This window comes from Scyliorhinus canicula, chromosome 1 (assembly GCF_902713615.1).
Source record: "Scyliorhinus canicula chromosome 1, sScyCan1.1, whole genome shotgun sequence".
Taxonomy (NCBI): Eukaryota; Metazoa; Chordata; class Chondrichthyes; order Carcharhiniformes; family Scyliorhinidae; genus Scyliorhinus; species Scyliorhinus canicula.
Window position 1 is genome coordinate 7,624,345 of NC_052146.1, and position 144,179 is coordinate 7,768,523.

At 53.1% G+C, this 144,179-nt stretch overlaps 1 protein-coding gene across 1 annotated transcript; it reads left to right on the forward strand.

Annotated features, from left to right (window-relative positions):
- Nucleotides 1-3,492: 3,492 nt before the first annotated feature.
- LOC119977190 (peptidyl-prolyl cis-trans isomerase FKBP8-like) lies at nt 3,493-51,273 on the forward strand. The gene is made up of 6 exons (XM_038817882.1): nt 3,493-3,539; nt 32,943-32,995; nt 35,648-35,820; nt 38,891-38,968; nt 46,326-46,436; nt 50,819-51,273. The coding sequence occupies exons 1-6, from the start codon at nt 3,508-3,510 to the stop codon at nt 50,903-50,905; spliced, it is 534 nt and encodes a 177-aa protein (XP_038673810.1). The 5' UTR covers nt 3,493-3,507; the 3' UTR covers nt 50,906-51,273.
- Nucleotides 51,274-144,179: the final 92,906 nt, after the last annotated feature.

A 144,179-nucleotide genomic window follows, 5' to 3' on the forward strand; every position in this document is an offset into this window, starting at 1 on the left:
TCCAGGCTGAATATTTGCCCATCCACCACCACTCTCTGTCTTCTATCGGTAGCCAGTTTGTTATCCAACTGGCCAAATTCCCACTATCCCATGCCTCCTTACTTTCTGCATAAGCCTACCATGGGGAACCTTATCAAATGCCTTACTAAAATCCATGTACACTACATCCACTGCTTTACCTTCATCCACATGCTTGGTCACCTCCTCAAAGAATTCAATAAGACTTGTAAGGCAAGACCTACCCCTCACAAATCCGTGCTGACTATCCCTAATCAAGTAATGCCTTTCCAGATGCTCAGAAATCCTATCCCTCAGTACCCTTTCCATTACTTTGCCTACCACCGAAGTAAGACTAACTGGCCTGTAATTCCCAGGGTTATCCCTATTCCCTTTTTTGAACAGGGGCACGACATTCGCCATTCTCCAATCCTCTGGTACCACCCCTGTTGACCAGCGAGGACGAAAAGATCATTGCCAACGGCTCTGCAATTTCATTTCTTGCTTCCCATAGAATCCTTGGATATATCCCGTCAGGCCTGGGGGACTTGTCTATCCTCAAGTTTTTCAAAACGCGCAACACATCTTCCTTCCTGCCAAGTATCTCCTCAAGCTTATCAGTCTGCTTCACGCTGTCCTCTCCAACAATAGGCCCCTCTCGTTTGTAAATACTGAAGAAAAATACTTGTTCAAGACCTCTCCTATCTCTTCAGACTCAATACACAATCTCCCGCTACTGTCCTTAATCGGACCCTACCCTCGCTCTAGTCATTCTCATATTTCTCACATATGTGTAAAAGGCCTTGGGGTTTCCTTGATCCTACCCGCCAAAGATTTTTCATGCCCTCTCTTAGCTCTCCTAATCCCTTCTTCAGTTCCCTCCTGGCTATCTTGTATCCCTCCAGCGCCCTGTCTGAACCTTGTTCTTCAGCCTTAAATAAGTCTCCTTCTTCCTCTTAACAAGACATTCAACCTATCTTGTCAACCATGGTTCCCTCACTCGACCATCTCTTCCCTGCCTGACAGGGACATACATATCAAAGACACGCAGTACCTGTTCCTTGAACAAGTTCCACATTTCACTTGTGTCCTTCCCTGACAGCCTATGTTCCCAACTTCTGCACTTCAATTCTTGTCTGACAGCATTGTATTACCCTTCCCCCAATTATAAACCTTGCCCTGTTGCTCGCACCTATCCCTCTCCATTACTAAAGTGAAAGTCACAGAATTGTGGTCACTACCTCCAAATGCTCCCCCACTAACAATCTATCACCTGCCCTGGTTCATTACCAAGTACTAAATCCAATATGGCCTCCCCTCTGGTCGGACAATCTACATACTGTGTTAGAAAAAGCTTCCTGGACACACTGCACAAACACTACCCCATCCAAACTATGTTGATCTAAAGAGTTTCCACTCAATGTTTGGGAAGTTGAAGTCGCCCATGACTACTACCCTGTGACTTCTGCACCTTTCCAAAATCTGTTTCCCAATCTGTTCCTCCACATCTCTGCTGCTATTGGGGGGCCTATAGAAAACTCCCAACAAGGTGACTGCTCCTTTCCTATTCTAACTTCAACCCATATTACCTCAGTAGGCAGATCCCCCTCGAACTGCCTTTCTGCAGCTGTTATACTATCTCTAATTAACAATGCCACCCCCCCCCCCCCCCCACCTCTTTTACCATCCTCCCTGATCTTGTTGAAACATCTATAACCAGGGACCTCCAACAACCATTTCTGCCCCTCTTCGATCCAAGTTTCCGTGATGGCCACCACATCGTAGTCCCAAGTACCGATCCATGCCTTAAGTTCACCCACCTTATTCCTGATGCTTCTTGCATTAAAGTATACACACTTCAACCCATCTCCTTGCCTGCAAGTACTCTCCTTTGTCATTGTTACCTTCCCCACTGCATCACTACGTGCTTTGGCGTTCTGACTATCGTCTACCTTAGTTGCTGGACTACAGATCCGGTTCCCATTCCCCTGCCAAATTAGGAACCGGATCTGTAGTCCAGCAACTAAGGTAGACGATAGTCAGGACGCCAAAGCACGTAGTGATGCATGTGACAATAATAGGTCAAATCAAAATTAAAAACCTTTTGTCAGTTTGGTTCTAATCATTAAAAGGCCTGACCTGCTGAGTATTTTCAGTATTTTGTACAGTTAGAGTAATTTTACTGCCTAAGTACCGTCTCAGGACATTGCATAGCAATGACAAAAAGCCTTCTTTTCTGGTTAAGTTGGTGATATTTGAAGCACACCTGTTCAACTAATTAGTTCTCAAGGTGAGACTGGGTCTATTGGGGATGTAAGTGCTCTGGTCCTATGGCTGCTGGGTTTAATTGTCTCCACACTGTGAGCAAAGATTTAAACTGGTGCATTCAGATTTTTTTTTTAAATCATTAACATTGGATCTTTCCCATCTGTTGTCCTCGGGCACCCTTTAGTTCTCACCTGCTTGTATAACCTTTCCATGTCTCTCTGCTCCTGTACGTGACTCCTTAGTAATCTTTATTGTCACAAGTTGGCTTACATTAACACTGCAATGAAGTTACTGTGAAAAGCCCCTAGTCGCCACATTCCGGCGCCTGTTCAGGTACACAGAGGGAGAATTCACAATGTCCACCTAACAAGCACGTCTTTCGGGAACTTGTGGGAGGAAACCGGAGCACCCGGAGCAAACCCACGCAGACACGGGAGAAGGTGCAGACTCCGTACAGACAGCGACCCAGCGGGGAATTGAACCCGGGACTCTAGTCCTGTGAAGCAACAGTGCTAACCGCTGTGGTACCGTGCCTTTTTGCCCAAGTATTTTGATCACCTGTCCTTCATATCTCCTCGCCTGTCAAATGTTGCCTGGTAGCGGTTCTGGGGCTGGTTTCACCACCTTAAAGGTGCCACACCCGCCATTTGTGACTGTTGCTATGATGGGGTGTGACTTTAAATGTTAACCAAAACAATCGTTTGCTGGACAGGTCGGGGATTTTCCTAAATAATAATCTTCATCAGTGTCACGAGCAGGCTTACATTAACACTGCAATGAGGTTACTGTAAAAAGCCCCTAAATTGTAAATGTGCGCAAGGGACGATTCATCAAACGGGTGGCTCGCAGACAAAGCCTTCGGATTTGGGAAGCAAATTAAGAAATGGCAGATGCTGTGGGATTGGGCTGGCAGGCAGCTTCCTGATGTGAGCTGCTGTCTTCACACCAGCGTTTTCTCTTTGGAGATCAGCCCCAAACAGAGCTCTCACCCAGCAAGTGTTTGAAATCACCCAGAACCGACTTTGACAGCAACAGGCAAACCCTGGGCACGAAATGAGGACTGTTTAAAAATAGTCACAGGCCAGCAGATCCCTGTCCAGGTACAAACCATCCTATCGGCACGTTCCTGGGGCTCCTTGACAATGTGTTTCAGTGCAATCAGCCGCTCTCCGAAATGGAAAAATCTCTGCAAAAAAAAATTGCCTCAATATTTTGCACGCAGCACAAAATCGCAGATGGGAAATGTGTAGCGACAATCCGATTTGCTTTTCTGGGTAAGGTCTTTGCATTCTGTGAATTTTCTTTTGTGTAGGGGCCATTCCCCTCCCCCTTTCTCTCTCTCTCTCTCTCTTACTGTTACCAACCCTCCAGGATTGTCTTCAGACAGCCTTCAGGAATTATAGATTAATCACCAGGATTCCACAAAGTACAACGAGGTGTTTACAGCACGGAAACATGGAGAGGTGCCACCTTTTGGTGTCTGATCCCACTGTCATTACCTTCTCTGAAAGCAAAAGTGCTGCTGGATACATAGAACATAGAACAGTACAGCACAGAACAGGCCCTTCGGCCCTCGATGTTGTGCCGAGCAATGATCACCCTACTCAAACCCACGTATCCACCCTATACCCGTAACCCAACAACCCCCCCCCTTAACCTTACTTTTTAGGACACTACGGGCAATTTAGCCTGGCCAATCCACCTAACCCGCACATCTTTGGACTGTGGGAGGAAACCGGAGCACCCGGAGGAAACCCACGCACACACGGGGAGGATGTGCAGACTCCGCACAGACAGTGACCCAGCCGGGAATTGAACCTGGGACCCTGGAGCTGTGAAGCATTTATGCTAACCACCATGCTACCGTGCTGCCCCCTAGGCAGGAGATGATGCGAATGCTCAGCAAACATTTCAGCATCCGTTGGGGGACAGAGAATAACCCTCTGCGTCAATGACTTTTCACTCATTTTGAATCATGCAGCTCGATTGGGGGCCCATTCGGCCCACTGTGCCTGTGCTAGCCCTTTGAAGGAGCTATCAGATTCGGCCCGCTCCCCTGCTCTTTCCCCATGACAGGTTTTCTCTTTTAGAGTATATATCCACGAATATACACAACTTGGAACATGTCATTCCGGTTGGGACAATTTTGGGAAATTGGGAAATTATTATTCGTAGATGAAAAAAAATATATGCAGCCGTCAATTGAACTTTTATAGTTATTTGCATAAGTCAAAGATAGGGGTTAGCGCTACAAAATAAAACTAATTAGCATGATGCCTGAGGAACCAGTTGTTCGCCGTTCCTGCTGTGAATTATCAATGCTTTATTTTATGTTTTTCAGCCCAGTTGAACTGTGGAGCTTCCAAAGTGAAGCAGCAAGGCCCCCTGGTGGGAATATGGGAAAACTGCAGTTGTCAACTCCCGAGATCTGGGACACGGTTTCAGAAGCTGCAAGGGTCCAATTTACATACTTTGCATTAAAACATCCACCACTAATTAGGCCACTGTGAAAACAAGGACGATGTGTAACCGCTGATCACAGCACAGCGACCACATCCTCCATGTGCTCACTCACAATATCAATTTCAGAGTTTTAATGGTACCCAGTGTGATGATATGCATAAGCAATCATGTCTCTCATAATGTACACTACCTCCGACCAGCAGGTGGCAGTGTAAACCTACCATGTGACTCTGTGCCTCGGGGAGTTGGGAGTAAGTCTTGTTGGTGGATAGACATATTTTGCCACAGCTCAAGAATAGTTAGTTATTGTTAGTAGTTTGTAATATATTTATTCCCGTAATCTTTATCACGCATTTGTTTTACAATAAATTATTTTAACTAGTCAAGAACTAGTAGTGCATCATTCCTACCGGCCAGTGCACAAGACCGTGACACCCGGTATCACAGTGTAAACAACAACTTGCATTTATATGGCGGTAAGTAACAGTCCATTCATCGAGTCCGATTGGCTGTGGCAAACCACACTTTTATATACATGTTGCAGTCATAGAATCATAGAATTTACAGTGCAGAAGGAGGCCATTCAGCCCATCGAGTCTGCACCAGCTCTTGGAAAGAACACCCTACTGTAGGGTGAACACCCACACCTCCACCCTATCTCCGTAACCCAGCAACCCCATCTAACCTAAGGGCAACTTAGCATGGCCAATCCACATCAGCACATCTTTGGACTGTGGGAGGAAACCGGAGCACCCAGAGGAAACCCACGCAGACACGGAGAGAACATGCAGACTCCACACAGACAGTGACCCAAGCCAGGAATCGAACCTGGGACCCTGGAGCTGTGCTAACCGCTATGCTACCATGCTGCCCCAGTAGTCTGCAATCTGGAGCTATAGGTAATAAAGTCACTATAGTCCCAGGTGACCATAGGCTACTTTCCACTTTGAGATGGAGAGCTGATTGGTAGTGATTTAATCAGAGCGTCACCGCACCTCAGGCGAGGGGCGGGGGTGAATAACACAAGCCGGTACGGGAATTGAACCCACGCTGCTGGCCTTTCTCTGCTTCACGAACCAGCTGCCCAGTCAACTGAGCTAAACCGGCCCGGGGCTATGGGTTGCGATGGTAGACGCTCCAATTTATTTCCACTGCACCACAAGACTTCATTTGTATTCACAAATCAATTTTAAAACAGCCCGTGGCACCTCACAAGAACATCAGCAAAGAAAGTCTGAAACTCAGCCACAAATGGAGATATGCGAGCAGGTGACCAAAATCTTGGTCAAGGCTGTAGGTTCTAAGGAGCATCTTACAGGCAGAGAGGGGGAAGTAGAGAGAGGAGGTTTAGGTAGGGAATTGCAGAGTTTGGAGCAACAGAAGCTGAAGACACGGCCAGCAGCAGTAGGACACAGAAAATCGAGGAGGGCGGCTGTCTCAATGGGTCGTTGAGCTGGGGGAGATTACAGAGTTAGGGAGGTGAGGGGCAAAGGGGGGGGGGATTTGAAAACTCGGATGAGAATTTTAAAATTGAGGTGTTGTCTGACCAGGAGCCAGTATAGGTCAGCGAGTAAGGGGTGATGGGTGAATGGGATCTCGTGTGAGGTAGGAAAAATGCAGTCGCGTTTTCAATAAGCTAAAGTCTATGGAGAGTGGGTGGCCATTCATTCTGCTGGTCTGAGTGACTCGCTGTGTTCGCATCATTTCGTTTGGAAACCATCCATCCCTCAATTTATGCAATAGTTTCTCCTCTGCCACCTTTCTCCCACCATTTACACTTGGATAATATTCCATGGTCACACCCTTTACAAATGCGAATGCATTTGGAAGGTCTAATGCAGGTAGGGAATATACAGTGAATGGTAGAATCCTCAAGAGTATTGACCGTCAGAGAGATCTGGGTGTACAGGTCCACAGGTCACTGAAAGGGGCAACACAGGTGGAGAAGGTAGTCAAGAAGGCATACGGCATGCTTGCCTTCATTGGCCGGGGCATTGAGTATAAGAATTGGCAAGTCATGTTGCAGCTGTACAGAACCTTAGTTAGGCCACACTACCGGGATGTTGCCTGGTATGGAGGGCATTAGCTATGAGGAGCGGTTGAATAAACTCGGTTTGTTCTCAATGGAACGACGGAGGTTGAGGGACGTTCTGATAGAGGTCTACAAAATTATGAGGGGCATAGACAGAGTGGATAGTCAGAGACTTTTTCCCAGGGTAGAGGGGTCAATTACTAGGGGGCATAGGTTTAAGGTGCGAGGGGAAGGTTAGAGGAGATGTAAGAGGTAAGTTTTTTACACAGAGGGTAGTGGGTGCCTGGAACTCGCTGCCGGAGGAGGTGGTGGAAGCAGGGACGACAGTGACATTTAAGGGGCACCTTGACAAATCCATGAATAGGATGGGAATAGAGGGATACGGACCCCGGAAGTGTAGAAGATTTTAGTTTAGACGGGCAGCATGGTCGGCACAGGCTTGGAGGGCCGAAGGGCCTGTTCCTGTGCTGTACTTAGAACATAGAACATAGAACAGGACAGTACAGAACAGGCCCTTCGGCCCTCAATGTTGTGCCGAGCAATGATCACCCTACTCAAACCCACGTATCCACCCTATACCCGTAACCCAACAACCCCCCCTTAACCTTACTTTTATTAGGACACTACGGGCAATTTAGCATGGCCAATCCACCTAACCCGCACATCTTTGGACTGTGGGAGGAAACCGGAGCACCCGGAGGAAACCCACGCACACAGGGGGAGGACGTGCAGACTCCGCACAGACAGTGACCCAGCCGGGAGTCGAACCTGGGACCCTGGAGCTGTGAAGCATTTATGCTAACCACCATGCTACCCTGCTGCCACTTGTCTTTGTTCTTTGTACCTCTGGTGTTGAGTCCCAGCATCCGTCATTCAAACACAAGAACTGGCAGCGTTTGTCAAAGGATTGCTCAATCCTGTCCTCCCTGCGAGATGGGGTTGGGTCTGGCTTTTTAAAAATAATTATCCTTTGGATATGAGCATTGCTCGAGAGAGTGTTGCAGGCTGAATCATTACAAAGTGCAGGACTGACGTGCTGGGGGATGCACTGGGCCTGCCATCCCAGAGGCTCGGTGGGGAAAGGTCGCTCGCTAAGAACTTTCAGCCACAGTACACGGGGTCATTGGAACTTTTGTGGAAGTCCCCGGGCTGTGTGCCTGATGTTAATGTATATTGTGAATATCAAATCTGGAATTAAGAGTCTGATGAAGACTCTGAAACTATTGTCGATTGTGGCAAAAACCCATTTGTTCACTAATGCCCTTTCGGGAAGGAAATCTGCCGTCCTTACCCGGTCTGACCTACATGTGACTCCAGACCCACAGTAATGTGGTTGACTCTTCAATAGCCGAGCAAACCATTTAGTTCCAGGGCGATTAGGGATGGGCAACACATGCTGACCCAGCCAGCAACATTCATTCCATGACTGAATTAAAGAACTTATAGTAGTATTGTCTATCTGTTTATTTTAAATACGTTTTTAACATTTAAACAGTAATTTTAAACATTCCTGGTGAAAGAGAAATTGTACTGATCCTGTCAACCCAGACCCCTCCCATTCTGAATGGACTGATCCTGTCAACCAACACCCCTCCCATTCTGAATGGATTGATCCTGTCAGCCCAGACCCCTCCCATTCTGAATGGACTGATCCTGTCAACCAACACCCCTCCCATTCTGAATGGACTGATCCTGTCAACCCAGACCCCCTCCCATTCTGAATGGACTGATCCTGTCAATCCAGACCCCTCCCATTCTGAATGGACTGATCCTGTCAACCAACACCCCTCCCATTCTAATGGACTGATCCTGTCAACCAACAGCGCTCCCATTCTGAATGGACTGATCCTGTCAACCCAGACCCCTCCCATTCTGAATGGACTGATCCTGTCAACCAAGACCCCTCCCATTCTGAATCGACTGATCCTGTCAACCAACACCCCTCCCATTCTGAATGGACTGATCCTGTCAACCAACAGCACTCCCATTCTGAATGGACTGATCCTGTCAACCCAGACCCCTCCCATTCTGAAAGAACTGATCCTGTCAATCATAAACTCTCCCATTCTGAATGGACTGATTCTGTCAACCACCACCCCTCCCATTCTGAATGGACTGATCCTGTCAACCAACAGCACTCCCATTCTGAATCGACTGATCCTGTCAACCAACACCCCTCCCATTCTGAATGGACTGATCCTGTCAACCAACAGCACTCCCATTCTGAATGGACTGATCCTGTCAACCCAGACCCCTCCCATTCTGAATAGACTGATCCTGTCAATCACAATCCCTCCCATTCTGAATGGACTGATCCTTTCAACCAATACTCCTCCCATTTTGAATGGACTGATCCTGTCAACCAACACCCCTCCCATTCTGAATGTACTGATCCTGTCAATCAACACCCCTCCCATTCTGAATGGACTGATCCTTTCAACCAGGACTCCTCCCATTCTGAATGGACTGAACCTGTCAAATACCACCCCTCCCATTCTGGATGGACTGATCCTGTCAACCACAACCCCTCCCATTCTGAATGGACTGATCCTTTCAACCAACACTCCTCCCATTTTGAATGTACTGATCCTGTCAACCAAGACCCCTCCAATTCTGAATGGACTGATCTTCTGAACCAAGACTCCTCCCATTATGGATGGACTGATCCTGTCAACCCAGACCCCTCCCATTCTGAAAGAACTGATCCTGTCAATCATAAACTCTCCCATTCTGAATGGACTGATCCTTTCAACCAAAACTCCTTCCATTTTGAATGGACTGATCCTGTCAACCAACACCCCTCCCATTCTGAATGTACTGACCCTGTCAACCAACAGCACTCCCATTCTGAATGGACTGATCCTGTCAACCCAGACCCCTCCCATTCTGAATAGACTGATCCTGTCAATCACAATCCCTCGCATTCTGAATGGACTGATCCTTTCAACCAATACTCCTTCCATTTTGAATGGACTGATCCTGTCAACCAACACCCCTCCCATTCTGAATGTACTGACCCTGCCAACCAACACCCCTCCCATTCTGAATGGACTGATCCTTTCAACCAGGACCCCTCCCATTCTGAATGGACTGAACCTGTCAAATACCACCCCTCCCATTCTGGATGGACTGATCCTGTCAACCACAACCCCTCCCATTCTGAATGGACTGATCCTTTCAACCAACACTCCTCCCATTTTGAATGTACTGATCCTGTCAACCAAGACCCCTCCAATTCTGAATGGACTGATCTTCTGAACCAAGACCCCTCCCATTCTGGATGGACTGATCATGTCAACCAACACCCCTCCCATTCTGAATGGACTGATCATGTCAACCAACACCCTCCCATTCTGGATGGACTGATCCTGTCAACCAACACCCCTCCCATTCTGAATGGACTGATCCTGTCCAGCACAACCCCTCCCATTCTGAATGTACTGATCCTGTCAACCCAGACCCCTCCCATTCTGAATGGACTGATCCTGTCAAACGAGACCCCCCCTCCCATTCTGAATGTACTGATCCTGTCAAACGAGACCCCCCCCTCCCATTCTGAATGTACTGACCCTGCCAACCAACACCCCTCCCATTCTGAATGGACTGATCCTGTCAACCAACACCCCTCCAATTCTGAATGGACTTATCCTGTCAAACGCGACCCCCCCTTCCATTCTGAATGTACTGACCCTGCCAACCAAGACCCCTCCCATTTTCAATGTACTGATCTGTCAACGAGCAACCCATTCTATTCACTTTGCTATCACCTCAAACACATTACCAATGAATGTGTGATCAATATTGGCATTTTCTATGCAGTCTGGTAATTTTACAATTATCTCTGCCCATTGGCCTAATCTGTCCAACATCTTTGCATTTATTATCCTGTTTATTTGCTCGGCTTTAATCAGTGACTCTGATTTCCGCCTCCCTGTCTTTGTAACTCCTCCAGCCCCTCAACCCTCCAAGATCTCTGCGCTCCTCTCATTCTGGCCTTTTGAGCATCCCTGATCTTAATCGCTCCACCACCATTCATGGCCGTGTCTTCAGAGACACCAAGCCCCAAGATCTGGAAATCCCTCCTTAAGTTTCTCTGCCTCTCCTTTTTAAAAATACTCCGAAACATTTAACTCTTTGAACAAACATTTTGCTAACTGTCCTTCGATCTCCTTATCTATCACCAATCTATAAGTTTGCGGATGATACGACTGTGGTGGGCCGTATCTCAAACAACGATGAATCAGACCACAGGAGGGAGATAAATCACTTGGTTGCATGGTGTACCGAAAACAACCTCTCTAAATGTTAGAAAGATCAAGGAACTGATCGTCGACTTCAGGAAGTGCAGCACGACATACACTCCCGTCTGCATCAATGGCTCCGAAGTGGAGATGGTCGATAGCTTTAAGTTCCTGGGGGTCACCATCGCCAACAGTCTGTCCTGGGCCACTCCCGTTGATGCAACAGTCAAGAAAGCCCAACAACGTCTCTACTTCCTATGGAAGCTAAAGAAATTCAGCATGTCTGCATCGACTCTCACAAACTTCTACAGATGTGCCATAGAGAGCATCCTATCTGGCTGCATCACAGCCTGGTATGGCAACTGCTCAGTACAGGATCGCAAGAAATTGCAGAGTTCGGTGAACTCAGCCCAACGCATCACACAAACTTGCCACTCCCACATTGATTCTGTCTACACCTCCCGCTGCTTCAGGAAGGCAGACAGCATTATCAGAGACCCCTCCCACCCAGGCTTTGCCGTCTTCCAGACCCTTCCATCAGGCAGAAGGTACAGAAGTCTGAAGACCCTCACATCCAGACATAGGAACAGCTTCTCCCCCACAGCTACAAGACTTCTCAACGACTCCCCCTCGGACTGATCTGTTCCCTGTAAGAACACTATTCACGATGCCCTATGCTGCTCTTGCTCATGTATTTGCTTTGTTTGGCCCCTTGTTCCGCACTGTAACCAATCAATGTTTTGTCGATGTACCATTTGTCAATGTTCCCTGTTGATTATTCCTGTGTCTACTATGTACGTACTGTGTACGTTCCCTCGGCCGCAGAAAAATACTTTTCACTGTATTTCGGTACATGTGACAATAAATCAAATCAATCAATCAATCAATGATGGGCTTTGCATCAAGTTATGTCTGATTAATGCTCCCCTGAGGTATCTCGGCTGTTTTGATGTCAAAGATGCTATGTAAACACAATTAGTTGGTGTTACGCCAATGCTAATATGTTGATTTGATTTTAAAATACGCAGCCATTCCCCCAAACACCATGAAGAACGTCTGGGAATATACATCAAAATGAGCAGCAGAAAATGCCGCACAAAGATTAATCCGTAAACTGAAGTCTTGAAGAAAGATGAAATACCATCGCTGAGGTTTCTGACAGTGCACTGCAGTAACTCCGAATGTGCTGTAGTTTGCCAATTTCCTTCCATTCTCGACAGACGTTGTCAATGTTGCTTAAAACGGATAACCTCTTCTTATGATGGATCGCCCCATCACACACATTCCGATTTCAATGTCCAATTTTAGGTTGGTGATGTGACCATCAATTCACTCGAGACACGATAGGAAGTAAACTGTGGCTGTAATAGACTTACAACTGAGCTTGCCTGCGACTCACAAGGCTGCAGCACTTTATACTTCCGGTAGTGGGAGGGGCCATGGGCGGAGCCGAGGGTGGAGCCCTGTACAAGCTCCTCATCTCCCCCTGTGGGCAGAGCCGTGCAACAGCGCACAGACAGAGCCCACAAGGGCACAATACTATACAGTGTGAACGCAATACTATACAGTGTGAATTAGATGATGTACATTCACCACAGTTGGGTAACTGTGAAGTTGCTTTGGAGAGCACTGCTCTCCTGTAGCAATGGGACGAAGATGAACTGCATGAGGGAGCAAAAGATCTTGTTTCATCACATTCAATTTTACCAATGAAATGAAATGAAAATGAAATGATATGAAATGGCTACACTTCAGATGTGTTCTTTGTTGGTTTTGTGGAACTTGGAGACATCTGCTGGTTGTGAAAGGCACCAGACAAACACAAGTTTGTCCTTTTGCTTTTTCCTTTATTCAGTGTTTCTGGTGGTCCCGCACTTAATGAGCGCACCGACTTGGTGACTTTAATCTCTCCTCTCTCTCTTTCTCTATCGCTATCTCTCTCTCTCAGCTTTGGATTGAGTGCTCAAGAAAGTAGATTCATAACATTTTTCGTGAACTGATTCGTTGTAGACGAGGGCAACACATGGCAGGCGTGGTCGGCACGGGCAGCACATTGGTTAGCACTGCTGCTTCGCAGCGCCAGGGACCCGGGTTCGATTCCCGGTTCGGGTCACTGTCTGCCCCGTGTCTGCGTGGGTTTCCTCCGGGCGCTCCGGTTTCCTCCAGCAAGTCTCGAAAGACGTGCTGTTAGGTGAATTGGACATTCTGAATTCTCCCTCAGTGTACCCGAACAGGCGCCCGGAGTGTGGTGACAAGGGGCTTTTCACAGTAACTTTGTTGTGGTGTTAATGTAAGCCTACTTGTGACACTAATAAAGATTATTAATATTAAGATTCCATTCCGTGGTCGCAGAGGACCAAAACGGGCTTGTCAAGGGGAGGCGGCTCACAGCGAACATCAGGCGGCTGCTGAATGTGATAATGACCCCCCCCCCCCCCCCCCCCCCCCCGTGGAGAGAACACCAGAGGTGAGCGTCCCCCTGGACAGAAAAGGCCTTTGACAGAGTCGAATGGAGCTACCTCCTCGAGGTACTGGAACGGTTTGGGCTAGGAGCGGGATTCATCGCCTGGGTGAGGCTCCTGTACAACGCTCCCAAAGCGAGTGTCCGAACTAACCCCCCCAGCTCTGAATACTTCCAGCTACAGAGAGGAACAAGACAGGGCTGCCCCCTGTCCCCACTCTTGTTCGTGCTAGCGATCAAACCCCTGGCGATAGCCCTGCGGGATGCAGAAAGCTGGAAGGGAATCCGGAGAGGAGACAGAGAGCACAGAGTCTCACTCTATGCAGATGACCTGCTCCTCGATGTCTCAAAGCCACAGGAGGGACTGAAGGCAATACTGCAAAAATTGAAAGAGTTTGGAACCTTCTCCTGGCTACAAACTTAACCTGGGCAAAAGCGAGACATTCCCATTGAACCCAAACGGGGGAGGGACCCGAGAATTCCCAAACCGACTCTGCAAAGAGGGAAAGTCAGAGGGGGCCTGGCTCTACCGAACCTACAAAACTATCACCGGGCAGAAAAGGTGAGGGGATGGGTACACAAACCCGACACAGATTGTGTCCAAATGGAGGAGGCATCCTGTAAAGGAACAACCCTCTGGGCCCTGGCCACAGCAGCACTCCCATCCTCCTCAGCAAGGTACACAACGAGCCCAGTGGTAGCGGCCACGCTGACAACGTGGACCCAGTTGAGACAGCACTTCGGGAAAACCAAAATGTCCCTTACGGCCCCCATCTGTGGCAATCACAGATTCCCCCCCAGCCATGCTAGATACCACCTTCAAAAGGTGGAGGCAGGATGGGGGCACACTGACGGGCGGGGACTTCTACGTAGGGCACAGACTGGCGACACTGGACGAACTGGCGAGGAAGTGGAAACTAGCAAGAGGACAGGAATTGAGACACCTCCAAATAAAGCACTTCCTCCGCAAAGAGACAGTAGGGTACCCCGGTGCCCCAGAAAGCACACTACTAGAGGACCTAATAGGCACAAGCAGCATGAAGGGGGGGGGGGGGGGGGGGGGGGGGGCTATGTGGGAGAATATACAGACAGCTACTGGACAGAGCCCGAACACCACTGGACAGGACCAGACAGAAATGGGAGGATGAACTGGGGACAGAGGTAGGATGGGGACTCTGGAGCGAAGCACTGAGCAGGGTGAGCTCCACCTCCTCCTGTGCAAGGCTAAGCCTAATGCAGCTCAAAGTGCTGCACAGAGCGCACCTGACCAGAACCCGAATGAGCAGGTTCTTCCCGGAGGTGGAGGAGAAATGTGAGCGGTGCCAGAGGGGCCCGGCCAACCACACCCACATGTTCTGGGCTTGCCCCAAGCTTGCTGGGTTCTGGACAGCCTTCTCCGAGGCAATGTCCAAGGTTGTGGGGGTGAGGGTGAAGCCATGCCCAATAGTGGCAATCTTTGGGGTATCGGAGCAGCCAGAGTTACACATAGGGAAGGGGGCCGACGCCCTCGCTTCCCTAATCGCACGCCGGAGAATCCGGCTGGGCTGGCGATCGGCAGCACCACCCAAAGCTGCAGACTGGCTCGCTGACCTCTCGGAATTCTCCGCCTGGAGAAGATTAAGTACCCCATCCGAGGGTCAGAGGAAGGCTTCCTGGATACGGGGGGGGGGGGGGGGGGGTGCGGTTCATCGGCCTGTTCCAAAACCTGTTCGAGGCCGGCAACGAGGAGTACGCCAGGGTTAAAAAAAAGCTGAAGAACCAAAGGACTGTGCAACCGGGGGGGGCATCATCCCTTTTGTCATTTCATCACTCCTGCCTTCCGCCCAAACATAGCTTTTCCCCGCAGATGACCTCCTCCTCCCTATTCCCTGGTTCAGCTTAAAGGCTGTAAAATCGCTCACGGCTTCCCAGCTTCCACTTGAGGCATTGGACCCAGTCACTCGGGTCCGAAGGCTCTGGCTTCGATCCCAGTCCAGAATCTTCACTACATAAGCGGACGCTCCAGCACTGAGGGAGTGCTGCAGGGTCAGAGGTGCTGTCTCTGGGCTGAGACATTGAACCGGGACCCTCTCAGCGGCGTGACATTATCATAAATGTAAAGAACTGCAAGGGTTAACGTAATGTCTAAATCAACCACTAGAGGGGGCTAGATGTAGAACGATATAAGGCACTGATGCTAAGACTTGGGAGTGACAGATTCAGAAGAAAGGTAGAGGACAGACTGAAGGAAAGATAGTGTGAGTGAGAGCAGATCATAATTAATGTAATAGTGTGGAGATTAGTAGTCGATGAGTGTAGATTATATGTTTATTATCAACTGTGTATTCTATAGAAGTAAGTGATGAATCCAATTAAGTTGTGTTTATAAATTTACAGCTTTGTTCAATTTAAAAGCAGTTAGTGGTCTTTGTGAACACTACACCAACCAGCCTTAATTTAGGAACAAAAGAACACCACAAGGGGGAGGTTAAAAGAAAAAATCCCAAGGCATTATTTTGGAGAGAAGGGAGGTTGATAATAATAATCTTTAGTGTCACAAGGAGGCTCACAGTGCAATGAAGTTACTGTGAAAAGACCCGACTTGTCACATTCCGGCGCCTGTTCGGGTACACAGAGGGAGAATTCAGAATGTCCAATTCACCAACAGCACGTCTTTCGGGACTTGTGGGAGGAAACCGGAGCACCCGGAGGAAATCCACGCAGACACGGGGAGAACGTGCAGACTCCACACAGACAGTCACCCAGCTGGGAATCGAACCCGGGACCCTGGCGCTGTGAAGCAACAGTGCTAACCACTGTGCTACCGTGTAGATTTGATTTATTGTCACATGTACCGAGCTACAGTGAAAAGTATTGTTCTGCATACAGTCCAGACAGATCGTTCCATCCATGAAAAAACATAGAACATACGATAGATACACAATGTAAATATGTAGACACAGGCATCAGTGAAGCATGCGGAGTGTAAGTACTACTCAGTAGAGATGATGTGGAAGAGATCAGTTCAGTCCATAAGAGGGTCATTCAGGAGTCTGGTAACAGCGGGAAAGAAGATGTTTTTGAATCTGTTAGTGCGTGTCCTCATACTTTTGTATCTCCTGCCCGATGGAAGAGGTTGGGAGAGGAAATAACCCGGTGGGAGTCTTTGATTATGCTGCCCGCTTTCCCCAAGGCAGCAGGAGATATAGATGGAGTCAATGGGGGGTTTGTGTGATGGACTGGGCTATGTTCACGACTCTCTGGAGTTTCCTGCGGTCTTGGGCCGAGCAGTTGCCATACCAGGCTGTGATGCAGCCCGATAGGATGCTTTCTATGGTGCATCTGTAAAAGTTGGTAACGGTTAATGTGGACATGCCGAATTTGCTTAGTTTCCTGAGGAAGTACAGGCGCTGTTGTTTCCCCCTTGTCCTGATCAAAACCTATCCCTCAATCAACATTATTGTTTTAAAAAGACTATCTGATTGGTTGCTGCATTTCATACATGGCAACAGGGGCCAGACTGATTGGTTGCAAAGAGCTTTGGGACATTCTGAGGAAAAGGGAGGTGCTATAGAAATGCACCCGCTTTTCTGCTGGAACACGAGCTCTGCCTCCACAGATGCTGACTGACCTGCTTTGTATTTCTAGCCTGGCAGCATTTTCTGCTTTCATTTCAGCTTTCCAGGCATTTGCAGTATTTTGCTTCCATTGTACTCATAATCTACCCGGTAACTTGTTCAAATAGGTTGCCAATCTCGCCTCTCTGCTGGTGAATCTTCTAACGTTTCCTTCAAGTTAGTAATGGCTCTGGGGGAATGAATAGAGGCTCTGCACCTGTTTCTCAAGAAAGCAGAAAGGCACATTTCATTCGAAGAGCGCAGCTCTGTCGGGTGGTCCCTCAGGGTCGAGGGTGACTCGCTTCCACTCCAGCGAGGTGGGTCCTGCAGTGGGTGAATAGTCCAATCCTAGATCCGCAGACTCTGCCACAGGTTTGGCAGATGGTATTTGATGAGGTGAGTGAGTGGGACGCTCTGGATTTCCCGCTATCTTTCCACAGTTTATGCTTGGCCTCCGCGTGCTCCCACCCTGCGTCGCTCGAGGTGATTAGAACAAAGAACAAAGAAGAACAAAGAACAAAGAAAATTACAGCACAGGAACAGGCCCTTCGGCCTTCCCAGGCGCTGGTTTAGCTCACTCGGCTAAATCGCTGGCTTTTACAGCAAGCCAGCAGCACGGTTCGATTCCCGTACCAGCCTCCCCGGACTGGCGCCGGAATGTGGCGACTAGGGGCTTGTCACAGTAACTTCATTGAAGCCTACTCGTGACAATAAGCGATTTTCATTTTTTCATTTTCATCCTTTATCTAAACCTGTCGCCTATTTTCCAAGGATCTACTTCCTCTGTTCCCCGCCCGTTCATATATCTGTCTCGATGCCTCTTAAATTATGCTATCGTGCCCGCCTCTACCACCTCCGCTGGCAAAGCGTTCCAGGCACCCACCACCCTCTGCGTAAAAACCTTTCCACGCACATCTCCCTTAAACTTTCCCCCTCTCACCTTGAAATCGTGACCCCTTGTAATTGACACCCCCACTCTTGGAAAAAGCTTGTCCGCCCTGTCCATACCTCTCATAATTTTGTAGACCTCAATCAGGTCTCCCCTCAATCTCCGTCTTTCCAACGAAAACAATCCTAATCTACTCAACCTTTCTTCATAGCTAGCACCCTCCATACCAGGCAACATCCTGTTGAACCTCCTCTGCACCCTCTCGCTACTGGGGGTATAGACCTGGGAGAAGACCCTCACATTGGTACGCCTATCCTGCCGGTGGATATGCAGGATTTTGCAGAGGCAGTGTTGGGGATATTTCTCCAGGGATTTGAGATGTCTGCTGGTCGTCATGGTCCAGATTTCTGATGCACACAGAAGGGCGGGCAGCACGGCAACTACTTCAGAGTGCAGCTGGTTTCTGTATGAATGGATGTAGGGAGGGGCAGTGAGACTTTACCTGGGACTCTTGTGTCACCCCAGACATCGATCTGCTGTCACAAACAGCTACTTTATTTTTCATATAAATTTAGAGTAGCCAATTATTTTTTTGTAATTAAGGGGCAATTTAGCGTGGCCAATCCACCTACCCTGAAACCCACGCAAACAGGGGGAGAATGTGCAAACTCCACACGGATAGTGACCCAGAGCCGGGATTGAACCTGGGACCTCGGGGCCGTGAGGCAGCAGTGCTAACCACTTCACCATGCTGCCATAGAAACAGCTACTTTATTGGATGTGCTAAAATATAGAATGTCGGGACCACCGGATGAATTTTAAATTATCCAGTCGTGGTGTTGAAATGTGATGTCTGTTTTCATCCTAAAAAGGAGCAATCCCCTTCAGAAATAGTCCACTTTTACTTTTCCTTCCGTCAGTGACCTTCCCCACTTGCCCCACAGTGTTCACCCCCCCACCCCTCACCTGTGTCTGGATCCCATTCTTGTCCCACTCCATTTCTCTCCATCCCCTACCCTGTCCCACATCTTTGGAATCTTTCCCTGTGCCCCGGTCCCAGCCTCTCTGGGATCTCCCTGTGCTGCTGACCCCAGCCTGTCTGGGATCTCCCTGTGCCCCTGACCCCAGCCTTTCTGGGATCTCCCTGTGCCCCTGACCCCAGCCTCTCTGGGATCTCCCTGTGCCCCTTACCCCAGCCTCTCTGGGATCTCCCTGTGCCTCCCTGACCCCAGCCTCTCTGGGATCTCCCTGTGCCCCTGACCCCAGCCTCTCTGGGATCTCCCTGTGGCCCTGACCCCAGCCTCTCTGGGATCTCCCTGTGCCCCTGACCCCATCCTCTCTGGGATCTCCCTGTGCCCCGGTCCCAGCCTCTCTGGGATCTCCCTGTGCCGCTGACCCCAGCCTCTCTGGGATCTCCCTGTGCCCCTGACCCCAGCCTCTCTGGGATCTCCATGTGCCTCCCTGACCCCAGGATCTCTGGGATTTCCCTGTGCCTCCCTGACCCAAGAATCTCTGGGATCTCCCTCTGCCCCGGTCCCAGCCAGTCTGGGATCTCCCTGTGCCCCTGACCCCAGCCTATCTGGGATCTCCCTGTGCCCCTGACCCCAGCCTCTCTGGGATCTCCCTGTGCCCTGGTCCCAGCCAGTTTCGGAGCTCCCTGTACCCCTGACCCCAGCCTCTCTGGGATCTCCCTGTGCCCCTGACCCCAGCCTCTCTGGGATCTCCCTGTGCCCCTGACCCCAGCCTGTCTGGGATCTCCCTGTGCCCCTGACCCCAGCCTCTCTGGGATCTCCCTGTGCCGCTGACCCCAGCCTCTCTGGGATCTCCCTGTGCCTCCCTGACCCCAGCCTCTCTGGGATCTCCCTGTGCCGCTGACCCCAGCCTCTCTGGGATCTTCTTGTGCCCCTGACCCCAGCCTCTCTGGGATCTCCCTGTGCCTCCCTGACCCCAGCCTCTCTGGGATCTCCCTGTGCCCCTGACCCCAGCCTCTCTGGGATCTCCCTGTGCCTCCCTGACTCCAGCCTCTCTGGGATCTCCCTCTGCCCCGGTCCCAGCCAGTCTGGGATCTCCGTGCCCCTGACCCCAGCCTCTCTGGGATCTCCCTGTGCCTCCCTGACTCCAGCCTCTCTGGGATCTCCCTGTGCCCCTGACCCAGCCTCTCTGGGATCTCCCTGTGCCTCCCTGACTCCAGCCTCTCTGGGATCTCCCTGTGCCTCCCTGACCCCAGCCTCTCTGGGATCTCCCTGTTCCTCCCTGACCCCAGCCTCTCTGGGATTTCCCTGTGCCCCTGACCCCAGCCTGTCTGGGATCTCCCTGTGCCCCTGACCCAGCCTCTCTGGGATCTCCCTGTGCCCCGGTCCCAGCCTCTCTGGGATCTCCCTGTGCCCCGGTCCCAGCCTCTCTGGGATCTCCCTGTGCCTCTGGACCCCAGCCTCTCTGGGATCTCCCTGAGCCTCTGACCCAGCCTGTCTGGGGTCTCCCTGCGCCCGTGACCCAGCCTCTCTGGGATCTCCCTGAGCCTCTGACCCCAGCCTGTCTGGGATCTCCCTGTGCCCTGACCCCAGCCTCTCTGGGATCTCCCTGTGCCCCTGACCCCAGCCTGTCTGGGATCCCCCTGTGCCCCTGACCCCAGCCTCTCTAGGATCTCCCTGTGCCCCGTCCCAGCCTCTCTGAGATCTTCCTGTGCCTCCCTGACCCCAGCCTCTCTGGGATCTCCCTGTGCCCCGGTCCCAGCCTCTCTGGGATCTTCCTGTGCCTCCCTGACCCCAGTCTCTCCGGAATCTCCCTGTTTCCCCGGTCCCAGCCAGTCTGGGATCTCCCTGTGCCCCTGACCCCAGCCTCTCTGGGATCTCCCTGTGCCCTCCTGACCCCAGCCTCTCTGGGATCTCCCTGTGCCCCTGACCCCAGCCTCTCTGGGATCTCCCTGTGCCCCTGACCCCAGGCTCTCTGGGATCTCCCTGTGCCCTCCTGACCCCGCCTCTCTGGGATCTCCCTGTGCCCCTGACCCCAGGTCCTGGGATCTCCTGTGCCCTCCTGCCCCAGCCTCTCTGGGATCTCCCTGTGCCCCTGACCCCAGCCTCTCTGGGATCTCCCTGTGCCCCTGACCCAGCTCTCTGGATCTCCCTGTCCCCCTGACACCCAGCCTCTCTGGGATCTCCCTGTGCCCTGACCCCAGCCTCTCTGGGATCTCCTGTCCCCTGACCCCAGCCTCTCTGGGATCTCCCTCTGCCTGTCCCTGACCCAGCCTCTCTGGATCTCCTGTGCCCCTGACCCCAGCCTCTGGGATCTCCCTGTGCCTCCTGACCCACCTCTCGGGATCTCCCTGTGCCCCTGCCCCAGCCTGTCTGGGATCTCCCTGTGCCCCTGACCCCAGCCTCTCTGGGATCTCCCTGTGCCCCTGACCCAGCCACTCTGGGATCTCCCTGTGCCGGACCCCAGCCTCTCTGGGATCTCCCTGTGCCTCCTGACCCCAGCCTCTCTGGGATCTCCCTGTGCCCTGACCCCAGCCTCTGGGATCTCCCTGTGCCCCTGACCCCAGCCTCTCTGGGATCTCCCTGTGCCTCCCTGACCCCAGCCTCTCTGGGATCTCCCTGTGCCCCTGACCCAGCCTCTCTGGGATCTCCCTGTGCCTCCCTGACCCCAGCCTGTCTGGGATCTCCCTCTGTGCCCCGGTCCCAGCCTCTCTGGGATCTCCTGCCCCTGACCCCAGCCTGTCTGGGATCTCCTGTGCCCCTGACCCCAGCCCTCTGGGATCTCCCTGTGCCTCCCTGACCCCAGCTCTCTGGGATCTCCCTTGCCCCTGACCCCAGCCTCTCTGGGATCTCCCTGTGCCCCTGACCCCAGCCTCTCTGGATCTCCCTGTGCCCCTGACCCCAGCCTCTCTGGGATCTCCCTGCCCCTGACCCCAGCTCTCTGGGATCTCCTGTGCCCCGGTCCCAGCTCTCTGGGATCCCCTGTGCCCCTGACCCCACCTGTCTGGGATCTCCCTGTGCCCCTGACCCCAGCCTCTCTGGGATCTCCCTGTGCCCCTGACCCCAGCCTCTCTGGGATCTCCCTGTGCCCTGACCCCAAGCCTCTCTGGGATCTCCCTGTGCCCTGACCCCAGCCTCTCTGGGATCTCCCTGTGCCCCTGACCCCAGCCTCTCTGGATCTCCTGTGCCCCTGACCCCAGCCTCTCTGGGATCTCCCTGTGCCTCCTGACCCCAGCCTCTCTGGGATCTCCCTTGCCCCTGACCCCAGCCTCTCTGGGATCTCCCTGTGCCCCTGACCCCAGCCTCTCTGGGGTCTCCCTGTGCCCGTGACCCAGCCTCTCTGGGATCTCCCTGTGCCTCCCTGACCCCAGCCTCTCTGGTCTCCCTGGCCCCGGCCCCAGCCTGTCTGGGATCTCCCTCCCTGCCCTGACCCCAGCCCTCTGGGATCTCCCTGTGCCCCCTGACCCAGCCTCTCTGGGATCTCCCTGTGCCCCTGACCCCAGCCTCTTGGGATCTCCCTGTGCCCTGACCCCAGCCTCTCTGGGATCTCCCTGTGCCCCTGACCCAGCCTTCTGGGATCCCCTGTGCCCCTGACCCCAGCCTCTCTGGGATCTCCCTGTGCCCTGACCCCAGCCTCTCTGGGATCTCCCTGTGCCCTCCCTGCCCCAGCCTCTCTGGGATCTCCCTGTGCCCCCTGACCCCAGCCTCTCTGGGATTCCCTGTGCCTCTGACCCCAGCCTCTCTGGGATCTCCCTGTGCCCCTGACCCCAGCCTCTCTGGGATCTCCCTGTGCCTCCCTGACCCCAGCCTCTCTGGGATCTCCCTGTCCCTGACCCCAGCCTCTCTGGGATCTCCCTGTGCCCCTGACCCAGCCTCTCTGGGATCTCCCTGTGCCCCTGACCCCAGCCTCTGGGATCTCCCTGTGCCCCTGACCCAGCCTCTCTGGCCTCTCCCTGTGCCTCCCTGACTCCAGATCTCTGGGATCTCCCTGTGCCTCCCTGACCCCAGCCTCTCTGGGATCTCCTGTTCCTCCCTGACCCCAGCCTCTCTGGGATTTCCCTGTGCCCTTGACCCAGCCTCTCTGGGATCTCCCTGTGCCCCGGTCCCAGCCTCTCTGGGATCTCCCTGGGCCCCTGACCCAGCCTGTCTTGGGATCTCCCTGTGCCCTGGACCCCAGCCTCTCTGGGATCTCCCTGTGCCTCCTGACCCCAGCCTCTCTGGGATCTCCCTGTGCCCCGGTCCCAGCCTCTCTGGGCTCTCCCTGTGCCTCTGACCCCACTTGTCTGGGGTCTCCCTGTGCCCGTGACCCCAGCCTCTCTGGGATCTCCCTGTGCCTCCCTGACCCCAGCCTCTCTGGGATCTCCCGAGCTCTGACCCCAGCCTGTCTGGGATCTCCCCTGTGCCCCTGACCCCAGCCTCTCTGGGATTCCCTGTGCCCCTGGAACCCCGCCTGTCTGGGATCCCCCTGTGCCCCTGACCCCAGCCTCTCTGGGATCTCCCTGTGCCCCTGTCCAGCCTCTCTGAGATCTTCCTGTGCCTCCCTGACCCCCAGCTTCTCTGGGATCTCCCTGTGCCCGGGGCAGCGAGTGCGGGATCTCCCTGTGCCCCTGACCACCAGCCTCTCTGGGATCTCCCTGTGCCTCCCTGACCCCAGCCTCTCTGGGGATCTCCCTGTGCCTCTGACCCCAACCTGTCTGGGTCTCCCTGTGCCCGTGACCCAGCCTCTCGGGATCTCCCTGTGCCTCCTGACCCCCAGCCTCTCTGGGATTTCCCTGTGCCCCTAGACCCAGCCTGTCTGGGATCTCCCTGTGCCCCTGACCCCCAGCCTCTCTGGGATCTCCTGTGCCCTGACCCCAGCCTCTCTGGGATCTCCCTGTGCCCTGTCCCAGCCTCTCTGGGATCTCCTGTGCCTCTGACCCCAACCTGTCTGGGGTCTCCCTGTGCCCGTGGACCCCAGCCTCTCTGGGATCGTCCCTGTGCCTCCCTGACCCCAGCCTCTCTGGGATCTCCTGAGCCTCTGACCCCAGCCTGACTGGGATCTCCCTGTGCCCTGTCCCCAGCCTCTCTGGGATCTCCTGTGCCTCCCTGACCCCAGCCTCTCTGGGCTTTCCCTGTGCCCCTGACCCCAGCCTGTTCTGGGATCCCCCTGGTGCCCCTGACCCCAGCCTCTCTGGATCTCCCTGTGCCCCTGTCCCAGCCTCTCTGAGATCTTTCCTCTGCCTCCCTGAAACCCAGCCTCTCTGGGACTCTCCCATGTGCCCCGGTCCCAGCCTCTCTGGGATCTTCCTGTGCCTCCCTGACCCCCAGTCTCTCCGGAATCTCCCGGTGCCCCTGACCCCAGCCTCTCTGGGATCTCTCTGTGCCTCCCTGACCCTAGCCTCTCTGGGATCTCCCTGTGCCCCTGACCCCAGCCTCTCTGGGATCCCCTGACCCCAGCCTCTCTGGGATCTCCCTGTGCCCTGGTCCCAGCCAGTTTCGGAGCTCCCTGTACCCCTGACCCCAGCCTCTCTGGGATCTCCCTGTGCCCATGACCCCAGCCTCTCTGGGATCTCCCCTCCCTGTGCCCCTGACCCAAGCCTGTCTGGGATCTCCCTGTTGCACCTGACCCCAGCCTCTCTGGGATCTCCCTGTGCCGCTGACCCCAGCCTCTCTGGGATCTTCTTTGTGCCCCTGACCCCAGCCTCTCTGGGATCTCCCTGTGCCTCCCTGACCCCAGCCTCTCTGGGATCTCCCGTGCCCCTGACCCCAGCCTCGCTGGGATCTCCCTGTGCCTCCCTGACTCCAGCCTCTCTGGGATCTCCCTCTGCCCCGGTCCCAGCCAGTCTGGGATCTCCGTGCCCCTGACCCCAGCCTCTCTGGGATCTCCCTGTGCCTCCCTGACTCCAGCCTCTCTGGGATCTCCCTGTGCCTCCCTGACCCCAGCCTCTCTGGGATCTCCCTGTGCCCCTGACCCCAGCCTGTCTGGGATCTCCCTGTGCCCCTGACCCCAGCCTCTCTGGGATCTCCCTGTGCCTCCCTGACCCCAGCCTCTCCTGGGATCTCCCTGTGCCCCGGTCCCAGCCTCTCTGGGATCTCCCTGTGCCTCTGACCCCAACCTGTCTGGGGTCTCCCTGTGCCCGTGACCCCAGCCTCTCTGGGATCTCCCTGTGCCTCCCTGACCCCAGGTTCTCTGGGATCTCCCTGAGCCTCTGACCCCAGCCTGTCTGGGATCTCCCTGTGCCCCTGACCCCAGCCTCTCTGGGATCTCCCTGTGCCCCTGACCCCAGCCTGCCTGGGATCCCCCTGTGCCCCTGACCCCAGCCTCTCTGGGATCTCCCTGTTCCCCTGTCCCAGCCTCTCTGAGATCTTCCTGTGCCTCCCTCACCCCAGCCTCTCTGGGATCTCCCTGTGCCCCGGTCCCAGCCTCTCTGGGATCTTCCTGTGCCTCCCTGACCCCAGTCTCTCCGGAATCTCCCTGTGCCCCTGACCCCAGCCTCTCTGGGATCTCTCTGTGCCTCCCTGACCCTAGCCTCTCTGGGATCTCCCTGTGCCCCTGACCCCAGCCTCTCTGGGATCCCCTGACCCCAGCCTGTCTGGGATCTCCCTGTGCCCCTGACCCCAGCCTCTCTGGGATCTCCCTGTGCCTCCCTGACCCCAGCCTCTCTGGGATCTCCCTGTGCCTCCCTGACCCCAGCCTCTCTGGGATCTCCCTGTGCCTCCCTGACCCCAGCCTCTCTGGGATCTCCCTGTGCCGCTGACCCCAGCCTCTCTGGGATCTCCCTGTGCCTCCCTGACCCCAGCCTCTCTGGGATCTCCCTGTGCCTCCCTGACCCCAGCCTCTCTGGGAGCTCCCTGTTGCTCCGTCACACAGCCCCCCCCCCCCCCCCCCAGCGACGGTTTCCCGGGCAACCAGCAGCCGAGTTGCCGTTGCTGCCCCCGCAGCTCCCACCACAGAGCCGGGCTGAGCGGAGCAGAGTGAGTGAGCAGCCGGCAGGGGGAGCGAATCCCCCCGCACCCTGCTGGTCCCCCCCCCCCCCCCTTCTCACCCTGCTGGGAATGTCCCACACCCTGCTGGGAATCCCCCCTCACCCTGCTGGTAATCCCCCCACCTCACCCTGCTGGGAATGTCCCACACCCTACTGGGACTATACCCCCCCCCCTCACCCTGGTGGGAATCCTCCCCTCACCCTGCTGAGAATCTCACCCCGCACCCTGCTGGGAATCCTCCCCCCCCCCCCCCCCCCCCCCCCCACCCCGCACTCTGCTGGGAATGTCCCACACCCTGCTGGGAAACTCCCCCTCGCCCTGCTGGTAATCCCCCCACCTCACCCTGCTGTGAATGTCCCCACCCTGCTGGTAATCTCTCCCCCCCCCCCCCCCGCAACCTGCTGGGAATCTCCCCCCTGCACCCTGCTGGGAATCACCCCCCCCCCCCCTTCACCCTGCTGGGAATCCCCCTCCCCCCACCCTGCTGGTAATACCCCCCTCTCCCTGCTGGGAATCACCCCCCTCACCCTGCTGGGGATCCTCCCCCTGCACCCTGCTGGGAATCACCCCCCCCCCCAACCTCACCCTGCTGGGAATGTCCCCACCCTGCTGGTAATCTCTCTCCCCCCCCCCCCCGCAACCAGCTGGGAACCTCCCCCCTGCACCCTCCTGGGAATCACCCCCCCCCCCCACCCCTGAACCCTGCTGGGTATCCCCCTCACCCTGCTGGGGATCCTCCCCTCTGCACCCTGCTGGGAATCACCCCCCCCCCCCTCCTCACCCTGCTGGGAATCCCCCCCCTAACCCTGCTGGGAATCCTCCGCCCCCGCACCCTGCTGGGAATGTCCCACACCCTGCTGGGAATCTCCCCCCTCCCCCTGCTGGGAATGTCCCCACCCTGCTGGGAATCCACCCCCTCACCCTGCTGGTAATTTCCCCCCCCCACCCTGCTGGGAATCCCCCCCCCCCCCGCACCCTGCTGGGAATGTCCCAACACCCTGCTGGGAATCTCCCCCCACCCAGCTGGGAAAGTCCCCACACCCTGCTGGGAATGGCCCACTCCCTGCTGGGAATCCCCCCCGCACCCTGCTGGGAATGTCCCACACCCTGCTGGGAATCTCCCCCTCGCCCTGCTGGGAATCCCCCTCACCCTGCTGGGAAAGTCCCCACACCCTGCTGGGAATCTCCCCCTCACCCTGCTGGGAATCTCCCCCCTCACCCTGCTGGGAATATCCCCACACCCTGCTGGGAAAGTCCCCGCATCCATTTTGGGAATGTCCCACACCCTGCTGGGAATCACCCCCCCCCCCTTGCTGGGAAAGTCCCCACACCCTGCTGTGAATCTCCCCCTCACCCTGCTGGAAATGTCCCTCCACACCTTACTGGGAATGTGCCCCTCCACACCCTGCTTGGAATGCCCCTCCACACCCTGCTGGGATTCCCCTCCACACCCTGCTGGGATTGTCCCCACACCCGGCTGGGAAAGTCCCCACATCCTGCTGGGAATGTCCCCACACCCTCCTGGGAAACCCCCCACCCCCGCGCACCCTGCTGGGATTCCCCTCCACACCCTGCTGGGTATCTCCCCCTCACCCTGCTGGGAATATCCCTCCACACCCTGCTGGGAAAGTTCCCACACCCTGCTGGCAATGTGTCCACCACACCTTGCTGGGAATGTCCACACACCCTGCTGGGTATGTCCCCCCCTCTACACCCTGCTGGGAATGTCCCTCCACACACTGTTGGGAATGTCCCTCCACGCCCTGCTGGGAATGTCCCCACACCCTGCTGGGTATATGTCCACCACACCTTGCTGGGAATGTCCACACACCCTGCTGGGTATGTCCCCCTCTACACCCTGCTGGAAATGTTCCTCCACACCTTGCTGGGAATGTCCCTCCACACCCTGCTGGGAATGCCCCCACACCCTGCTGGCAATGTGTCCACCACACCTTGCTGGGAATGTCCACACACCCTGCTGGGTATGTCCCCCTCTACACCCTGCTGGGAATGTCCCTCCACGCCCTGCTGGGAATGTCCCCACACCCTGCTGGCAATGTCTCCCCCACACCCTGCTGGGAATCTTACCACACATCCTGCTGTGAATGTCCCTCCGCACCCTGCTGGGAATGTCCTCCCACACCCTGCTGGGAATGTCCCTCCACACCCTGCTGGGAATGTCCCACATCCTGCTGGGAATGTCTTTCCACACCCTGCTGGGAATGTCCCTCCACACCCTGCTGGGAATCGCTCCTCCGCACCCTGCTGGGAATGTCCCACAGCCTGCTGGGAATCACCCCACAGCCTGTTGGGCATGTCCCCACACCCTGCTGGGAATGTCCCTCCACAACATGCCCACACACTCCAACCTCAAATGCCCTCCACAACCTGCTGGGAATGTCCCTCCTCACCCTGCCCACACACCCCTGCTGGGAATGTCCCCATAACAACCTGCCCACACACTCCAGCTGCAACTGCAGCACCTCCACATTTGGCAACCCTGGAATGGGATTGCAGAGCTCCTGTCGGAGCAGATCCTCTGCAGAGGATTCCTTGCTGCCGGGCCCACCCTGTCACAATAATGTATTTCCAATTTAAGGCAGTCTGATCAGTGTGCCCCAGATTTTTATGTGATAGAAACTCAGCTTTACTCCCATGTGTTCAAATCCATTCTGTATGCTGTGCGTGCGCCTGCATTTTGGACCCTGATTAATGGGGAATGTAATTAACTTGCATTGAGATGTGTGCGGCACGCCAGCACAATTAAAGGAGAGTCTGTAATTGGGCTGAAACACTTTTTTGCAAGCCTCCCTTTAACCTTTGTGGATGTTGATGATGAAGCTGCTGTCACAGAATGTCACTCACTGCGTGTACAAACAAGACAGCAGCAATCAGATCAACCCATCTGAATTTACTAGGAATCCAGTAAGGCAGTGTGTGTGTGTGTGTGTGGGCAGCACGGTGGTTAGCACTACTGCCTCACAGCGCCAGGGACCCCGGTTGGATTCCGGCCTTCGGTGACTGTGTGCGCAGAGTCTGCACGTTCTCCACCGTGTCTGCGTGGGTTTCTTCCCACAAGTCCTCCCACAGTCCAAAGGAAGTTAGATGGATTAGCCATGCTAAATCGCCTCTGTGTGTCCAAAGGTTAATTGGGTCGCCACATTACGGGGATAGGGCTGGGGATTGGGCCTAGGCCGGATGCTCTTTCCGAGGTCGGGTGCAGACTTGATGGGCCAAATGGCCTCCTTCTGCACTGTCAGTATTCTATGAGAAGATAAACTGAGATGTTTACAATGATTGAAAAGTTGATGGGTGGACATCAGAGAAACTGTTCCCTCTGATGGGGGAAAGTCCAGGACCTTAACATTAGATTCAGGTTATTCTGGAATAACAGGTACAACATTCCCGACTCCGATGACGGGGAATTTCGTCACTCCGAGTGTGGTGATTATTTGGAATTCTCAGAGTTTTGTGGAGGCTCTGTCATTGACTATGTTCAGCACGTCCAGATTGACAGATGCCGAGATGTTAAAGATATCAAGGGACGTGGGGATAACGTGGAAAATGGCGCAGACATAGAAGATCAGCCATGATCTAGTTGAATGGTGAGAGCATGGTAGTGGGGCCGAGTGGCCGACTCCAGCTCCTGTTTCTGTGCTTTTTTATACTTGTTTACGGGATGTCGCTGGCCTGACCCGCATTTACCGCCCCATCCCTAATTACCCTTGAGAAGGCAGCGGTGAGACATCGCCTCGAACCGCTGCAGTGCCTGAATACCTCTGTTCCTTGTGCACAGGGCTCGTGGAAATCTGGAATTCCCGCTCCCAAAAGCTGTTGAGCCTGGAGATGGATTGTAGACTTAAAAACCGAGATTGATAGGTTTTGTTAGACACAGATCTGGGCGGCACAGTGGTTAGCACTGTTGCTTCACAGCTCCAGGATCCCAGGTTCGATTCCCGGCTTGGGTCACCATCTGTGCGGAGTCTGCACGTTCTCCCCGTGTCTGCGTGGGCTTCCTCCGGGTGCTCCGGTTTCATCCCACAAGTCCAGAAAGACGTGCTGTTAGGTGAATTGGACATTCTGAATTCTCCCTCTGTGACCCGAACAGGCGCCGGAATGTGGCAACTAGGGGACTTTCACAGTAACTTCATTGCCGTGTTAATGTGACAATAATAAAGATTATTATTACCCAAGGCGGATAAATAGAGGTAAGGTGCAGATCAGCCACGGTCTAATTAAATGGTGGGACAGGATCGAGGGGCAATGGAGGCAATTTCACTCTTTTTTTCTTTCTAATTAGCACCTTTCTGGGTTTGTGCGTTCCGGAGTCCTTAAAATGTCATCTTGCTAATTTACACTAAAACCATTGAAATGTGTGAGTGAATTAGCATAATGGCTTTCAGTTACACCTCTCTGCAGCCAATCACAGTTTACTTAACTATAATAATAGCCTAATTTAAATTTTCAGTGATAACAATAATTAGCATATTCCACAACCTTGCGGAACATTTGTAGTCAGCAATCAACGTACACTCTAGTGTGACAACACTGGAAAGAGAACACCCTAAATATCCTTATGTACCGGTGGGTGAATGTTAAACTGCGTCTGTCAGAATATTTGAGATCAGAGAGTGCCCAGATTTTAACTTGCAAGGGTCTCAGAGACTGGAAAGGTTATTCAGTTATAATCTTCAGTTATAATCTTTATTGTCACAAGTAGGCTGACATTAACACTGCAATGAAGAGACTGTGAAAAGCCCCTAGTCACCACATTCCGGCGCCTGTTTGGGTACACAGAGGGAGAATTCAGAATGTCCAAATTACTCAGCACTTCTTTCGGGGTTCGTGGGAGGAAACCGGAGCACCCGGAGGAAACCCACGCAGACACAGGGAGAACGTGCAGACTCCGCACAGACAGTGACCCAAGCCGGGAATCGAACCTGGGACCCTGGTGCTGTGCTACCGTGCCGATCCACTGATAATGGAGTTGCTGATCCTATTACAATTCTCATCCGGCACCTAGTGGTGCTCTAAGGCAGATCTTTGCCTGTTTCCATCGCTGGTAATTCCCAGAGCAGGTCTGTCTCCCGGGGCTTGCAGCTTGAGGGATGCGCCACTCTGCCTCAAGCGTGGCTGTCCAGGAGTCACTCCAGCTCTCACCGCCAGCCACTGGTGTGTTTGGAAGGAATCCGCGTTACGGATGCACCTTCCTCGGCCGTCAAGTCCTGGGCTGGGACCCGAACCGGCTCCGAGGCCGGGGCGCGAGCCGACAAGAGACCCAGGGCTGAGGTGAGGAAACCGCCCCGTAGTGGGACAGATCGGGGTTCCTCCCGAGCGCACTCCAGTGAGCAGCTGAAGGCGATCTCTGAACATCACCGGAACCGAATGGAAGGGAACTAGTTTACAGCAGAAGATATTTTCGATGGGAAACAATTCAATCAGAGCAGGAAATAATTAAGGGGAATAGGATACTTGGGTTGGTCTACCACTGTCCAAGTAAATTCTACTGGATAAAGCATCATCTTGTCTAATGTGGACGTCTAATCCTTTTCAGCTTCTATTTTTCACGTTTGGGTAGTTGGCCAACGCTGTCATTTCTCAGTATCAATTGCTTGATGCCAGTCCTGCAACGGCAACTTACCTTTATATAGCACCGTTTGTTAGATGGGGCTGGTTTAGCACAGTGGGATAAACAGCTGGCTTGTAATGCAGAACAAGGCTAGCAGTGCGGGTTCAATTCTCATACCAGCCTCCCCGAACAGGCGGCGGAATGTGGCGACCAGGGGCTTTTTACAGTAACTTCATTTCATAGAATTTCATAGATATCATTGAATTTACAGTGCACAAGGAGGCCATTCGGCCCATCGAGTCTGCACCGGCTCCTGGAAAGAGCACCCTACCCAAGGTCCACACCTCCAGCCTTATCCCCATAACCCAGCAACCCCACCCAACACTAAGGGCAATTTTGGACACTAAGGGCAATTTAGCACGGCCAATCCACCTAACCTTCACATCTTTGGACTGTGGGAGGAAACCGGAGCACCCGGAGGAAACCCGCACAGACACGGGGAGAACGTGCAGACTCCGCACAGATAGTGACCCAAGCCGGGAATCGAACCTGGGACCCTGGAATTGTGAAGCAATTGTGCTATCCACAATGCCTACGTGTGACAATAAGCGATTATTATTATTATTACCTTACGTAATATATATATTACTCTTTGAACCAGCCGAGTTGATGAAATAAACAACAGTCTTCTTGTAAAGATGAACTAATTTATTGAGTAAAACAAATAATATTTTGTAAGTCCTTTATACTTAATACTCAAGTAGTAAAATAAATAAAATACAGTAAAGATAAAGAACTAACTATACAATGTAATAATGGAATAACTTATACCTTCTCTCTCTTCTCTAGCTATTCTATGTTATGTCTTTCACTCTCCTGAAGCACACTCTCTCAGAAAGAGCGGGAAAGTCTTTCTTATAACATCTGATAGTGAGACATCTAGTGTTGAATTGACTGTACTACATTTACATACATTGATTATGTATATTAATATACAGAGATCACTGCACCATTAACGTAGTGAATCCTCCCCAAGAGCCTTCACAGGGTAATTGTCGAGTGGAGCCACACAAGAAGATATTGGGGCAGTACCCAAACCTCATTCTAGAGACCTTTGGCCTCCAATCCAATGCTGGGTCACCTAGTGCAGTGCGAGTAGAATGTGTGAGGCGATGGGGTGGCGAAGTAATCTCAAGTGCCCGGGTCTATGTTTATCTCTCAGGCAACGTCACTTAAAACAGAGGTGGTCTAGTCGTTTTCCTTGCCTGTCGGTGGGATCTTACTGTGCGCAAAATTGGCTGCCGTGTTTCCCAAACTGGAAGGGCATCTCATTGGCTGTTAAAGCACTTTGGGGCATCTTGGGATTGCGAGAGGTCCCATAGGAATGCAGCTTCTTTCTGATTGAAAGTGAGCGAGATGGCCGCGATGCCAACCACTCAAACTTTTGCTTGAAACCGAAACTTAGTTGTGTCTTTTTTTCAATTTACAGCTTCCCTGATAGTATTAAAATGACCTCTGCAGAAAACTTTGACAATATTTTAGGTGAGTAGAATGCTGTGGAATGAAACCTCCAGATCTGAGGGGGGTGGGGAGAAAGAGTTCATAAGTTCATAAGATATAGGGGCAGAATTAGACCGTTTGGCCCATTGGGTCTGCTCTGCCGTTCTATCATAGCTGATTTAGCACAGTGGGCTAAACAGCTGGCTTGTAATGCAGAACAAGGCCAGCAGCGCAGGTTCAATTCCCGGACCAGCCTCCCCGAACAGGTGCCGGAATGTGGCGACTAGGGGCTTTTCACAGTAATTTCATTGAAGCCTACTTGTGACAATAAGCGATTATTATATTATATGTTCCTCATCTGCTACCTACAATGCTACAGGCCAAGAGCTGGATTGTGAAATCAGCCAGAGCATCTCCTCCCTTGAACACATGACCAGGAGTGGGAGTCGGCGATTTAGCCTCCCGAGCCTAACACCCTCAATGTGATCATGGCTGATCCCATCCTGGCCTTAACTCCACCGTCCTGCCCCTTCTCCAGAACCCTTCAACCCATTACCAACTAAAAATCTGCCTCACTCCTCCTTAAATTTACTCACTGTCCCAGCATCCCCCGCTCTCTGGGGTAGCGAATCCCACAGATTCACAACCCTTTGGGAGAAGTAGTTTCTCCTCAATTCTGTTTTAAATTTGCTGCCTTTTATTCTAAGATTATGACCTCTCGTTTTAGAATGCCCCACAAGAAGAAGCACCGGCTCCACGTCTATTTTATCCACACCTTTCAGCATCTTGTATATCTCGATTTGATCTCCCCCCATTCTTCCAAACTCTAGAGACTATAACTATGATGTGGAGATGCCGGCGTTGGACTGGGGTGAGCACAGTAAGAAGTCTTACAACACCAGGTTAAAGCCCAACAGGTTTGATTGGAATCACTAGCTTTCGGAGGGTAACAACAGGGCCGGCTCAAGGCACCGGCAACTCGGGCAGTCGCCCGGGGCGCCATGTGCTCGGGGGCGCCAGAGACTCGGGTCCCGCGCATGCGCAGTTGGGCCGGTGCCAAACAGCGCATGCGCGGTGGCCGCCCGCCCCCAGGGCGGCCCCCCGGCTCGGTCCGCCCCCCCGCTCCCCCTCGGGTCCGCCCCCCCGCTTCCCCTCGGGTCCGCCCCCCCCGCCCCCCCCTCGGGTCCGCCCCCCCGCCCCGCCCTCGGGTCCGCCCCCCTTTCGGGTCCGCCCCCCACGTGTCCGCCCCCCCCCTCGGGTCCACCCCCCGCGTGTCCGCCCCCCCCTCGGGTCCGCCCCCCCGTGTCCGCCCCCCTCCTCGGGTCCGCCCCCCCCCCCCCCTCGGGTCCGCCCCCCCCCGCCCACCCTCGGGTCCGCCCCCCCCGCCCCCCTCGGGTCCGCCCCCCCCTCGGGTCCGCCCCCCCACCCCCCCTCGGGTCCGCCCCCCCGCCCCTCCTCGGCCCCTCCCCCCCCTCGCCCCCCCCCCTCGGCCCCCCTCGGCCCCGCCCCCCCCCCCTCGCCCCGCCCCCCCCCTCGGCCCCGCCCCCCCCAAGGGCGCCGAAGTTCAGCTTGCCCGGGGCGCCAGCAACCCTAGAGCCGGCGCTGGGTAACAAACACAACGTACAACGACAACGGAATCTTGCATCATTGGGTTTGTCTATATATGCTGTGTTTGTGTAACCTTCCTCTTCACTCACCTGAGGGAGAAGCTGCGCTCCAAAAGCTAATGATTCCAAATAAATCTGTTAGACTTTAACCTGGTGTTGTAAGACTTCTTACTAAACTGTTCAATCTCTCTTCCTGCGACAAACCCCCTCATCTCTGGAATCAATCAAGTGAATCTCCTCTGAACTGCCTCCAATGCCACTACATCAAAGAGAAATTCAAGTTTTCTTAGGTGTTAACTTTCCTAAGGGATTCATAGATAGTGGGAGCATTCTCTGACCCAGACCCTCCCGAGCTCAGTGGTACTGAGGATTCCACACAGATAGGGGACTGAGCCTACGAGACAGTATATCAACCCCTTTACCTGAATCAAACAGTTTGATCCTTCAGTTGTTTGGAATAGGCAGAGTACAGACCATATTTAACCAGCCCACCCTTTGCAAAACTCAAAGCAAACTTTCAATTGGACTGGTTTAGACACTGGAGTAATAATGCAGAGAGCTCCGCGGACCCAGGTTCAGAACCCAACACAGTGAATTGTGAAATTAGAATTCAATAAAAATCTAACGATGATCATAAAACCATTGTTGACTGTCGTAAAAACCCATCTCGTTCGCTAATGTCCTTTCGGAAGGAAATCTGCCGTCCTTACTCGGTCTGGCCTCCGTGTGACTCCAGACCCACAGCAATGCGGTTGATTCTTTAATGGCGTCGGAAATGGAGGAGAGCTAGGGACGGGCAATGGATAAGTTTGAAAAAAAACTTCCCATCTACCCGAGGAGGTTCTGATCCTGCTTTACAGACGCTGCATTTCCAAGTCTCAGGAAACTTGTGCGGTCGCACTGAAACCTGCGAGGAAGCATTGAATCCAAGGCTTCCAGCTGCAGCAATATCTGCACATTGCCAGTAACCAGGCAACCAACGTTCGCAAGCCTTTAGAAAGGCTCACAAAACACTTTGGCCGTCTGGGGAATAGAGAGGGCACCGAGGGAAAGAGATCAACTTTGAACTGTGTTCTCAACTTTCCAGGTGGATCATTAAAGGATGCAGCCACAAACTCCCAGATTGAGGAATCTTTTCAGGAAATCAACACGATTGTTAACAAAATTGAGGAAGAACATATAGAGACGGTTTTATATTACTGTGACCAACTGCTAGAGATGAATCCAAAAGATATAATGACTTTGTACAGCAAGGGAAAGGTACGTGGAAGGTACAGTTAGAGTGTGTGTGTGTGTCTGTGTGTGTGTGTGTCTGTGTGTGTGTGTCTGTGTGTGTCTGGCTGTACGTCAGTCTTGAGTGTCCGTGTGTGTGTTTCTGTGTTTCTCTGTGTATGTGTGTGTGTCTGTGTGTGTCTGTGTTTCTGTGTGTGTCCGTGTGTGTCTGTGTTTCTGTGTGTGTGTCAGTGTGTATGTGTGTCTGTGTGTGAGTGTCTGTCTGTGTGTCAGTCTGAGTATCTGTGTGTGTTTGTCTGTGTGTGTGTGTGCTTCTGTGTTGCTTATCAAATCATTTCCCTTCATGTCCTGATCAATATTAAGACCTTAAAACACCATTTTTATGACCAATTCCATTCATGCACAAATGGCAGGAAGAGAGAGGTATAATACGTTTGCATTCGGAGATCTCACTGAGTCTGAAGGTGTTTAGAACTGAATTGAGACTTGATAACGATCAGGGAAGATCGAATAGGCTGGAGCTCTTTAAGACAAAGGAGGTCCTTATAGAGGCTGTTAATATTATAAATGCAGTTATAGGGTAGACATAAAGAAGATGTTTCCAATTGAAGGAAGCTGAAGACGAGGGACCATTAATAGACAACTATTAATAAATCCAAGAAGGAATCCAGAACAGGCAGTTGTGGATAGTGAATAGTATAGATGCATTTAGAGGGAAGCTAGATAAACACATCGAAAGGTATGTTGATGGGATGAGGAGACACGTGTGGAGCATAAAGACCAGCAGAAACCAGCAGGGACCAGTTGGACCGAACAGCCTGTTCCTACATTTGCAGATTCTATGGAAAACAAGAGTTGAAATTTCAATCAATATATCATTTTTTTAAAAAGGCTATGTATGGGAAGTGGGCATCTGTGGCCGAGTCAGCATTTATTGCCCATTCTCGATTGCCCTTCAGAAGGTGGTGGTGGTGACCTGTCTTCTTGAACTGCTGCAGACCATGTGGTGTAGGTATACCCACTGTGCTGTTAGGAAGGGAATTCCAGGAGTTTGACCCAGCGACAGTGAAGGAACGGCCGATATATTTCCAAGTCAGGATGTTGTGCGGCTTGGCAGTGGCTGCTCCTGTCCTTCTAGATGACAGTGGTCGTGGGTCTGGAAGGTGCTGCCAAAGGAGCCTTGGTGAGTTCCTGCAGTGCATCTTGTAACTGGTGCAAACACACTGCTGCCATTGCTCGTCGGTGGTGGAGGGGGTTAATGTTTGTGGAAGGGCTGCCATAGAATCCCTACATTGCAGAAGGAGGCGAGGCCATTTGGCCCATCGAGTCTGCACCGATCCTCCGAAAGAGTACCCTAACCTAGGCCCACTCCCCCACCCTACGTGTGGAGTCTGCTCGTTCTCCTCGTGTCTGCGTGGGTTTCCTCCCACAAGTCCCAAAAGACGTTGGGCGCGATTCTCCGCTGCCCACGACGATTTTCACGCACTCCCGCTATTCTCCCCCGCCCCCCCCCCCTCCCACGGCCGCCCCACAACACAAATCGCTGCTCGCCGTTTTTTACGGCGAACAGCGATTCTCCCCAGGCCGATGGGCCGAGTTCCCAGGCCTTTACGGCCGTTTTCACGAACGCAATCACACCTGCTCTCACCGTTAGTGAAAACAGCCGCAAAGTGCCCGTCCCGGACAACTATGGCACCGATTGGCACGGCCGCACCACAGCCGTGCCAAGGGTGGCATGGGCCTGCGATCAGTGGGCACCGAGCGCGGGCAGCGGATCCGATACCTGCGCACTATTTGTTCTTCCGCCGCCCCGCAGGATCAGTCCGCGGGGCGGCTGAGGGGCATGACGGCCCGCGCATGCGCGGGTTTGACACGTCTGCGTGATGACATCATCCGTGCATGCGCGGCTGGCGTCATCGTGCACATCAGCCGGCGTGACGCTTGGCGCGCGGACTTAGCTACGGTCGCTAAGCCCGCGATGCCGTACTTCACGGGGCCCCGCTGCTAGCCCCGCCCGGGGGGGAGAATCGGGTCCTGGGACGGGGCGCGGAGGCTGCCGTGAAACACGGCCAGTTTCACGGCAGCCTTTACGACTCTCCGCCTTTGCAGAGAATCGAGCCCGTTAGCTAATTTGGACATTCTGAATTCTCCCTCTGTGTACCCGAACAGGAGCCGGAATGTGGCGACTAGGGGATTTTCACAGTAACTTCATTGCAGTGTTAATGTAAACCTACCTGTGACAATAAGGGCGTAATTTTGCATGGCCAATCCACCTAACCTGCACATTGTTGAGTTGCTTGAGTGTTGTTGGAGCTGCACTCATTCCGACTGGTGGAGAGTATTCCATTACACTCCTGACTCCTGACTTGTGCCTTGTAGATGAGGACCAGGCGTTGGGGAGTTAGGAGGTGAGTTACTCACCGCAGGATTCCTAGCCCCTGACCTGCCCTTGTAGCAGCCTCAGTATTTATACGGCTGGCTCCAGTTCAGTTTCTGGCCAATGGTAACCCCCAGGATGTTGATAGTGGGGGATTCAGTGATGGTAATGTCATGGGGGGATGGTTCGATTCTCTCATGTAGGAGATGGCCATTTACCTGGCACCTGTGTGGCACAAATGTAACTTGCCTCTTGTCAGCCTGAGCCGGCATATTGTCCAGGTCTTGCTGCATTTGGCCACGGACTGTTTCAGTACACCAGCAAACCCAAAATGAAGGGACAGCCAAATTAGTGGTTTAGCACAGGGCTAAATCGCTGGCTTTGAAAGCAGACCAAGGGCAGGCCAGCAGCACGGTTCAATTCCCGTACCAGCCTCCCCGAACAGGCGCCGGAATTTGGCGACTAGGGGCTTTGCACAGTAACTTCATTTGAAGCCTACTCGTGACAATAAGCGATTTTCATTTCATTCAGCCATTTATCCAAGAACTATCAGCATGGGACAGCTCTGGAAGTGCCTCTTCAAAGCCCACAAATGCTGAGAAGACACGATTATGTTGATGCTGGCATTTTATTGGCTATGTGGGATTTTTGATATGGTTTATTTGCGGATGCAACACTGTATTTTCACATGGTAATTGACGATTCCCTGTTTTTAAATAGGTATTATTCCGTAAGGAATATTACAGCCAGGCTATCTCAGTTCTGAAGGAAGCATTGACACTGGTCCAAGACAGTCAGGTAAACATTCATTCTTCATGTTAAGAGAAGGATATTTTAAACACCAGCTCTGATTAAACCCAAGGATCACCACATCCAGGCAAGGGTCAAGGTGGAGAAGGCTTCTTGGCCACCTCAGCTGATATAGGAATTGAGCCAGCGATGTTGATGTCGCTCCCCATCACGGACCAGCCATCCAGTCAACTGGGTTAACCAGGTTCCAGTTAAACACACAGCAAAGAGCGGGTCTGCAGTGGTCAAAGTATCACAGTGATGTAGATTCTGAGAGGCTCCATTTATTGACCCACTGCTCCTTTACCATTGGTTCTCAGATGGAACACACGGAGATGGTCTTCAGAAATTGGGCAGCAGGGTAGCATGGTGGTTAGCATAAATGCTTCACAGCTCCAGGGTCCCAGGTTTGATTCCCGGCTGGGTCACTGTCTGTGTGGAGTCTGCACGTCCTCCCCCTGTGTGCGTGGGTTTCCTCCGGGTGCTCCGGTTTCCTCCCACAGTCCAAAGATGTGCGGGTTAGGTGGATTGGCCATGCTAAATTGCCCGTAGTGTCCTAATAAAAGTAAGGTTAAGGGGGGGTTGTTGAGTTACGGGTATAGGGTGGATACGTGGGTTTGAGTGGGGTGATCATGGCTCGGCACAACATTGAGGGCCGAAGGGCCGGTTCTGTGCTGTACTGTTCTATGTTCTATGTTCTATTCTAAATCAGACTGCACAATTCAGAAATGTAACTCAGCATTTTTCCCAAAGGATAGTCAAAGTAATAAAATTGTTCCCAGAGCTCAAAGGACCGAGCAAAACATATATAATGACAGAAATAACTAACATTTAATTTACAGTACTGGTGGGGACGAGTCTGACACTGTATAACATTGGGGTACAGTACTGTTGTGGATGGGACTGTCACTGTATCACACTGGGGTACAGTACTGGTGGGGACGGGTCTGTCACTGTATAACACTGGGGTACAGTACTGGTGTGGACGGGTCTGTCACTGCATAACACTGGGGTACAGTACTGGTGGGGACGGGTCTGTCACTGTATAACACTGGGGTACAGTACTGGTGGGGACGGGTCTGTCACTGTATAACACTGGGGTACAGTACTGGTGGAGACGGGTCTGTCACTGTATAACACTGGAGTACAGTACTGGTGGGGACGGGTCTGTCACTGTATAACACTGGGGTACAGTACTGGTGGGGACTGGTCTGTCACTGTATAACACTGGGGTACAGTACAGGTGGGGACGGGTCTGTCACTGTATAACACTGGGGTACAGTACTGGTGGGGACGGCTCTGTCACTGTATAACACTGGCGTACAGTACTGTTGGGGATGGGTCTGTCACTGTATAACACTGGGGTACAGTACTGGTGGGGATGGGTCTGTCACTGTATAACACTGGTGTACAGTACTGGTGGGGACGGGTCTGTCACTGTATAACACTGGGGTACAGTACTGGTGGGGACGGGTCTGTCACTGTATAACACTGGAGTACAGTACTGGTGGGGACGGGTCTGTCACTGTATAACACTGGGGTACAGTACTGGTGGGGACGGGTCTGTCACTGTATAACACTGGGGTACAGTACTGGTGGGGACGGGTCTGTCACTGTATAACACTGGGGTACAGTACTGGTGGGGACGGGTCTGTCACTGTATAACACTGGGGTACAGTACTGGTGGGGACGGGTCTGTCACTGTATAACACTGGGGTACAGTACTGGTGGGAACGGGCCTGTCACTGTATAACACTGGGGTACAGTACTGGTGGGGACGGGTCTGTCACTGTATAACACTGGGGTACAGTGCTGGTGGGGACGGGTCTGTCACTGTATAACACTGGGGTACAGTACTGGTGGGGACGGGTCTGTCACTGTATAACACTGGGGTACAGTACTGGTGGGGACGGGTCTGTCACTGTATAACACTGGGGTACAGTACTGGTGGGGACGGGTCTGTCACTGTATAACACTGGGGTACAGTACTGGTGTGGACGGGTCTGTCACTGTATAACACTGGAGTACAGTACTGGTGGGGACGGGTCTGTCACTGTATAACACTGGGGTACAGTACTGGTGGGGACGGGTCTGTCACTGTATAACACTGGGGTACAGTACTGGTGGGGACGGGTCTGTCACTGTATAACACTGGGGTACAGTACTGGTGGGGACGGGTCTGTCACTGTATAACACTGGGGTACAGTACTGGTGGGGACGGGTCTGTCACTGTATAACACTGGGGTACAGTACTGGTGGGGACGGGTCTGTCACTGTATAACACTGGGGTACAGTACTGGTGGGGACGGGTCTGTCACTGTATAACACTGGAGTACAGTACTGGTGGGGACGGGTCTGTCACTGTATAACACTGGGGTACAGTACTGGTGGGGACGGGTCTGTCACTGTATAACACTGTGGTACAGTACTGGTGGGGACGGGTCTGTCACTGTGTAACACTGGGATACAGTACTGGTGGGGACGGGTCTGTCACTGTATAACACTGGGGTACAGTACTGGTGGGGACGGGTCTGTCACTGTATAACACTGGGGTACAGTACTGGGGGGGAGGGGTCTGTCACTGTATAACACTGGGGTACAGTACTGGTGGGGACGGGTCTGTCACGGTATAACACTGGGGTACAGTACTGGTGGGGACGGGTCTGTCACTGTATAACACTGGGGTACAGTACTGGTGGGGACGGGTCTGTCACTGTATAACACTAGAGTACAGTACTGGTGGGGACGGGTCTGTCACTGTATAACACTGGAGTACAGTACTGGTGTGGACGGGTCTGTCACTGTATAACACTGGGATACAGTACTGGTGGGGACGGGTCTGTCACTGTATAACACTGGGGTACAGTACTGATGGGGATGGGTCTGTCACTGTATAACACTGGGGTACAGTACTGGTGGAGACGGGTCTGTCACTGTATAACACTGGAGTACAGTACTGGTGGGGACGGGTCTGTCACTGTATAACACTGGGGTACAGTACTGGTGGGGACGGGTCTGTCACTGTATAACACTGGGGTACAGTACAGGTGGGGACGGGTCTGTCACTGCATAACACTGGGGTACAGTACTGGTTGGGACGGGTCTGTCACTGTATAACACTGGGGTACAGTACTGGTGGGGACGGGTCTGTCACTGTATAACACTGGGGTACAGTACTGGTGGGGACGGGTCTGTCACTGTATAACACTGGGGTACAGTACTGGTGGGGACGGGTCTGTCACTGTATAACACTGGGGTACAGTACTTGTGGGGACGGGTCTGTCACTGTAACACTGGGGTACAGTACTGGTGGGGACGGGTCTGTCACTGTATAACACTGGGGTACAGTACTGGTGGGAACGGGCCTGTCACTGTATAACACTGGGGTACAGTGCTGGTGGGGTTGGGTCTGTCACTATAACACTGGGGTACAGTACTGGTGGGGATGGGTCTGTCACTGTATAACACTGGGGTACAGTACTGGTGGGGTTGGGTCTGTCACTATAACACTGGGGTACAGTACTGGTGGGGATGGGTCTGTCACTGTATAACACTGGGGTACAGTACTGGTGGGGACGGGTCTGTCACTGTATAACACTGGGGTACAGTACTGGTGGGGACGTGTCTGTCATTGTATAACACTGGGGTACAGTACTGGTGGGGTTGGGTCTGTCACTATAACACTGGGGTACAGTACTGGTGGGGACGGGTCTGTCACTGTATAACACTGGGGTACAGTACTGGTGGGGACGGGTCTGTCACTGTATAACACTGGGGTACAGTACTGGTGGGGACGGGTCTGTCACTGTATAACACTGGGGTACAGTACTGGTGGGGACGGGTCTGTCCACTGTATAACACTGGAGTACAGTACTGGTGGGGTTGGGTCTGTCACTATAACACTGGGGTACAGTACTGGTGGGGACGGGTCTGTCACTGTATAACACTGGGGTACAGTACTGGTGGGGACGGGTCTGTCACTGTATAACACTGGGATACAGTACTGGGGACAGGTCTGTCACTGTATAACACTGGGGTACAGTACTGGTGGGGACGGGTCTGTCATTGTATAACACTGGGGTACAGTACTGGTGGGGATGGGTCTGTCATTGTATAACACTGGGGTACAGTACTGGTGGGGACGGGTCTGTCACTGTATAACACTGGGGTACAGTACTGGTGGGGACGGGTCTGTCACTGTATAACACTGGTGTACAGTACTGGTGGGGACGGGTCTGTCACTGCATAACACTGGGGTACAGTACTGGTGGGGACGGGTCTGTCACTGTATAACACTGGGGTACAGTACTGGTGGGGACGGGTCTGTCACTGTATAACACTGGGGTACAGTACTGGTGGGGACGGGTCTGTCACTGTTTAACACTGGGGTACAGTACTGGTGGGGACGGGTCTGTCACTGTATAACACTGGTGTACAGTACTGGTGGGGACGGGTCTGTCACTGTATAACACTGGAGTACAGTACTGGTGGGGACAGGTCTGTCTCTGTATAACACTGGGTACAGTACTGGTGGGGACGGGTCTGTCACTGTATAACACTGGGGTACAGTACTGGTGGGGACGGGTCTGTCACTGTATAACACTGGGGTACAGTACAGGTGGGGACGGGTCTGTCACTGTAAAACACGGGTACAGTACTGGTGGGGACGGGTCTGTCACTGTATAACACTGGGGTACAGTACTGGTGGGGACGGGTCTGTCACTGTATAACACTGGGGTACAGTACTGGTGGGGTCAGGTCTGTCACTGTATAACCCTGGGGTACAGTACTGGTGGGGATGGGTCTGTCACTGTATAACACTGGGGTACAGTACTGGTGGGGTTGGGTCTGTCACTATAACACTGGGGTACAGTACTGGTGGGGACGGGTCTGTCACTGTTACACTGGGGTACAGTACTGGTGGGGACGGGTCTGTCACTGTATAACACTGGGGTACAGTACTGGTGGGGACGGGTCTGTCTCTGTATAACACTGGGGTACAGTACTGGTGGGGACGGGTCTGTCACTGTATAACACTGGGGTACAGTACTGGTGGGGTCAGGTCTGTCACTGTATAACCCTGGGGTACAGTACTGGTGGGGACGGGTCTGTCCCTGTATAACACTGGGGTACAGTACTGGTGTGGATGGATCTGTCACTGTATAACACTGGGGTACAGTACTGGTGGGGACGGGTCTGTCCCTGTATAACACTGGAGTACAGTACTGGTGTGGATGGATCTGTCACTGTATAACACTGGGGTACAGTACTGGTGGGGATGGGTCTGTCACTGTATAACACTGGGGTACAGTACTGGTGGGGACGGGTCTGTCACTGTATAACACTGGGGTACAGTACTGGTGGGGACGGGTCTGTCACTGTATAACACTGGGGTACAGTACTGGTGGGGTCAGGTCTGTCACTGTATAACACTGGGGTACAGTACTGGTGGGGACGGGTCTGTCACTGTATAACCCTGGGGTACAGTACTGGTGGGGATGGGTCTGTCACTGTATAACACTAGAGTACAGTACTGGTGGGGACGGGTCGGTCACTGTGTTGTATTTTATATTTTCCCCGCGTCTTGACTGTGATAGAGAAATTCAAACAGCATTCATTAGATAAGCAAAACTGAACTTTATTCACTAATTAGAACTGCTAGCAGAAATTGGCTGATACTTGGAGTCGGAAGGCAGTCAATTACAAACTGCGGAGTCCGTCCCAAGTCTGCGATAGTACAGAAAAGAAGGCGATTCTTATACATTATAGGATCAAGATAACATGAATACAGCTTGGTCAGGAATTTGATTGAAAGTAAAACATAAGTAATAATCGTTACAATGGCGTCACCTTCTGACCTTTAGGGGACTGGAGTCTCATATCATTTTCTTGTCTTTGTTTTAAGAAAGGGAAGAAGTTGTTTACATACAGGCAGAGACTGTTGTTCAGCTTGTTATTTATTGAGACTACATTTAGGCGAATGATGAAAACACCTTATCTTAGAATTTTAGAGTCACTCGGTTCTTAGGTCAAGTCGACCTCGGCTGTGTATATCTGTGTATTTTGAATCTGTGTCTTAGGTTAAATTCAATTGTACCAAGAAGACTTGACTAGTTTTCCCATCATGCCATTATTTGCTTCACACAATACCACACTTGGTGGCAGCGGTGGCAACACTGGGGTACAGTACTGGTGGAGACGGGTCTGTCAAAGTTCCTTCCACTGTCCAAAGATGTGCAGGTCAGGTGGATTGGCCATGCTAAATTGTCCCTCAGTGTCCAAAGTTGTGCAGTTCACGTGGAAAAAGCAGCTGGTTAAGGAAACTAGAGAAATGAAAAGAAGTTTCCAAAAATGCCTGAGGTTACAGGTACTAGAACAGAGATCTGCTCAGTAAAAACAGACTCAGTTGAGAAGAAGGCTGCGGTGCCAGAAATATATCTGATGTGATTTTCGGATTTGGAGATTTTACTGCAGCCTGTGGAACGTAAGTTGAAATAACAATAGACATCGGTGGCTCAATCACGGAGTTTCTGTAAAAACAGTTCAGACAAAGAAATCCTAAAGGGTTTGGTGTGAAATCCTGGACTGGATCTTCTGTTAAAAGTGGAATGGGAGCTTTGTTTAAAAGTGTCATTTGGAAAACCTGGACTGGATTTTGGAATGAAAACCGCTACAGGGGAGCATTATTATGAGAGAAAATTTCAAAGTATGTTTTGGGGAGTGATGTTTGGAAATTCACATGTGATAATCACCTGGGGGGATTCTGAGAAGAAATTCCACAGACCCCAACTTGGATTCAGAGTAGAGAGTGCACTTGACCACAGTCATCTTGTGTGCTTAAAAGGGACTTTGTGTAAATGAGACCCTTGTAGCATGAAATGTGTTTTGTATCCCACATTAAACCTAAAATCTGTGCGTTATTGTTAAGACGAGGGGGGAGTAAAGGACTATTGTATCATAATTCAACTTTTTCTTGTTTGATACATGTTTCTTCTAGTTGTTAGAACTAATTAGTGGTCCCGTGACTCTGTTACTCCACATTTTATTTTTAAAAAGTGTTTGGGGGCACAGCCGGAAAGTGGAGCTGAGACCACAATCAGATCATCCATCGAGCAGGCTGGAGGGGCCGAATGGACTGCTCTTCTTCTGAAGTCTGCCTATATCATTGTATAACAGTGACAGAGTATGGCAGGCACAGTTCTTCCACTGTGCAGACGTGTGAGTGTAGGGACTGGTAGGTATAGAAAATTAAAATGTGAGGCAGAGGGAAAAATACCTCGCAATGATTCACCCCTAAGTATGTCGCATCGTTGTTCTGTGAGTGTGCCATTGACTGACACGAACCTCTCAATACTTTCTTTTGTAGATGCTTCAGCACGATTTAGATTTGGCAATGAAGGGATTGGTGGACCAGCAGGAAAGCCAAGGTGATGGAAAGAATAAGGCTCCCAGTAATAACACACTGCAGAGAAAAATAGTGAGTGATTTTCTACTTCCTGTATAATGGGAGGTACTGGATAGAATTAGATAGAACACAGAATCAGGCCATTCAGCCCAACCTGTCTATGCTCCACCCGGGCCTTCTCCCGTCCCTCTCCATCTGACCCGAGCAGCAATACCACCTCTTCCTTACTCCTGAACATATCTATCTCGATTCCCCTCTTTAGACATCTATCCTATTTACCATCGTCTGGACGGTAGCGTGTTCTGGGCCAAGATGATTCGGCTAAATTCCTATTGAATTTATTCGTAAGCTTGGTTTCCTCCACAATAAGAAATTCTCTTTACAATTACCCTATTGCACTCCGACTTAAATTTAAAGTTCATTTAAAAAGTATTGACAGTCAGAGAGATCTGGGTGTACAGGTCCACAGGTCACTGAAAGGGGCAACACAGGTGGAGAAGGTAGTCAAGAAGGCATACGGCATGCTTGCCTTCATTGGCCGGGTCATTGAGTATAAGAATCGGCACGTCATGTTGCAGCTGTATGGAACCTTAGTCAGGCCACACTTGGAGTATAGTGTTCAATTCTGGTCGCCACACTACCAGAAGGATGTGGGGGCTTTAGAGAGGGTGCAGAAGAGATTTACCAGGATGTTGCCTGGTATGGAGGGCATTAGCTATGAGGAGAGGTTGAATAAACTTGGTTTGTTCTCACTGGAACGACGGAGGCTGAGAGGTGACCTGATAGAGGTCTACAAAATTATGAGGGGCATAGACAGAGTGGATAGTCAGAGATGTTTTCCCAGGGTAGAGGGGTCAGTTACTAGGGGTCATAGGTTTAAGGTGCGAGGGGCAAGGTTTAGAGGAGATGTACGAGGCAAGTTTTTTTACACAGAGGGTAGTGGGTGCCTGGAACTCGCTGCCGGAGGAGATGGTGGAAGCAGGGACGATAGTGACATTTAAGGGGCATCTTGACAAATACATGAATAGGATGGGAATAGAGGGATACGGACCCAGGAAGTGTAGAAGATTTTAGTTTAGTCGGGCAGCATGGTCGGCGCAGGCTTGGAGGGCCGAAGGGCCTGTTCCTGTGCTGTACTTTTCTTTCTTCTTTCTTCTTTCCTCTTTGTTTTTTGTATTCCTCAGCCTCCTCTTTTCCTTCATCAAAGAGCCTCAAAAACCCTCATTCTTTCCTGATCGGCACCACTATGAGGGTCCTTGCAGAGATTGGCTGGCTAAATTCAACACCCCCTAGTGAATATAATTGTTTTGTATTCATCGCTCTTAGGATATGGGCATTACTGGGCAAGGCCATAATATATTGTCCATCCATGATTGCCCTTGAGAAGGTTGGGGGGGTGGGGGGGAGGGGGGGGGGGTGATGTTGAACTGTCAAAGCTTTACTCAAGGAACTAGAGAGAAACTGGGCATAGCATGAGAGAAGATAAAAGACGTGTTCTTCTTTTATCTTTTGAAATACTCACAGACTTCCTGTGCATTGCCCGAAATGTCTGGTTTTAAACACACGTTTCCAATTTTTACCATTTATATAGTGTCTCTAATTCACGGTTTGATGTGTGTCAGTGAGTGTCAGAGGAGTGTGGTTTTCATATCAAAGACCAATATGTCCATCCTTCACAAGAGCCTAGACTTGAGCACTTCAATGCAGCAACAAGGGAGTGCAGCACCGTCAGAGGTGCCTTTTAACCAGGGCACAGCCTGCTGTCACCCATCAACAGGAAAACCCCTTGGTGCTATTTGCTGGTGAAGTCTCACTGGTCCGCTGGCCAATCTTTGGCAATGTTTCTTTTGATCACTTTTTATGTCAGACCCTGAGGTTCAGTTAGCTTATTATGAGTCAAGACAATTAGATTTTCACAACTCCCAATGGACAAGTCAGTTAATACACTGTTCATTATGTACATGAGTGATATATGATGTATAATATAAAATTATCACTGCGTATCTCTGATCTGTGTAGATCTGAGCCCCTTTTAATAGTCAACAAAATAGCTGATCAGATTTTAATTGTTTGATGAGGTTAGTCAGATTTTAATTGCTTGGCGAGGTCAGTCAGAGTTTAATTATTTGACGAGGTCAGTCAGAGTTTAATTGTTTGGTGAGGTCAGTCAGAGTTTAATTGTTCGGTGAGGTCAGTCAGAGTTTAATTGTTTGGCGAGGTCAGTCAGAGTTTAATTGTTTGGTGAGGTCAGTCAGAGTTTAATTGTTTGGTGAGGTCAGTCAGAGTTTAATTGTTTGGCGAGGTCAGTCAGAGTTTAATTGTTTGACGTGGTCAGTCAGAGTTTAATTGTTTGGTGAGGTCAGTCAGAGTTTAATTGTTTGGTGAGGTCAGTCAGAGTTTAATTGTTTGGCGAGGTCAGTCAGAGTTTAATTGTTTGGCGAGGTCAGTCAGATTTTAATTGCTTAGCGAGGTCAGTCGGAGTTTAATTGTTTGGTGAGGTCAGTCAGAGGTTAATTGTTTGGTGAGGTCAGTCAGATTTTAATTGCTTGGCGAGGTCAGTCGGAGTTTAATTGTTTGGTGAGGTCAGTCAGAGTTTATTTGTTTGGCGAGGTCAGGCAGAGTTTAATTGTTTGGTGAGGTCAGTCAGAGTTTAATTGTTTGGTGAGGTCAGTCAGAGTTTAATTGTTTGACGAGGTCAGTAGGAGTTTAATTGTTTGACGAGGTCAGTAGGAGTTTAATTGTTTGGTGAGGTCAGTAGGAGTTTAATTGTTTGGTAAGGTCAGTCAGAGTTTAATTGTTTGGTGAGGTCAGTCAGAGGTTAATTGTTTGGTGAGATCAGTCAGAGGTTAATTGTTTGGTGAGATCAGTCAGTGGTTAATTGTTTGGTGAGGTCAGGCAGAGTTTAATTGTTTGATGAGGTCAGTCAGAGTTTAATTGTTTGGTGAGGTCGGTAAGAGTTTAATTGTTCTTCAGGCCATCAGGCAGAGTCTGAGACAAAACAAATGATTTTTTTTTAAAACATTTTTTTATGGCTATTTCTTGAGCCATGAGGCCATGAGCCATTATCTACTCCAGGTGCCTATCTTTTCATAGAGACAGTGGTGACAGCTTTGACAGCGAGCCTAAAAAAGGGTGAATGTGCAGGAAGGGGACAACAAAGAAAAAATAAACTTTTGCATTTATATACCACCTTTTAACCATCTTTGGATGTTCAAGCGCCTTGACTTATGGATTTGGATAGGGCCTGGCAGATGGAATACAATGTTGACAAATTTGAGGTTATCCATTTTGGTAGGAATAACAGCAAAAGGGATTATTATTTAAATAATAAAATATTAAAACATGCTGCTGTGCAGAGGGACCTGGGTGTGCTAGTGTGTGAATCGCAAAAAGCTGGTTTACAGGTGCAACAGGGATTAAGAAGGCGAATGGAGTTTTGTCCTTCATTGCTAGAGGGATGGAGTTTAAGACTAGGGAGGTTATGCTGCAATTGTATAAGGTGTTAGTGAGGCCACACCTGGAGTATTGTGTTCAGTTTTGGTCTCCTTACCTGAGAAAGGACGTACTGGCCCTGGAGGGTGTGCAGAGGAGATTCACTAGATTAATCCCAGAGTTGAGGGGTTGGATTACGAGGAGAGGTTGAGTAGACTCGGACTGTACTCGTTGGAATTTAGAAGGATGAGGGGGGATCTTATAGAAACATTTAAAATTATGAAGGGAATAGATAGGATAGATGCGGGCAGGTTGTTTCCACTGGTGGGTGAAAACAGAACTAGGGGACATAGCCTCAAAATAAGGGGAAATAGATTTAGGACTGAGTTTAGGAGGAACCTCTTCACCCAAAGGGTTGTGAATCAATGGAATTCCCTGCCCAGTGACGCAGTTGAGGCTCCTTCATTAAACGTTTTCAAGATAAAGATAGTTTTTTGAAGAATAAAGGGTTATGGTGTTCAGGCCGGAAAGTGGAGCTGAGTCCACAGAAGATCAGCCATGATCTAATTGAATGGCGGAGCAGGCTCGAGGGGCCAGATGGCCTACTCCTGCTCCTAGTTCTTATGTTCTTGACAGCCAATGAATTTTGAAGTGTAACCATTGTCGTAATGCAGGAAATGCAGGAACCAATTTGCGCACAGCAAGTTGTGGGTGAATATTGGCCAGAACACCAGGAAGTAGCCATTCTCTCTTTTTCACACGGTGCCACATGATCTGTCAAGTCTACCCCAGAGGGCAGACAGGGCCTCAGTCTAATACCTCACGCGACGGGTGGGGGCACTGGGCTTCTGACAGTGCAGCCCTCCATCAGAGCTGCTCCGTCTGGATTACGTGCTCAAAGTTATCGGAGCGGGACTTGAACCCACAGCCAGGGTTGAATGAGTCTATAAGAGGGATGACTGTTTTCGTCATGAATACAATTTACCGGCACATGTCATTGAGTCTTCCGTATCTATTTTCAGAGCATTTCGTGGAAGTGGTTGATCGGAGGTGTGGCTGTGGCCCTCGGAGGTGCCGCTGCCACTGCACGCCTCTCTAAATGGAAATAGATCCTTTTCCAAATCTGACAAGGACATGAGGACCATCAAAAGCTGCGATACTACCCCGGGAATAATATCCCACATTCTTTCACAATGGCAAAAAACATCATTGAACCCCATGTGTGTGTGACCACAGCTTATGTACAGACTGGATATATAAGGCTGCTTACTTAGAAATAAAAATGCTTCAAGTTAAGGTGTACGATTCCAATAATGGTCAACGCAAATCCAAAAGTTGCACAAGTGGCTCATTCGGAGCTGATAGCATTTGTACGAGCGGACAATGGAGTTTTGAACTCAGCATGTTGCAGCTGAATTGTGTCCGCGTTGCTGGAATCCAAATTAAAACATGGGGTTTGTCCTCTAGTCCAACATTCTTTCCATTCTCAGTCCTCCATTCCTTGCAATCCTTTCATTTACGTTGCGCGGGGTACCTGATATCGATACGGAGCAGGAGGCTGCTTGAGTAATATCACCCGGTGTGGGTCACTCTCCACAATTCTCAAGTGGCAATTAGCGATGCCCCCCCCCCCCGCCCCGCATTTCATGTCCCTATTCCAGCCCTTGACACCCTTCTCAGCTCCCCCCCCCCCCCCCCCCCCCCCCTCCGCTCCCACCCTGTCAGGCCTTTCCTCTGTTCAGGCCCCAGCCCTTGGCAGTACAGGCACTGTCCGGGTACATAGAACATAGAACACTACAGCGCAGTACGGGCCCTTCGGCCCTCGATGTTGCACCGACCTGTGAAACCATCTGAAGCCTATCTGACCTACACTATTCCATTGTCATCCATATGTCTATCCAGTGACCACTTAAATGCCCTTAAAGTTGGCGAGTCTACTACTGTTGCAGGCAGGGCGTTCCACACCCCTACTACTCTCTGAGTAAAGAAACTGCCTCTGACATCTGTCCTATATCTACCACCCCTCAATTTAAAGCTATGTCCCCTCGTGTTGGTCATCACCATCCGAGGAAAAATACTCCCACTGTCCACCCTATCTAACCCTCTGACTATCTTATATGTCTCTATTAAGTCACCTCTCAGCCTTCTCCTCTCTAACGAAAACAACCTCAAGTCCCTGAGCCTTTCCTGGTAAGATCTTCCCTCCATACCAGGCAACATCCTAGTAAATCTCCTCTGAACCCTTTCCAAAGCTTCCACATCCTTCCTATAATGTGGTGACCAGAACTGCACGCAGTACTCCAGGTGCGGCCACACCAGAGGTTTGTACAGCTGCAGCATGACCTTGTGGCTCCGAAACTCAATCCCCCTACTGATAAAGGCTAGCACACCATATGCCTTCTTAACAGCCCTATTAACCTGGGTGGCAACTTTCAGGGATTTATGTACCTGGATGCCGAGATCTCTGTTCATCTACACTACCAAGAATCTTGCCATTAGCCCAGTACTCTGCATTCCTGTTACTCCTTCCAAAGTGAACCACCTCACACTTTTCCGCATTAAGCTCCATCTGCCACCTCTCAGCCCAGCTCTGCAGCTTATCTATGTCCCTCTGTATCCTATAACATCCTTCAGCACTATCCACAACTCCACCGACCTTCGTGTCATCTGCAAATTTACTAACCCATCCTTCTACACCCTCTTCCAGGTCATTTATAAAAATGACAAACAGCAGTGGCCCCAAAACAGATCCTTGCGGTACACCACTAGTAACTGAACTCCAGGATGAACATTTGCCATCAACCACCACCCTCTGTCTTCTTTCAGCTAGCCAATTACTGATCCAAACCGCTAAATCACCTTCAATCCCATACTTCCGTATTTTCTGCAATAGCCTACCGTGGGGAACCTTATCAAATGCCTTACTGAAATCCATATACACCGCATCAACCACTTTACCCTCATCCACCTGTTTGGTCACCTTCTCAAAAAACTCAATAAGGTTTGTAAGGCATGACCTACCCTTCACAAAACCGTGTTGACTATCGTTAATCAACCTGTTCTTTTCAAGATGATTATAAACCCTATCTCTTATAACCTTTTCCAACATTTTACCCACAACCGAAGTAAGGCTCACAGGTCTATAATTACCAGGGTTGTCTCTACTCCCCTTCTTGAACAAGGGGACAACATTTGCTATCCTCCAGTCTTCCGGCACTATTCCTGTCGACAAAGACAACATAAAGATCAAGGACAAAGGCTCTGCAATCTCCTCCCTGGCTTCCCAGAGAATCCTAGGATAAATCCCATCTGGCCCAGGGGACTTATCCATTTTTACACTTTCCAAAATTGCTAACACCTCCTCCCTGTGAACCTCAATCCCATCTAGTCTGGTCGACTGTACCTGAGTATTCTCCTCGACAACATTGTCTTTCTCCAGTGTAAACACTGATGAAAAATATCCATTTAACGCTTCCCCTATCTCCTCTGATTCCACACACAACTTTCCACTACTATCCTTGATTGGCCCTAATCTTACTCTAGTCATTCTTTTGTTCCTGATATACCTATAGAAAGCCTTAGGGTTTTCCTTGATCCTATCCGCCAACGACTTTTCGTGTCCTCTCCTCGCTCTTCTTAACTCTCCCTTTAGGTCCTTCCTGGCTAACTTGTAACTCTCAAGTGCCCTAAGTGAGCCTTCATGTCTCATCCTAACATGAGCCTTCTTCTTCCTTTTGACAAGTGCTTCAACTTCCTTAGTAAACCACGGTTCCCTTGCTCGACAACTTCCTCCCTGCCTGACAGGTACATACTTATCAAGGACACGCAGTAGCTGTTCCTTGAAAATACCCATCCCCTGCAGTTTCCTTCCCCATCCTATACATCCTAAATCTTGCCGAATAGCATCATAATTGCCTTTCCCCCAGCTATAATTCTTGCCTTGCGGTATATACCTATCCCTGCCCATTGCTAAAGTAAACATAACCGAATTGTGATCACTATCACCAAAGTGCTCACCTACATCTAAATCTAACACCTGGCCGGGTTCATTACCCAGTACCAAATCCAATGTGGCCTCGCCCCTTGTTGGCCTGTCGACATACTGTGTCAGAAAACCCTCCTGCACACACTGCACAAAAACTGACCCATCTATAGTACTCGAACTATAGTATTTCCAGTCAATATTTGGAAAGTTAAAGTCCCCCATAACAACTACCCTGTTACTCTCGCTCCTGTCGAGAATCATCTTTGCAATCCTTTCCTCTACATCTCTGGAACTATTCAGAGGTCTATAGACAACTCCCAACAGGGTGACCTCTCCTCTCCTGTTCCTAACCTCGGCCCATACTACCTCAGTAGACGAGTCCTCAATGCCGGAATGTCGCCGACAACCCGAGGGATCCAATGCGCTTGGAGCCGAATCGCTGGCACCGCACTCGCCAGCCGCTCGCTAACAAGGTCGAGCAGCAATTAAGCAGCACGAGCTCAGCCAACCCCACTCAGCTCGTAGCCATGGCGCCGAGAGGACTGCCCCAAGATTCGGGCATGCGGGCATGGGGAGGCTTCTGGATGCGGTGGAGGCCAGGAGGGATGTCCTGTTCCGCTGAGGGTCCTGGAGGGTGAGCCAGCGGGCAGCCAGTACTGCCTGGGGCACGATGGCGGCTGCCTTGAGCTCGGACAGTGTGAGAGGAGGACTGCAGTTCAGTGACGTAAGGTCAATGACCTACACCGGGCAGCACGGGTCAGGTGACACTGACGCACTTAAGAATCCTCACCTGCTTTGAGGGGTGGGACCTGGAGGTGACCCACGTGGCCGAGGACAGGGCGGTCACCAACGTGGTGGCTGGCGGACGCCGGAGAGGTGAAGGACCACCAGGCCCCACCCGGAGAACCTGGTCCACGTGAGTTTTTGTTGCCTTACTGACTGACCCATCCCTCCCACTGACCACATCTCCATTCTCCCGCAGGCCCTCCAGCCGACGGCGACGGCCCATCCCGCGTGGCCCCCTCTCCTGCCTCCCAGGAGAACACCTCGGAGGAGAGTTCCGAGGAAGACACGATCGAGGCTGTTATCCCCACCCTCCGCCAGCACAGAGACACACACCTCGTCGGGCTTCAGGGGCAAAATCTGGTGAGCACCACGCCGCTAATGATGTACACCAGGTGGAGGCAGGAACCCTCCCCCCGGGCGAGACAGCAGTCTGGGGTCTGCAGGATCCCGGGGCCCAGCTGGGTCCCAGCCTGATGCTGAGCCTGTGGAACAGGTTTACCCGGAGCTGATGGAGACGATAGGGAGCGGCCAGGACATTCAGGGGGAGATGTCAGCGACACTCCAGCAGGTCCATAGCCGATTGGAGGAGCCCCAGAGGCTACGGGTGGAGGAGATGGTGCCGGCAATGCGTAGCCCCGAGGCCAACACTGCCAGGGTGGCGGCCGCAGTGGAGAGCCTGGTGCACGATGTCGGCACCGTGAGTGAAGGTGTCCAAGGCGACGCGCAGTCGGTGACGGCCATGGCTCAGGGTCTCGGCAGAATGTCCACCTCGCTGGGGGACGTCCCCCAGCACCAGGCCGACCTTGATGAGGTTCTGCAGGACATGACCCGCTCTCAGATGGGAATGGCCGAGGCGCTGCAGAGCTTGACCCAATCACTGAGGAGCATCGCTGAGGGCGTCGACACGATGGCGCAGACATTGGGGAGCCACCAGGGATGGCAGAGCCCGATGATGCCAAGGGCCGCCAGGGATGGCAGAGCCCGATGATGCCAAGGGCCGCCGGGGATGGCAGAGCCCGATGATGCAGGGGCTGCCGGGGCTGGCAGAGCCCGATGATGCAGGGGCTGCCGGGGATGGCAGAGCCCGATGATGCAGAGGCTGCCGGGGATGGCAGAGCCCGATGATGCCAGGGGCTGCCAGGGATGGCAGAGCCCGATGATGCAGGGGCTGCCGGGGCTGGCAGAGCCCGATGATGCCAGGGGCTGCCAGGGATGGCAGAGCCCGATGATGCAGAGGCTGCCGGGGATGGCAGAGCCCGATGATGCCAGGGGCTGCCGGGGCTGGCAGAGCCCGATGATGCAGAGGGGCTGCCGGGGCTGGCAGAGCCCGAAGATGCCAAGGGCCGCCGGGGATGGCAGAGCCCGATGATGCCAGGGGCTGCCGGGGCTGGCAGAGCCGATGATGCCAGGGGCTGCCGGGGCTGGCAGAGCCCGATGCTGTAGGGGTCGCCGGGGCTGGCAGAGCCCGATGATGCCAGGGGCCGCCGGGGCTCGAACCAGCTGCCCCTCCGTCCCGAGCTGCACCTATGGGCACCAAGCGGGACGAGGGAACACTGAGTGCCAACCCAGACCCGGCCCGCAGCAGGGCGTAAGTGACCACCATCTCTCCTGAGTTCCACCCCTCTGATAAGGCCGTGTCCCGGGGGGTCAGCACACGGGATAGGGAGGCCTGGTTGTGGGGCCAATGGGGGACAGGCGAGGTGGAGGGGAGAGGAGGCCAGGAGGGGAGGGGGTGGGGAATAGGAAGGCTGAGGGATACAGGAGAGGGAAGGTGGAAGAGAGGGAATGACGGACGAGGCCACATCCTAAGTGAATTGGGCGGGTATGCGGGCCTCCCTGGCCCTCCGACGTGCCGTACCCTCACCGCTGCCTCCTGCCCTGTCGCCTCCAGCTGGTCCTCCGTTTCTTCCCTGGGATCGTCCTCCAGCCTCAGCTGGTCCGACGCCACCTCATCACCCTCGTCCTCCTCCTCCTTGGAGGTGGCCACATTTTCCTCAGCCCCAATTCCAGCATGTGGCCAAGTTTCTGTGCCAGGTTGTGGAGGTCACTGCAGACCACCCCAAAGCGGGGAACCCTCCCGGGGGGTGAACCCCAGGACACCGCCGGACGGGTCCAGGCATCGGAACTGAGGAGTCCGACGCACCACCGAATGGCAGCCCGGGTGACCACATGGGCCTCGTTACTTCGGGTCTCTGCATCGATCTCCGGGCTCCGTACTGGGTCCTTAGCCAGGTCCTCAGGCTGTGGGGCAGGGTCTGCAGGGTGTGGGGCAGGGTCCTCAGGGCGTGGGGCAGGGTCTGCAGGGTGTGGGGCAGGGTCCTCAGGGTGTGGGGCAGGGTCCTCAGGGTGTGGGGCAGGGTCCTCAGTGTGTGGGGCAGGGTCCGCAGGGTGTGGGGCAGGGTCCTCAGGGCGTGGGGCAGGGTCTGCAGGGTGTGGGGCAGGGTCCTCAGGGTGTGGGGCAGGGTCCTCAGGGTGTGGGGCAGGGTCCTCAGTGTGTGGGGCAGGGTCCGCAGGGTGTGGGGCAGGGTCCTCAGGGTGTGGGGCAGGGTCCTCAGGGTGTGGGGCAGGGTCCTCAGTGTGTGGGGCAGGGTCCGCAGGGTGTGGGGCAGGGTCCGCAGGGTGTGGGGCAGGGTCCGCAGGGTGTGGGGCAGGGTCCTCAGGGTGTGGGGCAGGGTGTGGGGCAGGGTCCGCAGAGTGTGGGGCAGGGTCCGCAGGGTGTGGGGCAGGGTCCTCAGGGTGTGGGGCAGGGTCCGCAGGGTGTGGGGCAGGGTGTGGGGCAGGGTCCGCAGAGTGTGGGGCAGGGTCCGCAGGGTGTGGGGCAGGGTCCGCAGGGTGTGGGGCAGGGGCCTCAGGGTGTGGGGCAGGGTCTGCAGGGTGTGGGGCAGGGTCCGCAGGGTGTGGGGCAGGGTCTGCAGGGTGTGGGGCAGGGTCCGCAGGGTGTGGGGCAGGGTCTGCAGGGTGTGGGGCAGGGTCCTCAGGGTGTGGGGCAGGGTGTGGGGTAGGGTCCGCAGGGTGTGGGGCAGGGTCCGCAGGGTATGGGGCAGGGTCCGCAGGGTGTGGGGTAGGGTCCGCAGGGTGTGGGGCAGGGTCCGCAGGGTGTGGGGCAGGGTGTGGGGCCGGGTCCTCAGGGCGTGGGGCAGGGTCCGCAGGGTGTGGGGCAGGGTCCGCAGGGTGTGGGGTAGGGTCCGCAGGGTGTGGAGCAGGGTCCGCAGGGTGTGGGGCAGGGTCCGCAGGGTGTGGGGTAGGGTCCGCAGGGTGTGGGGCAGGGTCCTCAGGCTGTGGGGCAGGGTCCGCAGGGTGTGGGGCAGGGTCCGCAGGGTGTGGGGTAGGGTCCGCAGGGTGTGGGGCAGGGTCCGCAGGGTGTGGGGCAGGGTCCGCAGGGTGTGGGGTAGGGTCCGCAGGGTGTGGGGCAGGGTCCTCAGGCTGTGGGGCAGGGTCCGCAGGGTGTGGGGCAGGGTCCGCAGGGTGTGGGGTAGGGTCCGCAGGGTGTGGGGCAGGGTCCACAGGGTGTGGGGCAGGGTGTGGGGCAGGGTCCGCAGGGTGTGGGGCAGGGTCCGCAGGGTATGGGGCAGGGTCCGCAGGGTGTGGGGTAGGGTCCTCAGGGTGTGGGGCAGGGTCCTCAGGCGTGGGGCAGGGTCCGCAGGGTGTGGGGCAGGGTCCGCAGGGTGTGGGGTAGGGTCCGCAGGGTGTGGGGCAGGGTCCGCAGGGTGTGGGGTAGGGTCCGCAGGGTGTGGGGCAGGGTCCGCAGGGTGTGGGGTAGGGTCCGCAGGGTGTGGGGCAGGGTCTGCAGGGTGTGGGGCAGGGTCCGCAGGGTGTGGGGCAGGTTCCGCAGGGTGTGGGGCAGGGTCTGCAGGGTGTGGGGCAGGGTCCGCAGGATGTGGGGCAGGTTCCGCAGGGTGTGGGGCAGGGTCCGCAGGGCGTGGGGCAGGGTCCTCAGGGTGTGGGGCAGGGTCCGCAGGGTGTGGGGCAGGGTCCGCAGGGTGTGGGGCAGGGTCCGCAGGGTGTGGGGCAGGGTCCGCAGGGTGTGGGGCAGGGTCCGCAGGGTGTGGGGCAGGGTCTGCAGGGTGTGGGGCAGGGTGTGGGGCAGGGTCCGCAGGGTGTGGAGCAGGGTCCGCAGGGTGTGGGGCAGGGTCTGCAGGGTGTGGGGAAGGGTCCGGCACATGGGCCATCGCCTCACGCTACTGCAGGCGCCGCTGCTGCCGTCTGCACCCAGCCCAGCAGCAGCATCACTAGGGCTGGGTCCACAATACCGTCCAGAGCGTTCAATATCTGCAAGGCTGTTGGGAGAGTGTGTTAGACTGATAAACAGCGGTGGGTCCCATCCCGGGACCCTCCATTCCCCCATTGATGCCCCCCCCCCCACCTGGAATGCCCTGCACACACACACCCGGCCTCAGTGGGTTCCATCACCCGACCCCAGATCCTGTACCCCCGACACGCGCACAGAGAGTCACCTGGGCTGGGCCCTGGTCCCCTCCCTGTTGCACTCACCCACCCTCCGGCTGTCGGCATCTCCCCGGAGCTGTGTCCCATCCCCTCCCATCCCCTGTGAGTTTGGGTGTTGGCTGCTGCGTGTGTGGTGTTGCGTCCCACAGTGTTCAGGCATCAAGGTGTGATTGGGATTCTAGGCAATGACTCCCACATGCTACATGGCCCACCCACCCATGGGAATCCACTTGGGTTGTGTGAAGTGCTCACTTAACCACGATTGCCAATTCCCTCTGAGCGACAGCCTTAGCCGTGGAGACACAGGCCTCGGCAGTCGGTGAGGGTTATGGGTGATCGGTGGGGCAAATGGACAGGGACAAGGGTGCCCCGGGAATGGTTCCCCCCCCCCCCCCACCGCATTTCCCACCCTGCAGACAGTGCCTCCCCCACTAGCCGGGGTTCCCCCCCCCCCAATCAAGGGTCCCTCTGCCGAGCATTGGGGCGGCAAGCGCAGCGCCCCCGGGCTCTTTGCCTGTGAGCAAGTATGGCTGCTCACCTCCTGGGCTCCCACAGAACCCTTCTGCCAGGTTCACATTTTCCCACTTGCTGGGGAGGCCACTGGATGTGGGGAGGCCACTGGATGGACAGGAGGCCGCTGGATGGACGGGAGGCCGCTGGATGGACAGGAGGCCGCTGGATGTGGGGAGGCCACTGGATGGACGGGAGGCCGCTGGATGGACGGGAGGCCGCTGGATGGACAGGAGGCCACTGGATGTGGGGAGGCCACTGGATGGACGGGAGGCCGCTGGATGGACGGGAGGCCGCTGGATGGACAGGAGGCCGCTGGATGTGGGGAGGCCGCTGGATGGACGGGAGGCCGCTGGATGGACGGGAGGCCGCTGGATGGACGGGAGGCCGCTGGATGTGGGGAGGCCGCTGGATGTGGGGAGGCCGCTGGATGGACGGGAGGCCGCTGGATGGACGAGGGGCCGCTGGATGTGGGGAGGCCGCTGGATGGACGGGAGGCCGCTGGATGTGGGGAGGCTGCTGGATGTGGGGAGGCCGCTGGATGGACGGGAGGCCGCTGGATGGCTGGAGGCGGCTGGATGTGGGGAGGCCGCTGGATGGACGGGAGGCCGCTGGATGGACGGGAGGCGGCTGGATGTGGGGAGGCCGCTGGATGTGGGGAGGCCGCTGGATATGGGGAGACCGCTGGATGTGGGGAGGCCGCTGGATGTGGGGAGGCCGCTGGATGGACGGGAGGCCGCTGGATGTGGGGAGGCCGCTGGATGTGGGGAGGCCGCTGGATGGACGGGAGGCCGCTGGATGGACGGGAGGCCGCTGGATGTGGGGAGGCCGCTGGATGGACGGGAGGCCGCTGGATGTGGGGAGGCCGCTGGATGGACGGGAGGCTGCTGGATGTGGGGAGGCCGCTGGAAGTGGGGAGGCCGCTGGATGGACGGGAGGCCGCTGGATGTGGGGAGGCCGCTGGATAGACGGGAGGCCGCTGGATGTGGGGAGGCCGCTGGATGGACGGGAGGCTGCTGGATGTGGGGAGGCCGCTGGATGGACGGGAGGCCGCTGGATGGACGGGAGGCCGCTGGATGTGGGGAGGCTGCTGGATGTTGGGAGGCCGCTGGATGGACGGGAGGCCGCTGGATGGACGGGAGGCCGCTGGATGTGGGGAGGCCGCTGGATTGACAGGAGGCCACTGGATGGACAGGAGGCCGCTGGATGGACAGGAGGCCGCTGGATGGACGGGAGGCTGCTGGATGGACGGGAGGCCGCTGGATGTGGGGAGGCCGCTGGATGGACAGGAGGCCGCTGGATGGACAGGAGGCCACTGGATGGACGGGAGGCCGCTTGATGGACGGGAGGCCGCTGGATGGACGGGAGGCCGCTGGATGTGGGGAGGCCGCTGGATGTGGGGAGGCCGCTGGATGTGGGGAGGCCGCTGGATGGACGGGAGGCCGCTGGATGGACGGGAGGCCGCTGGATGGACGGGAGGCCGCTGGATGGACGAGGGGCCGCTGGATGTGGGGAGGCCGCTGGATGGACGGGAGGCCGCTGGATGTGGGGAGGCTGCTGGATGTGGGGAGGCCGCTGGATGGACGGGAGGCCGCTGGATGGCTGGAGGTGGCTGGATGTGGGGAGGCCGCTGGATGGACGGGAGGCCGCTGGATGGACGGGAGGCCGTTGGATGGCTGGAGGCGGCTGGATGTGGGGAGGCCGCTGGATGTGGGGAGGCCGCTGGATATGGGGAGACCGCTGGAAGTGGGGTGGCCGCTGGATGTGGGGTGGCCGCTGGATGGACGGGAGGCCGCTGGATGGACGGGAGGCTGCTGGATGTGGGGAGGCCGCTGGATGTGGGGGGGGGGCCGCTGGATGCGGGGAGGCCGCTGGATGTGGGGAGGCCGCTGGATGGACGGGAGGCTGCTGGATGTGGGGAGGCCGCTGGATGAGGGGGGGCCGCTGGATGTGGGGAGGCCGCTGGATGGACGGGAGGCCGCTGGATGCGGGGAGGCCGCTGGATGTGGGGAGGCCGCTGGAAGTGGGGAGGCCGCTGGATGGACGGGAGGCTGCTGGATGTGGGGGGGCCGCTGGATGTGGGGAGGCCGCTGGATGTGGGGAGGCCGCTGGATGGACGGGAGGCCGCTGGATGTGGGGATGCCGCTGGATGGACGGGAGGCCGCTGGAAGGCTGGAGGCGGCTGGATGTGGGGAGGCCGCTGGATGGACGGGAGGCGGCTGGATGTGGGAGGCCGCTGTATGTGGGGAGGCCGCTGGATATGGGGAGACCGCTGGATGGATGGGAGGCCGCTGGATGGACAGGAGGCCGCTGGATGGACGGGAGGCCGCTGGATGGACGGGAGGCCGCTGGATGTGGGGAGGCCGCTGGATGTGGGGTGGCCGCTGGATGGACGGGAGGCCGCTGGATGGACGGGAGGCCGCTGGATGTGGGGAGGCCGCTGGATGGACAGGAGGCCACTGGATGGACAGGAGGCCGCTGGATGGACGGGAGGCCGCTGGATGGACGGGAGGCTGCTGGATGTGGGGAGGCCGCTGGATGTGGGGAGGCCGCTGGATGTGGGGAGGCCGCTGGATGTGGGGAGGCTGCTGGATGGACGGGAGGCCGCTGGATGGACGGGAGGCCGCTGGATGGACGGGAGGCCGCTGGATGTGGGGAGGCCGCTGGATGGACGAGGGGCCGCTGGATGTGGGGAGGCCGCTGGATGGACGGGAGGCCGCTGGATGTGGGAATGCCGCTGGATGGACGGGAGGCCGCTGGATGGCTGGAGGCGGCTGGATGTGGGGAGGCCGCTGGATGGACGGGAGGCGGCTGGATGTGGGGAGGCCGCTGGATGTGGGGAGGCCGCTGGATGTGGGGTGGCCGCTGGATGGACGGGAGGCCGCTGGATGGACGGGAGGCTGCTGGATGTGGGGAGGCCGCTGGATGTGGGGGGGCCGCTGGATGCGGGGAGGCCGCTGGATGGACGGGAGGCTGCTGGATGTGGGGAGGCCGCTGGATGTGGGGAGGCCGCTGGATGGACGGGAGGCCGCTGGATGGACGGGAGACCGCTGGATGTGGGGAGGCCGCTGGATGGACAGGAGGCCACTGGATGGACAGGAGGCCGCTGGATGGACGGGAGGCCGCTGGATGGACGGGAGGCTGCTGGATGTGGGGAGGCCGCTGGATGTGGGGAGGCCGCTGGATGCGGGGAGGCCGCTGGATGGACGGGAGGCCGCTGGATGGACGGGAGGCCGCTGGATGGACGGGAGGCCGCTGGATGGACGGGAGGCCGCTGGATGTGGGGTGGCTGCTGGATGTGGGGTGGCCGCTGGATGGACGGGAGGCCGCTGGATGTGGGGAGGCTGCTGGATGTGGGGTGGCCGCTGGATGGACAGGAGGCTGCTGGATGTGGGGTGGCCGCTGGATGGACAGGAGGCCGCTGGATGGACGGGAGGCCGCTGGATGGACGGGAGGCCGCTGGATGGACGGGAGGCTGCTGGATGTGGGGAGGCCGCTGGATGTGGGGAGGCCGCTGGATGTGGGGAGGCCGCTGGATGTGGGGAGGCCGCTGGATGTGGGGAGGCCGCTGGATGTGGGGAGGCCGCTGGATGTGGGGAGGCCGCTGGATGTGGGGAGGCCGCTGGATGTGGGGTGGCTCTTGTTAAAGGTGTGGAAATGGGGCTTAAGTGGTGATAATTGGTTTCTCACCACGCTGTGGCGAGATCCCGATTCCGCTTCTGGAAGCGGGCCGGATGCAAGTCAAACTGTTTGGCGCCTGGAGTGGTTCTCGTTTTTGGGCTCTCCCGCTATTCACCGGCCTCGTTACGCTCGAGCGAGATTGCAACGAGGAGGATCATCGCGCCCTCAGCAGCCGGGAACCCCGCGCACTGTTCGTCACCCAGCGGGAACCCCGTTTAGGGGCTCTCCCGCTATTCCCCCAACATACCGGGCAGCACGGTAGCATGGTGGTTAGCATAAATGCTTCACAGCTCCAGGGTCCCAGGTTCGGTTCCCGGCTGGGTCACTGTCTGTGTGGAGTCTGCACGTCCTCTCCGTGTGTGCGTGAGTTTCCTCCGGGTGCTCCGGTTTCCTCCCACAGTCCAAAGATGTGCGGGTTAGGTGGATTGGCCATGCTAAATTTCCCGTAGTGTCCTAAAAAAAGTAAGGTTAAGGGGGGGGTTGTTGGGTTACGGGTATAGGGTGGATACGTGGGTTTGAGTAGGGTGATCATTGCTCGGCACAACATTGAGGGCCGAAGGGCCTGTTCTGTGCTGTACTGTTCTATGTTCTATGTTCTATAGCCAGGTTTGTGCCAAATGTAACCAGGCCATAGAATCGCCCCCATTATGTTGTATTTGTGAATGAGGTATTTAAAAAGCACAAGCAGAGGTTCCTCTTCAATTTACATTGTGGATCCAATGTTAGACTACCAATGTATTTGGACCTTGCAAACTGATAGCGTTTCAGGGTAACTTTAATGCTTTGAAGCAGTAACATTAGCCACGATTCTATGGCCCTGCCATTCTGTGACGCCCCCCCCCCCCCCCCCCACCCCGGCGGATGTGCTGGGCTGGTTAAATTGCCGTTTACTTCAGCGGGTGATAATATCCTGTTGGGCAGGAGGGCTGTATAATCGTGGCCATTAATAGACACAAGACACGGGGAACCACTGCTGCCCACCTCATCCCCTCAGACATTTAGCCTCGATGCTCGCTTCCGTACTTAGGAATCCTTCCGGAGCATCGTGGGCAGCACGGTAGCACAGTGGTTAGCACAGTTGCTTCACAGCTCCAAGGTCCCAGGTTTGATTCCCGGCTTGGGTCACTCTGTGTGGAGTCTGCACGTTGGTCACTGCCTGTGCGGAGTCTGTACGTCCTCCCCGTGTCTGCGTGGGTTTCCTCCGGGTGCTCCGGTTTCCTCCCACAGTCCAAAGATGTGCGGGTTAGGTGGATTGGCCATGATAAATTGCCCGTAGTGTCCTAAAAAGTAAGGTTAGGGGGGGGGTTGTTGGGTTACGGGTATAGGGTGGCTACGTGGGTTTGAGTAGGGTGATCATTGCTCGGCACAACATTGAGAGCCGAAGGGCCTGTTCTGTGCTGTACTGTTCTATGTTCTATGTTCTATGTTCTATGTTCTCCCCGTGTCTGCGTGGGTTTCCTCCGGGTGCTCCGGTTTCCTCCCACAGTCCAAAGATGTGCAGGTTCTGTGGATTGGCCATGCTAAATTGCCCTTAGTGACCAAAAAGGCTAAGTAGGGGTTACTGGGTTACGGGAATAGGGTAGATACATGGGCTTGAGTAGGGCGCTCTTTGTAAGTGCCAGTGCAGACTGGATGGGCCGAATGGCCTCCTTCTGCATTGTAAATTCTATGATCCCGCCCAGGATCTGGTTCAAACCCTTGCTCCATTCAAACACACAGGGTTTAAGGCCGGATTCTCCTGGTATTCTCTCCCCCTCAGTATTGCACGATGAAAGTCCCCCTCCCTTGTTCAGTCAGGTCCATCAGCAGAACCTCCGCCTGGGAGGGAAACAGCCAGAACCTCCGCCTGGGAGGGAAACAGCCAGAACCTCCGCCTGGGAGGGAAACAGCCAGAACCTCCGCCTGGGAGGGAAACAGCCAGAACCTTCGCCTGGGAGGGAAACAGCCAGAACCTCCGCCTGGGAGGGAAACAGCCAGAACCTCCGCCTGGGAGGGAAACAGCCAGAACCTCCGCCCGGGAGGGAAACAGCCAGAACCTTCGCCCTTCCGATTTTCTGGCCCATCCAAGGAGGCAGGCCTTGAGCAAATCTCAGTACCTGGCGAGTCAGCAGATCCAACAACAGCTTGCGTTTGTACAGCGCCTTTAACGCAGTAAAACACCCCAAGGAGCGAAGTCAAACAGAATTTGACAGCAAGCTGCATCACGATGGCCACGGAGGTTTTACACAGGGCCTTAAAGATGGCAGGAGGCCAAGAGGTTTAGGAAAGGGATCCCCGAACCTCGGGCAGCTAAAGGTAGAAAGGGTTAGGGGGGGAAAGGAACAAAGAAGGGAAGATTGTTGGCAGCGCTTCCTGAAAAAATAAGAAGTTACACAATATAATTGTGCCTTTCTCTGCTTTCACTGCTTTCCCCGTCAGTCTTGTTATTGCAATGTCTCTCTGTCACCAGCAGATGCTGCTGTCGCTCCACTACACCCTTTACTGAAGACCAGGCTGATCGAATCAATCCCAGTCGGTCAGTGACAATAGTAATGAGGATCTCGGACCTGTTTCCAAATACAATAAATTATGATCTGCAATTTAATCGTCATCAATGCTTCACCACTGTCCCACAACCCTCACCTTTGTGTGTTCCTGACATCTCATTACAAAGGGCAAACTTTCACAAACGGTAAGAAGCCTTACAACACCAGGTTAGAGTCCAACAAGTTTGTTTCAAACACTAGCTTTCGGAGCACTGCTCCTTCCTCAGGTGAATGAAGAGGTTTGTTCCAGAAACATTTATATAGACAAAGTCAAAGATGCCAGACAATGCTTAGAATGTGAGCATTTGCAGGTAATTAAGTCTTTACAGATCCAGAGATAGGGGTAACCCCAGGTTAAAGAGGTGTGAATTGTCTCAAGCCAGGACAGTTGGTAGGATTTCGCAAGCCCAGGCCAGATGGTGGGGGATGAATGTAATGTGACATGAATCCCAGGTCCCGGTTGAGGCCGCACTCATGTGTGCGGAACTTGGCTATAAGTTTCTGCTCGGTGATTCTGCGTTGTTGCGTGTCCTGAAGGCCGCCTTGGAGAACGCTTACCCGGAGATCAGAGGCTGAATGCCCTTGACTGCTGAAGTGTTCCCCGACTGGAAGGGAACATTCCTGCCTGGTGATTGTCGCGCGATGTCCGTTCATTCGTTGTCGCAGCGTCTTCATGGTCTCGCCAATGTACCATGCTTCGGGACATCCTTTCCTGCAGCGTATGAGGTAGACAATGTTGGCCGAGTCGCACGAGTATGTACCGCGTACCTGGTGGGTGGCGTTCTCACTGTAATGGTGGTGCCCATGTCGATGATCTGGCACGTCTTGCAGAGATTGCCATGGCAGGGTTGTGTGGTGTTGTAGTTGCTGTTCTGAAGGCTGGGTAGTTTGCTGCAAACAATGGTCTGTTTAAGGTTGCGCGGTTGTTTGAAGGCAAGTAGTGGGGGTGTGGGGACGACCTTGGCAAGGTGTTCGTCTTCATCGATGACGTGTTGAAGGCTGCGAAGAAGATGTCATAGTTTCTCCGCTCCGGGAAAGTACTGGACGACGAAGGATACCCAGTCAAACGCCGGCATCTCCACATCATGGCTACTTTCACAAACGGGGCAGTCCTCTCAAAGGCAAATCTCTCAACTATATTCACACCCCCCCCCCCCCCGCCCCCCCCCCCCCCCCGCCCCCCCCCCCCCCCCCCCTCCCCACCATCTGGCCTGGGCTTGTGAAATCCTACCAACTGTCCTGGTTGAGACAATTCACACCTCTTTAACCTGGGGTTACCCCTATCTCCAGTTTCTCCGTCTGGACCTGCAAAGACTCGCATTCAAAGTATCGCCTTGCATCAGTGACTTTGTCTATATAAATGTTTCTGGAACCCTTCTCTTCATTCACCTGATGAAGGAGCTGTGCTCCGATAGCTAGTGATTTGAAACAAACCTGTTGGACTTTAACCTGGTGTTGGAAGACTTCTTACTGTGCTCACCCCAGTCCAACGCCGGCATCTCCACATCCCAAAAGCTTTGGCTGCCATCGGACAGAAGCACCTTCCTGGCTTACGCAAGCTCGCAAGATAGAAGACTGCCCCTAACGTTCGGGTTTTCCGTGTGGTGACATCACCAGAGCCGGACGCCAGTCCTCCGGATGCTCCGGTTTCCTCCCACAAGTCCCGAAAGACGTGCTGCTGGGTGAATTGGACATTCTGAATTCTCCCTCTGTGTACCCAAACAGGCGCCGGAGTGTGGCGACGAGGGGATTTTCACAGTAACTTCATTGCAGTGTTAATGAAATGAAAATCGCTTATTGTCACAAGTAGGCTTCAATGAAGTTACTGTGAAAAGCCCCTAGTCGCCACATTCCGGCGCCTGCTCGGGGAGGCTGGTACGGGAATTGAACTGTGCTGCTGGCCTGCCTTGGTCTGCTTTAAAAGCCAGCGATTTAGCCCAGTGTGCTAAGCCAGTCAGGAGTGTGATGGAATACTCTCCACTTGCCTGGATGAGTGCAACTCCAGCAACACTCAAGAAGCTCCACACGATCGTGGACAAGGCAGTCCACTTGATTGCTCCTCCTTCCACAAACATTCAAACCCTCCACCACCGATGAACAGTGGCAGCCATGTGCACCATCTACAAGTCACACAAGATTGTTAGATTGGCCTCTTCAGTCATCAGTAAAAGTGCACTGCATGAAGCTACCCCGTACCCTTCAGATTCGCTGCACATCAGTCAAATTTGTTGGATGTCATGAATTACCCCCCCCCCCCCCCCCCCCCCCCCCCCGCCCCTCCATATTTCCACTCCCCTTTCTGTGAAGGTGTGCTTCCTGATATCAGCCCCCAAACAGCCTAGTGCCCATTTGCACATTGAACCCCCTTTGTTCTATCTGCCCTGTCAAATTTGCTAGGTCATCTTAAACACCTCAATTAGATCACCCGTTAATCTCCTGTACCCGAGGGGTTGTGCGCATGACTGTTGCAGCGTGTCCTCATAATGTGGCCCTTTTAACCCCAGTATGAGTGTAAATGACCTACAACAGATGCAGACACTAATGTTAAAGCTTCCCTACACCATAACCAAACAGTACAATAAAACACAAGGTGGTGAAAGAAAACGCAGAATGTGACCATGCTGGTGGACACCATTCGGCCCAACATGCCTGTGCAAGCCCTTTGAAAGAGCGATCCAGTCAGTCCCACTCTCCTTGTTCTCCCCCCCCCCCCCCCCCCCCCCCCCCACACCCCTCGCCCCAAGCCCCTCCAATATTTTCCATCCAAGTATTTTACGGAATTCCATTTTGAAAGTCACCATTCAATCTGCTTCCTTCCCCCTTTCAGGTAGCACATTCCGAATCGGAATCCTGTCTGTCCATTCTTCCCTCTGGCCCCTCGTCCAACGATGTGTCCAAATGACAGGCAGGGAAACTCTTAAAGGGGGAGGAGAGTTGCGCGACGGGACAGTTTAAACAAAAGTAACCCGACTCGATTCCGTTCCCCTCTTTATCCAATCAATTCACACTCGGCACTCAGTCATTTTCTCCCTGGCAGCTTCTTATCTTTGAACGGGTCCCTGGGGGTTTTTATGTCCCGATATCTGGGAGGGCCCGTCGACAAAGGATTATGTTCCTCTCAAGCTAAAAACGACAGAATCAGCATCTTGCCCGCAATGTAATGGGCTGACAAACATATGGCTTTATTTTGACAACTTTAAGAGGCGGCATGTTAATCTGTGGCAGCTATTATCGCTGATTAAATATTAATTTGGAGTAAGGACAAGTGAAAGGAGACAGCTGGTAAATTCTGGATCAGTGCCTCGTGCACTAAACATCTCCAATCTTCTTCAGGCTCATCTCTTGACGATACTCATGCCCATTGTGTGTGTGCAGATTTGTTGGTGTGTGTGTGTGTGTGTGTGTACGCACTAACTTGAAAATTCTTCATCGCCACTCTCATATCTCAACTGCTTTATTCTTGCATTTTCATGGCACCTTTTCGGACCCTCAGGGCACCTCAATGTGCTTTAAAAAGGAGGAACTGGGCAGCAGGGTGGCGCAGTGGTTAGCATTGCTGCCTCACGGCACTGAGGTCCTGGTTCGATCCCGGCTCTGAGTCACTGTCTGTGTGGAGTTTGCACATTCTCCCCGTGTCTGCGTGGGTTTCGCCCCCACAACCCAAAGATGTGCAGGGTAGGTGGATTGGCCACACTAAATTGCCCCTTAATTGGAAAAAATGAATTGGGTAAAAACTTGAAATAGGACTTTTTTCCAAACTGATGTGACGGCGGGAAATGTGGCAGCCAATTTCCACACAGCAAGATCCCACAAAGAGCAGTGTGGTGACGACTGACGTGACAGCGGCACCCTCTGTGCTGCGGTGAGGTACCCGTGTGAATTCAACAGTCAACTGTCTGCAGCGGGATTTGAACCCACAACATTCTGAGGCAGATCTGAGAATGCGACCGGCTAACACCTGGGGTGCCCTCCCCGCGAACATCAGGAGTCCCGATTGGGAGGGGGGACGTAGAGACACCCACGCCAGCCGATACACAGGAGCAGCGCTGGTCAGCAGACCCGTCTCGGGCCTCTGGTCCCGCTCCATGGCCACAATGGGCTACCCGCCCCTCGACAACAGGAACAAGCAAACACCGAATATGTATGCACTTGAATGTAATTAGCGGACTGGAAGCCTGATGCACCCCTCCCCAATATGCTCCCCACCCACCACCCTCCCCCCTACCACCACCGCCGCAGCCAGGGGTCACATCGGTGTGATTTGGTGCAAGTATTGAAAAACGGGTTCCTGGTACCATGGCCTCTGAGGGGGAGCAAGGAGGGAGGGGCCGTCTATTTTATTTTCAGGGTTACTGGGAGGTGGATTTCTGGTGAGCTGGGTGTGGACCCGGGGGGTCCCCCTCGTGATTGGGGGGCCGTGCCTGAACCTCCTGTTGCTGCTGTGAAAGATTCGCAACTCACTCCCGAGGTGTTAGTTTCACTGTTTAAACTGCTGAGTGTTTAGACTGCTGAATGCTGTCAGTTTCCTTGAATGGCTCTGAGGTCTCCTGATCATGTAGATCTCCATTTACCTGGCCCATCTGGAAAGCCTCTTGTGTCAGCACCCAGGGGATGGGCATGGCGAAGCCAACCTGTAGGACCCCCAGGTGTTCTCCATCGATGTACACATCCACAGCAGAGTTTACCCACACACACACCACTCGCAACACCGGCAGCTGAAACCCTCATTGGCACACAGCCACTGTCAGAGTAAAAACTATCAACTGATCCACTCCTAAGGCTCAAGCGATCTCTCCCGGCCTTGCATGTCAACCGAGCCCCATTGCCACCACACAGTGTGAGTGCGTGAATCCCCAACCATCGGCAGACGTGACCACCTCCCTGACACATCCTCTGTGCTAAACCCGGCTCAAAATACCATTGATGCAAACCCCCCAATAAAGGCACACATTCCTCAGTGACCATCAGTAGGATGTGCCCAGACACCAACCTCTTAACATAGAGACGCTTGGCTGCACAGTGTGAAGATCTCCATCCGCGTGGCTGCACAGTGTGAAGATCTCCATCCACTTGGCTGCACAGTGTGAAGATCTCTATCCTCGTGGCAGCACAGTGTGAAGATCTCTATCCACGTGGCTGCACAGTGTGAAGATCTCTATCCGCGTGGCTGCACAGTGTGAAGATCTCCATCCTCGTGGCTGCACAGGGTGAAGATCTCCATCTACTTGGCTGCACAGTGTGAAGATCTCTATCCACGTGGCTGCACAGTGTGAAGATCTCTATCCTCGTGGCTGCACAGTGTGAAGATCTCTATCCACTGGGCTGCACAGTGTGAAGATCTCTATCCGCTTGGCTGCACAGTGTGAAGATCTCCATCCGCGTGGCTGCACAGTGTGAAGATCTCCATCCGCGTGGCTGCACAGTGTGAAGATCTCTATCTGTGTGGCTGCACAGTGTGAAGATCTCTATCCACTGGGCTGCACAGTGTGAAGATCTCCATCCGCGTGGCTGCACAGTGTGAAGATCTCTATCCGCTTGGCTGCACAGTGTGAAGATCTCCATCCGCGTGGCTGCACAGTGTGAAGATCTCTATCCGCTTGGCTGCACAGTGTGAAGATCTCCATCCACTGGGCTGCACAGTGTGAAGATCTCTATCCTCGTGGCTGCACAGTGTGAAGATCTCTATCCGCTTGGCTGCACAGTGTGAAGATCTCCATCCGCGTGGCTGCACAGTGTGAAGATCTCTATCCGCTTGGCTGCACAGTGTGAAGATCTCTATCCGCGTGGCTGCACAGTGTGAAGATCTCTCTCCGCGTGGCTGCACAGTGTGAAGATCTCTATCCGCTTGGCTGCACAGTGTGAAGATCTCTCTCCGCGTGGCTGCACAGTGTGAAGATCTCTCTCCGCGTGGCTGCACAGTGTGAAGATCTCTATCCGCGTGGCTGCACAGTGTGAAGATCTCTATCCGCTTGGCTGCACAGTGTGAAGATCTCTATCCGCTTGGCTGCACAGTGTGAAGATCTCTCTCCGCGTGGCTGCACAGTGTGAAGATCTCTATCCATTTGGCTGCACAGTGTGAAGATCTCCATCCGCTTGGCTGCACAGTGTGAAGATCTCCATCCGCGTGGCTGCACAGTGTGAAGATCTCTCTCCGCGTGGCTGCACAGTGTGAAGATCTCTCTCCGCGTGGCTGCACAGTGTGAAGATCTCTCTCCGCGTGGCTGCACAGTGTGAAGATCTCTATCCGCTTGGCTGCACAGTGTGAAGATCTCTATCCGCGTGGCTGCACAGTGTGAAGATCTCCATCTACTTGGCTGCACAGGGTGAAGATCTCCATCTACTTGGCTGCACAGTGTGAAGATCTCTATCCTCGTGGCTGCACAGTGTGAAGATCTCCATCTACTTGGCTGCACAGGGTGAAGATCTCCATCTACTTGGCTGCACAGTGTGAAGATCTCTCTCCGCGTGGCTGCACAGTGTGAAGATCTCTCTCCGCGTGGCTGCACAGTGTGAAGTCCTTCATCCGCGTGGCTGCACAGTGTGAAGTCCTTCATCCGCGTGGCTGCACAGTGTGAAGTCCTTCATCCGCGTGGCTGCACAGTGTGAAGATCTCCATCTACTTGGCTGCACAGTGTGAAGATCTCCATCTACTGGGCTGCACAGTGTGAAGATCTCCATCTACTGGGCTGCACAGTGTGAAGATCTCCATCCACGTGGCTGCACAGTGTGAAGATCTCCATCCTCGTGGCTGCACAGTGTGAAGATCTCTATCCACTTGGCTGCACAGGGTGAAGATCTCTCTCCGCGTGGCTGCACAGTGTGAAGATCTCCATCCTCGTGGCTGCACAGTGTGAAGATCTCTATCCACTGGGCTGCACAGTGTGAAGATCTCCATCTACTTGGCTGCACAGTGTGAAGATCTCCATCCACGTGGCTGCACAGTGTGAAGATCTCCATCTACTGGGCTGCACAGTGTGAAGATCTCCATCTACTTGGCTGCACAGTGTGAAGATCTCTATCCTCGTGGCTGCACAGTGTGAAGATCTCTATCCACTTGGCTGCACAGGGTGAAGATCTCTATCCGCGTGGCTGCACAGTGTGAAGATCTCCATCCTCGTGGCTGCACAGTGTGAAGATCTCTATCCACTGGGCTGCACAGTGTGAAGATCTCCATCTACTTGGCTGCACAGTGTGAAGATCTCCATCCTCGTGGCTGCACAGTGTGAAGATCTCTATCCACTTGGCTGCACAGTGTGAAGATCTCCATCCGCGTGGCTGCACAGTGTGAAGATCTCCATCCGCGTGGCTGCACAGTGTGAAGATCTCCATCTACTTGGCTGCACAGTGTGAAGATCTCTATCCACTTGGCTGCACAGTGTGAAGATCTCTATCTGTGTGGCTGCACAGTGTGAAGATCTCTATCTGTGTGGCTGCACAGTGTGAAGATCTCTATCTGTGTGGCTGCACAGTGTGAAGATCTCTATCCGCGTGGCTGCACAGTGTGAAGATCTCTATCCGCGTGGCTGCACAGTGTGAAGATCTCTATCCGCGTGGCTGCACAGTGTGAAGATCTCTATCCACTTGGCTGCACAGGGTGAAGATCTCCATCTACTTGGCTGCACAGTGTGAAGATCTCTATCCTCGTGGCTGCACAGTGTGAAGATCTCTATCCGCGTGGCTGCACAGTGTGAAGATCTCTATCCGCTTGGCTGCACAGTGTGAAGATCTCTATCCGCGTGGCTGCACAGTGTGAAGATCTCTATCCGCTTGGCTGCACAGTGTGAAGATCTCTATCCTCGTGGCTGCACAGTGTGAAGATCTCTATCCTCGTGGCTGCACAGTGTGAAGATCTCTATCCGCGTGGCTGCACAGTGTGAAGATCTCTATCTGCGTGGCTGCACAGTGTGAAGATCTCTCTCCGCGTGGCTGCACAGTGTGAAGATCTCTATCCACTTGGCTGCACAGGGTGAAGATCTCCATCTACTTGGCTGCACAGTGTGAAGATCTCTATCCTCGTGGCTGCACAGTGTGAAGATCTCTATCCGCGTGGCTGCACAGTGTGAAGATCTCTATCCGCTTGGCTGCACAGTGTGAAGATCTCTATCCACTTGGCTGCACAGTGTGAAGATCTCTATCCTCGTGGCTGCACAGTGTGAAGATCTCCATCCTCGTGGCTGCACAGTGTGAAGATCTCCATCCTCGTGGCTGCACAGTGTGAAGATCTCCATCCGCGTGGCTGCACAGTGTGAAGATCTCTATCCTCGTGGCTGCACAGTGTGAAGATCTCCATCCGCGTGGCTGCACAGTGTGAAGATCTCTATCCACTGGGCTGCACAGTGTGAAGATCTCCATCCGCGTGGCTGCACAGTGTGAAGATCTCCATCCGCGTGGCTGCACAGTGTGAAGATCTCTATCCACTGGGCTGCACAGTGTGAAGATCTCTATCCTCGTGGCTGCACAGTGTGAAGATCTCCATCCGCGTGGCTGCACAGTGTGAAGATCTCTATCCACTGGGCTGCACAGTGTGAAGATCTCTATCCACTTGGCTGCACAGTGTGAAGATCTCTATCCACTGGGCTGCACAGTGTGAAGATCTCTATCCGCTTGGCTGCACAGTGTGAAGATCTCTATCCTCGTGGCTGCACAGTGTGAAGATCTCTATCCACTTGGCTGCACAGTGTGAAGATCTCCATCCGCTTGGCTGCACAGTGTGAAGATCTCTATCCGCTTCGCTGCACAGTGTGAAGATCTCTATCCGCTTCGCTGCACAGTGTGAAGATCTCTATCCGCGTGGCTGCACAGTGTGAAGATCTCCATCCGCGTGGCTGCACAGTGTGAAGATCTCTATCCGCGTGGCTGCACAGTGTGAAGATCTCCATCCGCTTGGCTGCACAGTGTGAAGATCTCTATCCGCTTCGCTGCACAGTGTGAAGATCTCTATCCGCTTGGCTGCACAGTGTGAAGATCTCTATCCGCGTGGCTGCACAGTGTGAAGATCTCCATACACTTGGCTGCACAGTGTGAAGATCTCTATCCACTGGGCTGCACAGTGTGAAGATTTCCATCACACAAGCAGCAGCCACTGTTCTGGAGCGTCGGAGGCTTAGGGTGTTCTTATAGAGGTCTATAAAATAATGAGGGGCATCAATAAGGTAGATAGTCAACATATTTCTCAAAGGTAGGAGTGTCTAAAACTCGAGGGCATAGGTTTAATGTGAGGGGGGAGAGATACAAAAGGGTCCAGAGGGGCAGTTTTTTCACACAGAGGGTGATCAGTGTCTGGGATGAGCTGCCAGAGGCAGTAGTAGAGGCGGGCACAATTCTGTCTTTTAAAAAGCAGTTTGACAGGTATATGGGTAAGATGGGTATAGAGGGATATGGGCAAAATGCGGGCAATTGGGACTAGCTTGGTAGTAAAACCTGGGTGCCATGGACAAGGTGGGCCGTAGGGCCTGTTTTCATGCTCTGTGACTCTATGATCTCTGTGACTCTGGCAGGAAGGCACTAGGCTCACTCAGTGATGTCACCCACAGTCGGCCCCCTGGGATACCCTAGGCAGGGGTCACAGAGCCCACCGTTAACACCACTGGCTCCCCATTTGGCAAGGAGGGATTGTGGGGATAGAGGCTTTGCACATCCCGTGTCAGGTACAAGTTTCAGTAAGAAGTCTTACAACACCAGGTTAAAGTCCAACGGGTTTGTTTCAAATACTAGCTTTCGGAGCGCAGCTCCTTCCTCAGGTGAGGGAGCAGTGAGGAAGGAGCAGTGCTCCGAAAGCTAGTGTTTGAAACACACCTGTTGGACTTTAACCTGGTGTTGTAAGACTTCTTACTGTACTCACCCCGGTCCAATGGTGGTATCTCCACATCACAGGTACAAGTTACTGATGGGGACAGGCTGCGGTGTCAAGTACAAGTTCTAGAAGGGGCCAGGCGAGGAGGGGGGGTGGTTGGTCAGGGGGAAATGGCGAGAGGTCTGCAGGTTGATGTTGAAGGGACCTGTCGGTTGGGGACTGTGGGAGTGTTGCGACTTGTCTGTAAGAATGTGATGTTCAATATTGACCATCCACCAGCCAACCTTGCTGGCCTCTGTGAGAGCCTGTGGTCCCCCAGAATCTTGCCAGCCTATAGTCTCCTCTCTATAGTCCACCATCAATGAGATTCCGGCTACCGCCCAGGCTCAATATCCAAGCAGAACTCAGTGATTAAACTCAGGGCATCATCAGCAAGGCTTGAGCTTCATGGTCATGGAGCCACTCAGAGGAGGACATCAGTTTCCGGTGGCCATGACGTTGACGGCTGTTCTCAACCCTTATGCCTCCAGGTCCTTCCAGAGCTCGAGCAGGCACCTGTGCGGGATTTCACAAACATCCAAGCGCTGGTGCGTCCGTGATGTCACAGATTCACTACGCGCCCATCACCTTTAACCTGAACCAGGACCACCAGGATGCCCCATCGCTGGCATGTCCCAGGTCCAGGGGGTCATTGATGGCACTCGTGTCGTCCTTCAAGCACCAGCTCAAAGGGGGGGGGGGGCTTCATTGACAGGAAGGGGGTTCCACACCCTCAACATGTAGTTAGTGTGTGATTACCAGCTGCACCATGCACGATACCCAGGTAGAGCGCACGACGCATACATCCTGGAGCAATCTGAGGGTCTCAGCACTTTTGAGGCACTCCCTCAGGTGAGGGGATGGCTAGTGAGTGACAACGATTACCCACTCAGGTCATGATGCCAGTGCAGAGGCCCCAGATCCAGGTTGAGACCAGGTACAATGAAGCCCACTCAGCAACCAGGAGCGTCACTGGGCGGTGCATCGGGCTGATGAAGATCCGTTGCCTGGACCCTTCTGGTGAGGCTCTCCATGGCAGCCCCTAGAGCGCGGCACGCATCATTGCGGACTACTGCGTCCTGCACAACAGTGGGGCAAAATGATGAAGGTGGAGGGGGAACATCAGACCCCGTCAGTTGAGGAGGACCAGTGGGTGTCCAGGAGGTGCCCGTCGAGGACCCGGAGGCTTCATGGGCCAATGGATGATTCTCCTGGACCGCGCTCGCCAGTCCCCTGGTAACAATGGAGAGCAACGCTTAAAATGAAATGAAATGAAAATCGCTTATTGTCACGAGTAGGCTTCAATGAAGTTACTGTGAAAAGCCCCGAGTCGCCACATTCCGGCGCCTGTCCAGGGAGGCTGGTACGGGAATCGAACCGTGCTGCTGGCCTGCTTTCAAAGCCAGCGATTTAGCCCAGTGTGCTAAACCAGCCCCAAACCCATTCTGCACAGACAACCCCACACAGCTCGCAGCCACGCCACCATAATGACCAGCCCCACGATTCGGGGATTCCACCTGGCCAGACTATTGGACGCGGGACAGGTCAGGCGGGGTGCCCTGTTCCCCCAAGGGTCTCGGAGGGTCAGCCCACAGGGCAGCCAGTGCGAGAAAGTGGCAGCGGCCGTCAGCTTGGAGAGTGTCACCGGGAGGGCTGGCACCCTGTGCCGGAAGGAAGTCAACACTACCGGCCCCCCTAATCAGCCCCCCACCCCCCACCCCCTCCACCCACGGCCCCTCCACCCATACCCCCAGCATGCACCTGACTCCGCCCCCGCCCAGCACCAGCTCACCCATGTGCAGCAGTGTTGCCCATTCTGCACCCCCCATACTCCCCATTTCCCCCCCCCATTCCCCACCCCCCCCATATGTCTCAGCTCTTCCCCACTGAAACACCCCCCCCCCCCCCCCCCCCCAGCGATGAGCGACGTGCGCAGCTCACCATGCCTCGTTTGAGTCCCCGCAGGAGAAGTTGGCCCATGACTGACGGGAGAGGGTCCAGATGGGCAGTGGGGTGCTGGACATCAGGGTCCTCACTCCCTGTGAGGAACGGGACCCTGGAGGTCGCGGGAGTGGCTAAGGATGGACCTGTCGAGGTTGCCGTATGGCGTACAGGTGAGGTTACACCGGCCTATCCAGATGACCTTTCACACGTAAGGTGTCAATGCCATACAGACGGACCCACCCCTCCCAGTGGCAACATGTCAATTCTCCTGCGGATTCCTGATCTGACAGTGCCGGCCCATCTGGGGTGATTTCCCCCCTCCCTCCCACCCTGTCTCCCGTGAACACACTGCGGTGGGTGATAGTAGCGGATAGGCGTCTGGGGCACAATCTGGTGAGCACCACACAGGTGGAGGCAGGAACCCCCAGGAGAGCCAGCAGTTGGCGGGCTGCTGGATCCCAGGGCCCAGCTGGGTCCCAGTCTGATGCCGAGCCTGTTGGACAGGGTCACCCGAAGCTGATGCCAACGTTAAGAGTGTGGCCGTGATATTCAGAGGGGGTTGTCAGCGACACTCCGGCTGTCCATAGCCGACTCCTTCCGGCATAGCCCACAAAGACGAAGGGCACGGAAGATGGCGGCGGCAATGTGTGGCACCGAGGCCAACGCGGCCAGGGTGGCGACCACCGTGGAGAGCCTGGAGCACGCCATCGGCAGCATGAGTTAAGGTGTCCAAGGGGGTGGCTCCGTCAGCGCTGGCCATGGCTGAGGGTCTCGACAGCATGTCCCAGTCACTGGGGGATGTGACTCAGTACCAGGGGGACCTTGATGAGGTGCTTGGAGCATGTTCCAGCCACTGGGGAGGTGTCCCAATCTCAGGTGGGCATTGCCAAGGTGCTGCGGGGCATGTCCCAGTCACTGAGGATCATCGCCAAGGGCGTCAACACTGTGCTGCAGGCATTGGGGAGCCAGCAGGGCTGGCAGAGCCCGAGGACGCAGGGGCAGCCGGGGCTCGGTCCAGCTGCCCCTCCATCCCGAGGTGAACCCAGGGCCGTATGGGCACTGACTGGAAGGAGGGGGCACTGGGTGCCAACTCAGAGCCACCCCATGGCGACAGAGGCCACGTTCCCCTGACAGCGGGGCATCTCGGAGTCAGCAACTCAGAACATGGTGGCACAGGTGGGCATGTGCCGCTGGCAAGTGGACCCAGGGCCGCCAGAGGACGCCCGCCAGGGGTATCGAAGGCCTCGGGATGGGGTAGGCAGCAGTCTGCCTCCACCTGTGACGTGTATCCTGGGGACACACCGAGTCGCAGCGGTATAGCAAGGAAGGCCAAGCACGTCGAGGATCACTGAGAGGGCACTGGGGGGGAGAGTTGATAGGGGTTACGGAGGGGCAGGGTGCGATGGGGGAACGAGGTGGGGGTTGGGGTTGGGAGGGGTGCAGAGATCGGCGCCGCACCATCGGCCATTGGGGCAGCTGGGACACATACGTACAGCATCACAAAAATATGCACTCGGGAATTATGGGGCCTCGTGCACTTCCACAATGCAGGCTGACCACCAATCCCTGTCCCTACCCCACCTCCCCAGACATGGAGGTCTTGGCTGCCTCTCGTGACTCCCCCCCCCCCCCCCCTAATCCCCAGGCACACGACGTGCAGGTGATGGGTACGAGTGGGCACACAGTGGACGGGCAGGAGCGCTATGCGAAACGGGTGAGGATGACTGCGCCCTGGCACTCCGGGCTTGCCGGACCGTCACCTCCGCTGCCTGTTCTCCATCCATCGACTGATCCAGGGGGTCCTCCCCGGGGCTTCCCCCCAGCCCCTCCAGGCCCAGTGCCCCCTAACCCTCCTCCTTCCCGGAGCTGGGTACATATTCCTCCTCCTCCTCTAGCACGTCCCCCTCTCCTGTGCCAGGTTGCGGAGGGCACAGCAGACCAACACAAAGTGGGGCACCCTCCTGGGGTGTACGGGAGGGCACTACCAGAGCGGTCGAGACATCGGAACTGCATTTTGAGGAGCCTGATGTCGGCAACGGGCCGAGGCTCCGCTTTAACGAGGGGAGCCAATGAATGTAAAACCCTCCCACCTGAGTGTAGTTCGGCGGGAGACTCTCCGGCGAGTGGAGTAGTTAAATGTACGTCTTGATAAATAGTCCTTTTCACAGCTTACCCTTCGTCCCTGCTGATCACACTGTGCGGACTGTACACAGTAAGGTTAAGGGGTGGGGGGTTGTTGGGTTACGGGTATAGGGTGGATACGTGGGTTTGAATAGGGTGATCATGGCTCGGCACAACATCGAGGGCCGAAGGGCCTGTTCTGTGCTGTACTGTTCTATGTTCTATGTTCTATCCCAGGGTGGGACATATTGGCAGTGAATAACTTACAGAACTACAGCAAACAGCTTGAGAATATTGTCTTCCGAGTTGAATGAGTCATCGGCGGCAGTATCTCCAGAGGGCCATTCACTTTGTTGGTATTGTGTTTATTGATTTGTTTGAATGTTTTATGGAAGTAACATCATCAGCATTACTCAACTCGATCGCCTTACTGAGCTTGATGGTGTGAGGCAGCTGAATTAACATGAGGGGAGGCACAGTGACCCAAATCACTTCCCAAACTGTGCCACTTGATCTGAAGCTGCTAATTTAGCTCCATTACTGCCTCCCAATCAATCACCCCCTGAGAATGATGTTGCGGAGGAGGGAAGCATTCCAGGACTGAAATGGAACCACTGATTCGAAGGTGCTTTTATTTTTAATCAGCCTTCCGGTGTTGGACTGTAGTCATATGTAAGTGTACTCCCCACACGGCTGGGCCGTTCACTTAAAATTAATATTTGGAATCAGGCTTTAAACACAGTGTGGTGAATGTGATTCACACTATATATAGTTGCCAATATCACTCCATGTATATATGTTCGTTATCTACCCGTTGTAAGATCAATGCTGAATATAGTTGCCAATATAACTCCGTGTATATATGTTCACTATGCACCATTGTAAGTGCAATTGCACTATCTGACCACCAGGGGGAGGCGCTCTGGGAGTACGCGAGAGTTTGTACTGGGCTCCTCCCTTGGCTCCGCCCAGGACTCCTCCCCCTGGGACCGATGTATAAAGATGAGTGCCTTAGAGCCAGCCTGCCAGTTCACCTGAAGTTCAACGACGAATAGGCTGGCTCTGTTGTAAGTGTATTAAAGCCTCTGTTCAGATCCAACTACACGTGTTCGCTGAATTGATGGCTCCATCACACAGCTTTTGACAAAGAGTCATCCAGACTCGAAACCTTAGCTCCCTTCTCCCTCCACGGCTGCTGTCAGGCCTGTTGAGATTGTCCAGTGTTTTCCGTTTCTGTTTCAGATTCCAGCATCCGCAGTCATTTGCTTTTAACGCAGCGAGTGGTTTGGATTTAGGTCGAGCTGCCTGCGAGTGTGGGTGTAGCAGATCCAACTGGGGCTTTCCAGAAACACGTGGATCATTATCTGAAGAAGAAGGTGCGGTGAGATGCCTCTGCACAGTTTTGTACACGGTTGGCAATGCCACCTCCAACCAGCTGGTGGCGTCAGACATCTGTCACGTGACGTGAGACACCAGTTTGTAGTAAGACGTACAACAGGATAGTCGCACTAGTGTAGCTCCAGGAGAATTCACCATAGAATTTAACAGTGCAGAAGGAGGCCATTCGGCCCATCGAGTCTGCACCAGCTCCTGGAAAGAGCACCCTACCCACGGTCAACACCTCCACCCTATCCCCATAACCCAGTAACCCCACCCAACACTAAGGGCAATTTTGGACACTAAGGGCAATTTATCATGGCCAATCCACCTAACCTGCACAGCTTTGGACTGTGGGAGGAAACCGGAGCACCCGGAGGAAACCCACGCACACACGGGGAGGATGTGCAGACTCCGCACAGACAGTGACCCAAGCCAGAATCGAACCTGGGACCCTGGAGCTGTGAAGCGATTGTGCTATCCACAATGCTACCGTGCTGCCCTAAAAGTTATTTAGTAACTTTGTCTGCATAGTCATCTGTTAGCTGTCTTTCCCCTTGTTTGCTGATAAATCATCTTTCGAGTTAAACAGCTGGATGTTTGTTCTGTGTACATCATTGCAACGGTGGGATCACAGAACACAACAGGAGGATGTGCAGGGTGTCGGGGAGAAGGCGGGGGAGGGGCACTGGGCCACTGCTGACTCGGAGTGCTGCATGGACACGGTGGCCCGTGCTGTGACAATTCTGTGAAGTGGGCGAACTGCAACACAGAGTGAGGCCATTCAGCCCGTTGCACGTGCCAGCTTTTGGAAATAGCTATCTCACTGCTCTGCTCTTGCCCCATCTCTCTGCAGATGTTTCCCCATCCAGTGTGAGTCCAACTCTCACTGGAAAGCGACTGTCAATCTGCCACCCTCCCCCCTTTCAGCCAAGGCATTGCACACCAGACAGCTTGCCGCTTTAAGAGGGTTGAACATCGAAAGGAAGACAGCTTGTTTTTTTTGTATCCCCTTCATGTGCCCAGTACATCACAAACTGCTTGACAACCGCTGAAGCAGTTTTGAAACACGGACATACAAATTAGGAGCAGGAGTAGGCAACCCGGCCCCTCGAGCCTGCGCTATCATTCAATAAGGTCGCAGCTGGTCCAACTGTGGCCTCAATTCCACATTCCGCCCATCCCCGATACCCTTTGACTCCCTTCTCAATCAAGAATCTATTTAATTCAGCCTTTAAAACATTCAATGACCTTGCTGTGATTTCATGCATGAATCAAGTTTGTACATAATGCTATGAACAACCTCCAACCACCAGGTGGCACTGTTAACGCATCACGTGACCCTGTGGCTGGGGAGTTGGGAGTAGGTTGTGCTGAGGGACAGACGTATTTTGCAGTAGCTCTACAATAGTTAATTTGTGTTAGTAGTTTATTATTTTATTCATCTTAGGAATCTATATTATGCAGTTGTCCGGTAATAAATTATTTAAACACGATGTTCTGTCGTTCATCATTTACTTCGGCCAATCGACAGAACATGACACCTGCCTCCTCCTCTCTCTGGGGAAGAAAGTTCCACAGTCAAATGACCTTCTGCGAGAAAGAAGCTCGCCTCATCTTTGTCTTGAATGGGAGGTCCCTTATTTTTATAACGTGTCTCCTAGTTCGAAGTGAAACATCCTTTCAGCATCCATCCTGCCATGTCCACTCAGGATCTCATATGCTTTAATAAGATCGCCTCCCATTCTTTGAAGCTCCAATGGGTACCGGCCCAACCTTTCTTCGTAGGGAGAACCTCTTCATACCAGTAATCAGCAGAGTGAACCTTCTCTGAACTCCTCCTGATTCAATTATACCCTTTCGCAAATAAAGAGACCAAAGCAGTACACAGAACTCTAGACGTGGTCTCACCATTGCAACTAGAGTGAGACATTCCATGTTATATTCCATTCCCCTTGTAATAAACGGTAACATTTGCCTCCCTCATCACGTGCTGTTCCAGCACATCAACCTTTTGTGATTCATGGCCCAGAACATCCAGATCCTTCTGTACCTCACAGCTCTATAAAATCCCTCTCCATTTCATAGAATTTACAGTGCAGAAGGAGGCCATTCGGCCCATAGAGTCTGCACCGGCTCTTGGAAAGAGCACCCTGCCCAAGGTCAACACCTCCACCCTATCTCCATAAACCACCCAACACTAAGGGCAATTTTGGACACTAAGGGCAATTTATCATGGCCAATCGAACCTAACCTGCACATCTTTGGACTGTGGGAGGAAACCGGAGCACCCGGAGAAAACCCATGCAGACACGGGGAGAATGTGCAGACTCCGCACAGACAGTGACCCAAGCCGGAATCGAACCTGGGACCCTGGAGCTGTGAAGCAATTGTGCTATCCACAGTGCTATCGTGCTGCCCCTATATAAGATGCCACTGTTCTATCCTTTCTTCCATAAGTTGACAAGTTCACATTGTACTCCATCGGCCAACTTTCTTTGCCCATTCACCTGACCTTATTCCTTGCCTGCTCCTCACAATTGACTTTCCCATTTATCCTTCTGCGATCAGCAAATTTAGCAACCTTAATAATAATCACTTATTGTCACAAGTAGGCTTCAGTGAAGTTACTGTGAAAAGCCCCTAGTCGCCACATTCAGGCACCTGTTCAGGGAGGCTGGTACAGGAATTGAACCCGCCCTGCTGGCCTTGCTCTGCATTACAAGCCCATTACAGTCTTAGCCCACTGTGCTAAACCAGCCCCTGACACGCTCTCCCTCCATCCAAGTCACTGATATAGATTGTAAGTCGTTGAGACTCCAGCCAACCTCAAAATAATAATAAAAATAATCTTTTATTGGTGTCACGAGTAGGCTTACGTTAACACTGCAATGAAGTTACTGTGAAAATCTCCTAGTCATCACCTGCTTGGGTACGCTGAGGGAGAATTCAGAATGTCCAATTCACCTAACAGCACGTCTTTCAGGACTTGTGGGAGGAAACCGGAGCATCCGGAGGAAACCCACTCTGCACAGACAGTGACCCAAGCCGAGAATCGAACCTGGGACCCTAGAGATGTGAAGCAATAGTGCTAACCACCTTTTGTTAGATGGGGCGACTCGGGACTTTTCACAGTAACTTCATTGGAGCCTACTTGTGACAATGAGCTATTATTATTTTTATGACCCATTTATGCATACTCTATGGGGGCAATTCTCCGAGCCCTGCGCGGGCCGGTGAATTGCCGCAACTGTGCCACGACGCTCCGACGCCGGCGTGCGATTCTCCAAGGTGCGGAGAATCGGCGGCACTTGCGCCGGTGCGTTTGGCGTGTCGCCGGCCGCGAGCCGCTGGAATCGGCGAGGCCGCCCATTCTCCGGCCCAGATGGGCCGAGCGGCCGTGCGGATCCGACAGAGTCCCACCGGCGCCATTCACCTGAACACCGATGCCATGTTGAGTCGGGGCCGGTGCGCTAAAGAAGTCCCCCGCGTATGCACGAGTTGGCGCGACGCCCATTTGATGCCGGGAAAGAAGGCTGGAGCACCGTGGGGGCCAGAATAGGTTGTACCCGGCCCGGTACGCGCCGTCGTGAAACGCGACGGCATTCACGACGGCGCGAACACTTGAGCTCCATTTTGGAGAATCGCCCCCTATGTTTCCTGTTGGCTAACCGATCCTCTATCCATGCTGATATGCCGCCTCCCCCAAACACACACACCGTGAGCTTTTATTTTCGTAGTAGCGGCTTTTCAAATGTCTTCTGAAAAGCAACACGCTCATCACGGTGGCACAGTGGTTAGCACAGTTGCTTCACAGCTCCAGGGTCCCAGGTTCGATTCCCGGCTTGGGTCACTGTCTGTGCGGAGTCTGTATGTTCTCCCCGTGTCTGCGTGGGTTTCCTCCGGGTCCTCCCGTTTCCTCCCACAGTCCAAAGATGTGCAGGTTGGGTGGATTGGCCATGCTAAATTGCCCTTAGTGAGCAAAAATGTTAGATGGGGTTACTGGGTTATGGGGATAGGGTGTAGGTGTGGGCTTAAGTGGGGTGTTCCTTTCAAGGGCCGGTGCAGACTCGATGGGCCTCCTTCTGTACTGTAAATTCTATGATTCTATGATTATATAACACATTGACATCATTGTCGAGGGACTTGGCACCTAGAATTCAAATAATCCAATTGTAGCCAAGGTTCACGGAGTGATTTTACAAATGGAGAGATTTGCTCTGGCAATTTCTGCTCATAATTATCCTTGTGCATACAATTCAGCCCAAAAAACATCAGCAGTAATGAAATGGCTCCATCAGATTGTGACTGTGTTTGGATTTTCACAGTCCTTCCTCGAAGAGCGGTGTGAAGTAATGAAAGGATTCACAGCGCCAATTCATGCGAGTCTTTCTCTTGTGACCGCCCAAAGTGGAGATACCGAGCACATTGAGAGACTTCACCAGGAACATCCGGAGGAAAACTTCCAAACAATCCATGTTCCTCTCCGCCCCCAGGCATAACCTGCACCACATGTGGCAGAGTCTACAGACCACTCATTGACTGATTGGCCATCTCAGAAACTATCAAACTGGAGTGGAGTTTAGTCGTTCTCAATTGGCACGGGCACACAGCGGTTAGCACTGCTGCCGCACATCGCCAAGGACGCAGCCGCGATTCTGGCCCTGGATGACCGTCTGTGTGAAGTTTGCACGTCCTCCCCGTGTCGGCGATGTTTGGGTTAGGTGGGATTGAGGGGATAGAGCCTAGGCAGGGTGCTCTTAATGAGGGTCAGAGCAGAGTCGAAGGGCCGAATGACTTCCTTCTGCACGGTAGGAAGTATTTGGTTCTAATTCCCAGGGACTGCCTGGGAACATTACCACTAAACCATACACTCACTCTTCTGCCCCGTCTGGTAACACGATTGGAAACAGGAAGAGAAGGAGAATTGAACATCGAGGGCCGAAGGGCCTGTTCTGTGCTATAGTGTTCTGTGTTCTATGTTGTGTGTTCCGTATCAGCAGTTGACACCTGTTCTGCATTAGAGTTAATTATAGTCAAACTTGGGTACTTAATGGGGCTTAGTCTATGCAAAAGACAAACTCTTAAAACTCCAGTCTTTACAAGCCCTGAGCTCTCAGTCAACAATAACTGTCTCGGCTTTATAATTATACCAGGAGACTAATGGTGTGAAAACGCTTCTAATGATCCTATCAAATTCACACTGTTCATTATTTTTATTGGAGCACTAACTCACTGATGGGGATCAGATCACTGCCTCCAAAAGTGGTGGAACGAGCTTCAGGCAAACATTTGTCAGCGTTACTGCAATGTAGCTTTTGAATCAGTATTTATTTGTGGGATGTGGGTTGTTCTGGTGAGGATGGCATTTATTGTTTGTGCTCCCTGAGAATACCGTGCTGGTGGTGGCCACATGTTCCATTATGCAGCGCAGAATTCTTCCACGTTATAGCTTGACACCTGTTCGACATTACAGCAAAACCTGGGCGTTTAATGAGATTTGGCCCATTGGAAGAACTATTAAAGTAAAAACAGAAAGTTCTGGAATTACTCAGGGGTTGCCAAGGCATCAGTGATGCCAAGAGGCAACACCATACTAAGCTAGAGTCACAGACTAATGTCATGGACTGTGGCAAGGCTCAAACAACATAACGGGCGACAAAGCGAAGCCGAGCAGTATCTCCAGCAGAAGCGCATTCTTCCCTGATGAACTCAACGCATTCTATGCGCGGTTCGAGCAGGAAACCATCAAACCGCTGTCAACTGTCCCAGCAGCCCCAAACACACCCATACCCACAGTCCCAGCTTCCAAAGTCAGGTCAGCCTTCTTGATAGTGAACCCTCGGAAAGCGACGGGTCCTGACAGGATCCCTGGTCGTTTACTCAGAGCCTGCGTGGACCAGCTGGCAGATGTGTTCGCGGACATCTTTAACCCTTCTCTACTCCGTTCCAAAGTCCCCACCTGCTTCAAGAAGACCACCATCATACCAGTGCCAAAGAAGAACCAGGCAACGTGCCTCAATGACTGTCGCCCAGTGGCCTTGACATCGATCCTTATGAAGTGCTTTGAGTAGTTGGTCATGAAGCTCGTCACCTCCATACTGCCAGACCGCCTTGATCCACTGCAATTTGCGTACCGCCACAACCGGTCGACAGCAGATGTCATCTCCCTGGCCCTACACTCATCCCTGGAGCATCTCGACAAAAAGGACTCCAACATCAGACTCCTATTCATTGACTACAGCTCTGCCTTCAAACCACAATCCCAGCCAAGCTCATATCAAAACTCCAAAACCTAGGAGTTCTCCTCCCTCCGCAACTGGATCCTCGACTTCCTGATCCATAGACCACAATCACTAAGGATAAACAACAACACCTCCTCCACGATAGTCCTCAATATCGGGGCCCTGCAAGGCTGTGTACTTGGCCCCCTATAATGCTCCTCATTCACCATACACACATGACTGTGTAGCAAAATTTGGCTCCAACCCCATCTACACGTTTGCTGACAATATGACCATAGTGGGCCGGATCTCGAATAACGACGAGTCCGAATACAGGAGGGAGATAGAGAACCTAGTGGAGTGGTGTAACGACAACAATTTCTCCCTCAATGTCAGCAAAACTAAAGAGCTGGTCATTGACTTCAGGAAGCAATGTACTGTACACACCCCTGTCAGCATCAACGGGGCCGAGGTGGAGATGGTTAGCAGTTTCAAATTCCTAGAGGTACACATCTCCAAAAATCTGTCCTGGTCCACCCACGTCGATGCTACCACCAAGAAAGCAGAACAGCACCTATACTTCCTCAGGAAACTAAGGAAATTCGACATATCCACATTGACTCTTACTAATTTTTACAGATGCACCATAGAAAGCATCCTATCGGGCTGCATCACAGCCTGGTATGGCAACTGCTCGGCCCAAGACTGTAAGAAACTACAGAGAGTTGTGAACCTGCTTCCCATCCATTGACTCCATCTACACCTCCCGCTGCCTGGGGAAAGCGGGCAGCATAATCAAGGATCCCTCCCACCCGGCTTACTCACTCTTCCAACTTCTTCCATCGGGCAGAAGATACAGAAGTCTGAGAACACGCACGAACAGACTCAAAAACAGCTTCTTCCCCGCTGTTACCAGACACCTGAATGACCCTCTTATGGGCTGAACTGATCTCTCCACACATCTTCTCTACTGAGTAGCACTACACTCCGTATGCTTCACCCAACGTCTGTGTCTATGTATTTACGTTGTGTATTTATCGTCTGCCCTGTGGTTTTTCATGTATGCAATGATCTGTCTGCACTATATGCAGAACAATACTTTTCACTGTACCTCGGTACACGTGACCCCCCCTCCCCCCCTCTCCCCCCCCCTCTTCCCCCCCCCCCCCTCCCCCCAGGTGGACATAATGAAATGAAATGAAAATCGCTTATTGTCACGAGTAGGCGTCAAATGAAGTTACTGTGAAAAGCCCCTAGTCACCACATTCCGGCACCTGTTCGGGGAGTCCATCGCACAATTCTGGAGAAGAGCAGGGACCTTCCTCCTTGGAGTCCTGGCCAACACTTGTCCTTCAACCAACGGTTATCTGAACTTTATGGTTTGTGGGAACTTGCACACCAATCAGTGTATAAATTAGCATTTACCCAACAGTGACCACACTTCATTGGCCCTAAGTGATGGGCAACCTGGGCTGGTGGGTGGGCTGTATGAGAGGGACAGGGGCCCGGGCTCGATTCCAGCATTCAGTGACTGTGCGGAGTCTGCACATTCTCCCCGTGTCTGCGTGGGTTTCCTCCGGGCGCTCCGGTTTCCTCCAAGTCCAAAGATGTGCAGGTTGGGTGGATTGGCTGTGCTAAATTGCCCCCGAGTGTCCAAAGGTAGGTTAAGGGGTTATTGGAATAGGGTGGGAGAGCGGGCTTGGGTGGGGTGCTCTTTCAGAGAGAGGGCCAGTGCAGACGGCATGGGCTGAATGGCCTCCTTCTGCACTGTCGGGATTCTATGAAAGTCTTATTTCTTTCTTTGCCTTCCTGGAGAATTGTGAACTGTCAGTTTACCTATTCCAGGCAATAAACAACAGTCTATCAATCTGTGCCAAGATGATATTAGTCCTGAATTTACCCAATCCCGTGCAAGTGTTTCTGAATCTTCCCGACAACTCAATCCAACACCAGAATGCAGCACCAGACTGAGCTTTGGCATCGAGGTTGTTTATGTAGGTTCCAGCCAGCTCTGATCTCTGGGACACTGCAGTGTTTCTAATTCGAACCTGCTGTAGCCCTGCTTTGAGCCAATTCCACATAACACTTTTCACTCAGCCTATTCACTGCTCCTAACACGTTACAGAAGGTCTCGTGAAAGTCCGTATGGTCTGTAAGAGGAGATTCAATTGAGACGTTGCTAATTCGGAAGGGTTTTGATCGGGCTGATGTTAACACAGAACTCCACTACCTCCAAGTTGCACAGCCTCACAGTTGTGGCATGCACCTTATTTTGCATCTCCTTAGTGGGTCAAATTGCAACCTAACACCTTCCATCACAGCAGTTTGGCTGCAGTTCAAGAGGAAGACCCACCATCTTTGACGGGCAGCACGGTACCACATTGGTTAGCACTGTTGCTTCACAGCGCCAGGGTCCCAGGTTCGAGTCCCGCCTTGGGTCACTTTCTGCACGCTCTCCCCGTGTCTGCGTGGGTTTCCTCCGGGTGCTCCGGTTTCCTCCCACAAAGTCCCGACAGACGTGCTTGTTAGGTGAATTGGACATTCTGAATTCTCCCTCTGTGTACCCGAACAGGCGCCGGAATGTGGCGACTGGGGGATTTTCACAGTAACTTCATTGCAGTGTTAATGTAAACATGTGACACTAATAAAGATCATTATTACTGGGGATGGAGGATAAATTTCAGCGTTGTCAGGGATGGCCATAATCCCGTAAAGGAATTTTAAAAATTCTCTCTTTGTTTAAAGAAGCTGAGCTTTATGCTCCCAACACACTGAACTGAATCTGATTGGTGAGGTTTTAGCCTTGAACAAGCAGATTTTCATGTCCTTATTGCAGCAATTATTTATTTTCTTTCATCACCGAAAGCTTTTCCAGGAGGTGGTTCCGTTCTGTTGTGCTGAGAGTCGGTGGCAGGCGATCCTAGCAGAGGGCTACACCAAACAGCTGACAGAATCCTATCTCCCATAGAATCCCTTCAGGGCAGAAAGAGGCCGTTCAGCCCATTGAGTCTGCAATTACCCTCTGAAAGAGCACCCTACCTAGGCCCACTCCCTGCCCTATCCCCGTAACCCCACCTAATCTGCACATCAACAAAGAACTAAGAAAAGTACAGCACAGGAACAGGCCCTTCGGCCCTCCAAGCCTGCACCGACCATGCTGCCCGTCTAAACTAAAATCTTCCACACTTCCTGGGTCCGTATCCCTCTATTCCCATCCTATTCATGTATTTGTCAAGATGCCCCTTAAATGTCACTATCGTCCCTGCTTCCACCACCTCCTCCGGCAGCGAGTTCCAGGCACTCACTACCCTCTGTGTAAAAAAATTGCCTCGTACATCTCCTCTAAACCTTGCCCCTCGCACCTTAAACCTATGCCTTCTAGTAATCGACCCCACTACCCTGGGAAAAAGCCTCCGACTATCCACTCTGTCTATGCCCCTCATAATTTTGTAGACCTCTATCAGGTCGCCCTGATAGTTCCAGTGAGAATAAACAGAGTTTATTCAACCGCACCTCATAGCTAATGCCCTCCATACCAGGCAACATCCTGGTAAATCTCTTCTACACCCTCTCTAAATCCTCCACATCCTTCTGGTAGTGTGGCGACCAGAATTGAACACTATACTCCAAGTGTGGCCTAACTAAGGTTCTATACAGCTGCAACATGACTTGCCAATTCTTATATTCAATGCCCCGGCCGATGAAGGCAAGCATGCCATATGCCTTCTTGACTACCTTCTCCACCTCTGTTGCCCCTTTCAGTGACCTGTGGGTCACCTAGATCTCTCTGACTTTCAATACTCTTTAGAGCTCTTTAGAGGGGCTGGTTTAGCACAGGGCTAAATCGCTGGCTTTGAAAGCAGACCAAGGCAGGCCAGCAGCACGGTTCAATTCCCGTACCAGCCTCCCTGAACAGGCGCCGGAATGTGGCGACTAGGGGCTTTTCACAGTAACTTCATTTGAAGCCTACTTGTGACAATAAGCGATTTTCATTCATTTCATTTCACTGTATATTCCCTACCTGCATTAGACCTTCCAAAATGCATTACCTTACATTTGTCCGGATTAAACTCCATCTGCACCTCTCCGCCCAAGTCTCCAAATGATCTAACGTTTGAACACCAAGAGACAATTGATCATGGCCAATCCACCTAACCTGCATGGACTGTGGAGGAAACCGGAGCACCCGGAGGAAACTCACGCCGACACGGGGAGAACGTGAAAACGCTACACGGACTGACATCCAAAGCTAGGGCAGCACGGTAGCATTGTGGTTAACACAGTTGCTTCACAGCACCAGAGTCCCAGGTTCGATTCCCGGCTTGGGTCACTGTCTGTGCGGCGTCTGCACGTTCTCCCCGTGCCTGCGTGGGTTTCCTCCGGGTGCTGCCGAAAGACGTGCTTGTTAGGTAATTTGGACATTCTAAATGCACCCGAACAGGCGCCGGAGTGTGGCGACTAGGGGCTTTTCACAGTAACTTCATTGCAGTGTTAGTGTAAGCCTACTTGTGACAATAAAGATTCCTAAAAAAATATGAAGCTGGAATTGAATCCGGGTTCCTGGCGCTGTGAGGCAGCAGTGCTAACCACGGTGCCACACTGCCATCCAGGTGAGTGTACCTCAAATCGATTCTCTGGCTTACAATTTTGCACCTTTGCACAGGACGGAGATTTGAGTTCAAGTTGCTCGTCAGGCTCCGCCGAATTAACTTCTTAAGACACATCCCCACTGTATTTTCTAGGTGCCTGCAGACAGAGAATGATGAAGGTCAGGATTTCCGCGTACTGCACAGAATGCTGACGCAATGAAAAGCCTTCACCTAATTGCATTTCCCCCCACCATTTCACAAAGGAATGTCTCTTCTGCTAACAATGTGCTTGATAGAGAGTTGGAGAAAAGAATTAAGGAAGACAAAAGCAATTTGCCTCCCGGGGCAATGACTCATGTTAGCAAAGATAATAAAAGTGTCCAAGGGACAAGTGATTGAAGCTTGAACTGACATTTAAAAATATATACACTGCCATAAAAGCCTATTAGTATCCAGAGTCCTACGTTAACTATTGCACACCTAAATGTGACAAATTGAAATATCCACTGCATACATTCCAGAAATAAGTAACTCGAATTGAACTTTAAAGATGGATTGATCCGATAATTATAGGATCCTATAGCCCACTCTGATGATTTTAGGAATTTCAGATGCATTGTGTTATGGGTATTTGCTGCAGTGAGGGTTAAAAGCCAGGGTTAGTGTTTGCGTGACCGCTGCAGTCATGTTTTTAAAGAATCTTAGGTTGAAAAACATCAAAGGTTTTGGGAGCCAGGGAAGACATTGGAAGAGGGAATAATCTGGGTGGGAGGAGTCTTTGATTATGCTGCCCACTTTCCCAAGGCAGCAAGAGGTGTAGACAGAGTCAATGGATGGGAGGTAGGTTCTTGTGATGGACTGGGCTGTGTTCAGAATTCTCTGTAGTATCTTACAGTCTTGGGCCGAGCAGTTGCCATACCAGGCTGTGAAGCAACCAGATAGGATGCTTTCTATGGTGCATCTGTAAAAATTAGTAAGAGTCAATGTGGACATAGAACAAGAACAAAGAAAAATTACAGCATTGGAACAGGCCCTTCGGCCCTCCAAGCCTGCGCTGATCCAGATCCTCTATCTAAAACTGTCGCCTATTTTCTCAGGATCTGTATCCCTCTGCTTCCTGCCCATTCATGTATCTGTCTAGATACATCTTAAATGATGCTATCGTGCCCGCCTCTACCACCTCCGCCGGCAATGCGTTCCAGGCACCCACCACCCTCTGTGTAAAGAACTTTCCACGCATATCTCCCTTAAACTTTCCCCCTCTCATCTTGAACTCATGACCCCTAGTAATTGAGTCCCCCACTCTTGGAAAAAGCTTCTTGCTACCCACCCTGTCCATACCTCTCATGATTTTGTAGACCTCAATGAGGTCCCCCCTCAACCTCCGTCTTTCTAATGAAAATAATCCTAATCTACTCAACCTCTCTTCATAGCTAGCACCCTCCATACCAGGAAACATCCTGGTGAACCTCCTCTGCACCTTCTCCAAAGCATCCACAGCGACCAGAACTGTCCGCAGTATTCCAAATGTAGCCGAACCAAAGTCTTATACAACTGTAACATGACCTGCCAACTCTTGTACTCAATCCGATGAAGGAAAGCATGCCATATGCCTTCTTGGCCACTCTATCGACCTGCGCAGCCACCTTCAGGGTACAATGGACCTGAACACCCAGATCTCTCTGCACATCAATTTTCCCCAGCGTTTTTTCATTTACCGTATAGTCCGCTCTTGAATTGGATCTTCCAAAATGCATCACCTCGCATTTGCCCGGATTGAACTCCATCTGCCATTTCTCCGCCCAACTCTCCAATCTATCTATATTCTGCTGTATTCTCTGACAGTCCCCTTCACTATCTGCTACTCCACCAATCTTAGTGTAATCTGCAAACTTGCTAATCAGACCACCTATACCTTCCTCCAGATCATTTATGTATATAACAAACAACAGTGGTCCCAGCACGATCCCTGTGGAACACCACTGGTCACAGTTCTCCATTTTGAGAAACTCCCTTCCACTACTACTCTCTGTCTCCTGTTGCCCAGCCAGTTCTTTATCCATCTAGCTAGTACACCCTGGACCCCATGAGACTTCACTCCATCAGCCTACCATGGGGAACCTTATCAAATGCCTTACTGAAGTCCATGTATATGACATCCACAGCCCTTCCCTCATCAATCAACTTTGTCACTTTCTCGAAGAAGTCTATTAAGTTGGTAAGACATGACCTTCCCTACACAAAACCATGTTGCCTATCACTGATAAGCTCATTTTCTTCCAAATGGGAATCGATCTTATCCCTCAGTACCTTCTCCAGCAGCTTCCCTACCACTGATGTCAGGCTCACCGGTCTATAATTACCTGGATTATCCCTGCTACCCTTCTTAAACAAGGGGACAACATTAGCAATTCTCCAGACCTCCGGAACCTCACCCACGTTCAAGGATGCTGCAAAGATGTCATGTTGAATTTCTTTAGTTTCCTGAGAAAGTATAGGTGCTGTTGTGCTTTCTTGGTCGTAGCATCGATGTGGGTGGACCAGGACAGGTTGTTGGTGATGTGCACATCCAGGAATTTGAAGCTGTTAACCATCTCCACCTTGGCCCCGTTGATACTGACAGGGGTGTGTACAGTACTTTGGGTTTTTGCAACAATTGATAATGGTTTAATGATTAATTCCAGATTTATATTGATTTAAATGTCACCATTTGCTGTAATGGGGTTCGAACCTGGGTGCCCAGAGCACGACCCCAGACCCCTGGATTACTGGACAATACTACTATGCTATCGCCTCCCCTATTGCTTCCTATGTAAATCTCTGAATGGTTACCTGTCCATTAAACCACTGCAGAAAGATTAACTTCTTATTTCTGATGGGCAGGGTATTATTATGTTACATTACAAACCTATGGACCTCAGCTTTATTGGAAACATTAAGAGATTGAAAACATTAACGCACACTTGAATCAGAAAAATAAATGAATAGATAATGAGTGCTGTTGCTTTCCGAAGAGGATTTCAGGACAAACACCATAGATTTTAATGATGCAGGTCTGTTTGTGTAGCCTGTGGGCACTTGTGGAGAGGAACACATTCATTAAAAATGTAAAATAAGCACTTAACAAAACTCACTCAATGTTGATTAATTTATTCCTTCTCTGGAGAAGGAAAACAGACAATAATGTTAAGTGCACAGCTCTCCAGGATCGATTTATGGAGAGGGTTCAGGGTGATTAATTAGTGGAACATTTCGTAGCATCAAAAAACCTTGAAGGAAGAAACTTGGTATTTTTATTTGTCCGGATTTGATAATATGATCGGGAGGATCTATTTCACCTGCTGACAAAAAAGTCCCAAGCGAAACGAGAAATGATCCGAAGATATAGTTATTCTCTCCCGTCGCTCAGCTTCAATGGATTCGTTAAGGTTCAGTTGTCAGCATTAGCTCAGGTGTTAGCTGTCTCACCACTGAGGGGCAGTACTGAGGGAGTGCTGCACTGTCAGAGGGTCAGTACTGAGGGAGCGCTTCACTGTCAGAGGGTCAGTACTGAGGGAGCGCTGCATTGTCAGAGGGTCAGTACTGAGGGAGTGCTGCACTGTCAGAGGGTCAGTACTGAGGGAGTGCTGCACTGTCAGAGGGTCAGTACTGAGGGAGTGCTGCACTGTCACAGGGTCAGTACTGAGGGAGTGCCGCACTGTCAGAGGGTCAGTACTGAGGGAGTGCCGCACTGTCAGAGGGTCAGTACTGAGGGAGTGCTGCACTGTCAGAGGGTCAGTACTGAGGGAGTGCCGCACTGTCAGAGGGTCAGTACTGAGGGAGTGCGACACTGTCAGAGGGTCAGTACTGAGGGGAGAGTTGCGCTGTCAGAGAGTCAGTACTGAGGGAATGCTGCACTGTCAGACGGTCAGTACTGAGGGAGTGCTGCACTGTTAGAGGGTCAGTACTGAGGGAGTGCCGCACTGTCAGAGGGTCAGTACTGAGGGAGTGCCACACTGTCACAGGGTCAGTACTGAGGGAGTGCTGCACTGTCAGAGGGTCAGTGCTGAGGGAGTGCTGCTCTGTCAGACGGTCAGTACTAAGGGAGTGCCGCACTGTCAGAGGGTCAGTACTGAGGGAGTGCTGCACTGTCAGAGGGTCAGTACTGAGGGAGTGCTGCACTGTCAGAGGGTCAGTACTGAGGGAGGGCTGTGCTGTCAGAGGGTCAGTACTGAGGGAGTGCTGCACTGTCAGAGGGTCAGTACTGAGGGAGCGCTGCATTGTCAGAGGGTCAGTACTGAGGGAGTGCTGCACTGTCAGAGGGTCAGTACTGAGGGAGTGCTGCACTGTCAGAGGGTCAGTACTGAGGGAGTGCTGCACTGTCACAGGGTCAGTACTGAGGGAGTGCCGCACTGTCAGAGGGTCAGTACTGAGGGAGTGCTGCACTGTCAGAGGGTCAGTACTGAGGGAGTGCCGCACTGTCAGAGGGTCAGTACTGAGGGAGGGCTACACTGTCAGAGGGTCAGTACTGAGGGAGTGCTGCGCTGTCAGAGGGTCAGTACTGAGGGAGTGCTGCACTGTCAGAGGGTCAGTACTGAGGGAGTGCCGCACTGTCAGAGGGTCAGTACTGAGGGAGTGCGACACTGTCAGAGGGTCAGTACTGAGGGAGAGTTGCGCTGTCAGAGAGTCAGTACTGAGGGAATGCTGCACTGTCAGACGGTCAGTACTGAGGGAGTGCTGCACTGTTAGAGGGTCAGTACTGAGGGAGTGCCGCACTGTCAGAGGGTCAGTACTGAGGGAGTGCCACACTGTCACAGGGTCAGTACTGAGGGAGTGCTGCACTGTCAGAGGGTCAGTGCTGAGGGAGTGCTGCTCTGTCAGACGGTCAGTACTAAGGGAGTGCCGCACTGTCAGAGGGTCAGTACTGAGGGAGTGCTGCACTGTCAGAGGGTCAGTACTGAGGGAGTGCTGCACTGTCAGAGGGTCAGTACTGAGGGAGGGCTGTGCTGTCAGAGGGTCAGTACTGAGGGAGTGCTGCACTGTTAGAGGGTCAGTACTGAGGGAGTGCCACACTGTCACAGGGTCAGTACTGAGGGAGTGCTGCACTGTCAGAGGGTCAGTGCTGAGGGAGTGCTGCTCTGTCAGACGGTCAGTACTAAGGGAGTGCTGCACTGTCAGAGGGTCAGTACTGAGGGAGTGCTGCACTGTCAGAGGGTCAGTACTGAGGGAGTGCTGCACTGTCAGAGGGTCAGTACTGAGGGAGTGCTGCACTGTCAGAGGGTCAGTACTGAGGGAGTGCCGCACTGTCAGAGGGTCAGTACTGAGGGAGTGCTGCACTGTCAGAGGTCAGTACTGAGGGAGTGCAGCACTGTCAGAGATCAGTACTGAGGGAGTGCTGCACTGTCAGAGGGTCAGTACTGAGGGAGTGCTGCACTGCCAGAGGGTCAGTACTGAGGGAGTGCCGTACTGTCAGAGGGTCAGTACTAAGGGAGTGCTGCACTGTCAGAGATGTCAATTTGCAGTTCAATGTTGTGCAGTGCTTTTGGAAGGAGAGATAATATTCTCCCGCTGTATCGTGGCCTATTCAATTGACCAAAGTAATTAAAAAACCTCAGAATATTTGGCCATTCACCATGCTGGTCTTTGTGGGATGTTGCTGTCCGTTAATCGGCTGCCATGTTTACCTGCACTTCAAAAATACTTCATTTGTTGCAAAGCACTTTGAGACGTCCTGAGATCAGGGCATTCCAGGTCCAATTCTCTTCCCGCTCCTAGTGATGTTGCTGAGCCAGACTTTCCACAGCGAGTAATTCCTGCAACAGGTCTCTGGTCTCTCTCCAGGGTCTTATAGCTTGAGGTGCGACACTTCACATCAAGTGGGTTGAGCAGGAGTCTCTCCCACTCTTCCCGCCAGCCATTGACATGTCGGAAGGATTTTGCAGGTTGGTAGTCAGCCTGTTTGACCACGTTTTGAACACGCCTTCCTCGCCCATCAAGTCCTGGGGTGGGATTCGAACCAGGAGTTTTCAGCTCAGAAGCAGAGACCCTGCACACTGCAGCCACAAGGAGGTCATGAAAGGTGCTACAGAAATGAAACATTTTTCTTTGCTTCATTCCTTTCGTTTGATGGCATCACTGTGTACATACTTATTATTTTTTTAAATGCCTGTACAAATATATCACGCTAGGCTTTAATTATCAGTCACTGAATTGGAGAGGCTAACGTCGTGTCAGTGGTCAGATCCTACCGATACAGGGTCAGCCAGTATGTATGAAATATAAAAGCAGGAGTTTAAAAGTCTGAAAATAATCTTTATTAGTGTCACAAGTAGGCTTAATTGAACATGAAGTTACTGTGAAAATCCCCTAGTCGCCACATTCCGGCGCCTGTTCGGGTAGACAGAGGGAGAATTCAGAATGTCCAATTCACCTGACAAGCATTCCTTTTGGGACTTGTGGGAGGAAACCGGAGCGCCCGGAGGAAACCCACGCAGACCCGGGGAGAACGTGCAGGCTCCTCAGAGACAGTGACTCAGCGAGGAATCGAACCCGGGGCCCCTGGCGCTGTGAAGCAAGAGTGCTAACCACTGTGGCACCGCAACGGAAGGAATAAAGAGGTTGCATTTCTATAGCACCTTTCATGACCTCGCAACCTCTTCAAGCTCTTTCTCGCCAGCCAAGCATGGTTTTTGGAAGCGGGGCGAGAATGTAGGAAATGCAGTTATTGCCCAGCATGATCCCAGAAGCAGCCCTGTATGAATATGCGGCCGTGTTTAATTCATTTTAATTTCCCCTGAATACCTGCTGAAACGGTAAAAGTGTCTCCACCCCCACCCACCCCACTCTCTTTCTTTACAGAATGTTATATAAATAACCTGGGCCATTGCAGGTTAATCTGAAGGATCAGTTCATGTGTCAGCACCTGGGCAGGTGGCTTGTCTGGTGATTTATGTTTCCATCAAAAAGGTACTAACTGTCCCACACCTCCCCCTCCAACCTCACCATGTACCCTCCCCCACCCCCAGGGCGGCTACCTCTAGCTGGGATTATACAGCTTATATTTACTGCACTCCCGAGGTATTCTGGAAGTGCTGAAGTGAGGGTCAGATAACACGCGAAGGAGCAGGCGTCCATTAGTAAAGACAAGTTTCCCATGACTCCCTCACACAGTTCCTTCTAATGAGCTGAAACAGCTAAAGGGCCTCCCTCGTGGGAAGAGAAGACGGGGCAGCGATTAATTTAAAGGCAGTGCAGCCCTGACAGGCCAAAACGTCAGGTAAAACCTTTCTGCCATCGAGCCTTTGCTGTTTGCTGGAAATCTCTCCCCGTCCCTGCTTTGGCTAAGCGGGTCATCGCAGAGTCAGCGGATAACAATTTGAGTGGCCTAACTCAGCTCTGGAGAAGAGTTTTCCGGACCCGAAACGTTAGCTCTGGCCAGCCCTGCTGCGTCCTTCCAGCATTTTCTGTTTTTACAGCTCTGAGATGGCTGTGTGACATTACCATAAATGTGAAGAACTGTAAGGGTTAATGTCATGTCCAAATCAACCACCAGAGGGAGCTGGAGAGAGAACTATATAAGGCATTGATGCTGAGCCTTGTGGGGGAGAGGTTGAGGAGAAAGCTAGAGGACAGACTGAAGGAAAGATAGTGTGAGTGAGAGCAGATCATAGTTATTGTATTAGTGTTGAGATTAGTAGTAGTTGAGTGTAGATTGTATGTTTTTTTTAATAAACATTTTATTGAGGTTTTTTTTGTTTTACAACAACAAAATAAAAAATGTACATGGAAGAATAAACATAGTGTAAATGCCGTCTTCCTCCCTTACAGGTCCCACCTTTAATAACCCCCTACTCTAAGCTAAACTAACCCCCCAGCAGCACGGTTCGATTCCCGTACCAGCCTCCCCGGACAGGTGCCGGAATGTGGCGACTAGGGGCTTTTCACAGTAACTTCATTGAAGCCTACTCGTGACAATAAGCGATTTTCATTTCATTTTTCATTTCTTCTGCTGATGATTAATTTTCCGCGAAGAAATTGACGAACGGTTGCCCCCTCCGGGCGAACCCTAACAGTGATCCTCTCAGGGCGAACTTGATTTTCTCCAAACAGAGAAAGCTAGCCATGTCCGATAGCCAAGTCTCTGACTTTGTGGGCTTTGAGTCCCTCCAAGCTAATAGTATCCGTCTCCGGGCTACCAGGGAAGCAAAGGCCAGAACGTCGGCCTCTTTCTCCGCCTGGATTCCCGGGTCTTCCGACACTCCGGAAATCGCCACCTCTGGACTCAGCGCCACCCTTGTTTTTAACACCGTGGACATGACATCTGCAAACCCCTGCCAAAATCCCCTAAGCTTCGGACATGTCCAAAACATGTGGCCATGGTTCGCTGGTCCTCCCGCACATTTTACACACCTGTCTTCCACCCCAAAGAATCTGCTCATCCGGGCCACTGTCATGTCAGCCCGGTGAAAGAACCTTCAATTGCATCAGGCTGAGCCTGGCATATGTTGCGGACGCGTTGACTCTACTCAATGCGTCCGCCCAGAGACCATCCTCTATCTCTCCTCCCAGCTCCTCTTCCCACTTACGCTTCAGCTCCTCGGTCTGCGTCTCCTCTGACCCCATAAATTCCTTGTAAATGTCAGAGACCCTCCCTTCTCCCCCGCCCACTCTGGAAACTATTCTGTCCTGAATCCCCTTTAGCGGTAGGAGCGGGAAGGTTGACCTGCCTACGTAGGAAGTCCCGCACCTGCAGGTACCTGAGTTTGTTTCCCCTCGCCAACCCAAACTTCTCCTCCAGCTCCCTCAAGCTAGGGAAGCTCCCCTCTATAAACATATCCCCCATCCTCTCAATCTATGCTCTCTGCCATCTCCGAAATCCTCCATCCATACTTCCCGGGGCAAACCGGTGATTATTACAGATTGGAGACCAAACCGATGCTCCCTCTGCTCCCACATGTCTCCTCCATTGCCCCCAGACTCTCAGGGCTGCGACCACCACGGGGCTGGTGGAGTACCGTGCCAGCGGGAACGGTAGAGGCGCCGTTATCAAAGCCCCTAAGCTGGTGCCCTTACATGAAGCCGCCTCCATACGCTCCCATGCCAACCCCTCCCCCCCACCCCCCACTTCCTGATCATGGCTATATTCGCCGCCCAGTAATAGTTACTGAAGTTTGGCAGCGCTAGCCTGCCCTCTCCCTGACTCCGCTCAAGCATCCCCCTCTTAACCCGCGGGGTCTTGCCCGCCCAAACAAAGCCAGTGATTACTTTGTTAATCTGTTTAAAAAAGGACCACGGAATAAAGATGGGGAGACACTGAAATACAAACAGGAATCTCGGGAAGACAGTAATCTTCACCGTCTGCACCCTCCCAGCCAGTGACAACGGAAGCGCGTCCCATCTTCGAAAATCTTCCTTCATTTGGTCTACTAGTTGGGCCAGATTTAATTCATGCAGCCGGTCCCATTCCCGCGCCACTTAATGCCTAGGTACCTAAAGCTTCCCCCTACTAATCTAAACGGCAGCTCCCCCCAATCGCCTCTCCTGTCCCCTCGCCTGGACGTCAAACATCTCACTTTTCCCCATATTTAGCTTATACCCCGAAAACCGGCCAAATTCCCCCAGAATCCCCATGATTTCGTCCATCCTCTCTATTGGGTCCGATACATACAGAAACAGGTTGTCTGCATAGAGCGAGACTCTTGCTCCACTCCCCCCACCCCCCCCCCCCCACCACCCCCGCCCCCAGCCCCCCCCACCCCCCCACCACACCCCCACCACACCCCCACCCTCCTCTTTCCCTTGCCTCATTGAACATCCTCATCAACACCGGTCCCAATATCCCAGAGAACTTTTTGTAGAACTCCACTGGGTACCCGTCCGGCTGCCGGGGCTTTACCCGACTGGCATGACCTTCAGACCCTCCACTATCTCTTCCATCCCGATCGGGGCCCCCAGCCCTTCTACCAGCCCCCCGTCCACCTTTGGGAAATTCAGCCCCCCAAGAAGTGCCTCATCCCCTCCGGCCCCATGGGGGTTCCGACCTATTCAGCTTACTGCAAAACTCCTTAAAAGCCTTATTCACCCCCGCTGAGTCTCCAACCAGGTTCCCATCTCCATCCTTTACTTTCCCTATCTCCCTGGCTGCCTCCCTCATTCTAAGCTGCTGTGCAAGCATTCTGCTGGCCTTCTCTCCATACTCATAGATCGCCCCCCTCGCCTTTCTCAGCTGCTCCACCGCCCTCCCTGTGGTTAACAAGCTGAACTCCGCCTGTAGCCTCCACCGTTCCCTTAAAAGCCCTGCCTCTGGGGTTTCCGCATACCTCCTATTGATCTGTAGTATCTCCTTTACCAGTCGGTCCGTCCCTGCCCTGTCCACCTTCTCCCTGTGGGCCCATATCGAGATCAGATCCCCTCTGACCACCGCCTTCAGTGCTTCCCAGACCACCGCTGCTGAAATTTCCCCCGTGTCATTGACCTGCAGATAGTTCTGAATACATTTCCTCAGCCGCTCGCACACCCCTTCGTCAGCCAAAAGTCCCACATCTAACCTCCAGTGTGGGCGCTGGTTACTGTCTTTACTGAGCTGTAGGTCAGCCCAGTGTGGAGAATGGTCTGAGATTGTGATCACCGAGTACCTCATGTCCACCACCCCCGTCAGTAAAGCCATGCTCAGAATAAAGAAATCAATCCAGGAGTACACTTATGCACGTGAGAGTAGAAGGAGAACTCCTTCACCCTCGGCTTCCCAAATCCCCATGGATCCACCGCCCCCCCCCCCCCCCCCCCCCCCCCCCCCCCCACCATCTGCTCCATGAACCCTTTTAGTTCCTTTGCCATTGCTGGCACCCTGCCTGTTTTGAGCTTGACCGGTCCAAGCCAGGGTCAATAACTGTGTTGAAGTCCCCTCCCATGACCAACCTTTATGAATCCAGGTCCAGTATGTTCCCCAGCATCCTCTTCATAAACTCCACATCATCCCAATTTGGCGCATACACATTTACCACCTGCACCCCCTCCAGTTTCCCACTGACCATAATGTACCGATCTCCCACATCCGATACTATTCAACCCGCCTCAAACACCACCCTTTTATTGATCAGGATCGCGACCCCTCTCGTCTTTGAATCCAGTCCCGAGTGAAAGACCTGCCCGACCCAACCTTTCCTTGATCTAATCTGGTCAGCTACTCTAAGGTACATCTCCTGCAACATTACCACGTCCGCCTTCAGTCCTCTCAAATGCGTGAACACACGTGCCCTCTTGACCGGCCCATTTAACCCTCGAACATTCCAGGTGGTCAGCCTAGTTGGGGGGCTCCTCGTTTCCCCCCTTTCACTGATCAGCCATCTCCTTTCTTGGGCCAGTCTCCAGTCCATGTCCCACCCGTCCACTGGCCCGCCCCCAGGCAGCCTCCGCCCCTGACGTCCTCTCTGTCCCTCAGCGACAGTCCCTCCCTCTTCAGCAGAACATTTCCTCCCCCCTCTGCCCCCTAGTAACAGCACAATGTAAATCGACCCCTTTGATAGGCCAAACATCTGCTCACCCCCCACTACGCTTCTGTGAGCTAGCCTACCCAGCTAGCTTGGTGGCCCCAACCCTGGCACCAGGCATTCTCCCACCTATTGTTCCCTCCCCACCCTCCCACCCCCCCCCCACTCATACGTGTATATTCAAATGACAAACAATCCCAACACCATTGCCCAAAAAAAAAATGCTAAACAAAGAAAAGATCAAGCAAGAGATCCAGCATCTAAATAAACACACCTCCATCCCCCAACAGTGCAAATGTAAACTTTAACTCACTCAGCTCTGCAACTGGCCCCAGATCAATACCGAAGGCATTACAAATAGTGTCCACTAAACGAAAAACGAGAAACTTTTTTAAACATGAATGTTGCAGCAAAGTTCAAAGGTTCTCAGTCCGCCACCAGTCCTTTCCTCTTCGCAAAGTCCAGCGCTTCCTCAGGCGACTCGAAATAAACATGTTGCTCCTCATACGTGACCCAGAGATGGGCCGGATGCAGCAGTCCGAACTTCACCTTTTTTTGAAAAAGGGCCGACCTGATCTGGTTAAACCCCGTTCTCCTCCTGGCCACCTCCACGCTCAGGTCCTGAAATTGCGCCGGAAGTCCCCTGTAGATTGTATGTTGATTATGAACTGTCTGTTATATAGGAGTAAGTGCCGAATCCAATTAAGTCGTGTCAATAAATCTATAGCTTTGTTCAATACAAAAGCTCGTGGTGGTCTTTGTAAACACTACGTCAACCATCCTAGAATTAGCAACACACAGAACACCACAGACTGGGGCTATTTTTGAGAAGGTATCGCCAGGGGAAACCGACTGACCTCTTGTCAGTCCGGACTGCACCTTTCCCATCAATGGCCATTGCTGGGCAATTAATTTTCTGTTGATTTAAAAGCAACCAAACCGAATGGTGAGTGAGAATCCCCTCAAAGCAGGGCTCATTCCCTTTGTAAAAGATGTCGGCGGTTCTGCCCGAAGGTCAGATTGTTCAGGGTTGAAAGGGCGCGAAACGAGGAGGACGTGTTTTCGGAAGGCACCTGGGTAAAGTTCCACCCTGGACACCTGGCAGAGTTTTACTGACCCAAGACTCCCGCAAGCCTTTCCATCAAGTGGAGAAAACCTTTACGGGATTAACAATCTTATGCTTCTTTTTTTAATGTTTTAATGGGACCTGGGTGCCCCTGGCAATGCCCATCCCTGATTGCCCTTGAGTCACTTGCCAGGACATTTCACAGGGCAGTTAAGAATCCACCACATCGCTGTGGGTCTGGGTTCAGGTGTAGGCCAGACCGAGTAAGGATGGCAGATTTCCTTCCCTACAGGAGGTTTAGTGATGGGTTTTTATCACAATCGGTTCCAGGATTTATTCATCAAATTTAAATTCCACCAGCTGCCATGGCAGATTTGAACCCTCGTCCCCGGAGTATTGACCCCAGAACTCGGGGCCTCGAGTCCAGTGACATCACCCCGACGCCACCATCTTCCCCAAGGAGCTAAAGAACTCTCAACAACGTGGCACTACTTCACATCACCCCCCCCCCCCCCCCACCCCACCTCCCAGATCACCCGGTGGACCTCTCCTCAGGTGCAACCACTATTGCCACATCAGAGAAACACCTTTTATCGGCACAGTTTTCAAATTTCCAAATTCCATGGGTGGGATTCTCCGACCCCGCGCCGGGTCGGAGAATCGCCGGGGGAGGGGAGGGGGTGCGAATCACGCGACGCCACTCTGGCAACTGGAGAATCGGCAGCAATGGTGCCGGCGCAGTGGGCGCGGCACCGGAGCGGCCCCTCCGGCGATAGTCTGCGCTCGACGGGCCAAGTGCCCGCCATGTTCAGCCGAGTCCCACCGGCGCCATTCGCGTGTGGTCCTACTCAGCGGGACCTCGGCGTTCATGCTGCGGGGGCCGTCCTGGTGTGAGGGAGGGGGATCCAACTCCGGGGGTGGGGCCTCCACAGTGGCCTGGCCCGCGATCGGGGGGGCGGGCCTATCCCGGGGGGGGGAGGGGGGGGGGCTATGTTCCTCCACGCCGGGCCCCTGTAGGGCTCCGCCATGTGGCCCGGAGGCCGACGTGGAGAAGGCAGCCCATACGCATGCGCGAACTCGCGCCGACCGTGGTGCTCATGCTTTTACGCTCCGGCATTTACGACGGCATCAACACTTAGCCCCAGGATCGGAGAATCTCGCCCCATATCGGAAAGCACCACATATTGAATAACATGTTCTGGACGGATATTGAAACATGAGGGGCGGAATTCTCTGCTCCCCACGCGGCGTGAGAGAATCGCGGGAGGGCCCCCCGACATTTTTCACGCCCCCCTGGCGGCCCCTGCGATTTCCCCCCCCCCCCCCCCCCCCCCCCCCCCCGCTCGGAAGAATCGCCGCTCGCCGTTTTTCACGGCGCACGCCGATTCTCCGACCCCGATGGGCCGAGCTGCCGGCCGTTCACGACCATTTCACGACGGCGGCAAACACACCTGGTCGCTGCCGTCGTGAAACAGGCGCCAGATGCCCGTTTGGGGCTTCTAGGGGGCCGTTTGGGGCAAGAGCACCACGACTGTGCTCGGGAGGGGACAGGCCCGCGATCGGTGCCCACCGATCGTCGGGCCGGTGTCCAAATCGGACGCACTATTTCCCCTCCGCCGCCCCGTAAGATCAAGCCACCACACCTTGCGGGGCGGCTGAGGGGAAAGACAGCCACTGCGCATGCGAGGGTTCGTGCCGTCAGCATCATGACGTCAGCTGCGCCTGCCCGGGTTGGAGTTGGCCAACCTACACATGCGCGGCTGACGTCATTAGGCGCGCCGGCCGCGTCATTCTTGGCGCGACGCCCCCACGGCCGAGAGTTACGGAGCGCCGCTCCTAGCCCCACCGGGAGGGGAGAATAGGGGGCGAGGAGCGGCCTCCCAGGCCGTCGTGAAACTCGGCCGAGTTCACGATGGCCCTCCCGACTTTTCCCGGGAGCGGAGAATTCCGCCCAGTATACCAGGGCTGAAATGTCCCGGAATGGGAAACCAGTGACGCCCACATCCCGTAAATATACTTAAAGATAAATTTTTGGATTGATGTATGGTGCCTCTCGCAAACGCAGGAGATCCCAAAGTGTTTTCCCGCCCATTGGTCCATGCCGTGACGTAACGGTGAGTACTCTGGACTTTGAAACCAGCAACCCGAGTTCAAGCTCGGGATTCTCCGATCCCCCACCCCCGGCTTTGTGTTTTCCGGCAGTGTAGTGCTGGCGGGCGGGCGAGATTCACTATTCCCGCCGCTGTCAATGGGATTTCCCACTGAAGGCAGCCCGCACTGCCGGGAGACCCACCGGAATAGAGAGTCCAATCGGCTGTGGAATTGCAGCCCAAATCCCAATGGATTCTCATTGCCCCACCCCTTGCTCCGCACAGCATTTAGATGAGCACGCCATAGGCCATTGCTTACAAGGCTCCGGGTCCATTGCTGGAAAATGATCTGAGCATGTGTGCGTGTTTGATGGCTAGCACAGACCGGATGGGCCGAAGGGCCTCTTTCTGTGCTGTACAGCTCCGTGAAGGACATCTTTGAAGTGCGATGTGGGCAAAGCACTACAAACTGTTCCGAAGCTTTGAAAGGTGCTAAACCAATGCAATTCCTTTCTTTTTTTAATGAGCTGACAGACAAAGCGGATTAAATCAAAACAGTTTTGAATAAAACTCTTCTCTTGTCCTGCTCCGTTTTCCACAGGGACCCCTGCTGCCCACACTTCAATCATGTCTTTTGAATTCATGAATTCTTTCCATCTCCTTCCTCATGGGGCAGGATTGAAAAGCTGGCAGTTTTTACAAGAACCTACCCAATTAAACCTTTGCCACGTCTCATGGGAATAACTGTGCGTACATGGGGGAGGGGGGGGGTTCCATCCTGGTCCCGAGCTACAGGACAACCTCACTCCTCGTTGTGCTCCGACACCAGATGTCGGCTGCAATTTTTCCCCGCCTCAGTATCAAAGCGAACGCAGAGCCGCTAACACAGTCGCGCTGCTTAACATCTTTACAGGAAGGGTAGATTGTGACCAGCGCATTCACCGCACTCCTTTTAATTTGAACTCAGTGACGATTGATCGAACATCTCCCGGGAGGTTTAGGAAGGTCACGGCACGGCCGGGCCCTCAGAATGCCAGGAATATAATTGGATCAGTCGGCTCCTAGTCTGTGACAGCCACTTGTTGCACAGAAAGATGTCAAAGGTCATTTTCTGCAGACGGCAGAGCAAAATGCCGCAGGCGTTGGAATTCTGAAATCAAAGTGGAGATACTCGGCGGGTCAGGCAGTATCTGTGGAGAGAGGAATAAAGGTCGGCGTTCTCCGCACCCCCAGCCGCATGCTCCTCAATGGCGCGCTCCCGTCGGCAACGGAATTCTCCGTTCCCGCCACCTGCCAATGGGACTCCCCATTGTGGCCACGCCCCCGGGAAACCCGCGGGTGCGCTGCCGGCAAAATGGAGATTCCGGCCGAGGGAGAGTCCTGCCCAGAGCTAATGGACAGGATTTCCTGGCCATTCCCACCAGCGGGATCCTCCAGTCCCGCCGATAATGGGGAGGTGGGGGGGGGGGGCCCAACAGAGGAACCAAACAACAGGAATTCCTCCATCCGGAGAAGGTCAAGTGCACCATCCGAGGGTCGGATGAGGGCTTGCACAAAGCGGGGGGGGAGGGGGGGGCATTAATCAGCCTGCTCCAAGACCTGTTCGAGGCCAATAACGGATAGGAAGGAAGGGGGGGGGGCGGAGTAGCAAGGAAAGAACCCCGGAAAACATCAGGAGGGGACACGAAAGAGAGCCTATAGCGCCTACAATGGACGAAAGGACCCTAGGTTGTTGCTCGTTATGCTCTCTCCTTAATTGGCTCTGTTTATGGCGGTTAATATGGTCGCCGTCCTTAATTCTAATTATGTTTGCTCAAGGGTCGCCAGGTATCTTTCATTGAAGAATAAAGGGATTAAGGGTTATGGTGTTCGGGCCGGAAAGTGGAGCTGAGTCCACAAAAGATCAGCCATGATCTCATTGAATGGTGGAGCAGGCTCGAGGGGCCAGATGGCCGACTCCTGCTCCTAGTTCTTATTATCGCCACAAGGTTCAAAACCGAATACTGATCAAAGGCTCGATACACCAGTTAGTAAGTTGGAAATCAATGCTCATTTATTTACACACACAGTCAATTATACTCATGCACAAAACTCTACCAACTAAACTATCACTACTACTAAAGCCTATACTTAGCTTTGGGCGCCCACTCAGTCAGAGGAACAATGGCCGTTGTCCGGTTCTGAGGCTGCTGGGGTCGAGCTGGTACTGAATAGTAGCTAGGAGCGTCTATCTCGTAGTGTGCGTTGACTTTGGACTTACTTGTTCTGGTGCAGCTGCTAGGTAGGTCTCTCGTCGCTGAGAGCCAAGGCAAAGAAGAACGATTCTCTCTTGGGGGATCCTTCTTATACCCAAAGGGGGCTTCGCGCGCTTTTGGGCGGGCCTTGAACTTGGTCCCAATTAATTGGGCTGCATCCTGATCATTGGTATCGATTCCCTCCAATAAAGGGGTGATTGCTGGGCGGGCCCTAGGTGGCCGTTGGCCTGGCTTTGTTCTGGTCTCCTCTGGCGCCGGGGTGTCTGCCTTGGTATTGTTTACCTAAATGTTTCTCTTTTGTCCCCGGAGATGGCTCATTAGTATGGTAATGGCTTTGCAGTATCGGTCTTGTCTGGGAGCTGCAAACTCCAATCCACAGGCAAACCTTGCACCTGCTTGCTTTCTCGGTATTGTCCATTTTCCCTTCATTCTCTGCAAGTGTCCATTTTGTAATCGGGACGTGGCCATCCCAGGTGGCTACAAGGTGGAGCCCGAAAAACAAAGGGAGGGGGGGAAGGTCAATGAAAGGGGAACATGTAAATTGCACATATAACCTGCTCACCGCCTGTATGATCTACAGATGTAAAAACCCAATAAAAATATTTTAAAATAAGATAACAAAAAGGAAAGAGGGGTTAGGGGGGGGTTAGGGGGTTAGGATTTTGGGGGTTATTTCCAATGTTTGACCTTCGTAAATTGTATCTGGTCGACACAGATTGTTTATTTTGTATCTTATAAAATTAAAAGCTTGAATGAAAACATTTTCAAAAAAAGATCGCACGAAAGGCTTGTGTCACATTTAATTAAGATGTGGAGATGCCAGCGTTGGACTGGGGTGAGCACAGTAAGAAGTCTTACAACACCAGGTTAAAGTCTAACAGGTTTGTTTTGAATCACTAGCTTTCGGAGCGCAGCTCCTTCCTCAGGTGATTTAATTAAGATCTCAGTTAGCCTTACGTTCACTGAAGCTGAACAGAGGGTCAGGAGTAGATTGCTCAGCCCCGTCAAACCTCTTCAGCGGATTACCGAGATCCTTGCCGATCTCTATCTTCATTCTACTTACCCACCTGGATTCTAAATCCCTTACTCAGTGAAAATCCACCTGAGTTTTGAAATTTTCAAGTGACCCTCCTACCTCAACAGCCTTTTTAAGGGAGAATGTTCCAGAATTCCACTCGCCTTTGTACGAGGAAGTGCCTCCTGTCATCACCCCTGACCAACCTAGCTCTAACTCTAAGGTTTTTCCCCCTGGTTCTGGACTCCATCGAACAGGCTACAGATTCTACTTAAGCAATGCTCAACAGCAAACATTCTACAATCAATTTAAACATCCCACTGTAGCAAACCGTCGACATGGGTAGACATAAACCGTGTGGTGCAGCAGACAGTCCACAGACTTTATTTAAACAGCACGCCACAGCAACAGTCTACAGAGTCTAATTAAACATCATATTACAGAAAGCATTCTATAGTCAATCTACCGTATATTTAAACAGCATACTACATCGAACAGTCTGTACACAGTCTATTGAAGCACACACTGTAAGAAAACAGTCTACAGAGTCAGGTTCAGCACCACAGTTCAGCAAACAGTCTACAGAGTCTATTTAAGCATCATACTTCAGGAAACAGTCAATCTTCAGAATCTATTCAAACAGCATATTATATCGAAAAATCTGTACGAGTCTATTTACAGAGTGTACTAAATCAAACAGCCAACAGACCTATTTAAACAGAGCAACTCCATTTAAACAGTACACTGTAGCAGTCTACAGAGTCTATTTATAAAAACGTCTCTGCGGACTAGGGAAAACGGAACTCCCGACTCAAACTGCAGCAGCATCACCCAACAAAAGCAGGATTACTTCTCCAACAAAATGTAAGGGGTGGAGGATGGCTATGATCGTACAAATTATGTATCGCTCGCAGCGGTGCAGTGTGTTAGATGGGGGGGGGGCACGGAGTGGGGAGGGGGGCAAGTCTCAAGGGAAATTAGGGCTAGGCAACAGATGGTGGCCTTGCCATGAATCCCAAGAAAGATTTTTCTGAAACTACCCCATCACCTCCACCTGCTGAGGAAGAATGGTCTCACGTCAGAGGGCGTCAGTAAACCCAGTAACTCCAGTACCCTCCCCCCCCCAACGGTTGGCAAAAGTACATCTTCCTCATACTCCCCCAGGCAAATAGCTGCCATTTTCAAATCCCAGGGCGACACAACGGCTTTCAGAAAGTGTCTTGTTGCTGCGGTAACTGTAAATGTCTTTTAAAATATCAAACCTGAGCCATTAGTCTCAAATAGATTGCAATAGGACAGATTAATGGGGACAGTGTCACAGGCACTTCTATCGGTTATCTGGAGAGGAGGGTATCAAATCATCCCTCTCCCTGCTGGCGACTGTGAAATATGGTATTATTTCGAAAGATAAATCCAGGCAGAGTTAATGAGGCAGAAAACCTCTCAGTCCTTTGAAATCTTATATCCTGTTCCCTGTGGGAAATTAAAATTGGTTGATTGATTTCAATATCAAATAATACGTCCTTGTGTTTTATTTGCACTGGATTCAGCGAATTGCAGAACTGTCATTCAAACAATTACATTTCACAGTAATTTGTTGACCTCCATATTTATTCTCAATTGCTTCTAATGCTGGACGAGGATTTCATTACAAATCTGTTTAAAAATGCCGCAATGAATCTAAATGCCGGAACATTCCGCTTCCGGCTTCAGTTGCAAGCTGTTATATTGGGGAGTGCACCTGATATTCGGTGTGCTCAGCATATTGATAGCTACAGCCAGTGCAGTACTGAGGGAGTGCCGCACTGTCAGAGGGTCAGTACTGAGGGAGTGCCGCACTGTCAGAGGGTCAGTGCTGAGGGAGTGCTGCACTGTCAGAGGGTCAGTACTGAGGGAGTGCTGCACTGTCAGAGGGTCAGTACTGAGGGAGTGCTGCACTGTCAGAGGGTCAGTACTGAGGAAGTGCCGCACTGTCAGAGGGTCAGTACTGAGGGAGTGCTGCACTGTCAGAGGGGCAGTACTGAGGGAGTGCCGCACTGTCAGAGGGTCAGAACTGAGGGAGTGCCGCACTGTCAGAGTGTCAGTACTGAGGGAGTGCCGCACTGTCAGAGGGTCAGTACTGAGGGAGTGCCGCACTGTCAGAGGGTCAGTACTGAGGCAGTGCTGCATTGTCAGAGGGTCAGTACTGAGGGAGTGCCGCACTGTCAGAGGGTCAGTACTGAGGGAGTGCCGCACTGTCGGAGGGTCAGTACTGAGGGAGTGCCCCAGTGTCAGACGGTCAGTACTGAGGGAGTGCTGCACTGTCAGAGGGTCAGTACTGAGGGAGTGCTGCACTGTCACAGGGTCAGTACTGAGTGAGTGCCGCACTGTCAGAGGGTCAGTACTGAGGGAGTGCTGCACTGTCAGAGGGTCAGTACTGAGGGAGTGCTGCACTGTCAGAGGGTCAGTACTGAGGAAGTGCCGCACTGTCAGAGGGTCAGTACTGAGGGAGTGCTGCACTGTCAGAGGGGCAGTACTGAGGGAGTGCCGCACTGTCAGAGGGTCAGAACTGAGGGAGTGCCGCACTGTCAGAGTGTCAGTACTGAGGGAGTGCCGCACTGTCAGAGGGTCAGTACTGAGGGAGTGCCGCACTGTCAGAGGGTCAGTACTGAGGCAGTGCTGCATTGTCAGAGGGTCAGTACTGAGGGAGTGCCGCACTGTCAGAGGGTCAGTACTGAGGGAGTGCCGCACTGTCGGAGGGTCAGTACTGAGGGAGTGCCCCAGTGTCAGACGGTCAGTACTGAGGGAGTGCTGCACTGTCAGAGGGTCAGTACTGAGGGAGTGCTGCACTGTCACAGGGTCAGTACTGAGTGAGTGCCGCACTGTCAGAGGGTCAGTACTGAGGGAGTGCTGCACTGTCAGAGTGTCAGTACTGAGGGAGTGCCGCACTGTCAGAGGGTCAGTACTGAGGGAGTGCCGCACTGTCAGAGAGTCAGTACTGAGGGAGTGCCGCACTGTCAGAGAGTCAGTACTGAGGGAGTGCTGCACTGTCAGAGTGTCAGTACTGAGGGAGTGCCGCACTGTCAGAGGGTCAGTACTGAGGGAGTGCCACACTGTCAGAGGGTCAGTACTGAGGGAGTGCCGCACTGTCGGAGGGTCAGTACTGAGGGAGTGCTGCACTGTCACAGGGTCAGTACTGAGGGAGTGCCGCACTGTCGGAGGGTCAGTACTGAGGGAGTGCCCCAGTGTCAGACGGTCAGTACTGAGGGAGTGCTGCACTGTCAGAGGGTCAGTACTGAGAGAGTGCTGCACTGTCACAGGGTCAGTACTGAGTGAGTGCCGCACTGTCAGAGGGTCAGTACTGAGGGAGTGCTGCACTGTCAGAGTGTCAGTACTGAGGGAGTGCCGCACTGTCAGAGGGTCAGTACTGAGGGAGTGCCGCACTGTCAGAGAGTCAGTACTGAGGGAGTGCCGCACTGTCAGAGAGTCAGTACTGAGGGAGTGCTGCACTGTCAGAGTGTCAGTACTGAGGGAGTGCCGCACTGTCAGAGGGTCAGTACTGAGGGAGTGCCGCACTGTCAGAGAGTCAGTACTGAGGGAGTGCCGCACTGTCAGAGAGTCAGTACTGAGGGAGTGCTGTATTGTTAGAGGTGATGTCTCATTTACATTCTAAGAACTGTTTGACTGTCCTATTTTTCGCACCAGTCAGTGTGGATTGAACCGTGGATAATGGGTGTAGAGGTTGATTCCTCAGGTCGGCCGACACAGCCTTGGACAAAGGTACATGTGCTTAAAACCGGCGTTGGATTTTCCTGGGCTGGGGAGGGTGGGTTACAGGAAAGCAGGATCCCACTCCTGATTGTTGTCCAGCAATCCTTCCGGAGTGTATGTGGAACGCACGTGAGTCCAAACAATTAGCAAATATCAGCAAGTGGTGATGCCTAGCAGTGTCAAATAGTGCTGCTGCCCACATGGGATGGACAGCCATTCGGACAAGATACGAGGGGCTGACAGCGCCTTATGCAATACTGCAGGGCCCCTCCCCCTTCTCCTGACCCCTTCCCTCTCCCCTTCCCCGGCTCATTTTCCGTTGAAGCCAACCCCACGCCACCGGGAAACTGGCAGGCGGGCGCGTTCGCTGTCGGCGGGAAAGGGGAATCCCAACGGCTAGAGAATTCCGGCCGTAACGTCGCCAACACAAGAGCAACTGCCCAGAAACAGTGACGTGATAACGTCCAGGCAAGGAATATTTTTGTGATGCTGGTTGAAGGATAAATATGGACCAGGAGACTGGGGGAGAACTCCCGCTATCTACTCTTCTTCAAACTGGAGGCTCTGGGATCTCTGACAGCTTTGTGAAAGGACAGACAAGGCCTCAGTTTAACGTCTCATCCTAAAGGAGGCACTGCTGACAGTGGTGAACACCCTCGGTACGGCACGGCGAGTCTCATTTTAACAACGTTTCACCATCAAACTGAACCTGCTTTATTTCATTTTCTGTTGCTGCAGTCCCTTATTCACAGAATTGAGTCATTTTAGAGTTTCTGTTCGAGATGGTATTAAATTATAACATTAATTTATGTACACTGTTAATAAGAACTGATATTCCCAAAGGTTTAATTAAGGAATCCTTTAAAATTTACACTACAATGTGTGGAACCTGTAATTTATGTAATTATGCAATTCATAATTAGCTCAGTACACTTTAATTGGTTTCGGTGAAGTGATGCACAGGCCTCCACTTCACTGACAAAGGGTCACCACCCAAAACTGTCAGCATGTTTCACACACTCGGCAGTTGCTGCGTTCACAGTTCGAGTTGTCAATTCATTCCTCCCCATTTCTCTATTTTGACATTTCGATGCGTGCTTTCGGCCGTGTTTGGGAGTGTTCATGGGAGTTTGGGAGTGTGGCTGGGTGAATGAGTGTGACAACATGCGAGTGTACGCGCGTGTGCAATTGAATGAATGCGTTTACTTGTGGTGAGTTTATGTGTGTGAGAGATTGTTTATGAGTATGTGAGTATGCGTGTGAGTGTGTGTGAGTGTGCGTGTGAGTGTGTAAGTGTGTGTGTGTGAGTGTGTGTAAGTGTGTGTGTGTGTGTATGTGAGTGTGTGTGTGAGTGTGTGTGAGTGTGTGTGTGAGTGTGTGTGTGAGTGTGTGTGAGTGTGTGTGTGAGTGTGTGTGAGTGTGTGTGTGAGTGTGTAAGTGTGTGTGTGTATGTGAGTGTGTGTGTGAGTGTGTGTGAGTGTGTGTGTGAGTGTGTGTGTGAGTGTGTGTGAGTGTGTGTGTGAGTGTGTGTGTGAATGTGTGTGTGAGTGTGTGTGTGAGTGTGTGTGTGTGTGTGAGTGTGTGTGTGAATGTGTGTGTGAATGTGTATGTGAGTGTGTGTGTGAGTGTGTGTGTGAGTGTGTGTGTGAGTGTGTGTATGAGTGTGTGTGTGAGTGTGTGTGTGAGTGTGTGTGTGAGTGTGTGTGTGAGTGTGTGTGTGAGTGTGTGTGTGAGTGTGTGTGTGAGTGTGTGTATGAGTGTGTGTGTGAGTGTGTGTGTGAGTGTGTGTGTGAGTGTGTGTGTGAGTGTGTGTATGAGTGTGTGTGTGAATGTGTGTGTGAGTGTGTGTGTGAGTGTGAGAGAGTTTGAGCTGGATTCTCTGTTTCTGAGACTAAGGGCGCGATTCTCCGATGTCACGCCGGTTGGCAGAATAGCGGGCCGCGCCAGATTTTCACGCGACGCCGGTCTGACGCGCTCCCGCTATTCTCCCAACCGGCCAAATGTCTGTAATCGGGTTTCGCGCTCCAAAAAACGGAGAATCACCCGATGGAGCCAACATGGCGATTCTCCGGCACCCCCGCTATTCCCCGGCCTGGATGGGCCGAAGTCCCGACGTCGGGACGCCAGGTCATAGCGTCGCCGTCCACACCGGCTTTTAAAAGTGGCCGTGGCCAGTCGTGCTGGCTGACGAGGAGTGAGGAGGTGAGCGGACCGTCCCGGAGTCTGGGCAAGCTGGGGAAGGAATCCCCGAGAACACAGCGGCCAGTGGGGGGAGGGGGGGGGGGGGGGGAGAGAGGGATAAGTGGGGCGGGGGGAGGGAGGGAGAAGTGGGAGGGGGGAGAGAAAGGGAGGGAGAAGTGGTGGGGGGAGAGGGAGGGAGAAGTGGGGGGGAGAGAGTGAGTAGCGGGGGGAGGGAGGAGAGGGAGGGGGGGGCGGAGAGCGAGTAGTGGGGGGGAGGGGAAGAGGGAGTGAGTGGAGGTGGGAGGGGGAGAGGGAGTGAGTGGAGGTGGGAGGGGGAGAGGGAGGGAGAAGTGGGAGGGGGAGAAAGGGAGGGAGAAGTGGTGGGGGGAGACAGTGAGTAGCGGGGGGAGGGAGGAGAGGGAGGGGGGCGGAGAGCGAGTAGTGGGGGGGAGGGGAAGAGGGAGTGAGTGGAGGTGGGAGGGGGAGAGGGAGTGAGTGGAGGTGGGGGGGGGGGAGAGGGAGTGAGTGGAGTGGGTCGTCCACCACCGGATGCAACATGTCCCCGCCCTGCCATGGCAGGACGGTGACGAGGACACGGCCGCTGGTTGCCCTGTGGCTTATGGCCACAGGCCACTGACGCACCGGTGAGGAGGACGTGTTGTTAACTGCCCATTGGACGCAGAAAGTGACCAGGGGTTAGGCTGGCCGCGTGTCAGCTGCGCGACCAGGCCACCGGGACACACAGGTATCTCGTGGCAGGCGGCTGCCGAGGTGTCGAATAACCTCCGTCTAACATGTCGTTTCTCTGCCCCCCACCACCCTTCTGTAGGTTAGCACAATGTATTCAAACCGAACGGCTATGTTCTGCGCAGTGGTTGGGACTGCTGCACTGCAGTTGGGCATCCAGCAGCGTCCACAGCCACATCCCACAGTGGATGCAGAGCCAGCTGTTGGAGAAGAGGGAATGGCCGCAGAGTGGCCCATCGTCGAGCAGCATGGGGGGGAGGAGGAGGAGGAGGAGGCACTGATGGTGGAGCCAAGGCGCCAGAGGCGACGACCGAGGCCTAGGGTGTACCGTGCCAGGATCTCATTCCAGACGATGCCGGACATCACCTGCAGGAGGAGAGACGGTGACACATATCTGTCACCTCGTGGCGCACCTCGCCCCACGTGGAACGGGGGAGGACACGCGATCCCGGTTGCCGTCAAGGTGACGGTCGCTCTGAACTTTTATGCAACTGGCTCCTTCCAGTCTCCGAGCGGGGACCTCTCCGGGATCTCCCAGTCATCGGTGCACAGGTGCATCCGGGATGTGACCGACGCCCTGCATGCCATCGCCGACCGCTACATCACCTTTCCCGAGGACCAAGCAAGTCAAGACTCACAAGCTCGTGGATTTGCCAGCGTGGCCGGGATACCGATGGTGCAGGGGGTCATTGATTGTGTTCACGTCCCCATGCGCCCGCCTGCAGGGGACAGGGAGGTGTTCACAAACAGGAGGGGGACAGACTCCATGAACATCCAGGTGGTATGCGACCCCCACATGAAGATCATGCACGTCTGCGCAAGGTTCCCTGGGAGTGTGCATGATGTGTACATTCTGGCGCAGTCGTTCATCCCTGCTCTGTTTGAGGGACGGCCCCCCCCTGCTGAGGTGCTGGTTGCTGGGCGACAGGGGTTATCCGCTGATGCCGTGGCTGATGACGCCTAAACGGAGGCCTCAGACCGACGCAGCGACCCTTTACAATGAGGCCCATGCAGCAACCAGGGGTGTGGTGGAGCGCTGCCTTGGCGTCCTGAAGATGAGATTCAGGTGCCTGGACCGCTCCGGAGGGACCCTGCAGTACCAGCCCGACAGGGTCGCTCGCATTGTAGTGGTCTGCTGTGCGCTGCACAACATCGCGATGCAGAGGGGAGATGCCCTGCTGCAGGAGGCGGAGGGAGAAGCCACTGGCAGTGGTGCCAACACGGAAGAGGAGGTGGAGGAGGAGGAGGAGGAGGAGGAGCAGGAGGAAGTGGAGGAGGAGGTTGGTGGAGTGTCGGGCGCAGCACGCAGACATGACCCAGGTGCTGGTAATGTCCAGGGGGTGGCACGACGGCACGGCGAGGACAGCGGGCACGCGACGCGTTGATGGCAGCAAGATTCACGCGCCGCGCGCGACATCACCGCTGAACACCAACACCACCACCTGCATCGCCAGTCGCGCAGACGGTCAGCACGCTACTGCCACCACCGCCCCCCCCCCCCCCCCCGCCACCCCCGCACCCCCGAACCCCCGAACCCCCGCACCCCCGAACCCCCCACTCTACGTACACTGCTCCAGTTCTAAATCACCCTTACCACTGGGTCCAGACGGTATGGCACGACATTGATGGCTGTGTCAGCGGGTGTGATCAGTGCCATGTGGAATGATGACAGCCCGCTCTGCGAAGAGCTATGAGCTCAGAATCGTTAGAGAGAGTCTGACCCATGGCAATAGCTGAACCATCCACCTTGGTGGCCGCTGAGATCGTCACTGACACTCCATCACGTGCCCGCGTGGGCTAGCTGTGGGAGGGGGTAGGGGCAGGGACTGCACACCCGGCACCGAGGTTTCACCGCTTGTCAACCCCAGCGACACTCGGTCACCATCACGATCCCTGTGGCAACAGAAAAATCACACGGTATTACAAGTTAGGTGCAACAGTGAGTTTAATGGTTAACATTATTTACAGGTGCCCTAGCCCCTACAACTAAACTGTGTCCTTCACCCGTGCCAACTTACTCTGTGTCCCTCTTCGTTGCCTTACGGGCCCTACCACTACGTCTAAGTGATTTCCCAGATGATACAGCAGGAGTGGAGGAGGACTGCTGCGAATCGCCCCCCTCGACTCGTTTCTCCTTGGCCAAGCGTATCCTGGGGCGACCCGGCCTTGATGGGCCAGGCTGCTCTGCGGGCGTTTCGGGTGACGTTGTGCCACCCTGCTCTGCCTGCTGCCCACCCGATGCCCCAGGGATGGGACGGGGGGGGGGGGGGGGAGGCCGAGAATTCCAGGACGTTCCGTGATGGAGTTAATGGGACGGGCCCCGAAACCTCCTCCTCCCTCGGGGAGCCCGGTGGCCCCCGGGACTCACTGTGGGACAGAGGTGCGAGCGGGGAGGTTCCCCGTCGCCCCACCGACACCTGGTGCTGCCAGTCCTGGAGGCCTGCAACGGTATCGACCAGGGTCCGAAGGTTCGCAGAGACGGAGTCCAGGGAGTGAGACATTCCCGCCAGGGACTGTGCAACCTCAACCTGTGAGTGCACGACGCCATCCAGCACGTGTGTCAGGCGGTCGATGCTCTCCGCGATTGACTGCTGGGACTGTGCCATGGCCTGCTGTGTCTGTGCCATGGCCTGCTGGGACTGTGCCATGGCCTGCTGGGACTGTGCCATGGCCTGCTGGGACTGTGCCATGGCCTGCTGGGACTGTGCCATGGCGTGCTGCGACTGGGCCATGACCTGCTGGGACTGTGCCATGGCCTGCTGGGACTGTGCCATGGCCTGCTGGGACTGTGCCATGGCCTGCTGGGACTGGGCCATGGCGTGCTGGGACTGGGCCAGGGCCCGTAGCGCGCCGGCAATATCATGTTGGCTTTGGCGCATTGCTGCCTGTGAGAGGGCAGCCCTCTCCTGGGCCATGGATGACGCGTGCACATGAAGCCCAACGCCGTGCAGAACCTGACCCATGGCCAAAACCGTTTCACCCATTGCCTCGACCGCGGATGCCACCCGTGCGATGTCGGCCTGGGTGGCTGCCATGAGCGGCACCACTCCCTGCCCCTGGACGCGGTTTGACTCCTCTAACTGTGTCTGCAGCTGCTGGAAGACGGCCCTCATCCCGTCATTGTGTCCCTGGGTTTGAAAATGCATCGGCTGTGCGGGTGGGTCGAGTAAATCCAGGAAACCAGGAAAGGTCTGGGAGCCAGCTGGATGCTGGGCCTGGGCTGCCCTCCGACCGTCCAGCCCCTCGGCTGCTCCGACCTCCACCTGCTGTACCGGCTCAGCTGTGTGGTGCGAACCAGACCGTGACCCAGGAGCCTCATCACTTAATTGGCCAACCGAGGTGAGTGTCTCTGGGATGGTGGATGGTGTGGGAGATAGCAGTGCCGCAAGCTCTAGGTCCTCGTCCGTCATTATCTCCGCAGTATCGTCGTCCCAGTCATATCCCGGTGCAGGGCACACGCTGCCCATGTCTCCTTCTCCCTCAATGGAGTCTGCTGACTGTGTCGCCGTCATGTGTGTGTCCTGCTGGACGGTCCCGGGTTGGGAGGATGGCACTCCTGGCTGACCTCCTGCCACCCTCTGGCGTGCGGCCCTGGGTGCGGTGGTGGTGGCGGATGTCCGACTGGGTGTGGCAGCAAACGTCCCTGGATGTTCGGCAGCACGCCCTAGGGAACAGAATAAGACGGGGTTATTTAGACACGCTCGGCCGGGCGTTGGATGGTCCAGTGAGCTGAGTGTGAGGGGGGAGAGTGGGGGGGCCCAGGGGGCTGAGTGTGAGGGGAGAGAGGATGGGGGGGTCTAGTGGGGTGAGTGTGAGGGTAGAGAGGATGGGGTGGGGGGGGGGGGGGGTTCAGTGGGCAGAGTGTGAGGGGAGAGAGGATGGGGGGGGGCCCAGGGGGCTGAGTGTGAGGGGAGAGAGGATGGGCTGGGGTGGGGGGGGGGGGGGTTGCGTGGTCATGCAGGGTTGTCTGCATCGCCAACCTCGCATTGCGCGACCTCCCGGCTAGGCGGTCTGTGCTGAACACACACTTCTCCTTGTTGTAGGTGAGGTTGAGGAGAGATGCGGTGTGGAGAAATTTGGCAAGGTTGGCGTCATGGTCCTGCTGGTCGTGGCCGCAGATAGTGACATTGTCTAAGTACGGAAACGTGGCCCGCAGTCCGTACTGATCAACCATTCGGTCCATTTCTCGTTGAAATACCCATTGGTGACACCGAAGGGAACCCTAAGAAATTGATAGAGGCGACCGTCCGCCTCGAAGGCAGCGTAGGGACGGTCCGATTTACGGATGGGGAGCTGGTGGTAGGCGGATTTCAGGTCAATTGTTGAGAAGACCCGGTACTGTGTTTCTCCCCAGTTTTAACCACCACCACTTGAGCTCTCCAAGGGCTGTTGCTGGCCTCGATAATACCCTCCCGAAGCAGCCGCTGGACTTCAGACCTGATGAAGGTCTTGTCCTGGGTGCTGTACCGTCTGCTCGTGGTGGCGACGGGCTTGCAATCTGCAGTCAGATTGGCAAAGATGGAGGGAGGGTCAACCTTGAGAGTCATGAGGCCGCAAACGGTGAGTGGGGGTAGGGGTCCGCCGAATTTGAGGGTGAGGCTCTGGAGGTTACATTGGAAATCCAGGCCCAGTAACAGTGTAGCACAGAGGTTGGGGAGAACGTACAGGCGGAAACGGCTGAATTCAATGCCTTGTACGGTGAGTCTGACCAGACAGAAACCCCGGATCGGGACAGAGTGGGATCCGGAGGCCAGGGAGATCCGCTGGTTGGCGGGATGGACCGCGAGGGAACAGCACCTTACCGTGTCCGGGTGGATGAAGCTATCGGTGCTCCCAGAGTCAAGAAGGCAGGAGGTCGCGTGGCCGTTGATGAGCACCGTCGTTGAAGCGGTGGCCAGATTGCGAGGACGGGATTGGTCGAGTGTCATGGAGGCGAGTAACGGACGATCGTCCAAAGAGTCGAAAGAGTCCGATGAGTAGCGGCAGCGACCTGGGTCCCATGGTCCAGTCCCGAGGGGAGGACAAAATGGCGGCGTCTCAAGTGCCTGTGGGTAAGAAGATGGCGGCTCCCATGCAGTGCACATTGTGGGGGTGGGGCAACATGGCGGCGACCATGGAGCGCACGTTGCGGGGGCGGGGCAAGATGGTGGCACCCACTGATCGCACGTGGAGTCAGGGGATGAAGATGGCGGCGCCCATGGTGCGCACATTGCGGGCGCGGCGAAAGATGGCGGCGCTCACTGATCGCACATTGACCTGGGGGAGAAGACGTGAGCAGCGGACGGCGGGGCCCATTGTGCGATCGGCTGGGGAGAGGGGGAGAGGTCCGGCGCGATAGCGGCAACTGCGCGGGCCTGACACACCGCTGCAAAGTGGCCTTTCTTGCCACAAGATTTACAGGTCGCTGCGCGGGCTGGGCAGCGCTGGCGGGGGTGCTTCTGTTGGCCGCAAAAGTAGCAGCGGGGACCCCCAGGGTGTGCGGTGCGGCGAGCAGCGCAGGCATACTGCGCGGGAGCGGCCCCTGTCGGGGGGGTCGGTTGCGGGGTCCACAAGGGGTAGGGGGTAGGATGGGTGGGCCGCGCGGCGGGCGGGGTAGGATTGTACGTTACGGGAATCGACCATCATTGAGAGCGCTAAGGTCTTTGTCGCCGCAAGATCGAGCGCGGCCCCTTCCAGCAGTCGTTGCCGGATGGGGTCCGATGCAATTCCCGTTACAAATGCATCCCGCACGAGTAGATTCGAATGTTCCGTAGCCGAGACGGCCTGGCAGTCGCAGTCCCGTACTAGAGGGATAAGGGCCCGCCAGAAGTCCTCAATCGACTCACCCGGTTGCTGGACACGAGTGGCGAGTACATGCCTCGCAAACAGAGTGTTTGTCGACTGGACGTAATTTTCTTTGAGAAGTTCCATGGCTCGGGCGTAGTTAGGCGCATCCTGTATCAGCGGGAACACGCTGGAGCTCAACCTTGAGTAGAATAGCTGAATTTTCTGAGCTTCCGATAGTGTAGTGTCCGCTGAGGTGATGTAGGCCTCGAAGACAGCCAGCCAGTGGTTAAAGTATTTTCTGGCGTTCGGCGATTGCGAATCCAGCTGCAGGCGGTCGGATTTAATTCTGATGTCCATGATGCGGAAAATGTCACGGTAATAAATTGATGCGCTAACAATTGCACACGAAGACTCGAATCGGTACAAGAGTGGCTTTATTACCATGAGATGTTATTCCTTCGACTGCAGCTGTAGAATGGCAGCTCAGGAGAACTCGTGAATATTTATACTGCCCCCTGTGGGCGGAGCTAGCCGGCAGGGGCTTACCGGCAAACTGCTGTACATCCCCTAATACAGGTACACACATACATATACAGTGGTGGAACACCACACTACCAGTCTCTTATATACTCGCACGGGACACCCCCCCTCCCCCTCTCTCCATGTCCACATTCCCCGTACACACACCCCCCCTCCCCCCGGTTCCTTTCTCAACAAGGGGTGAATATGGTAGTATGACTAGGGGTATTACGGTACCTGGGAGTATGAGCTGCCATTGATGCAGAGGACTCGCTGCCCATTGGCCCAGGTATCGTGTGCCTCTTATCCCTATTGGCTAAGAGGTAGGTAGCTCCGCCTACGAGGCGGGGTATAAGAACCCGTGGTCCCCGGCAGCCAGCCATTTTCCTGTACGTCTGCGGCCGGGCTCACTTCTTGCTGATTAAAGCCTTTTGTTTCGGACTTCACCTACGTTTTGTGTCCATTGATTGTGCATCAGTGAGTGTGTGAGAGTTTCTCTGTGTGTGTGTGTGAGAGAGAGAGTTGGTGTGTTAGTGTGTGAGAATTTGTGTGTGAGAGTTTGTGTGTGAGCGTGTGAAAGTTTGTGTGTGTATGTGTGTGAGATTTTGCATGTGAGTGTGTGGGAGTTTGTGTGTGTGTGTGAGAGTTTGTGTGTGAATGTGTGAGAGTTTGCGTGTGTGTGTCTGTGGGACTTTGTGTGTGTGTGCGAGAGTTTGTATGTGAGGGTTTGTGTGTGAGTGGGTGAAGGTTTGTGCGTGAGTGTGTGAGAGTTTGTGTGTGTGAGAGTTTGCGTGTGAGTATGTGAGAGTTTGTTTGTGTGTGTGCGAGAGTTTGTGTGTGAGGGTGTGAGGGCTTGTATGTGTGTGTGTGAGAGTTTGCGTGTGTGTGTGAGAGTTTGTCTGTGTGCGTGTGGGAGTTTGTGTGTGGGGGTTTGCTGTGAGAGTTTGCGTGTGTGTGTGTGAGAGTTTGCGTGTGAGTATGTGAGAGTTTGTTTGTGTGTGTGCGAGAGTTTGTGTGTGAGGGTGTGAGGGCTTGTATGTGTGTGTGTGAGAGTTTGCGTGTGTGTGTGAGAGTTTGTCTGTGTGAGTGTGGGAGTTTGTGTGTGTGTGTGTGAGAATTTGTGTGTGAGTATGTGAGGGTTTGTGTGTGTGAGTATGTGAGGGTTTGTGTGTGTGTGTGGGAGTTTGTGTGTGAGTGTGGGAGTTTGTGTGTGAGAATTTGTGTGTGAGTATGTGAGGGTTTGTGTGTGTGAGTGTGGGAGTTTGTTTGTGTGTGTGGGAGTTTGTGTGTGAGGGTTTGTGTGTGAGTGTGAGAGTTTGTGTGTGAGTGTGAGAGTTTGTGTGTGAGTGTGAGAGTTTGTGTGTGAGTGTGAGAGTTTGTGTGTGAGCGTGTGAGAGTTTGTGTGTGAGTGTGGGAGTTTGTGAATGTGTGTAGAATTCAGGCTAATAGGAATATGCACAAAAGTAAATGAAGAGGAGGAAGAATCAGATACAGATTTGTAACATTTTTAGATAGTTTTGTAGATTGTTTGAAATCAAAATGTTAAAACAAACAGGGCAGCACGGTAGCATGGTGGTTAGCATAAATGCTTCACAGCTCCAGGGTCCCAGGTTCGATTCCCGGCTGGGTCACTGTCTGTGTGGAGTCTGCACGTCCTCCCCGTGTGTGCGTGGGTTTCCTCCGGGTGCTCCGGTTTCCTCCCACAGTCACAAAGATGTGCAGGTTAGGTGGATTGGGCATGCTAAATTGCCCGTAGTGTCCTAAAAAGTAAGGTTAAGGGGGGGGTCGTTGGGTTACGGGTATAAATTTTTTAAAAATCGCTTATTGTCACGAGTAGGCTTCAATGAAGTTACTGTGAAAAGCCCCTAGTCGCCACATTCCGGCGCCTGTCCAGGGAGGCTGGTACGGGAATCGAACCGTGTTGCTGGCCTGCTTTAAAAGCCAGCGATTTAGCTGAGTGAGCTAAACCAGCCCCTGGTATAGGGTAGATACGTGGGTTTGAGTAGGGTGATCATTGCTCGGCACAACATCGAGGGCCGAAGGGCCTGTTCTGTGCTGTACTGTTCTATGTTCTATGTTCTATAAACGTTTGGTCAAATTTACATAAGGTCCCAGGAGGAACAACGGATTCTCATCTTCCAAAATCCAGACAGGTTAGCCAAACAGTTCAAAGCGATTGGATACTGGGATAATCACAGAGAAATACATGGAACAGACTCACAGTGGAGCCGAGTTTCATTCTGGCTACGAACTAATATCAAAGGGAACACAAAAACCTACATTTATGTGACACCTCAACATAACAAAACACCCCAAGGTCCAGGAGTAATTAGCAATCGAGTCTAGACACTGGGAAACAGTGGAAGGGCAGGTGATCAAAGGCTTGGCCAAAGCGGTAAGTTTGCAGTAGCATCTTACAAGGAGGAGGAGAAGACGTGGAGAGGTTCGAGGGAGGAATTCCAGGGAATTAGGTTCCAGGCAGTTCAAAAAAACAGCTGTCGATTGTGGAACAATTAAAATGAGGGATGAACAGGATTGAAGGGCGCAGCATTAGCAGAGGGCTGGAGGATATCACATCTTACCTGGAAGGACAACACTTGAATCGCATGTTTAACTGCAAGAGCAATATCATTTAACCTGCAAAGCGGGCTGTGGTAGTATGACTAGAGGCACAACGGTACCTGGGAGTGTGAGCTACCATTGGTGGAGAAGGCTCGCTGCTCATTGGCCCAAGTGTTTGCATTTCATTGGTCGGAACGTGAGGTAGCTCCGCCCAGTGAGGCGGGGTATAAGAACCCGTGTTTCCCAGCAGCCGGCCTCTTTCTGTACTCGAGCTGCTGGGGAAACATCTTGTTGATTAAAGCCTTCAGTTCGGACTATATCCTTGTTTCAGTAGTTATTGATGGCGCGTCACTGGCTAACTTCCTAACGTGTGCTATCTAACCTTCAAACCCCAGCCCACTGGTCCAGTGATCACAGTGGACCTTACAGTATCTTAATCGAGTACCAAATAGTATTTAAAGTATCGTATTGTCTCTGATATTCAAGACCTTACTCACAATCAGCGACCATCATGACCTCCCTCCCTTAATTATTTCTTCATTTTTACGGGATGTGGTGTCGTTGGTTTGACCAGCATTAATTGCCCCTCCCCAATTGCCCCTTGAGAAGGGGGTGGTGAGCTGCCTTCTTGAACGACTCCAGTTCCTGCTGTGTAGGTACACCCACGGTGCTGTTAGGGAGGGAGTTCCCGGATGTTGCCCCAGCGACAGTGAAGGAGTGACGATATATTTCCAAGTCAGGGTGACAAATGACTTGGAGGGGAGCCTCCAGGTGGTGGGGGGGTCACTACTTTCCAAAACTATTTTCCTCTTTAACTGTGGCATCCCTTGTAATAATTTCCCGATTTAACCATGGCATCCCTTGTAATAATCATCAGTATGGATTTCGATGCTCCACTCCAATCTTTCTCGTGTACCTGTAAACATCACTTCAAGGTTACAAGAGCAGGGTTTGGCCAGCACCCATTCAGCTTTGAAGATAATCAGATTACATAAAGCTTTCTGTTGTCATTGTTGTGGGTCTTAGTTTAGGCTGTCCTTGGTCAGGTCAATAGAAACTGCCAGAGACAAGGCTGTTGGCAAAGTCTACCTTTTATTGAACATTCATCGAACTATATGCAGGACAGGGCTCAGCACGAGGCTTCACATAGATCCATCGCTCAATATGGTCTATTGCTGTGGGATCTTTCAGCACTGAGGATGTAAACTGTTCATTGACATATATAACATTCACCAGTTATACAACATCTCGCCCAAGCCTCTGGGGATTTTCTATCCGCTCCCCCCCCCCCCCCCCCACCCACCCCCCTCCCCCCACCCCCCACCCCCCACCAACCCCAGTCTCTGTCACCAACCCAGGTTCACAGAGATAATCATTGTGGTGGTTTTTCCAATCCCCCAGGCCTCTCTCGGAGGATGTGTAAGATTCAGGCTCTCCATGGCCTCACTCAAATTCAGCAGAGCGGTCTGTGGATCATCAGGGACTATCAGCTCACTGTTCCGGTCACCTTCTTGATCATGGGAGTAGTTAGTCCATCGCATTGAAGCTCTTCTTCTAGTAGATATGAGTTCACTCCTGTTCCTTCCCATTAGACCGTGGGTGGGGTCTTCTGCTCCCGCTGCTGTCATTGGGATTGCCCATCGATCCCACCCCACGCTGCTGGGAAACCCACAGCTGGGCTGTACCATCAGCGGGGCCAGCAGCACCCGTCCAGATCCCACCAGGGTGGCAGATCCCACCAGGGTGAACCATCGGCAGATCCCACCAGGGTGAACCATCGGCAGATCCCACCAGGGTGAACCATCGACAGATCCCACCAGGGTGAACCATCGGCAGATCCCACCAGGGTGAACCATCGACAGATCCCACCAGGATGAACCATCGGCAGATCCCGCCAGGATGAACCATCGACAGATCCCACCAGGGTGAACCATCGACAGATCCCACCAGGATGAACCATCGGCAGATCCCACCAGGGACAGCATTGGCCGGGGCATTGAGTATAAGAATTGGCAAGTCATGTTGCAGCTGTATAGAACGTTAGTTAGGCCACACTTGGAGTATAATGTTCAATTCTGGTCGCCGCACTACCAGAAGGATGTGGAGGCTTTAGAGAGGGTGCAGAAGAGATTTACCAGGATGTTGCCTGGTATGGAGGGCAGTAGCTATGAGGAGAGGTTGAATAAACCCGGTTTGTTCCCACTGGAACGACAGAGGTTGAGGGGGCGACCTGATGGAGGTATACAAAATTATGAGGGGCATAGACAGCATTGTCATTGGCATTGAGCTAGGGGCTGGTTAGCTCATTGGGCTAAATCGCTGGCTTTGAAAGCAGATCAAGCAGGCCAGCAGCACGGTTCGATTCCCGTAACCAGCCTCCCCGAACAGGCGCCGAAATGTGGTGACTAGGGGCTTTCACAGTAACTTCATTTGAAGCCTACTTGTGACAATAAGCGATTTTCATTTCATTTTTCATTTTTCATTTTCAGAGTGGATAGTCAGAGGCTTTTCCCCAGGGTAGAGGGGTCAATTACTAGGGGGGCATAGGTTTAAGGTGTGAGGGGCAAGGTTTAGAGGAGATGTACGAGGTAAGGTTTTTTACACAGAGGGTAGTGGGTGCCTGGAACTCGCTGGTGGAAGCAGGGACAATAGTGACGTTTAAGGGGCATCTTGACAAATACATGAATAGGATGGGAATAGAGGGATACGGACCCAGGAAGTGTAGAAGATTTTAGTTTAGACGGGCAGCATGGTCGGCACAGGCTTGGAGGGCCGAAGGGCCTGTTCCTGTGCTGTACTTTTCTTTGTTCTTTGTTGTTCTTTGTTGGTGGACCACCAGCAGATCCCGCCCAAGACTTGGTCTTGGTGAATTTGGTCACAAATCTGCACTGACAGCCCTGGCTGCAGTTCTGGTACGTTCTGGACACAATGGTGTCAAATGTAGTTTCTGGTTTGATTTGTGTAATACCTATCCGGATCTTCCCTCACTCTCTCTCCATCTGCTGCTTTGAGACATGAGAAATTAGCATCTCTTTTATCTTTTCATCCAAAACGGATTAACTTTCCTCCAAGCAGGTCTTGGCTCGCCAATGGTTGCACTGGATCATTTTTTAAAATTCATTTCCGGGATGTGGGCATCGCTGGTCAGGCCCAGCATTTATTGGCCATCCCTAGTTGCCCTCGGGAAGGAGGTGGTGAGTTGCCTTCTTGAACTGCCGCAGTCCCTGAGATGTAGCTACCTCCACAGTGCTGTTAGGGAGGATGTTGCCCCAGCGATAGTGAAGGAACAGCCGATATATTTCCAAGTCAGGGTGGTGAGTGACTTGGAGGGGAACCTCCAGCTGGTGGGGTTCCCAGGTAGCTGCTGCTCTTGTCCTTCTAGATGGTAGAGGTCGTGGATTTAGAAGGTGCTGTTTGAGGAACCTTGGTGAGTTCCTGCAGTGCATCTTGTAGATGGTACACACGGCTGCCACTGTTCATCGGTGGTGGAGGGTTTTGAATGTTTGTGGAAGGGGTACTAATCAATCAGGCTGCTTTGTCCTGGATGGTGTTGAGTTTCTTAAGTGTTGGAGATGCACTCATCCAGGCAAGTGGAGAGTATTCCATTTCACTCCTGACTTGTGCCTTGTAGATGGTGGACAGGCTTTGGGGGGTCAGGAGATGAGTTACTCGCCATAGGATTCCCACCCATTGACCTGCTCTGTTCGCTACAGTATTAATGTGGCCCACTTCTGACCTTATTATCGAAGGAAGGTCATTGATGAAGCAACTGAAGATGGTTGGGCCTAGGACACTACCCTGAGGAACTCCTGCAGTGATGCCCTGGAGCTGAGATGATTGACCTCCAACCAACACAATTATCTTCCTTTGTGCCGGGTATGACTCCAACCAGGGGAGAGTTTTGCCCCTGATTCCCATTGACTGCAGTTTAGCCAGGGCTCCTTAATGCTGAGGGCAATCACTCTCACCTCACTTCATTCAGCTCTTTTGTCCATGTTTGAGCCAAAGCTGTAATGAGGTCAGGAGTTGAGTGACCCTGGCAGGACTGAGCATCATAGAGCGGGTTATTGCTGAGTAAGTGCTGCTTGATAACACTGTTGATGACTCCTTCCATCAATTTGCTGATGATGGAGAGTAGACTGATTGGGCGGTAATTGGCTGAGTTGGATTTCTCCTGTTTCTTGTGTACCGTACACACCTGGGCAATTTTCCACATTGCCGGGTAGATGCCAGTGTTGTAGCTGTACTGGAACAGCTTGGATAGGGGTGCGGCAAGTTCTGGAGCACAAGTCTTCAGTACTATTGCTGGGATATTGTCAGGGCCCATAGCCTTTGCAGTATCCAGTACCTACAGCCATTTCTTGATATCACGTGGAGTGAATCGAATTGGCTGAAGACTGACATCTGTGATGCTGGGGACCTCTGGAGGAGACCGAGATGGATCATCCACTCGGCATTTCTGGCTGGAGATTATTGCGAATGCCTCAGCCTGGTCTTTTGCACAGATGTGCTGGGCTCCCCCATTATTGAGGATGGGGATAATTGTGGAGCCTCCTCCTCCAGTGAATTGTTTAATTGTCCACCACCATTCACAGCTGGACATGGCAGGACTACAGAGCTTAGATCTGATGGGTTTGTTGTGGAATCGCTTAGCTCTGTCTGTTACTTGCTGCTTGTGCTGTTTGGCACACAGGTAGTCCTGTGTTGTAGCTTCACCAGGTTGACACCTCAGTTTTCGGTCTGCCTGATGTTGCTCCTGGCATGCTCTCCTGCACTTTTCATTGAACTTTTGATCCCCGGGCTTGGTGGTAATGGTAGAGTGGGGGATATGCTGGGCCATGAGGTTGCAGATTGTGGTTGGGTACAATTCTGCTGCTGCTGATGGGCCACAGCGCCTCATGGATATTCAGTATTGAGTTACTAGATCTGTTTGAAGTCTATCCCATTGAGCAAGGTGGTCGTGCCAGAACACGATGGAGGGTATCATCAATGTGAAGATGGGACTTTGCCTCTTCAATGACTGTGTGGTGATCACTCCTACCGATACTGTCATGGACAGATACACCTGCAGGAGGCAAGTTGGTGAGGATGAGGTCTAGTATAGCTTTCTCTCTTGTTGGTTCCCTCACCGTCTGCTGCAGACCCAGTCTAGAAGCTATGTCCTCTCGGATCCAGTCAGTTTGGTCTGTGGTGACACTACTCTTGGTGATGGGCATTGAAGTCCCCACCCAGAGTACATTCTGGACCCTTCCCATCCTCGGTGCTTCCTACAAGTGATGTTCAACAGGATCTAAAGGGAACTTTTGGAGCACAAGTATCGTGATCAACAGACATAAAACAAACTTCAAATTAGACATCTCCTCCATGGATCAGTAACTCTAAGTGTTGTAACTACAATGTTTATAACATCAACCACATCAAAGAAAGTATCCTTATCTTGCATCACTGATGATGTCAACTGCATATTTACATATTTAACATTAACCCTTTACACTATAAAGGGGGGGGGGGCTGGTTTAGCTCAGTGGGTTAGTTATCTGGTTTGCGATGCAGAACAAGGCCAGCAGCGCAGGTTCAATTCCCGTACCAGATGAGAATTCGGAATTTGTGTACCCGAACAGGCGCCGGAATGTGGCGACTCGGGGCTTTTCACAGTAACTTCATTGCAGTGTTAATGTCAGCCGACTTGTTACAATAAAAATTATGTCTTTATTTATAAGCCTTACGTCTAGGCAAATGCTTTGTGTCGCGAATTTCTGACTTAAAATCACAGATCTTTGCTCACACAGACTCAAAACGTTAAGTCTGTTTCGCTCTCCACAGATGCTGCTCGACCTGCTGAATTTATCCAACATCGTCCACTCTTATTTTAATCCGGACAATTGTGAGGTAATGCATTTTGGTAGGTCTAAAATAGAGGGGATAAATGGCATTGCCAGGAATATAGAAAGTCAGAGAGATCTGGGCGTGCAGGTCCACAGATCTTTGAAGGTGGCAACACAAGTGGACAAGGTAGTCAAGAAAGCAGACGGAATGCTTGCTTTCATTGGACGGGGCATCAAGTATAAAAACTGGCAAGTCATGCTACAGTTGTATAGAACCTTGGTAAGGCAGCACTTGGAATATTGCGCACAATTCTGGTCGCCACACTGCCAGAAGGATGTGGAGGCTTTGGAGAGGGTGCAAAGGAGGTTTACCAGGATGTTGCCTGTCTGGGGGGGTGTTAGCTAAGTGGAGAGGCTGAATAGACTCGCACTCTTTTCATTAGAACGATGGAGGTTGAGGGGTGACCTGCTAGAAGTCTACTAGATTATGAGGGGCATGGATAGAGTGGATGTGCAGGCACTCTTTCCCAGGGTGGAGGGGTCAGTCACCAGGGGGCATAGGTTTAAGGTCCATGGAGCAAAGTTTAGAGGAGATGAACAAGGCATGTTTTTTACGAGAGGGTGGTAAATGCCTGGAACACAAGGGAGGTTGTGGAAGCAGATACATTAACGGCGTTCAAAAGGCATCTTGACAAACACATGGATAGGATGGGTACAGAGGGATACGGCACAAGGAAGTGCTGAGGGTTTTGGCGAAGGTTGGTATCATGACCGGTACAGGCTTGGAGGGCTGAAGGGCCTGTTCCTGTGCTGTATTGTTCTTTGTTCTTAGTACAGGCTACCCCGGTGGCGGGCGGAGGACTCAGCTGGGGCTCGTTAAACCGGGCATAAAAACCGGCCCGAGCAGGGATCGGGGTTTTGGTTGTCCAAATGGGGACTGTGATTGTAGATAGTTACTGCCGTGGGCAGACCTTGGGCGAAATTCTCTGACCCCCAGCAGGGTCGGAGAATCGCCTGGGGCCGCCTAAAATCCCGCCCCCGCCGTGGCAGAGATTCTCCGCCACCCGGGAAGTGGCGGTGGCGGGAATCTCGCCACTCCGATCGGAGAGGCCCCTGCGGCGACTCTCCGGCCCAGATGGGCCGAAATCCCGCCGCTGGGAGGCCTCTCCCGCCGCCGAGGTTTGAACCACCTCTGGAACGGCGGCCGGATCGGCGGCGCGAGCGGGCCCCCGGGGTCCTGGGGGGGGGGGGGGGGGCGATCGAACCCCGGGGGGTGCCCCCACGGTGGCCTGGCCCGCGATTGGGGCCCCCCGCTCAGACTCCGGGCCAGTGCTCTGGCTGCACTATTTTCCTCCGCGGCCGTCACGGCCTCCGCCATGGCGGAAGCGGAAGAGAACCCCACATCGCGCATGCGCCGGCAGTGACGTCAGCGGCCAGCTGCCGCTGACATCACTGCCGGTGCATGCGCCGACCGGTGAAAGCCTTTCAGCCAGCCCCGCTGCCGGGGGCGCCGGTTTTTTTGCGCCGGTCTTCTGGTGGCAACCGCTCCGGCGCGGGGCTGGCCCCCAAAGGTGGGGAGAATTCCCCACCTTTGGGGAGGCGCGACCCCGGAGTGGTTGGCGCCACTCCCCTACGCCGGCACTCTCCGTCACGCCGGGTAGGGGAGAATCCCGCCGCTTATGTCCTGTTAAATAAATCCCTTGGTCATTCGTGCCTCTGGCGTCTCGGTCAGTGAAGCGAGAATTTCTGCCACATGGCATTTCTGCCGACTGCAATCATACTTATTCCTTTCTTGGCAATGGTAGAATACGGCTTGGGGTTAAATTGACGACCCCACCTCATTGGGATTCTCCTGTCTCAGCAGTACCTTGTCACCTGACAACGCATCAGACTGTTTAGCTTCCTTTTGGTGATCTGTATAAAACTCCACAGATCCTTTTTCTCAGCATCGTCATCTCAACCCCCCCCCTCCCCGGACCAACACTGATGTCCCTCAGATCAGGCACCTTGATGGGTATGTTACATCCAAGGAGTAACACAGCTGGCTTATTGCCCATTGTATTGGGCGGGTGCCCCAATTTAATCCTTGACCTCAGTCCCACCAATCCTCATCCTTTTCTCTGTCATTCCACCCTCCCCACTGGCTTGCGGCTATTTGGCGATCACTCTTGTTGAGGGTGACTAACACGCATCCCGCAGAAGCCTGGTGTAGCCACCTGGGGTGACCACTGCGCAAACACAAAATGGAAGATTGCAAGGAATGCAGGGAAAATGGACAGGTTTTAAAAAGCAAGCAGCTTGCAGAGCGCTTGCATATTTGGACTGCTGCAGAAACCAGTTTTGGCTGTTGCAGAAACCAGACAGCACTATGAAAAGAAAACAGTTAACATATTAATGAGGCGATACCAGGCGATCCCCAGGCAGAAAAGAAACAAGTTAACACTAATCGATACATTCAATGGAAGGCCAGACTTTTCGGCGCCAAAGAATCCCAAAACAATAAGTCCCAAGAACCGCCCCAGTGATCGAGATACTGCCCCGTTATTGGGGAATTCAAATCAATCGATTGGGAAGAGACCCAATCAATTGCGAGAGTATAGAGGGTCCGCCCAGGTGGGCGCAAGACCCTGAGAGGAGTATAAGACAGAGACCACGACCCCAGCTCTCTCTCTCTGCCAACCTCTCCTTGACCAGCCAGCCCTCCCAGCAGAACACCGTTGCAGCAGAAGAACCTTGAGGAGGAGAGGTTGGACAGAAGCTGCCAACAAGTAAGTCACAACGCACGTTACAAGAGTATACACTCCTGACCCCCTTTAGTCCATAACTACTGGAAGCCTGAGGACCCAGGACAAAGCTAGAAGCCGTTGTTCCCTGATCCGGCAGTCCCCTTGTCCAGATAAGTATTTGGCCTATTAGTGGTAGGATTAGCCTAGTCTTATAGTTTTATATGCATGATTAGTAGATTACTGTAATATAATAAACGTGTTTGTTTGAACTTACTAATTGGTGTATGGTTTTATTGCTTTGAACTTGACCTTTAAACTTGTGGCGGTATCTTAACGATACCTGGCGACTCCAAAGCTAAGTAACGAAACAGAGCCAAATTGAGAGCCAAACTTCTCTGCTGTTTTCGACTTCATCAAATACTCCTGGTAATGACCGTCGTAATAAATCACCAGGAGTATGGACTCTCCTGATGGAAGGGGGGCCCAAGGGGTTAATTATATCCCCCATGGTCCAGTTGGTGAGGGTGTGGCCGTGATCTGGTTCTGGCGGATTGGGTCTTCTGACAAGTTGCCATCCGTGACATGTTTTAACAAACTGCTCCACCTTGTTCTCCATCCCTGGGTCATCATACTTTAGTCTATACGTTTTGCTCAGTACCAATCACTCCTCGGTGACGCTCATGTGTTTGAGCCATTGGTCTAGCCCCAAGCTTTTATGGCCGTGCAAGTCTGCTGCCTCTGTGAACACACTTGCCCATTGGTGCGCAGTCCATCCCGCATAGCGATGTCGGCCTTGAATGAACAATTCTCCCAGTTTCCAGTCTGGATTCTCTGTCTGATGTCTTCAAATTCTGGATCTTTGTCTGCCTCTCATTCAATTTCTCTCATTGGTCTGGGCGTAACCAGAATTACTGCTATTGTATCGAACATTGGTGAGGCCACATCTGAAGCACTGTGTGCAGTTTTGGTTTCCTGCTCTGAGGAAGGATGGTCTTGCTCCCGAGGGAGTGCAGCGAAGGTTTACCAGACTGATTTCTGGGATGGCGGGACTGTCATATGAGGAGAGATTAAATCGGGTAGAATTACATTCATTGGAGTTTAGGAGAGTGAGGGGGGGGGAGGGGGAATCTCATAGAAACTTACAGAATTCTAACAAGGTTAGACAGGGTAGATTCAGGGGCTGGTTTAGCACACTGGGCTAAATCGCTGGCTTTTTAAAGCAGACTAAGGCAGGCTAGCAGCACGGTTCAATTCCCGTACCAGCCTCCCCGAACAGGCGCGCGACTAGGGGCTTTTCACAGTAACTTCATTGAAGCCTACTCGTGACAAGAAGCGAATGCTCCCGATGGTGGGGAAATCACTCGGGGTCAAAGTTTGAAGATAAGGGTCGAACCCTTTAGGACTGAGGTGAGGAGAAATCTCTTCACCCAGAGAGTGGAACTCACTTCCCACAGAAAGTAGTTGAGGCCAAAATGTTGTGTAATTTCAAGCAGGAATTAGATTTCGCTTTTGGGGTTAAAGGGACCAAGGGATATGGGGGGGAAGGCAGGATCAGCTGTGATCATTAGGAATGATGGAGAAGGGCCGAATGGCCTCCTGCTTCTACATTTCTATGTAACATGAGCTGTCACAAACCAGACAAACAATTCATCGTCCTGATCTAGTGAGGGTCTGTGTGATCCTCCCTCAGTAGTCAGGACACCGGCTCAGCGATGTCCATCTTTACAGCAATGTGAACCGTCTTGTGTTTACGCTGCCGCAATCTCAAAACCCATCTTTCTGGCACGTGGTTTGGATCTGGGAGAATAAATCATCTCTGATGGCTCGTGGCCTGTTGCTAATTCAAACTCAATGCCGAAAGGAGTATGCATGGAATCTTTCACATCACCCCCACCTTCCGAGGGGCCTCTTTCTCCATCTGAGACTATCCCCTCTGCCCATCTGTCAGAGATTTGCTCACATAGGCAATGGCTCTTGGGTCTTCAGTGTGCCTTTCCACCAACGCTGCTCCTAATCCCACAGGACTAGTTCCCAGACCCAAACAAAGACCTCACCTTGCCGGGGTTTTGCGGCTCACTTGCCTCTGGAACTTCTTCTATCTTGTCCTTGGCTGGATTGGTTCTACCATTTGTGAGTTTGTGCCTGATGAATGTTAACTTTCCCACGGCCAACGAGCACTTGTCTGCATTTACCGTTCAGTCCTGCTAATTGCAATCTCATCAATTCTAATCTCAACCTTTAAATCAGTTCCTCTCCATTGTTGGTATGTTGGCCTTCATTGCGAGAGGTACAGAAGCAGGGATGTGTTGCTGCAATTGTACAGGGCCTTGGTGAGGCCACACCTGGAGTATTGTGTGCAGTTTTGGTCTCCTTCTCTGAGGAAGGATGTTCTTGCTCTTGAGGGAGTGCAGCGAAGGTTTACCAGACTGATTCCAGGGATGGCGGGACAGTCACGTGAGGAGTGATTGACTAGGTTGGGATTGTTCTAGCTGTTGTTCAGAAGAATGAGGGGGGATCTCATAGAGACTTATAAAATACTAACAGGACTAGACAGGGTAGATGTTATCAATGATGGGTGTGTCCAGAACCAGGGGTCACAGTCTGAGGATTCAGGGTAAACCATTTCGGACAGAGATAAGGAGACATTTTTTCATAGAATTTACAGTGAAGGAGGCCATTCGGCCCATCGAGTCTGCACCGGCTCTTGGAAAGAGCACCCTACCCAAGGTCAACACCTCCACCCTATCCCCATAACCCAGTAACCCCACCCAACACTAAGGGCAATTTTGGACACTAAGGGAAATTTATCATGGCCAATCCAACTAACCCGCACATCTTTGGACTGTGGGAGGAAACTGGAGCACCCGGAGGAAACCCACGCACACACGGGGAGGACATGCAGACTCCGCACAGACAGTGACCCAAGCCGGAATCGAACCTGGGACCCTGGAGCTGTGAGGCAATTGTGCTATCCACAATGCTACCGTGCTGCCCACAAAGAGTGGTGAGCCTGTGGAATTCATTGTTTTTGAAAAAAAATTTAGAGTACTCAATTATTTTTTCCAATTAAGGGGCAATTTAGCCTGGCCAATCCACCTACCCTGCACATCTTTTGGGTTGTGGGGGTGAAACCCACGCAGACACGGGGAGAATGTGCAAACTCCTCACGGACAGTGACCTGGGCCGGGATTCTAACCCAGGTCCTCAGCGCCGTAGGCAGCAATGCTAACCACTGTGCCACCGTGCTGCCCTTAACCTGTGGAATTCATTACCACAGGAAGTAGTTGATGCTAAAACATTGAATATATTCACGAGGCGGCTGGATATAACACTTGGGGAGAATGGGATCGAAGGCTAGGGGGAGAAAGCAGGATTAGGCTATTGAGTTGGATGATCAGCCATGATCGTGATGAATGGCAGAGCAGGCTGGAAGGGCCAAAAGGCCTCCTCCTGCTCCTATCTCCTATGTATCTATGTATGTATTTGCTCCATGGAATAATGATGTCATCTGAGATATTGGTTGTTCCTGTGATCCCTTGTATCACCTTATGGATTTTGTGTTGATTAATCCCCGATGCAATATTGATGTCAAATAATAAACATTTGTATTGGTCAAGTCTACAATGATTGACGAAAGTTGTCTCTTCCTTGATTCAGGATGGAAAACCAGCTGCTGGTGTCCCCGTTATATGGAGAAAGACTTGCTTGTTGACAACTCTTGCTAGATTTTGTCTGCAGTGGGGATTGGCTGAGGATCTTCCACTACTGCTGGTCAAGAAATGCAAACTTATCCGTCTCTCCGCGTTGTTTTCCAGCTGGGTGCCGAGGACGACACCGTGGGCGGGTTTTCCCATTCCGGGGGCTACGCCGCGGGAGAACCGGCGCCAACCAATCCGGTGTCAACAGCCCCCGAAAGTGAGGAATTCTCCACTTTCCTGGGGGCTCGGTGGACGCCGGAGGGGTTGGTGCCGCTCCACCTGGACCCGAAGGGATTGTGCGAGTTCACGCATGCGCCGAAGGGCCAGCGTGATCTCGTGGAACCGCCGGCGTGGGTCCCCGCATGCGCAGACTGGCCGGCGTATCCTGGCGCATGCGCAGACCGGCCGGCGTATTCTGGCGCATGCGCAGGGCGGTGTCTTCTCCGCGCCGACCATGGCGGAGCCCTACAGGGGGCAGCGTGGAAGGAAGAAGTGCCCCCACGGCACAGGCCCACCTGCAGATCGGTGGGCCCCGATCACGGGCCACGCCACCGTGGGGGCCCCCCCGGGGTCGGATACCACTCGCCTCCCTGAGGACCGCCCAGGCATACCTGCCAGGCCCCGCTGTGTGGGACCATGCCCAACGCTCCCGGCGGGACTGGCCAAAAACGGACGGCCGCTCGGCCCATCGAGGCCCGGAGAATTGCCGGGGGGGGGGGGGGGGGCTGCTACCAATGGCCCCCGTCCGGCGTGGCGTGAACCCCGCCCCTGCCTGAAAACTGCCGCCGGATAATACGGCAGCTGGCATCGGGGCGGGACTCGCCCGCTCCCCAGGGATTCTCCGACGCGGTGGCGGGGGGATGGAGAATCCCGCTGAAATGTCCCGGCATGTCACAGGAATTCTGGAGGGGGGCAGAGTGGGAGAGAAACGCAAGCTCAGCCCAGTGGTCTCGATACTTCAGGAGCCATCGCAGAGATCACCAGGTTGCAGACGTGACCACGGGCCCCATGGTTGAATAGGGTGACCTGGGGGGGCCGGGGGGGGGGGGGGGGGCGGGGGGCGGGTGCGGCGCAGGACCAGCCAGGGCACGGAGGACAGGTGGCAGCGGCGAGGGTCTGGCCGGTCCGGAGGGCCCCCAAATGTTGTCTGCTGTATGCTGCCTACCCTCTCGATGATGCTCCTCAGTGAGCGGGACATGCTCTTCAGCCCCTCAGAAAGGTCCACCTGGGCCTGGGACATGTGCCCCAGCGAGCCGGACACGCTGTCCAGGTGTTCAGACGTGGCCGTCACCGACCGAGCCATGCTGTGGACACCACCACTCCTGCTGCTGACGTCCTGAAGCAGGCTCTCCACTACGGTCGCCACCCGAGCAGTGTTGGCCCCTGGTGCCACGCATTGCCGGTGCTATCGTCTGCACCCGTAGCCTCAGCGACTCCGCCAATTTGTTCTGGACCCGCTGGAGTGTTCGTCTTCCTCGTGGGGGGGGGATGAGGACTCTGATGTCCAGCGCCCCCCCCCCCCCCCCCCCCCGCCCCCCCCCGCACTGGACCCTCTCCTGTCCATTGTGAGCCAGCTTCTCCCATGGGGACACAGAGAGGGCATCGTGAGCCCCACGCTTTGTTCATCGCGGGGGTGCCAGGGGTCCAGTGCCAACCCACCCGTGCGGACGGCTGGAGGCCGCTGATCTTCTTCAGGCACTGGGTGCCGACCCTCCGGGTGACACCCCCTGACGGCCGCTGCCACCTTCCCCCAGGCGACACTGGCTGCCCTGTGGCTGACCCTCAGGTTGGCATTCCCGAATCGGGGGGCTGGTCTCCTCGGTGGCATGGCTGCGCGCGCTGTGTGGCGTTTCTCTGCGGGGTCGGTTTAAGTGTCGCTTCCCCTTGGTGGGGAGCTGGTGGGCGCTGCCCCAGCGAATCAGCTGACGGGACCATCATTTGTGAGGCCCATTGGGCCCTCGTTAAGCGGGCCAATTAACGTTTGATACTGTAACGGCCTCGCCGGGTCGAGGGTCGGGAAGCTCGGGGCAGGTTCCTGCTCGCTACCACACTGACGACACGATTTAATGGAAAAGTTTGTAAATGTTTGAAAGCACATACCATACCCTACAGTGTTCGACCTAAAGTGGAAGGTGAACTCAAGCGGTTACTGAAGACAGGGATCCTTGTCCGCAGGGAGGGTGCAGGATTAACATTGTGGGGGGAGGGGCCTGCCGCCGGACATCAGGATTGGGATGACTACTCAGCATGGGGTCCCGATACCAGGATTATAATGGAATCCGGTGAGCTCTCCACCATGCATATCTGCAAATGGTTAAGGAGAGAGATTCCAATGTGTGCTCCCAGCACCAACGGAACCCTGTCCCGATGCTCCGTTGGCGGGAGTGCTTAGTCTCCGGAACAGAATCCCAGGCATAGGATTCTCAGGGTAGATGCTGACAGATTGCGTCCTCTTGTGGGAGAGTCCAGGACCAGAGGGCGTAATCTCAGAGTAAGGGGGTCGCCCATTTAAAACAGAGATGAGGAGGAGTTTCCTCTCCCAGAGAGTAGTGAATGTGTGGAATCTGGGTCGTGTTTTAATCAGAATTGTAATCAGTAAGAGAATCAAGGGTTATGGAGAGAAGGGGGAGAAAGTGGAGTTGTGGATTATATCAGGTCAGTCATGGTCTCGTTGAATGGCAGAGCAGATCCGATGGGCCGAATAGCCACCTTTTCCTCCTATGTTTTATGGTCTTATGTCAAATAGTAAATGGTATTTGTGAGAGCCACTACTTCAGTTCATGAGATGCTGCAACCCGAATTTATATCTTAATCACTGCTGGACTCAACTATTCCGTTACTTGTCTGAGTGATTTGACATCCTCCATAAACCTCAGCTTATCCAGAACTCTGTCTCCCGCTTCCCATCCCAAATTAACTAGTTACCCCTCAAACAGTCTCGAAGATCATCTCTGTACAGCAAATATGCCCGAGTGCTAACTGGATTTAAAAGTGGATTGAGAGCTGAGATGCTTTTGTTGATTGAGGGGGGGATATAATCGCAGTTAAGGGTTATTGTGTCACTATATTGATTAGTATTGTTTAAGGGGTACATTATTTCCTGATGTGATGTTAAACATTTTAATACTGTTTTCGTAATAAAGTTGTTTTAATCTATCCTTATTTCTTTGTGCGATCACTCCTGGAGCGACATTTCCTTTCCTCACCACTGACAAAATAAAAATTAAATATTTGGGTTTCTTCCAGCATCCTAGCCACTTCTGGGGTCTGTCCTGGGATCATGGTACATGCCTGACAGTGTATCAGCGCAGACTGGAAATGCTCCCATTTAGGAGCGTATCGTTCAGCCCAGGGACTTTCTGTGTTGTGTTTGTTTCGGGTCCCCTTTAACATCAGCGGCATATCCAGAATTTCCTTTTCTCATGCCTCACATTTTACACTGTCTCCTTGTGGAGTCCTCAACGAAAAGCACCAGTTTCGGGAAAAGAAGCGATGGAAATAAAACAGATTTGATGGAGTTTCTTTCTGGAACTACGGAACTTGTGATGGAGCTGATCAGCCAGCAGATGGCACCCTTCGCAAAATGGCTGAGGTGTTCATAATAATAATAATCCTTATCATTGACACAAGTAGGTTTACATTAACACTGCAATGAAGTTACTGTGTAAAACCCCTTTTCGCCACATTCCGGGTACACTGAGGGAGAATTCAGAATGTCCAATTCACCTAACAAGCACTGTCTTTCGGGACTTGTGGGAGGAAACCGGAGCACCCGGAGGAAACCCACGCAGACACAGGGAGAGCGTGCAGAGTCCGCACAGGCAGTGACCCACGCCGGGAAACGAATATGGGACCCTGGAGCTGTGAAGCAACAGTGATAACCACTGTGCTACCCTGCCGCCCAGAAAAGAGACATACGAATGTCAATCTTTTTTTCCTTCAGTTGCTACTTACGCAGTTGGAAAATCTCTGAATCCTTTTCTACCGACACATTTTGACGTTGAATAAATTCAGTTGTCAGGTTCTGTTCAGTTCATTTTCCATCAATTCAAATATATGTTCAGAATTGAATGTGGCACCTGGTCAAAGTTGGCGGTTCCCCTCTCTGAAAAATTATCTTCATTGTCGTAACCACCAGTTCCCCGTGACGGTCCATAACGTCTTTTATTTAAGTGTTCCACAAAATGTATTTAAAGCTTTCTAGAGATTGACACAAGCCTCTGTACAGTAACTTAACTTTAATGTGGGACCATACTTTTAAATCTGAGCTCATTCAGGGCAAAGGGTATCCGGCTTGACCACATTCTCTCCTTGGTAGATGCCAATGACAAATCCCATCAGGCCGTGGGGCTGGCAGGTATTATTTCTCGAGTAATGAATGATGAGTAACCCGCTCCGCCTCACGGCCAAACGGGATACAGCCACGGCAGGCCGAGCTGGCACCTCTTTTAAATGCGGCAGAAGAAACTATTCCCAAAGGCGGGAGAGTAAGTAACCAGAGGACCAGAGGTCGGCAAAAGAAACAGTGGGGGGGGGGGGGGGTGAGACAAAGGGTTGCGTTCTCCATCAGCGAGTTGCTGTGATCTGGAAGGTGTTGCCGGAAAGGGAGGAGGAAGCAGATTCACTCACATCTGGGCGGCACTGTGGCTTCACAGCGTCAGGGTCCCAGGTTCGATTCCCGGCTTGGGTCACTACCTTGGTGAGATCCAGGCCGGTTTAGCCTCAGTTGACTGGACAGCTGGTTTGTGATGCATAGCGTGATCCAACAGCGTGGGTTCAATCCTCACACCTGCTGAGGTCCCACCTTCTCAGCCTTGCCCCTTGCCTGAGGTGTGGTGACCCTCAGGTTAAACCACCACCGGTCAGCTCTCCCCCCTCAAAGGGGAAAGCAGCCTGTGGTCAGCTGGGACTATGGTGACATTGCTTTGCTGGTGAGTTCCTGCAGTGCATCTTGTAGGTGGTACACATGGCTGCTACTCTGCGTGTGTTTGTGGACGTGATGTCATTCAAGTGGGGCTGCTTTGTCCTGGATGGTGTGGAGCTTCTTGAGTGTAGTTGGAGCTGCACTCACCCAAGCAAGTGGAGAGTATTCCATCACACTCCTGACTTGTGCCTCGTAGATGGTGGACAGACTTTGGAGGGTCAGGAGGTGAGAGGTCTTCAGTTTAACACTTCATCTGGAGGATGGATTGCTGACAATGTGTTAGGGAGGATGTGAGCTCTTTGGGGACTGTGTGCAGTTCTGTAACAGTGATGTCTGTTTAACACACTGGCAACTGAGTGGCTACAGCCTCCAGAAATTTGCTTTGGAAAAGAGCTATTGAATTCTCATTAAACATGTTCCATTATATTATTGATATTGGTGTACTCTCCATGGGATCTGGTTGATCTATATATAAACAGTGTCCTGGGGGATTAATTTTCTATTTCATGATTGTGCAATGCTGTTTACATCAATAGCTATCACAAGTAACGGCTGCACGACAAGGTTATACAGAGGTTAAGATGCTGTCAGTAAAGAGGGTCATCTGCTTGCTAACGTCTGATTATTAGACATGTTTGTACACTGCTCCACCCCCCCCCCCCCCCCCCCCCCCCACCCGCTCCCAACCAGGTAATGAAACCTGCTCTGAACTGTTTCCAATGCATTTACATCTTAGTTCGATTCCGGCCCTGGGTCACTGTCTGCACGGAGTCTGCACGTTCTCCCCGTGTCTGCGTGGGTTTCCTCCTGGTGCTCCGGTTTCCTCCCACGAGTCCCGAAAGACGTGCTTGTTAGGTGAATTGGACATTCTGAATTCTCCCTCAGTGTACCCGAACAGGAGCCGTAATGTGGCGACTAGGGGCTTTTCACAGTAACTTCATTGCAGTGTTAATGTAAGCCTACTTGTGACACGAAGAAGATAATTATTATTGTTATTATCTTTCCTTAAATAAAGAGACTAATAATGTGCACAGTACGCCAGATGTGGTCTTACCAATCAATGCCCTGCATAACTGAAGCATAACCTCTGTATTTTTGTCATCCATTCCCCTCACAATAAACAATAACAATCTATTAACTTTCCTAATTACTTGCTGTACCTGTACACTAACCTTTTGTGATTCATGCAAATTGTTCACAATTTACATTGATGATTTGGAGTTGGGGACCAAGGGCAATGTGTCCAAGTTTGCAGATGACACTAAGATGAGTGGTAAAGCGAAAAGTGCAGAGGATACTGGAAGTCTGCAGAGGGATTTGGATAGGTTAAGTGAATGGGCTTGGGTCTGGCAGATGGAATACAATGTTGACAAATGTGAGGTTATCCATTTTGGTAGGAATAACAGCAAACGGGATTATTATTTAAACGATAAAATATTAAAGCATGCCGCTGTTCAGAGAGACTTGGGTGTGCTAGTGCATGAGTCACAGAAGGTTGGTTTACAAGTGCAACAGGTGATTAAGAAGGCAAATGGAATTTTGTCCTTCATTGCTAGAGGGATGGAGTTTAAGACTAGGGAGGTTATGTTGCAATTGTATAAGGTGTTAGTGCGGCCACACCTGGAGTATTGTGTTCAGTTTTGGTCTCCTTACTTGAGAAAGGACGTACTGGCGCTGGAGGGTGTGCAGAGGAGATTCACTAGGTTAATCCCAGAGCTGAAGGGGTTGGATTATGAGGAGAGGTTGAGTAGACTGGGACTGTACTCGTTGG

What these genes read in the sequence shown, in the direction of transcription:
- LOC119977190 (XM_038817882.1), top strand. Translation starts at nt 3,508, where the DNA reads ATGTGTAGCGACAATCCGATTTGCTTTTCTGG. An exon ending in AAACTTTGACAATATTTTAG is followed by an intron (nt 32,996 to 35,647) that starts GTGAGTAGAATG and finishes TCAACTTTCCAG; the next exon opens with GTGGATCATTAAAGGATGCA. An exon ending in ACACACTGCAGAGAAAAATA is followed by an intron (nt 46,437 to 50,818) that starts GTGAGTGATTTT and finishes ATCTATTTTCAG; the next exon opens with AGCATTTCGTGGAAGTGGTT.